General features: G+C 38.7%; 2 protein-coding genes across 7 annotated transcripts in view; both read left to right on the top strand.

Moving 5' to 3' along the window:
* The window catches only part of DUS2 (dihydrouridine synthase 2), a 53,380-nt gene extending 6,235 nt beyond the window's left edge, over positions 1-47,145 (top strand). Inside the window, exons 5-17 of one of the 3 annotated variants that reach the window (XR_010374235.1) lie at positions 478-521; positions 1,317-1,381; positions 5,015-5,058; positions 10,837-10,902; positions 14,287-14,357; positions 14,829-14,915; positions 17,261-17,429; positions 18,361-18,482; positions 21,146-21,289; positions 22,479-22,566; positions 23,211-23,284; positions 24,517-25,074; positions 25,399-47,145. Coding sequence is in view for 2 of the 3 variants with exons in the window: in XM_064459348.1 (XP_064315418.1) it covers positions 478-521; positions 1,317-1,381; positions 5,015-5,058; positions 10,837-10,902; positions 14,287-14,357; positions 14,829-14,915; positions 17,261-17,429; positions 18,361-18,482; positions 21,146-21,289; positions 22,479-22,566; positions 23,211-23,284; positions 24,517-24,754 (1,212 nt within the window). In the remaining variant the exon portion in view is untranslated. Of the gene's footprint in view, positions 1-477; positions 522-1,316; positions 1,382-5,014; positions 5,059-10,836; positions 10,903-14,286; positions 14,358-14,828; positions 14,916-17,260; positions 17,430-18,360; positions 18,483-21,145; positions 21,290-22,478; positions 22,567-23,210; positions 23,285-24,516 lie in introns of all 3 variants that reach the window. The other 2 variants (XM_064459348.1, XM_064459349.1) reach the window with 2 other exon arrangements.
* Positions 47,146-54,484: 7,339 nt separating this feature from the next.
* NFATC3 (nuclear factor of activated T cells 3) lies at positions 54,485-136,194 on the top strand. 4 transcript variants are annotated; one of them, XM_064459345.1, is made up of 12 exons: positions 54,485-54,853; positions 71,413-72,544; positions 83,700-83,862; positions 105,951-106,150; positions 107,319-107,491; positions 108,206-108,346; positions 110,816-110,871; positions 111,473-111,599; positions 113,440-114,492; positions 123,451-123,552; positions 132,353-132,425; positions 132,648-132,780. In XM_064459345.1, exons 1-12 carry the CDS (start codon positions 54,751-54,753, stop codon positions 132,652-132,654), a joined length of 3,330 nt encoding a protein of 1,109 aa, XP_064315415.1. In that variant the 5' UTR covers positions 54,485-54,750; the 3' UTR covers positions 132,655-132,780. The 4 variants fall into 4 exon arrangements, with proteins under 4 accessions (XP_064315415.1, XP_064315412.1, XP_064315414.1 ...); XM_064459342.1 differs by lacking the exons at positions 132,353-132,425; positions 132,648-132,780 and adding an exon at positions 129,407-132,346; XM_064459344.1 differs by lacking the exon at positions 132,353-132,425 and having other exon boundaries at positions 54,486-54,853; positions 132,648-136,194.
* Positions 136,195-144,179: the final 7,985 nt, after the last annotated feature.

Below are 144,179 nucleotides of genomic sequence, written 5' to 3'. Positions count from 1 at the left end.
GAGAAAAAGGTAGAGATTTGTTCTTTGAGACCACTATGTAGGACAAGAGATGATGGGTATTGGAGGGAGAACTGTGGACTGCATTAGATATTGAAAAACACCTTTTTCAGTGGTAATGGTAGTCCTGGAACAGGTTGCTTGTAGAGGCCATGGAATTGTTATTAGTGGAGCTTCTTAAGAACATGATAAATAAATGGCTAATGGTGAATGGGCTACAAACATTTGATACTGCTGTGGGTTAAGAGAGTGGACAGAGCCCTCCAGATCCCTTTTTGCATCACCTTTAGTCATTCAGTGGCTGACTTAGTACATGCTTTAGCTAAATGTTTTAGTTATCCATTGTGCCGTGAATGGGTCTCCATCACTTTGTACTAAATGTTTAGAGCAAATACAGTTATACATATGTGCCATTGAACACATTTTAAAACTAATTTGGTTATACTTTATAATTATAAATCCTCTTTTTTTTATCAACAGGGTTCAGCAGATGCTGAAAGAGCCCTGGCAGTAGCTAAGCTTGTGTAAGTCATCTTCTCTCACCCCCTTCCCACCGTGGGTTTGTTTGGGGTTTTTTTTTGTACAGAGGAATTATCATGGAAGACTATTTTTTATGATTGAGAGGATCAAGGTAGGCCTGATAGGACCTGGAAAAAGTCTGTAGGAGCTGCACAATGAAGTGTAGCATCTCAAAAGGCCAGTGGTATAATGGTGTAACTGCAACTTCTATTTAAAATATTTCTTGCTCAAAAGAGCAGCTGCATAAGTTCCGTACCGGGATTGATGGCTTTTTGCTAGTGCAGTAAGTGTGTCCTTGATCTCTCCAATATGAATTTTCCCTGGGTATTGCACAGCTGCAAATAAGACCAATATGCCTGAAAATGTCTTCTATTCTTTGTGGGTTCAAGGCCCCAGTGAAATACTGTGCAGAAATGAAAAGTGTGTCTCAACCCTTTTTAAAAGGTGTTTTTAAGCCTCTATTTTAAATAGATGGAAGTTTCAATAGGACTCACTTTAATGACAGTGGTGGATATACTTAATCTTATATAAACATATTTAAGATGAGTATTTGCAGCTTCTGCACAACACGGGTCATTGAAGCATGTGGACAGTGTAATCTTCAGACCGCTGTTAAAATAAATATGTAACTTACATAAGTGAGAAGCTAAAAATTCAGAAGTTCAAACAAAACTTGGCTTAAATGAGAATTTAAGGTTTTAATGAAGATGGAAAAAGTCTCCTGGCAAGATGTCTATTTCCTGATTCTTGTGCTAATATGCTGAAAAATATTTTAATTATTTCTTTCTCTTCTCTTTCAGAGAGAGTGATGTAGCTGGTATTGATATCAACATGGGATGCCCAAAAGAGTATTCTACTAAGGCAAGTGGATTTTGCTTACCCTTAAATAAGCATTTTCTTTCTTGTAGGTGTGGAGTGTGGAGTACCTGTTCTGCTTTTCTGGGCTGAACAAATTCAAGCAGTAAAAACTTCATCCAGATATACTTGATTATATTTTTGTAGTAAACAAGAGTCTAGAAGATGTCATGGCCCTAATACAGTAAAATAATATAGCCTATTAGAAACCTCATTTAAGAATAGGTTTGGTCATGTAATTATACATATCATATCCTTATGTGGGTAAGCATATATGAAGTTTGTAAGCTCAGGTTAGTGTGGACTTGTACGACTGAGCAAGTGGTGATTGTATTTTCTGTCAAGACAACGACTGAATATTGAGGAAAACATAGTGAGTTTGTTAATATGTATTATTGTACAAATTTAAAACTAAAGCTATTTAGAATTCTGAAAATTCTGACAGGCTGTGTTGTATCTTGCACTTAGAATTAAATTCTGTAAGGCAGGATAAAATAAAGTGGGTTGTAGTTTGGTTGGTTGGGGTTTTTTGTGGTGTTTTCCTGAGGTCACTAATTTGTTGGATGAGTGAAATGTTCTCTTAGCCTTAGAAAAAATAGGAATCACAATTTGTTATCTGAGCAAGTAAAAATTTGCAACTTAGCAATGCTGAGTTCAGTTATTGGTCAGTTTTAAGTGGGAGGAGGGTGGGTCAGTTATAGCTTGTTTTTTTAACATTTTTTAATGTAAGGTAAGGACATGCAATGCAATACTAAACTAGTCCTCTATCATCAGTGGCTAAAACAGAGTAGTCAAACTGTGTGTTAGCACTGTTAAGCCAGTTAGTGTATAGATCAATGAATTAGAGCATTGAGCTCCATTTTGATGTCAGATGTTCTTGCGGAGTAGATAAATTTTGGACTTACTGTCAAAGAAAAAGAACTTCAACTTGGAAGACTTAAAACCTCATTCCAGGGAAGAAGCCTGGCTGTTGCATTTAAACTCTCTGTCCTCTAGTCTTTGTAGTATTGGTATTTTTAGCATTTGGAGCAAGTTCTCTGCCATGTGAAGCTGTAATGCTTCATCATTAAACAGAAAAAACAATATATCCACATAGGCAGTACTTCCACTTTCTAATTCTGTGTTATCCATCTTCACAGCTGGAAGCTTTTTACTGGCCTTTACTAAAGCAAGAGCACAAATGCAAATGGTAACCTGAAATCTTCCCTAATTCCTAGTATCAGCCTAAGCTTTTATAGAGCTTATATGTTTTATGTTGTCAAACCAAGTTGCCTGTGGACCAAGTAAAGCTACTTTTTTTTCCCCTCCCTCCTTTCACAGTAGAAAAACATAGAATTCTGTGGCAGTTTATTGTATCTGGTGCATAAATATACGGCCAGTTGAAATGAGATATATGGTGCATGAAAGCAATGTTATTAAAATGAGGAAGAGTAAAGGCCAGAGCTGGCACTGCCAAACATGCCCGTACCTTGCACGATGCCATGACATTGTACAGACTCTACTGCACATAAGTATATCGTCCTCCTTTCTCAGTTTTTCAGCCAAGAGAAAAGAATGCTTTCTCTAAATCAGTTTTTTTTCCATTAATGGAATGTGTCTTTTGATAAAACTACTTGAAGAAGAAAAGGGTTTATTTTAGACCACATCGCCTGAAAGAAATTAAAGGACAGACTACATCCTGGAGTTAGGAACAGAAGAATCACAGGGCCCTAATGACAGTACATAGAGTTTATAAGAGAGGGCTGATGTTTTCCTATCACAAAGATTGCTGTTTCCTTTGGAGTGTGTGAGGTGTGTAAGAATGTTGGACATCTTTCAGGTATCTAGTGTCTTCACTTTAACAGTTCATAGTGTTTCAGCCTGGATCTGACAATGGCCAATGTTGAAAGTACCAGGCGATAGTGCAAGAAAGGCGTAGGATGGATCAACTTATAGGGGGATTTTCTGTTTCACTGCTGCTTAGTTTTGTAGGTTGGCTAGCACTCTGAAGAATAATTACTTAAATTCTTCTAATATATTCCATCTAACTTGTGAATAATTTTACCCATATATGTTTCTAGGGTTTTTCTGTTTTAATCCCATTAACTTTTTTGTTTCAATGATAACTTAGGAAAGTGACAAGGTAAGTGAGGTATGGTGAAAATAAATATTTAATAATCTTTTAAACTCAAATTTTAATTTCTTTTGTTCTGGAGCCTTTTTATGTATGTATTTAGATTGTGTTGTTTCTGAACTTGCTCTGTTTTTCTGCCAAGTGGCTTTTGAGATAAAGTGGTATTACCAAGGGACTGTAGTCATGTTGAGGACGTGTCACTAAATTCATAATGGTGTGATGGTATTTCTAGTAATGTTCTCTTTAGCCTTTATTACTTTCTTCTTTATTGTAACTAATTACACGGAAGACTCTTTTATCCTTTCACAGAATCATAAGTAAGAACAAAATATCCACTGTGTACTAGGATGAAAGATCAAAAATTCGAATGACAGAGTCACAGGATAGTTTGGGTTGGAAGGGACCTTTAAAGGTCATGTAGTCCAACCCCCCTGCAGAGAGCAGGGACATCTTCAACTAGATCAGGTTGCTCAGAGCCCCATCCAACCTGACCTTGAATGTTTCCAGGGGTGGGCCACCTACCCCCTCTCTGGGCAGCCTGTGCCAGTGTCTCACCACCCTGTTTGTAACAAATTTCTTCCCTATATTTGGTCTAAATCTCCCCTCTTTCAGTTTAAAACCATTACCCCTTCCTTGTACTATCACAGTAGGCCCTGAAGAAAAGTCTGTCCCCATCTTTTTTAGAAGCCCACTTTAAGTACTGAAAGGCTGCTCGGAGCCTTCTCTTCTCCAGGCTGACCAGCCCCAACTCTCTTAGCATGTCTTCATAGGAGAGGTGCTCCAGCCCTCTGATCATTTTTTTTACCTCCTCTGGACCTGCTCCAACAGGTCCATGTCTGTCCTGTGCTGAGGGCTCCAGAGCTGGATGCAGCACTGTAGGGGGGGACTCACCAGAGTGGAGCAGAGGGACAGAATCACCTCCCTCAACCTGCTGGCCACAAATGCTGGTGAATGGTTATTGTCTGACAGTAGTTTTGGGTCAAAAAAGTTTATACATTTTTGAACTTATGTCTGCCTATTGGCCTCTAGATCTACGTATGCAGATGAGATACTGCAGAAAGAACAGCTAAAATATTAAATAATGAGAGTGTTCAGTACAGCCACTTAATTTATCTTAGCCTTTTTTCTAAATCTAGTGTGTAGACAGAAACTACTCATACCAAGACCTCTCAAACATGGTGTAAAATGTTAAAATAATAAATCCGTTCATCTGTCACTTAATGAGTAGAAACCGGATGATTACGGTTGCTAAAAATGGCTTTTTGAAATCCTATCTGCTCCATAACATAATTGGAGCAAGTTGGTGCCCTGAATTAGTGGTACACATCTAGGAAATGTGTTTCACCAAAGTGTTCACTAATGCTCCTGCATTTTAGATTGTGTCATTTTCTCCCTGTTCCTCCGTCCGCCAGTCTGCCCCCCCCCAGTATAACATTGTACTTCTGCTGCGGTCTGCTATTAGGCAAAATAATTGAGTTGGAAAATGTGTTTGCCTAGTGTGTAACAGTTTCTGTATGTTTTCCCAGGGAGGTATGGGAGCAGCACTGCTATCTGATCCTGATAAAATAGAGTCTGTAAGTATCATTTTGTGGGTCTGAACTGCTTTGGAAAGTGTTACGCACTGTGCTCTACTGGAAGCAGGAATGAATGCCTTAGAAGACAAATTTGTAAAAGCTAGAGTGGAATAATCAATTTTGAATACTGAAATCAAGGTTGTGAGTAAATAATCCTGATGTGGTTCTCCTTGTCATTGTCCGGACTATAAAAATGCTACCTTATTCCTTTTCAGTTTTAAAACTTTCACAATGTGGTGCTATATTTGCAGAGGGAGTAGTTTTATGTACATATGTGAGTCCAGACTTTGCTCTGGGTTTCCAGGAACATTCTTAGCATATAGTTATTTTATTTTCTTTCTGTTTAAAGACCTGATTCTTTGTAGTTCAGATGCATTGACTGTGCACTTTGTCTTGCTTCCCCTTAGCTTTTAGTCACTCACTATATCCTTCAGAGTTCTTGAGGGCAATTCTCATTTACAATTCACTTCTCACTAGTAACTGTGACTAGTAACAGTTATTATTTATTTCTTGTACTACCAAAAGTATGCAGATCTGGACAAAACAAAATGCCAAAAGCATTGCTCTGCCTTTTTCCATGTGGCTTTTGAGTGTTCTTTGTTTAAAGGTTTCTTTGATGTACGTCAGTCTTCTGAAGAGACCAGACTCTCTTCACTCATCTGCATGACTCTTTTTGAATGATAGCCAGTGTCTTTCTGATCCCTACAGCTCAAGCCTTTTCCTTCTCTCTAAAATGGATGTTGAGTCAGTCTTTCTTTTGTAAATCCTCTCCCTTGTGGTGATAACACCATTCAGCTTTGTAGGCTAGTATGACTTCTACAGTTTCAACAAGCTGATCCATTGCTTAGTTACTATCCTTTGTAAGCTCAGACATGAAAACAGGTTGTTCTGCATCATTTATTTCATTCTCTGAGGACGCACCATTAGAAGGGCATGTGATCAAAGTTATAACCATGATGGAGTGTTAGCCTTTTGCCAAATGTAAGAATCTCTTGGTGTCAAGAGCCACAGTGTTAGCCAAGCTGTATAAACTGACCATTCAGCAACAGGAAGCATTATTAACTGTGCCAAAGCAAGAGTTGAAATGGAATAGACTGAACCTATTACTCTCTCTTTCATTAGCTGATGGAAAAAGCAAAAGTACAAGTGATGCAGTCTTGATCTCAAAACATTTTTAGAGAAGGTTGGTATCAGTCTCGATGTTTTTCAGAAGAAAAAGCAGAACCAGATAAGCGTTGTTATCTGCAGAAAGTCAGCTAACAATACAGGCAAAAGAACTGGAACTAGAACCCAATTTTTTGAGGCGTATATGGTGTACCATGAATTAGGTAAAGTGGTGACACTATCCAGAATTAAGTTGTAATTTATGAAGCATGAGATGATGAAGGCTGAAAGAAAAAATTTTAGGAATGGGAATTGAGAGGAAAGTGTTTAGCAGGCCAAGAAGTAAATCTGGCAGAAATACTTGTTGCAGAAATGAAAGGAGGTAGTAAATATGATTGCTAACAGCTTCCCTTCCCTTCTATAACCGCTATGTTTTGTTTTGATCTTCAGAAGAACTGGAAACTTGATGTTCAAAAATTTAGATTTGTTCTTTTCAATTTAAGATGCTAATAGGCAGCAAAATCTTAAGCACGAAAATTAATCTTAGCCAACTGCAAAGGGATGAGTAAACATACACACAGACACAGACAGAATCACAGGTTGGAAGGGACCTCAAGGATCATCTAGTCCAACCTTTCTAGGAAGAGCAGAGTCTAAACAAGACGGCCCAGCACCCTGTCCAGACAACTCTTGAAGATGTCCAATGTGGCCGAGTCAACCACTTCTCTGGGGAGATTATTCCAATGGTTGACTGCCCTCAGTGTGAAATATTTCCCTCTGGTGTCCAATCGGAACCTCCCCAAGAGCAACTTGTGTCCATTCCTCCTTGTTCTTTCCAGGTGACTCCTTGTAAAAAGGGAGTCTCCATCTTCTTTGTAGCTACCCCTTAAGTACTCGTACATGGAGATGAGATCCCGTCTGAGCCTCCTTTTCTCAAGGCTGAACAAACCCAGTTCTCCCAGCCTACCCTCATATGGCAGGCTTCCCAGTCTTTTGATCATCTTGGTGGCCCTTCTCTGGACCCCTTCCAACCTGTCAACATCTTTTTTTCTATAGCGGGGACCAGAACTGTACACAGGACTCCAGGTGTGGCCTGACCAGCGCTGAGTAGAGCAGGATAATGACTTCTTTCTCTCTGCTGGTGATGCCCTTTTTGATGCAACCCAGCACCCTGTTGGCCTTCTTGGCCACAGCAGCACACTGTTTGCTCATGTCGAGCTTCCTGTCCACCAGGACCCCCAGGTCCCTTTCCACAGAGCTGCTCTCCAGCCAGGTGCATCCCAGTCTGTGCTGCACTCCTGGATTATGTTTTCCCAGGTGCATGATCTTACACTTCTCCTTGTTGAATTTCATAAGGTTCTTGCTGGCCCCTTCTTCCAGCCTATCCAGATCTCCCTGCAGAGCAGCTCTCCCTTCTGGAGTGTCTGCTTCCCCACTCAACTTGGTGTCATCAGCAAACTTCATCAGGCTACACTTGATGCCGTTATCCAGATCACTTATAAAGATGTTGAATAACATTGGGCCCAATGTTGAATAACATATAGCCTGCAAAAGCCATATGAAATTACAGCTCCAAGTCAAGCTTTCCATATGATTAAAAAGTGTAGGATTTGGTTCTCACATTGGAATCCTTAATGAGGCTGACATTGTAAACTTACAAGGTTTGCTTATGATTCTATTGTAAAAAAATATTACAGTGATAATGTTTGGAAAATGATGTCGTTTCAGTTAGATTGATATGCAAAAAATAATACAAATTAAAAATATTAGAGAGGAGTTCTTAAATAATTTTCTTGGATCTTACTGTGTAGTAAGATCTCCTTGGAGTGAGAACACTACCACAGAAAAACTTGAGTAAACAGTGCAAGGTGACAGTAATTACTTGCCAGCTGTTCTAAGAACTTCTGAGTGCTGGCTGTAACAGCTCATTTCTGTATTGGGAACCTAGTAAGTGCAGTAACATTAAACTAATCACATTTTGTAGTATGCACAGCTCTGAAATAAATAATTTACCTGCAGTTCCAGCCATTTTGTACAAGGGAAGTGTACTCAGAATAATATGCATGATAATATCTCAAAAAAAAAAAAAGTTCAAGACCGAGTATTTTTCTGATAAGTCAGGGTCAGTTGGTTTCCATTCTTTTATTTCGAGAGCTATTGGATTTCTGGTACCATTGACTGTATAGTCATACAGTGACTTAAACATGTGTAGGCCATTACATGGCCCTTGTAAGTATGGTCTGTTGGACTTAAATTCAGCCTGTGAAAATGAGATTTTTTTTCTGTAGTTCAGTTCCTAAATGGTTAAACCTACTGATGCTCATTCATCTACTTCTTCTGAGTTTGGTTTCATGAATAAAATATGCTTTGTGATAAGTATGAATTTCAGTTTACAATTTCAGTTTTCTTTCAGAAGATTCAATGATGTTGCTTGATATTTTCCTCCTTTTTTTCCATTTTGAAGGCTTTCTTCTCTTCAAACAAAAAACTTTTAGGGAATATTTTTATTTAATTTTCATAAGAAATTCACAACTTGAATATAAGAAGACTGTGAAAACATTTGCATGAAAATGAAAAACCTTTGCACTTAATTTTGAAATCACAGATTCACAGAATGGTAGAGGTTGGAAGGGACCACTGGAGGTTCCCCCCCTGCTTGAGCAGGCACACCCAGAGCAGGGGGCACAGGAACGCATCCAGGTGGGCTTTGAATATTTCCAGGGAAAGAGACTCCACAACCTTCCTGGGCAGCCTGTTCCACTGCTCTGGCACCCTCACAGGAAAGAAGTTTCTTCTCATATTGAGGTGGAACTTCCTGTGTTCCAACTTGTGCCCATTGCCCCTTGGCCTGTCACTGGACACTATTGAAAAGAGCCCAGTCCCATCATCCTGACACCCACCCTTCAGATATTTATAAGTACTGATGAAATCCCCCCTCAGTCTTCTCTTCCCCAGGCTGAACAAACCCTTTCCTCATAAGGGAGATGCTCCAGTCCCCTGATCATCTTGGTAGCTCTCTGCTGGACAGGCTCAACCAGTTCCCTGTCATTAAACTGGGGGGCCCAAAACTGGACACAGAACTCCAAATGTGGCCTCACCAGGGCAGAGTAGAGGGGGAGGATAACCTCCCTCGACCTGCTGGCCACAGTCCTAACACAGCCCAGGATACCATTGGCCTTCTTGGCCACAAGGGCACATTGCTGGCTCAGGGTCAGCTTGCTGACCACCAGCACTCCCAGGTCCTTCTCAACAGAGCTGCTTTCCAGCACATCAGCCCCCAGCCTGTACCAGTGCATGGGGTTGTTCCACCCCAGGTGCAGGACCTTGCATTTGCTCTTGTTGAATTTCATGAGGTTCCCCTCGGCGCAGCTCTCCAGCCTGTCCAGGTCTCATTGGATGGCAGCACAGCCTTCTGGTGTATCAGCCACTCCTCCCAGCTTGGTATTGTCAGCGACCTTGCTGAGGTTACGCTCTATCCCATCGTCCAGGTCATTAATGAATATGTTGAATAGGACTGGACCCAGCACAGACCCCTGGGGAACACCACTAGTGACAGGCCTCCAACCAGACTCTGCCCCATCGATCATGACTCTCTGAGTTCTGTTGCTCAGCCAGCTCTCTGTCCATCTCACTGTCCACTCATCCAACCCACACTTCCATAGTTTGCCTGTGAGGATGCTATGGGAGACAGTGTCGAATGCCTTACTGAAGTCAAGACAGACAACATCCACTGCTCTCCCTTCGTCGACCCAGCCAGTCACACCATCATAGAAGGTTATCAGGTTGGTCAAGCATGATCTTCCCTTGGTGAATCCATGTTGACTATTTCTGACAGCCTTCTTTTCCTCTACATGCCTGGAGATGACCTCCGTGATGAACTGCTCCATCACCTTTGCAGGGATGGAGGTGAAGCTGACTGGCCTATAGTTTCCCACGTTCTCCTTCTTGCCCTTTTTGAAGATTGGAGTGACATTTGCTTTCCTCCAGTCCTCGAGCACCTCTCCTGTCCTCCATGACCTTTCAAAGATAATGGGGATTGGCTCAGCAAGAACATCCGCCAGCTCCTTCAGCACTCGCGGGGCCCATGGATTTGTGAGGATCCAGTTTGCGTAGGTGATCTCTGACCCAATCCTCCTTAACCAAGGGGAAGTTCTCCTTTCTCCAGATTTGCTCTCTCACCTCTGGGGGCTGAGATGCCTGAGGGCCAGCCTTAGCAGTGAAGACCGAGGCAAAGGCAGCATTCAGTAACTCTGCCTTCTCTGCATCCTGCGTTACCAGGGCCCCTTCCTTGTTCAGCAGTGGGGCCACTGTATCCCCAGTCTTCCTTTTACTGCCGATGTATTTAAAGAAGTCCTTATGATCAGAGTGCTCATCTCGTACTAAAAGCACTGTTGAACTCCAGCAGCAGTTAATTGCTCTGTAAAAGTCCAGTTAAAATCAAAAAAGAAGTGGAAATAAAAATGGCTTAGACTAGAAATAGGTTTGTATATCAGATAAAATTATATACATAATTACAGGCTACATGTGTTTGTCTAGCATATAAGATTCTTAATAGAGGAACAGTAACTAATGTTACATTGTTCCAATTTCTTTGTGTCTTAAGAGGGAAAGGAGGAGAGCTCTGTTAATGTCACTGTCGTGATCACGGTTTTGTCTTTTTTTTTTTTTTTCCAGATATTGACTACTCTTGTTAAAGGGATTTGTAAACCAGTAACCTGCAAAATCCGCATTTTGCCATCAGTAAGAACATAAATCATTATACTGAAGTGTTTAGTTGTTGTTTAACGCTATGATTTAAAATAAATTAAAATATATGGCATTCTAATATATTGGCATTTTAGACTTGTTACTGTGAAATAGCACTTAGAATTAGAATTTCTGTTTGGATCGCTTTCAGGACATGAAGGGTTATCTGACCTGCAGGTGTATAGAGATTGTGACTTGTGGGTTCATTGGATTCCATGATACACAAGGACACAGAGACTTTTATCCTCTAAATTTCTCAACTTTATTGCAGATTACCACAAATACCACAAAAATCACTGTGGCAAATACACCTATGATTAATAAAGCAAGATATAGATATAGATATATCCATGTCAAGCTATTAGAAATTGTTAGTAGCAACAATCAGTAGAGTAACAGCAATGATTAATATGGCAGCAATCAATTATAGCAACAGCCATGTAGGTATATACTATTACAAGTAACTACAGACTTACCACTAGTAAAGCAAACTTATCGATAATATAACAGCAGATATGGTAGATTACTTATATGCATATATGTATGTATGTTCATAGTAATAATACTGGTATCAGGTGCGTTAGGCAGATCTCAGAAAGTGGCCAGACCATCCCAGATGGAAGGACAAACAGATCCCAGAAGTAGGAAGACAAACTGAACCAACCTCAGAAGTAGACCCAGAGGGGCACCAATAAAATAACAGACAGAGGCTCACTCCAAAGATGATCTGTGTCCTGGAGTTTGGAGCCAGCCAGGCATCCCTGGCAAGAGTCCAAGATCTCATAGAAACTTTGTGCAGAGAGCTCAACCTGTTGAAGGAAAGGAGAAGTATGTGCAGCATGGGAAGTTTTCAGAGAGAGAGAATCTCCAGTTTTGGGTAACAATTAAGTTATTTTTATGTTGTGGATACACAAGAGGGTGTAGGACACCATCCCTCGAGCAGCCAGTAGATGCTGTTAATTCCTGTTTTTCACCTGGAGCAGCCAGTAGACAATTGTTTTCTGTTCTTTCAGATTATTTTTTTTTTTCCAGACCCTTTTCCTGTTCTTGCAGATAGAACAGCCAATGGCAGTTACAGATTCTCTCTTTCTCAGGATGTTTTCCCTTTTTTCAGACTGTTTTTTACCTTTTCAGATGAGAAGTTGCTGATATGGTTCTTTGGTTTTGCACTTATCAATGGTATCTCGGGTTGTTGCTGGTTTCTAGGTACCCAGCTTCTGGTTCACAGACTAACAGTTTTCAAGCTGACAGGCGTTTTCTTTCTCAGTATTTTTCAGAAGATATTTTCTTCTGTTCAGTAGTTTTCCCCTTCCAACCAAGTTGCCTTTCTGGCTGCTCACATCAGATGCGAAACTTTGTTTCTTCTCTCTAATTTAAAAAGTCAAGAATACTAAACATTAGATGTCTGCACATGGTTTTATTCCATTGAACTCCAAATGCGGATACTCCTGTTAAAAAAGTATTTTAGTCTGTTTATTGTAACCCACTGAGTTAATTGCAAAGCTTTTGCTGGTAGATAAGCACTAAATGAAAATAAAAAGTTAAAAAGCTCCCTTCTAAAATAAGATTGCCAAATGTGGTGTTGACTGAGAGTCATATCATGTGTATGTAAGCTCAGTGTGATGGACTTCGAAAATCTTGACAGCCTGCTTGAAGTTTAAACTTCAAGGGGGGAAGACCAAGCCCTAATGTTACTTCTCCAACTTCCAACATTCATGTTAACAGTGAACATTTATTTCTCTAATGAAATTGTGTTTACAAAAGAAACTGCCTGTGCTCTATAAACTACTCATGTTCCACACCACAAGGAAATTTTGCATTACTTGAATCCTGATTTACTGTATGTGCAGTGACAGCAATAAATACTACAAATGATACCTGAATTAAAAACAATACCTGCGGCCTTTTTAGAAACTCTTTAATAGATCGAAGCACTGAAATTGCTAGCATATACAAAGGTTCATAACTGTCCTTCTCAATAGCACCATCTTCATTGCAGTTAGAATTATTTTTTTTTAATAGACTCTTGGGTATAATAATTAATTTCAAAAAAATTGTAGTAAGGCTGTTCTGGTGCTAAAGCTGTTAAATTTTGTTTGTCAGTATTTTTCTAAAATATAACTATTAAGAATGTAGTGAAAATACATAGGTTCTTTTTTCTTTTTTTACAGCTCTGGTTTCCTTACGGGATTTTTTTTTCAGTTGAATTCCTTACATATTTTTAAAGCCACAGGAGATTATGTGCCTTCTCTTTTAATGACTGATTATTTTGCAAATGTGTATTTAATTACCCACCTAGATATTGTGGTTGCATATGACCTGGATAGATTTCTCTAGATGGATGAACTGTAACAGCTAGCTATTGTTCAAAAGTCATTTCCATGTGCACTTAAAATGATTAAATGAAACAGTTTAAGCCTGTGTGAAAAGAATCAGTAACTCTGTGTAAGATCTCTTTGGTTTTGAAGTACTGAAGTCTTAAATCAAAGAAATGGCACCTCTCCTTTTTATTTTCTACAACTATCCTAGAGCTTCTTCCTTTTTGTTTTAAGCTGCTTTTGTGTAACATGTCATCCATCAGACCAGCAGGTGATCTTCTGTCTCTGTGTCCATGCAAGCTGGTAGATGTTGCATTTTTCAAAGACTGAATGTGCTATTTTTGTGATTAGCCACAGATCATTCTCCAGCTTTTGAGAAGAGAATTGGCCTTACCTTTTTTTTTTTCATTCTCCCTTTCACCAAAGCTGCATGAGACAGGCTAATCCAACAATGTGCAAAATTTCTTTCTGCCTTTTAACAGCATCTTACCTCTTTAAAGATATACTGGGAGCTTCCCCTTTTCCCTTGTATTATTTAATTCATGGGTCAAGTATGAATAGCATTAGATTTTTTTAGATACTAGTTCACTTTTTTAAGACACATTTGAGAAGAATGTTTATAGATGTGTGATTGCATGTTACATTGATTTCAGAAGGCATCTGCTTATTAAGATGCATTTTAATTACAATTTACAGAATAGTTGCTAGAAAGGACTTGCTAATCAAGTGTTTTTTATAATTTTCAAATGACAGTCTAAAAATCTGTTGGAAAATATTCTCCTACTACAGAGTGCATTGTGTTACCTGGTTTGAGAAAATTTGTGATCTATAGTTTCAAGGAAGTATTGAAAATGGATTCTAATTTTTGCCATAATATGTAGTTATTTAATGGAAGTATCTATTAAATGGTTATGGATGTTGGGAGTTAGTGTTGAAATACAAGAATCATATCCATCTTGATGAAAGAAAAGATTTCCAACGTTTTTTTTGTACAACGAGCACATGACAGTTATTCCTTTTTCTTTGACCTAAAATCATGTCATTCTCTCTTATCCCTCAGGTTGAGGATACTGTTAATCTGGTAAAGAGAATAGAAAAAACGGGTATTGCTGCCATTGCAGTCCATGGAAGGTAAATTGATTATAGGCAAGAGACACTTAGATATTTTTTTCAGTTTGCTGGAGAATGTAGCACAGTAGGATTTTTCTACATGAGATGTGTGGTTCTGATTTCAAGTGTTAACTAAATCAATGTTGTAGAAAATCAGGCCAGTGATTAGGGAATTGAACCACTTGTGACTATTTTTCTAAATTTTTTTGTCTCAAAGCCCAACTAAAACTAAAAGTATTTTGCATACTCTGTGTCCAAAAAAACGCTGCTTATCTGGATATGGAATTACAGCAACAATGTTTACAAATGTATTTGATATGGTATAATTCTCTTGTTTAAAAAAAAATAGGAAAATGACATCAAATATATAAACTAAATGAGTGGAAATGAGTATGTCACAATAATCCTTGAGGCATGTCTGCTGTGATTCAGGTATCTACAAATTCCATAGGAAATCTTTGGTCATGTCTTTTTTGTTTGTTTTTTGGAAAGGAAGAAGGAGGAGAGGCCTCAGCACCCTGTCCACTGTGACGTGATCAAAGCCATATCTGAAGCAGTCTCCATTCCAGTAATAGCAAAGTAAGTTGGACTAATTTGCTCATTATTGCAAGATACTGGTACCTAACTTAAGATTTGCAAGTACAGGAAAAAGATCCTTCATGTAGAGCGAGTACAATGTTACCTGTTACCAAAGATCAAATCTGAATAGGCGGAGTAGTGACAGAAGTTGGCCATATGAAATATCATCATAACTCAGTTTTTAGTTTAAAAATTCCATGTATTTTTCAAAAAGTATTGCTTTTTTCTGTCACAATCTGTCCTATGCAAGTTGTTTCTGATTGCATCAAGCATTTGAATCCTCTACACTTCTAAGACCTGTGCAGTGACTTCTTTTAACCCTACCACTGTGTATCTTGGACACTGGCACACTAGAGATCACCTGTCCCACTGCTCAAAAACAGTGTTATATTCTGTGGCCTCACATTGTCCCTAAGACCACCTTAGTCTCCAGACAAACGGGCACAATCCCACTGAATATGTCTGCTTGTATTGATCAGTAACTCTGATAGTAAAATAAGAAACTCAGTCTTAGAAAAATTTAGCTACAAACAGGTAAGTTGTAAGAGCAATTTTGGAGGTAATGAAAAGGATCACACTGTCTTGAATTGTATCTGGTCTGCCTGACCAATATCTGTAGATGTTTCATCTCTATGAGTGGCAAGAGAATATACTTGTCCAGAGAAGCAATGTCCTTAAATGATGTTCTCTCTTCATAGATCTTGAGTTTTCATGGAAAAGCTGCATCCCTATAATCCATATTCTTGGATCAGGAATTTGAGAACTATTTTTCTGTTCACATTTCTATGTAGAATATACATAAAAAGTCACCGTTTTTGCAGTTAGAAAACCTGTTTCTGTAATGTACAAAGGAAATATTCCATGCTGATAATCTTTGTTGATCCAATTTTTAGTAGTTCACCCCCTTTCTAGTTTTCAGAATAAGTTTTTAAACAATATTGAGTTAAAAAGCCAAGCAAAATTTACACTGTGCATTGCCATGAAGCCTTTGTTTGCTTAGGGAAAAGATGAGGCTAGCAATTTCTCTCAGATTTTACGCATGTCACAGAAGTGTCAGCTCTGTATGAATACTTTCTATGATGTGCAATTAAGATATAAAAATATCAGAGGTTTATTGCTGATGCATTGCTTCCAATTAATCCCTATATAAATTTATTTCTTTGCAAGTGTCCTAATACGCTGAACTAACCTTAACAATCCTATTTGTTTTTCTGTGGTTTCTCTGAAAATGATATGATCTTTGTTTTAAATCCACTTAGTGAAACTTTTCCCTCTCTGAAGAAATGTAAATATGCAACTTGGAATCCTGCTTATTAAATACATTTGTTCTGTGATACTGGATCCCTGCTGTAACTTACCTGGCTAGTATTTTGAGAATTTTAATCACTTGTACCTCAAGCATGGTGAGGAAATATACAGGAATGAATAAAAGGAAGTAGACTGGTGCTAAAAAAAAAGGCAAGAAAACTTGAATTGGTACTATGATTTCTAGATCATGATTATGGAATAATCTTTCATAGGTGCAGGCAGCTTGCTTGTGCTGTCTTCACAAGATAAATGTCTGATTTTAAAGTAATTCGTCATTCTCTAGTTTTTGTCTTGAATTTGACTGTGTTTTTACTTTTGAAAGGATAAAGATCCTACTCTTAAATTATAGTTCAACATTCCAACTTCTATTTTACATTTAAAAGATGTGGTGAAGGGAATCTTTGAGAGAAAGAAAAGGTGTTTTAAGTGTTGTTTTTGCTTACTAACATGTCTGACTTGCTAACTTGAAAGCAGAGGCAGAACAATAGAAGCAGTGCAACCTTCTTTTACCTTTGAAGTTCTTTGTGACTGATCTGGAAGTACTACTTGCAGTTACTCTCCGTAAGCTAGTGCCAGAGCGAAAATGGAACGATGCTGTCCATCCTTAACGTGTTTTCAGTATCACTTGTGCCAAGACAATTAGCAGAATGTTATAGAACTAGCAATTACAACGTATCACTTTTCAAACAACATGGAAGTGATTTTGTAAGCCGTATCCATTAAGAACTCTGTGAAAGCACACAGTTTGTGTAAAGCCGGAACTATATTCTTTCTTCATAAAAAGTCTTCATAAAAAGTCTTCCATTTTTAAGAGAAGTATGCAGAAAATTGAAAATGTTATATATAACCAGTGTTTTAATGAGCCATCACTAAAAAAACTTTTGGATCTATTTATTCTCTTAGATTTGAGAAAATATCCTAAATAGACTCTGCCACCATTAATAATGCAATATCACATTGAAAATACAAGGCTGTGTTAAAGTACAAGGAATAGCAAATAAAACTTTCATGATTATAACAGTGATGTTAATTTTTAGTGGAGGATCTCATGACTTCATCAAAGAATATACGGACATTGAGACCTTCCAGAAAGCAACAGCTGCCTCATCAGTAATGATAGCTCGTGCTGCCATGTGGAACCCATCTATCTTCAGAAAAGAGGGTCTTTTCTCCTTGAAGGAAGTCATGCAGGATTACATCAAATATGTATGTTTTTTGGAAGATCTTACTTGTAGTTAGCATTGCTTAGAATTTTTAATATGAATTTTACTCCTAAATTTCACAAACTTAGGCTCTGGGGATATTTTAACATATTGTATATGACATGAGTCTTGCAGATCAGCCACTGCTTCCTCTGTTTTATTTTGTTCAGAAAAAAAATTTCAGAAGTCTGCATTCAGAGAACAGTTTTTCCTTATCATTCTTTTTGCCATGCTTTTTAGCTCTGGTTTCTTGGGAACATTTATGAGGCTTACAAGGCTATCTAAAAATGTCTAGAAATTTGAAAAGCTAATGATAGTAGGCCAACTATCTTGACGTTACAGTAATACAAATAATATTGAACAGAAAAGCAAAGGAATATTAAATACTCAGTTACTGCTAGATTAATTTTTAGAAATTAATTGCTTTTCATAAATACTATCAAGAATTTTTAACAGCGGGGAAGCAAAGAGGATGACTTGCCAATAAAGTAATGCCGTGTATCTATAGCTCCATTAGGTAAGACATCTATATTTTATCTATTATTCAAAATATACACAATTTTACTGACATAATAGGAAATTAATCAGAAATCTGTGGCTTTGATCATGTCATCAACTCAAAATTTTGGGGGTTTTGAAAATATGGGCTGTCATTAACAAGTTACTTAGTAAAGTATCACTGTACTGCTAGTCAGTTATGTAAACTAGTCAGCTTTGTCTTCATAAGTATATAAGCTGAAATTCTGTTCATGAAAGCATGCCAAAACATTCAGATTATACTCACATTCATGAGTAGTGTTGAATATATTATTGAGAAAACTGTACCTTGTGGTGTGCCTTTCAAAAAGGATTTTGAAATTCATTAAGAGACATAAGCATAATATAAGATAAATCTGTTTGTTATTTTTTTTATATACTTTGTCTCTCTCCTCCAGGCAGTGAGATATGATAATCACTATACCAACACAAAATACTGTTTGTGTCAGATGTTAAGAGAACAGTTGGAAACTACTCAGGGCAAGAAGCTGCATGCTGCACAGTCCACACAGGAGATATGGTAAGAATGTACTTCAGAAATAGGGATTGTATTCTCTCGTAAACTTGCAAACCACTTTTCTGTCTGTAGCACTGCCTGGCATTTCATACCTTCAGAAGAAGTTTGAAGAAAAAAAAAAAAGGAAAATTAGGTTAGTGAGATGTGGAAAATACAGTAAACTCTTCCAGGTTTCCTCCATGCTCAGGTCTTAAAGCTTTAACCCTAAAACTGTTCATATATTCAACATGCTAATTTGAGTGGTGCTTCACTGAGTGACAGGCATTTATGCAATATTTGCAAGTAACTGATGAAGAAAAGTTTCAGCATTCTCTAGTCTGGAGGTGAAGAGTGTAGAGCTTGTCTTCTTCCAGATATACGTATGTATTTTACCTTTCCCTTTTGCTTGTGGGGTTTTTAATGTTACTGGAATTTTTATGACAAGATGTTTGTTTTAAATGAACACTTAGAGATAAACTCAAAACAATGTATGAAGGTTGCCTATATGTATTTCTTCTATGCTGCTTTTCATACCTAAAGTATGCTAATGAATGATTACAACCTTTTTGAGGAAATATAGTAGCTTTAATGAATCTCTTCATCCTGGACATCCGAAATAGTCTGGATAAAATTTCTCAAAGGGGGATACAGAAAAGGAAGAAGGAGAAGTTTGAGAGGAACTATAAAATATAGACGTGTGATTCAGAATTCAGACAGAATGGAGGGGAATTCAGGTTTGGACCTGTATAAAACTGAACAAAACAAAGGTCTGAGCTTGTATGTGTTGTATCAATGTTGTGTGCTATAATTATCCTTCTGATGGAATGGAGGGGAAGAGAGTCTCTTTGTTTTTATAAAATAAACAGTCTGAGACTATTACTGTACACATAGGAAAATGGATAGAAATGCTCAAAGCTTCAAATATTTTGTAAATGCTGGCAAGCCCTAATCAGCATTCTGTTCATGTTCAAAATTAATGGAAATGCCTGCAATCCTTTTGCCAGTTTATTGCAATTTACCAATTTTGGTGCTTAAATGCTTCTGTCCACAATTATTACATTACAATACAGTGAAGGGGAATTTGTATTTTATATTCAAGAGGAGCTAACCTTCATGAATCATAAAGGAGCAGTGGAACCCATGAACAATATTTACACTTCGCAAGTTACTTTTCACTTTGGCAGTGTAAATAGTAGAAAAAAATTTAGTATAGTAATTTATAATTTTTAGTATAGTAACCATTTTCCTTATGGTTTTCCAGTTTGGTTAAAAGAGATATAGACTGAAACTGAAACAATCTTTTACAACTTCAAATAATTCTTAGCCAAAAGGGGGGTGGTGTTTTATACTGAATGAACAGTAATGCATGTATGTATTACTAATTACTAAAGTAATGCAATAGGTAAAGAAAAGAAATTATAAGAAAGAGTCAAGCCTTTAAACAGGTAATGAGAAGAGTCACAGTTTATACACATAGACACTGGATAGAGATCTAGTGTAAAACTGTTGCTATGCCTTAATTGTTCTTTAGGTGCTTCCAAAATTGAGCATAATCAGCTTGTGTATGTGTGATGCAATACCAATTTCAAAATTGGCTTAGGCAGTGTCTGTGCATGTGAGAGGGACAGAAAGTGAGCCACTTGAAAATTTATAAAACCACTTTCTATCAGCAGACTCAGTCTTCTAACCACTTCTAAACAGCCTGTTTAATGTCCAGATAACTGAAGAACATTGTTATTTAAAATGCACCTGTAGATCGTCAGACAAAAATGTTACTTAATACTGCTGCCTCCTGGTGGTGATGGCATGTTACAGCCATTCGAGGTTTTAACCTCTGTACTGAATGCAAGAGGACAGGCTGCTGCATTTCAGATTTTAAAAATTACATAATAAGTTGTCTTCTCTAAGAAGTATCAGTTAGCATTATTCAGCTTCATTGCTTTTCCACTTAGAGCATTGTCACTGAACAGCCCTATCCATGCCAATGAGCATTCTCATAACAGTCAGAAAGTAAAAGTTTTCTTATGCTGCAGGTTTTATTGTTGCTATATGCAGGGAATGAGTAGTCTCAGTTTTTCAAAGCAGATGCAGCCTGCCATGGATCTGAGATTTAAAAGGATTTGAGGCTCTCCCCTTTCACGCAAATCCTAGTTACTTACTCCCTTGTGTTGGGGCTTGTGAATAATACTCCGAAGTCAGAAAATCTGAGGTTTTAAGGTAATTGGATGTTATAGTGTTTATTACTTATAGTATTTTTAAACACTAAAATTAGAAGAAGAATCTATTTTCTACTGTTTGCTCATATTGCCCATGTGGAGCTGATGCACCAGTAGTCACTCAGAGACAATCTTCTTTGATTCATCCACCTGCAAGTTACTGATTGTGCTAACAACTTGAACATTGCAGGACCTCTATTTCTCATTGAATCTGCCTGGACTTTCAGGCTGCAAACTGAATATACAGTGCTGGAAATGAGAACATTCTTTTTCTACTTGTAGCTCAACAGTGTCTGATAAGAATTGAAGGAGAAACAATATAGTGTCACTGTGCAGAATACAGCCACACTTTCATGTGATTCTCTGTACATATATAGTCTGTTTAAACACAATTGATTTCTATACTTTATCATAATGAGATATAAAAATTTATAAGCCGATCTCTAATACAAAGGAATTCTGTTTGAATAGTGAAGTATTTGAAATGGCTGACTTCTTTGAAGAAACAACAGCTATTTTCGAAGCAAAGAAAACATCTTTAGAAACTGAGACACAAGGTGAAGATGACCAAATGGAAGATCCAGATGTAATAAAAATGGCTGTTAGATTTGACAAGTAAGCATGCAAATTAATTTTTTCACTGTCTTGTATCTGTAAATAAAAACTGTGAATTTGGCAGTTTTTTGAAAATAACAGTTTGCATAACAGTGCTTACTGAGTGAACTTTTACTGAGCAATCTGTGAACATTATTACATAATCACTAGTATCGCCACTCTTCCTGTGCTGTTTGGATGTTGTAAGATGTTCTTTAGTTTCAGGCTTCCTGAGACTGCTTCATTCTCTCAGTTAACTTACTAAAAGTGCTGAGTGATTTTAAAAAAAAAGTAAAAACATCTGTATGTAGAAGAATGTGAGTATACAAAGATAAGAGTTCAGTTATTTTTGGTGAAATTTAACTAAAACACAATAGTTTTTCTAGAAAAAGTCCTGCACAAATTTCATAATACTCTTTTCTACGCACATAACATGCGCTTATCTGGAGTATTCTCAACATGTTCCACTCATAAGGTATTCCTTGAAAAACTAATTCATGGAGTTATGCACAATCCTATTTTAAGTAACCTTTGATTGTAATCTGTGAAACCTATAGAATTGCTGTTACTTTCCATCTTACACCCATGTTTGCTGTTTCTGTTTGCTATTAAATCTAGCAAACAGCTCAAGGAGTGTGATACAAAATGCTCCTCAAATCCAGTAATAATGCTTTAATATTTACAAGATCTATTACCTTACTCCCCAAGGACTGAATACAGTGGCTTTACAATATTTCTTTTTTTCTGCCAAGTACAAGGGGCTGTAATTCCATGTCAATAACTGAATCAATGCCTACCTCTCCTACCCTTTTTTATTTCATAACTCTACTGTCTCGTAACAGAAGCAGCGTCTTTTCTTTCTTCTAATGTTTAATCTTATATTGTGGCTTATAATAAGCAGTGCCAAACTGTATCTAATCTGAGTCGTATATTTAGTTAGAATCTCCTTTCCGGTAAGTATTTTTCCTCTAGTTGTAATACTACAGGATGTGAATGTTTAGGAAGAATTAATAGAAAAGTTTAGATATTATTTTAAATGTTATGTCAGACATAATACTTGAATTTTCTAATAAGGAGGCAGCAACTTTCTGTAAATTAAACCACAAAGAATAGCTGGAAGTAATATAATAAGCAGCACTATCTGTTTTAAAATAGATCTGTTTAGTAAGTCAACTCTGTGCACAATTGCTGACCAAATTTTTCTGTCTAGGCGAGATTATCCACCACAGATTACTCCAAAAATGTATCTTCTGGAATGGTGTAGGAAAGAAAAGCATCCTCAGCCTGTTTATGAAACTGTGAGTCAATGAAGAAACCCTTTCAAGCCTTGTCCTCTGCCTTGTCTATGAAATTAAGTATTTTAGGACTCAAGGTAGTGAGAAATTTAGGTTCCCAGTCTGGCGTAGCTCTTGAGTACGCAGCTTCAGAAATGGTAATACACGTATGTATGAAAATAGCGGCTTATTTTATTAGAAAATAAAAAATTAAGCCAGACCTTCAGTCTGGTTTTGATTCATGTGTGAAAGAAGTTGCTGTAACTACAGGTCATTGCATAGGAGCCTGTGACCAACTTTCGTTTACTACTTCTGTTAACTAAAGAATTTGGATTCAGAATGTTTTCTCTGTTGTTGCACACTGTTATAGGTAGGAACTATACTGGACAGGAGCAACTGCTTGGTTGGGTGGGGACATTATTTGGTGGGGTTTTTTGGTGGTTTGTTTTTGGGTTTGGTTTGGTTTTTTTGTAAAGAAGAAATATTTGCAGTTTGGACAATTTATTCCTATTTTTTAATCTTAAATATGCAAGGTTAAATTTGTGGTGTGACTTGATAGTTCTATAAAGACAAGAACAACAAGGATCCTTGACAATCTTGTTTCTTCAGTAAATGACATGATTGTTTTTTGACACTCTCCCTCCCTTCTAATTGTTTTTCTTCTCCAGGTTCAAAGACCACTGGATAGATTATTCTGTTCAGTAGTGACAGTAGCTGAGCAAAAATACAGATCAACTCTGTGGTAAGCTATCCTTCATGTCTTTTGCAGCTGTATTGTAATTGTTTCTGAATTGTTGCTTAAAACTTGCAATGAAAGGGTACTCCAGTTTATTCCAGTTGACTTTAATGAAGTCAACTGACAGCTACCTTCTAAAGCTATCTCTGGGAGGGAGGAAGGATTAAAAAATTCTGAGAATTGAATGTGACTAAAGGAAGTAAACTGTAACATAGTAAAGCAAACTGTTATAAATTTTAATTCACTTCATAGACTAGTCCACAAATTATATTGGAAGGGGAGCAAATAGGTGCGACCCGGTTCAGTTTGTGTCTATAAAGAGTTCCGAAACTAACCAAGGGAGGCAGAGGGGAATGTTGGAGGAGGTAATGTCTTTGGCCACTACAGCAGACCCATCCTCAACAAGTCACGATTAAATGTCGATGTACAGTGAAGCAGAGTTCAGTTTAGTGGCTTCTCAGAGATCACAGTTAATCAACAGTTACATCCAGGGCTGCTTGAAAGTTCCATGACAGTATTTTAGACAATCATCTATTAATATTGGAGTTGACTTCAGGCATTTACACCGAAGTTGAACTTGATTTAACTGTGAAGCTAGAGCTTAGCACTGAACGTTTTAAAGAGGACAAATGCACACAACTATTAGCATTGTTTGCAGCATTCCTGTGCAGAGACTTTAGTAAGTTAAGATCAGCTGATATGAAACTTTGAGAAGAAAATGTTTTCAAATATTGAATTTCACAAATGTGTAATCTGCATTTCCGCTCAGAAGTGAGAGAATTTTTATTATTATGGAACATTTCCTTCTTTTGTCAGCATCAATGAATTTTTATGCCTACCCATGATTATATTTGGGCCTGAGTGTCTTTCAAGAAAGTGATCCTTCAAAACAGGTTTTTTTTAGTGATCCTGTTTGTAAATGTTAACTTTCTGAGGATTGCAACCACTTGGGCCAAACACATATTGACTTTGTAACTTTGAAATTAAAAGTGTTTGAGACACAAGACCTGGTAGAAGCAGATTTTCTAGGAGTGTTACATCGAGTGATGCACCAACATTGACACCTAGCAAGATTCAAATGATTTCTGGAACTGACCTATTTTGCTCTTCTGCTTTGAGATGACTACACATGCTGTTTATTTCATGATGTTCATCAAAGACAGGAAATTGATTGTCTTTTGGCAGTGTAGAGACTTCAGTTTCTACTTTTACCTGTGCTCTGTCTGCTTGCCTTTCAGGGACAAGTCAAAGAAACTAGCAGAACAGGCTGCAGCTATTGTCTGTCTGAGAACATTGGGTGTCCCTGAGGGAAAGCTGTGTGAGGGAGAAAATCACCTGATTAACAAACGCAAGAGGGAAGACCTGGAGTGCTTGAATAACAGAGACCACAGAGAAGATCCTGCTGAGCCTTCCCATAAAAAAGCTAATTTTATTGAAGAAAATTCTGACATGAATGTGCCTAAGATGCCACGATAGCATGGGAATTAAAGGTTTCACACCTATGCAGCTACAAATTATCTCCTATTTGTATATTTTGCTGTTCACATTTCATTTGGATTCTCCTGGAGACAGATGAATTCCCTAGTTGTGAAAAATGCCAATGAGATGTTTACTGTTCATCACTCACTGTCACTATGGTGCCTTTCAGACGAGATAAATTAGCAACAGGATTTTAAAGAACATTGAGAAAATTATCCCAAATAATATTTTTTTAAAAAAAATCAGACATTTTGAAAGCAGTTTTGCCATTGGTTTTATTACTCGTTTCTTACTTTTGAGAAGTCTACAGTGTGCCGGTAAGAGATGTATGAATACATAATATAACACATAATACATGCATAAGCAGATTGATTTATTATGAAACTATGTAGTTAATCAGAAAAAATAATGCAGGAAAATATTAGTAGCTAAGTAGACGTGGTTTTGTCAAATGAGTTTTATGCATGTCTTGCAAGCTTTTTTTACACCCATCATATATCAAGAAAAAGTTTTTTGCAGAGAGAAGGACTTAGAAAGTGTAACGCTAAGCATGAAAGTAACATTCTTCTGTCATAATTTCTACTATGTTTTACCCTCCAGAAATAGGACAATAAGAATTAACCATCCTTTCCTTGTCTTAGGTATTACAATTGTGCCTTTCCAATAAGGAATTGGAGCCAAGCCTGGTAGCCACGAATTTGTTGAATGAAGGCACTTTGAGCTGCTTTGTTCTTTTGAACTTGGAAGTTTGAGTAAATGTCTACATGTATGTTACTTGCAATAATGGGCATCCAAATATGGCCTTATGTGTTTGTTCTTGAAATGTGACCTAGTTTGCCTCAGTATTTAGCTGTTAGTGATACTGGTGGTCTTAATCAAAGGCACATGTTCTCTTCTTAGTTAGCCATCATAACTTCCTATTAAAGTAAATTATAAGTATGTGCTATATGCCAAGAGAGGATACAGAACCAGTCTGATTTCATGGTAATCCAGCTGAGCTTGTCTGATTTAAATTAGAGTTTTGAATCCCCAAAAGAATATCTTCATGGCTTAAGGGAATTCAGGAGTTTGTTATTAACAGTTTATTGAAATGGTGGTTTACTTTCCATCAACAGGGTGAGGGATCTTCAGATTATCAGTTCTAGTCTGAAAGCAAAATGACAGGGATATCATGCCATGATCTGTAAAGTATTTTGTATAAAGAAGATACAAAATATAATTCATCTTTCTATTTAAAACTTTGAATCTTTTTCCTCAAGTGATAGTGCCAGTATTAAACCATTCTTTTACAACAGAAGGATAATATCTCACCAGATAATGTTCAGACTTGTGAAATTAAATAGATGTGTGTTCATATTTAAAATGTCTGCTGTTTACATCAGAGCAATTTATAGTAAATCTGTATGGTCTAAGAAGAAGAAAGTTTTTCTTGATCACTTTGTACATCGCAGTAAATGTAGTTAAATATACTTACATTTGATATAACTTTTAGTGCTAGAATTTTACTTCTAAGCAGCGAAAGAATTTGCAGTATGAATGAGAAATTTCAGAAGTGGCCATTTTCCTGTTGTGAGTGCTATCTGAGTACCTTGGTTTTGTCACGACTGTTTGGAGCCATCATAGAATAATAGAGAAAAATTCGTTCTTAGGTCCTGCTAGCAGTGCGGCATGCAAGGTCTAATATCATAGAACGTTTGAGCTTGGAAGGGACCTCTGGAGATCATCTGGTCCAACCCCCCTACTCAATGCAGCGTCAGTTAGAGCAAGTTACCTGGGAGTGCGTCTAGCTGAGTTTCATGTATCTCCAAGGATTGGGACTCCATGACCTTTCTTGGCCACCTCTACCAGTAACATAGTAAAAAAACAAACAAGTGTTTTTCTTCTTGTGTCTACATGGAATATCCTGTATTTCAGTTTGTGCCCATTGTCTCTTGTCCTGCCACTTAGCAGAATCTGGTATAATTTCTTGTCACCATTGTTTGTCTAAAATTAAAATTGAATGTTTGGATAAACCCCAATTGTTATAGGTGGTGGTGGTGCCTAAATACAGCATGGACTCGTGTGGCAGCAATTACTGTGGGTTGGTGGAAATTACAGTGGAGTGGGACCAATGCATAGATAAGCCAGTCACGGTGAGCATGTACTTTCTGTCTTGGCTCATAGAAAAGCCCAAATTAAAATCACTCGGGAGGGTCTGCCACAGCCGATACGGACCTCTTCCAGAAAGGGTAGGGTCATTCAGTACAGGAGCCAAGGCCTTCATAACAGTATTTGTACCTTTGCTTTTTTATTCCCGATATTTCATCACATAATGTGATCATGCATCCTTCCTGCCTCCTTAGCGAGGTGTAGCCCACGTAGGCTTTTCATATTGTTTCCTTCCAGCAAATGACTTAAAATGCAATTCAGAGCACATGTTTATGGTGAGAGATAGGTGACTCCAGGGGCCGTTGAGAATGTGTAAAATTTAGGTTTATGTTGAACAGCTGAGCAGGTTTCTGCAGTACGCTGTCAAAAATTCACATGGAACTATAGCTGAGGATAGATGCCTAAACAGAGGTCGTATGAATAATCCTCACATGTAGATGCTTTACTAGTCATCTTATGTTACAGAATATGTGCCTTGGTTTGGTTGATGGAGAGAATTGGATAATACGGATGTGTAGTTCTCTATGAGCTGAACCAAATACTATGTTAATGCTAGTCGGTGAAGTATAGGTATTATATTTATATTCAATCAAATGGGTGATAAAGTTGGGGGGGTGTTTCTGTTTTCTAATAAGTGCATGTTTTCAGATCCTTACTTAAATTATTATGTGGTCACCAATGCTCATACTTACTTCTCTTAATTCATTGTAATAGTTGTATACATTAATGAGGCTGTGCTGTAATTACGATGGCCATAGCTAGGCCAAAGAGAGCATGTGAAAATGAGAGTGAGGAGTCACTCTGTTGGAATGAGCATTCAATGCTAGATATAGAAGGGCTGTAAATTCTGTGAAATGGCTAGAAAGCATAACATGTTTGACACCCTTGATCAGTTTCAGAAAGAACTAAAGAAAAGCTGCAATGGTAGATATGTGTACATGCATGTCAGAATGTTTTGGTTTAGTGACTTTATTACATGCTTTCATTCCTCTTAACTCTATCACAACTCATGTGTGACGTGTTATCCTACTTTGATCATTCAGTTCATCCTAACCAGTTCTACAGATAGGATAGTTGTATTTACTATGTATGTTCCCTTCTCAACACTGCTTTTAAAGTAATTACCTCAGTGGCAGGTGCTTTCCATCTAGAAATTGTGCTGTTCACATTAGTTTTAAAGATCAAACTACACTGGTGACTCGTCTGCATGAGTTGTTCCTGCGCTTCTCTTGTCTGCTGTACCTTTCATAAACAGAAGGTGGCAGATTACTTTTTAGTTTTTTCAGAAAAATACACTTACTTCTGCAGTATTTAACGATCGAGCCATTGCATTGCTGCATTCTTGCACAGGATGACAATTGAGACCACAGTTGGGCTGGAGGATATTTAGCCTCTCTCTTTGGAAATATTTTATTTTTATTTTAATGTGGTGTGAATATGATATTTGGTCAATACTAGCAAAGCTGTGCTCTATTTTAAGTATTTGCTTAGTGAAAATGTTTCACTACTAATCCTATGGAATTCAGTGAAGCAACTGGGTTTTTTCTGTCACAAGGCTACAGCAAGCAAACAAAAAAGCAGTTTTGTTTTGTTTCTTGATACTGATACTGCAGAAACAATTCATAACGATACCTGCCGAAGTGTGATCCATGGGTATGGGGAGAACTGTAACTGTTCTCCCTGTAGCCTACATGTACTCTGCTTATTAGAAATGTGAATGGGAATTTAAAGATATTTTTACTAGCCTTTTAGCATGGATGCACTCACTGTGGGGCTACCTCCAGGGCCTTGCTGGCTGGAACGATTTTTGGAATGTCCTGGGCTCTGAGCCCAACCCCACCCTGGAATGTGAGGTTAAACGTTGGCGGTACAAATACAGAGTTTGAATATCAAAATCCTAGAGTTCCCCAGTACTGCAATTTCAGAAAGCTGGCAAGTGAACCACATGTCAGCTCAGCTGCTCTCTGATTCAAAGAGTAAGCATGCTTTGGGTTGCTGGGGGAGGAGAAGGAGGTAGGAGGTTGTTTGGTTTGGTTTGGTTTTTACTTACCCGTTAGGACATGCAGAAGGACATGATTTTCAAAGATGTTATCTGGCAAGATTGTAAGAGGTCCCAAACAGGTGTTAGCTAGAAAGGAGTCTTCATTCACAAAAGCATTTTATTGTCACTTCTTTAATCAAACCTACAAACTCAACATACTTGAGAGCTATTGCATTATTAAACAGGATTCTGCTTATGTTTGGACTGCAAGTCAAGAAGCTCTGTTGATGAGATGGCCTGTAAGGCTTAAGTTTCCATCTGTAGCACAGTGCAGGAGGCCAATGTTTGAGGCTTTTATTCAGAGTTTCTGATGACAAAGCTGATGAGGAACATTAAAAACAAGACACAAAGCCTTTGGTGAGGAGGGAGTGCCTCGTGTATTGTTAAACAACAGTTGCCTAGGTCAGTTAAGGAGAAGAATTGATGAGCTCCAGAGGGAATCTAGTCTGGTCATCCTTATTCAAAGGAGTATCAGCCTCAGTATGAGAGGAGGCTTAAAAAATAAACACTTGTGGTGTTCACGTAGCTCCCAAATGAAACTGTGTTGTAGGAGTTAATGTGAATCTGCCTGTTAAATATCTGTTAGATAAACAGATAAATAAATAAATACTCTTCCCTTGCCCTGGCATAGTGGGAGAGTCTCTGGTTTCCATTTTTAGAAAGTTATTGTGAGAGAGGGATCCTCTTGTGAGAGTTTACAAAGCACTGTAGTACATATGACACTTTACTTATTTTAACTTAATTTTCCTTGGTAGTCTCTATATATTTGGTAATCCTTCAGTGTGTCGTCGTGTTTGATACGAAAAATGAACTTCCTGTTTAACTGTCTTTAAAAATTATTGTGTGGTGATAGTAACTGAAATGGTTATTATCTATCAATAGTTGTGAACATGGATTTTTTTTTTTGTTAGTATTCTATTGTGTAGAGCTGACAGAACTGGATTTGAGTACAGATCTTCAATCTGTACTTTTTAGCTGTTTTAAAACTGTATAAACATTTTACTTTTCCTAGTAAAGTTTTTTGTTAATTTGTAGATTTATCTATGCAGTGTTAGGATGCTGCGTGTACCATGCATGCCTCCTGTATACTTGCCACTCTATTCTGTGCACAGGTGCTAGCAAGGACTGTTAGCATTTGATCATCGGTCTTTATGTTAAAATTCTTAAACAGAAATTGGTAAAATGGTTTCTCTCATTGTGGTCTGAGAAAAGCTAGAGTTACAAAGATATTAAACAAAAAGCTAGTACTTTTTTACCTTTTTTAATTTCAAGTGTTGGAAAGCATTCTCCTTTTGACTTAGAAAAAAAGAAAATTAGGCTCTAATCAAACTTAATTTGAAAGCTTCTCAGTGGCTTACGTGATTTAATTCAGTGCATGCTTATTTACTTAAGAAATTAGCTACAGCAATTTTGTTTGGGTTTCTCAGACAGCAAGGACACGAATGCAATTTAGTACTTCACTATTTCACTAGCTCTCTGAATCATTATAAAATTTAAAGCAAATTTCTTGGCCATCTGTATATCTGTTCTAATTACATACTCATAAGTTCCAGGCTACAAACAATTTAAAAGCTGAAACCATTGTCGTTGTTTTCTTCTCGCTGTGCTGAAATAAAGCCAAATCCTGGACACGAGACAGAACATAAGTAAACATGTGTGGGTAGAGGTACCTATACGAACCACAAAACCCCTGAGATCTTAAGAGTGTTAAAAACAATATGGGACAGTTTCGCTTCAGCAGAAGCATGCATTTATTTCCCCTGTATGGCATACAATGCTCTTTTTTTTGTAATTTTTTGCAGAAGCTAATTGAACATTCAGTATTAAGATCCCTAGGTGAGAGGGAATGGCAGATGAAGTGTTCTCAGGAGCATCAGAATGCTGTGACTTCAGAAAGCTGGAATATTAAGACTGTAGGATTAACCAGTAAATCACTGTACAGTTAGACCATGATGCCTACCTGTCGTATCAGTGACATGGTAATTCTAGTTTACTGTCTTGCTGCCCTGTGACATTTTCTTATTACAGCTAATACCAACTTTTATATTTTATTCTGCCTGAGCATGGAAAACAGTTGTAGTGCTTACAGTGTTTATAGCTCTTAGGCTATATAAATACTGCATTATGAATCCTGAATTAATAGAGATTTAATAAATTATCTTCTCTCCCATTAACTTTTATCAGTATGCCAAGTGTTGCCATGTAGACTGTAAAATCAGTGGTAGTTTGCTCGTTAGTATAGGTAACATGCAAGACTATGCAGTGTGACCTGAGATGTGTTCATATCCTGTAACGGCAGTGATGCTGTGGTGAAGGGATAAGTAGAGCAAAAAAAAATGAAAACTACTCACTGATGTCTTTCTGTACCATAGTACTGGTTCAGCATTTACCCATTTTCTTCATGTTCATATTCAGTATTTAAACTCTTGTAAGTCTATAGTAGAAGGATTCTCCATTCTTTGTTAGACACGAAATGTGTAACACATCATTTATTTAAAATGGTGCCCTATGCCAGTGCATTACAGAAGCAAATGCAGCTCAAAGTATGATGGAGGACACAGTTTCCATTCCATTTCTTCTTGTAGAGAAACACACTGAAGACAAACCGATTTGTTCCGCCTCCGCTTTGTTATTTTTTCATACATCTTAATTTTTAAAAAAGTAATTTAGATAAAAAGATTTTCCAGAAAGGCTTGATGTATTTCCATGAAAGGAAGAGCTAACCTCATCCTGATAAAAAACATCTCACATCTTTACCTATCACTGTAGACTGCTATTATGCATACAATTTCCCCCTCAACCCAGCCCATGAATTCACCAGATCACCTGGTCGGAGAGAACATTTCGCCCACACAGTTCACTCTTCTCACTTCCCCTGTGCTTTAGAACCCCACATGCACGCTGTCGTCATACTGATGTCGTATATGGCCCAACAAAACAGACTGATGATGTTTCTTTGTGAATGCATGTATGAAAAATGAACACCCTCCTTTACAAATTTTACAGGGTTTATGGGAGCCGAAACAGATCCTTAAGCCATGAAAACTTCCCCTCTGGGAAAATGAGAGAGGTAACATGGTAGCTGTCTTGTTTTAGGACATTCTAATCCTCTAATTATATCCTTACAAACTAGGTACCTGGGGCCACTGGAAAATGCTTTTGTTCCAAGGCCAGAACTCTCACCTAGGTATGTAGTTTATTCCTACTGGTTGCAAAGATAAAGTACCTATCAGCAAATAGGAGGGATATTCCTTAGTTTAGTATGCGGTGATACTCCCTTTTTTCTGTGTTGTTTCAGTTCTAGGATCCTAGACTCACAGAAAGTAGCCGACTGTATTCCTTCTTGCATTAGTAAGTTTGGTTGGCTTTTCTATAACTGACCTAAACTGATTTTCACTAAATAGAGCTCAGCCATTAGAGAAGTTGTCATCTGTAGCTTTTTAACAGATTTTGGGATACTGACAAAAGCTGATCTTAACTTATTGAGGCTACTCATCACTCAGGTCAGTGTGGGTGGGAAAGAGGGTTTTCAGTTGGTAGTTCACAATAGTTTCTGCTCAGTTGTTTTCTTGGCCTCACTAAGCTAAAGTTAGCTTTTGTAAATACGATTCTTTTCTACCACCTCAATATTTAGTGTAGAAATGTCAGGCTGAACAATCTTTTTGTCTAACCATAGTCACCTTGTTAATACCTGAATTTCCATTGCAAGCATTTCTTGCATCCCTAGGTGAACTAAATTTAATTTGGGATTCAGCTGTTACACCTGAGTTACTAGAACAGTATTGTACAGGCATTGACTTCCATTAAAGAAGGCAGTCAGCTGGATGACAAAAAAGCATATCTGCTGTCTTCCTACCTTTGCTTGGAAATGACTGCTTCTGTAGGTAGAGATCACTAAATAACACAAATACTTCTTCTCTGAATTCTGTAGTGCACAGCTGGTAACATTGAACTGCTCTCAGTGTTGATTTTTGTTATGTTACTTCCTCACACTGTAACTGGGGTCCTCAAGAGCATGTGCATATCCCTTCAGCAGGGGCATCTAGTGTGGGGCAGAGCAGACAGCTGAGAGTGGCCACCACCTTTGACACCAACAAAATCTGCCACCAAATGCCAGTCAACACCTGAAGTACCTTGCTTGACATGCCAGACTGGCTGGAACAGCAATGTAGCAAGAATACCTCAGAAGAAGGTGGAAAACGCAACTGGATAGGAAGCTTTTTGCTGTAGCACCTGCACTCACAATAATACCTACGCAGGCAGTAAGGATGTTTTAACTAAAGTGGAATGAGCTGCTGATTACAGGCCAGTTCTTAGCCTGAAACATCCTGTTGGCAACCTCAGCACAAACATCAGTGGCAGAAAAAGCAAAGAGCAATTAAAGTTGGGTTTGGGTTTTTTTGTTTAGTCCTTTCAAGTACATTATCTCCAGATCACGACTCAGGGTCAGTTATATGGGCTTCTATGGAGTTTGAACTGTTACTGTCTGTGATACAGCTGATCTCAAATAATATAATAATTTTCTTTTTTTGACACTTCTATGTAAATTAGCACAGACATTAGCAAGATGAGAAGGTACAGACCAACAGGATGTGCAGTTGTCTGGTACGCTTCCTTGTGATTCAAGAAATGGAACTGGGAAATGTCTGGCATATTTCTATCCACTACCCATCTATTGACTGTTCAGTATTTTGCGGACAAGTTCATAACCTTTGCATAGCAGATAAAAGCTATCAAATTTATTCTGCTAATTTGTATAGATTAGTCCATTAATGAACAATATACAGTATTGAGCTCTGTGAACAACCTGTGTATATATATGTACAAATACACCCACAGTGCATCATGAACTGCTGTAGTTTAACATAAAACTAGCACCAAGAGGATCTTCCTTGAGAAGTGAGGAAGTGGCATGATCTGTCATTAGTTTCCTCCTAACGAGAAACAAGTATCTTCAACCACATCTTTAGACTCCCACGCCATTGTGGATATCAAGATGTTAAGCTCGGTTTATTTTAAAGGTCATCATGTGAAATCTAACACAATTTCTAAACTATAAACAAAACATAACTCCACAAAAGGAAAATGCAGATTATCAAAAGTGAGCGAAACAACACAATGTCTAAAAATAGACTCCAACATTACTTGTATGACTTAAAAACATCTGCAATTATGCACAGGGTTTGGGTTTTTTGTTGTGAGATCAAGTTCAGGTCTGTGTGGAATATAGTTTTATTATCTATATTACAGCAATATCCAAAATGGGCCGAGTGTTAATATGAAGTATTTGCTATGAAGAATTTACCATCTAAGAGAACAAACGTGAGAGGTAGGGCAGACAGGATATAACTGCATACAAAGGGTGGAAGGTAGGGAGGAGCACAAAGCTGACTGACCCATTTTTCACAAGAGTAGAGGAGAAGCTGGGGTACATCTTTTTGTGCCCTCTGTGACAGAGAAAGATGGATGTGGTAAAGGAGGAGGAAGCTGAGGGACTCAGAATGGACTCATGTCATGATCAAGACAAGGGATAAAGAAAAACTTCATATAAAGCAGCTTAAAGAATGTGTTGTTGGATGAACTGGTGAGAAGAAAATTAAAATAGTCAGGGATCTGGAACTGGGGCTACAGGAAGCCCTACCAATGTCATAGAGTAAAATTATTTACTGTTTCCCTGAATGCTTTTATTAGTGATTTAGATGTGGTTCTGAGATGCTGGATAATGTCATGAATTTAAATCTACCCACAACAAATATGGGAAGTAGTGACATACTTTCTTGTATATGATTCTTTACAGGAGATTATTTAAAGTGGAGATCAGCATTGTTTCAAGTTTTTGCTAGTTGACTATAAAGCTTTAGACTGAATTACTTATAAAGGATGAAATGCTGCATAAATTAGATCGATTAAAGTAGCATATTTTGGATCTAAGTTCTCACAAACTTAAAAGCTATTTAGGCAAGGAATTTTGCCTCAAGCCCTTCTCTGTTTGAAATTTTTAAATTGGGTGCTTAGAAAGAAGGAACTGGTATCCTGTACTTCATGGGGACTGCATGGGGTTTTTCATGAAAAGTATTATATTTTACTGAGATGGGAGGTGAACTGAAGAATGCCAAAAGGGGTATTGAATGACCATCAGTTAAGGAAGTTGCTCCCTGTCCTTGAGTCTCATAGATGTATTAGAATGACACTGCATTTGAACTATGTTGCCAGTATATTCTCAGGATTAATTATTCCTGAAAGAAATAGCACACAATTCTGAGAGACACTCAAAGCTACTAAATAAACTGCTGTAGCATTCAATTCAAACGTGTTGAACACTTTCTTGAAAAGTGTGGAGATATAACTAAGGCACGGGACTATGAAAGCTGACTTGACATCTATTCTGAGCTCTTTATTGAGCTATTCATACTAACCAGTAATTTCATCCCTTCACAGTTCCAGTTCCTCTGTTAGCATAAAGACGTTATATGTTATCAAGGCTCACATAATAGGCTGTGGTTCAAAGCAAGGTATCAGTCCTTGTCTCCTGCTTCTTGCTGCAACCTCCAATGCTTAGTAACTCCTCTAGTGTGCCAGCACAGACACTTGCTTATGGCTGCTTTATTTTTCAAGTTAATCGATTCCCTGATCTGATTTTAGAGAAGACGGTATTTTTTAAACCCTAGACATCTTATTGCCTCTTGCTAGTCTGCAGTAGGGATCATGGCAGCTGATACACAATTAATCAAGTGTAGAATCTACAATTAAATACCTTGGTTTACCTCTTTTACCCTCCCACTATTCTTTCCTTAAAAAGAATAATATTTTGAAACAATTATTGAATCCACAGGACACGTCTAAATGTTTGTCTGGGGAATTAGTGCTTTGGAAAAGGTTTGGATTAGTGCCTGTACAGGCTGAAGTCCTCTGCCTATGATTCAGATACAGTGTGGTCAAGCCAGTTTTACAAGTGTGTCTTGTGAAGTCAATTCTAGAAGAGTAACCCTGGACATCTCTTCCTGACCCTGCATTGCCCTCCCGGTTCTGCAAATGCAACTGTGTGTACACCTATTTGGCTATCATAGAAGAGAGAACTGATGCAGCATAAAAACAAGGCAGCAAAATAGACTGTTTTTGTTGGGTGGAGTTTTTTTATAACCACGGGCCACTGCCGCCAGGAGAACCGCTCATGAAACACTCTCATTCTCATCTAGGATGACTTTGAACGAGGCTATATAGTTCCTGGGCTGTCCAGGGCCCCACAGTTCACATTACCAGATGCTTTGGACAGTGTCTCACTTCTAAATGAAAGATGAAAATAGATACTTTTTCAACACAGAAGTGGCAGCTGTAAGTATTTAAAGGGTAGATATTGGCAACTACAAATGAACTGAAATGGAAGCTAAGTGGATTCTTGCATGGCTAACAGACAAATAGCATTCTTGTACAAAGTGAGTTGTCTTTCCTGGCAGTAAGGCGGTCAGAGTTGCTTCTTGGCTGTGTAACAGATGCTGTGCCTCTTCTGTATGCACATAATATATCAGCATTTAATATTTGGAGGGGGGTTAGTCTGCAGCAGACAAAACTTGTGACAATTCAAAATGTGGACGAGAGATAAAATATATTTCATCTTGCAGCAGCTTCTGAGTTAACTGGTTTTAATGGTAAAAGATTATTTTTAAAATAGAGCTGCCAGAGGCTAAACTTTACAGATCATTAAAATATAAAGACTTTTTTCCAAATTGTCATCAGTTTCAATTTTAAAGAAACTGCTATGCAATTGCCCACTCCTAGGATATTCCTAGGGCTTCCTAGTGAGATTTCACTCCTTTCTTCTAAATCATGGTATTCATTCACTTTGTTTCAGGGTATTAATAGCCATAGTAGCCAGCTGTCAGTGAGAACCTTGTCCAGTCCCTAGAGTAACAGGAGCCAATAAAAAGGAACATTTTTCTTTCATTCCTTTCCTGTGGTTCTGTGATCATTTGCTACAAAAAGCAGATTATTTTGACAGTACCAGATTAGGGAGTGGCTCCATGTGTAGTCAGACTGGCATATCTGAGAGGACTGGCAACTACAGGCAATGTGAAGGAGTTCGCCTCTTAAGACAGGTCATCTGCACAAGTCTGACCAGGTCCTCAAGTTCACTAACACTCCCTCTCAGATAAAGGTAGGGAAGGCGGAAACTCCATTCTCAAGGTGACTTGCGATACCAGTTCTTCTTTAACAAAACAAAACAAAAAATGCTCAATTTATGTTCCATGTGATTTCTGAAAAAAAGACTTGAAGTTCTGATTGCTCAGACAGGCAAATGAGCTTGACCTTGGGCTTTCCTTGGCTATGAGTGAGAGTTAGCAGAGAGACTTTGCAGTGAGATCCTCCATACTGGACTGGTCCCAAAGAGCATAAGGGATGGAAAAATGTAAATAGAAGGCAAAGGTTCAGGGGAAAGAACCGAAAGAAAACTTGTTCCAGGATCTGCACTAACCTTTTTTCAATAGTCTTTGATGCTGCTCCTGAGAATCTATTATTTTCTAAACTAACAAGGTGATGACATCTTCTATAGTATGTCTTCCTGATGAATCCAGGTACTTCTTACAGCTGCTGAGATAGGTGACAGACAAACTAGACATCGTTATCTGTGAACCATATAACATATATCTGGGAAAGCATATAAACTTTTTGACGTTATCCACTCTTGAACTTTAAGGCAGATTGGCAGAAATAATACAGTTGGCTCCAGGCTCCATGTTCCTACCACATCTAAATAAGCCTAAATAAGATAGAAGTTCCTTTAAAAGGATTTATGCATTTTAATTTTAATCTGACTCCTAGCTCCATATTTTTGTCTATAGACTAAAAAAACCTAAACATGCACGATTACCAAGAGTCATTTCTAAAGGGAAAGACTGGGGAGGGAAGAAGCAAAACAAAAAAGTCCCTCTGTTCCCTAAAATAAAAGCATATTCTTTGGAATCTCTTTACAGAGATTCTATATAGGGAGCACATACATTGGTCAGTATGTCAAAGGTACTCAGTCTAGTCCCACTCCCCTTCAGAAACTTTACCAGGCTCTGGCAGTATCACTGGGGAGGCAGATATGACCTGTAAACAGACTAAGCATTAGGGATTAGCTCCTACCTTATGCCAAAACAAGTACTGTATTATATGGAGTTATAACTCAGCCTTGTATTCATAAAAGTGGGGAATAAGCAGCCGCTTAATAGTTCTTTTCTCAGTGTTGCAGAGCCTTTAAAAATCTGTCTATAATTTTTTCCCTACAAATGCCTATATTGTGTAATCTGATTTGGGGATAGGCAAACATAGTGGATCTTGGAAGTTTGTGAATTTATGTGTGGTTATAAAATAGTCTGCATATTTTAATTTTTAATTTTCCAATAAACTGCAAGAGTCAGTAACAATAAGTTTGTTCATACAAAAGCAGTATGCAACTGCAATGGTATCTGGGATGGGAGGGAGAAGTAGAGACCCCCCTGAAGGCTAAGCAGAGTCAGTTTATTATAATGTGATCTTAGCTGCGTGTGACCCTTTTTAAGTGGATATCTCCTTGGTCCTCATAACACAAGTCTGAATTATAGGTGGAAGTTTTTTTGTTGGAAGAAAAGGGCAACGTCATGTAGTTTGTGCACAGACAAAATGCCAGCTGAACTGAGAGTTCTGAATACGTAACTGAGAGATATGACCCTTTAAAAATTTTGCAGTTTTAATAAGAGCTGTCTCTACCACACAAGCCCAATTTTGCACATTTAGTTAAATGTGCTATGATACGGATTTGGAACAAAGCAGCCTAAAGTGCATGTTTTCAAGGAAGTCACTGAATTCTACTCAGACTGTTTAAATGGCACCCCTGTGGTTTAAAAGAGTTAAAAGAGTTTAAAAGAGTTTAATTATTTAAAGGACAAGTTTTGTTGCCATCTTTAACTGACACCTTTTTGCTTTCCAAGAATTTTCCTTTAATTGACTGCCTAGATAAGTAGCAGAAACATCTTATGCTCAGACAGGATGGCAGCTGTAGTATGATGAACACCTTTTCTCGTATCAGTCCCAACTGGTCATTTCCCACATATTTGTCACTGTCTCAGTTGTGGCAGTACACTTGTTTGTGGAATTTTGCGGTAAAACAGACTAGGGTATCAGTACAGGTTAAAAAGAACCCCCTATCCACACCCTTTCCACTAACGCTCCAAATTTGTTTCAGGGGCAGCAAGGGAGAAAGAAAAGGAAGGGAACAAGGAACGTGGAGGCAAGGGTGATTTAAGTCAGCACTGCTGACAAAAGCAGCATTTATCAGACTCTGTCCTGTAGATATTAGCTACCTGGTTGACTTGGATGTCTGTGACATGAGAAATCTGTTAAAGACTTCCCAGCAGAGCTAGTCCAAGGATGTATAAACCATACCCATTTCTTTCAGAAAAAAAATACCTCATCTGTCAGAAGCGAGAATTGCCGTTATGGAAGTTATGTGCTGTTTCTTTAGCTGCCGTTGGTGAGATAGAGCAGTCTGCTGGAGCTACAGCATGAAAATTTTTGTGGACATGTACACCATAGCCTGTCCCTGCAAATACCTGCATTTGTCACATAAAGCTGTTGGTAAAAAAAATTTCAACAAGTCTAAGTAATTCAAAAGTTCAAGTTCCATTTCAGAACTAATATTGGAGACACCATCCCACTGACTTAAAATGAAAGACTGATAAATTTGTAAGGCATTTTGGAAATGAAATTTAGTTTCTGGAAGTAACTTATCTACTGTAGACAATTTATTCTGTCCATAGCTAAGACCCTAGTCCTACTGCTGGGTATAGTCACGCTTCATTTCAAAGCACTGCCATAAAAACTTGTTGGTTGTCAGAGTTATTATTCAGATTAATTAAGAGAGGCATTTTTGATTTAGTGCTATGTAACTAAAAATCAGAAGTTGTCTTTCAAGTTGAATATGTGGGGATTTTTTTAACTTGTAAAACGAAAACAATTATTTCTTCTTTAACTGCATGCAACTTTTCAGCTTTCACCAAAACTTCACTTTACCATCCCATTGTCTCTTTTAGTAACAAGAGGCAAAGTCAGTTTACACAGGATAAAAGTCTCACCGTAATCTATTTTTAGAACTGAACTTTTTCCTCACAACTCTTGAAGACAAAACACCATGTGAGAAGTTGACTACTCTCATCATATTCCAGCTGAGAACAGAAATAAAAATGCCAGCAACATCATAAGTAAGTCTTTTTCTCACAAGACTTACAACACACTTTTTTCTGACAGAAAGAGTTAAGATGAATTTCCAAACTCTTAGATGTTTATCTGAACTATACCCACATGTTTGAACCTTTTGTAGCTCTTACTTATATCCGAGACTAAAAAATACATTCGTCAGGATCATGGCTCAGAACAACAATCTTCCCTAGCAGATAGATTGTTTGTTTTCAGAGTTACTGCCATGAATTCTGGGGAGAGGGATAAATTGATGAATCATTGCTGAAATGCTTTAAAGATTTCCTCTTACTTGAAGTACGTTTCAGTCCGTTTTTTCCTGATGATTTACTATTGCATATCACTTATTTCTGATAATGATCCTTTTAAATTATTACCTTTCTGTTTACTGAATGCAAAACGTATCTCTAAAACTAAGGTTAACAAGAGAAAATGCTATAGCAAATAATTCAGTAGCCATGTCTTTATCACTTGGAATAAACCTTATTATTTATTTTTCAAACTTACTTTCTCCAAGTTTCACTGTTGATCAGCCTCATCACAGGTTTTCTTCTAAAGTCACTCTGCAGCAATGTATTTATCCTTGAAATACCATCTGTTCATTTATATACCTGTTCACAGTTCTTTTAGTGGCATTGGTAAAGAACATGAATACAAGGCGATGTGTTAGAGTTTCTCTTGAGCTATTGCCCTTTGTGGGCATGCACAGTGACTAGTACTGCTCTTGCGCTTTTATTTCATGACACAAAGCATTTGGCAGTAGTACTAACGTAAGATAGCCTTGGTCTGCATTGCTTATTGCAGCTACTACACCACCCCTGAACAGTTGCGCTGACACAGGTTTTTGTGGGGCTACACTGTGGATCAGACCAGGGAACTTACCTGACCTGACCAATCCTCCCCCACTCCCCCCATGTTAAGGATGAAGCTGGGTCGGGTCCCTTGGTCTGGCTCACAGGGTGGTCACACAAATGGTTGTGCCAAAACGGCTGAGCAGATGCCATGCTTCTACAGCACAGAGGGAACGAGGAAACCATTAAGCTGGTATTGCCAAACACCATATTCTTATTAGTCTCAAAGTACAAACAGATGTAAATATTAAATTTATTTCCTAGTTCTTCTTGTTATAACTGCAATTTACCTTAATGGCTAGGTTGCTGGTTTGAAGTATAAATGAGTAAAGGAGGGCGTTTTGAGGCTTAACTGTTATAATTTATGATGTAGCCTAAATTAATTTACTTATTAAAATTGATTAAAATGTTGTTAGAGAAAGATCTCTACTTAATATACCCAGTTGGCATTACCGGCAGTCTGACTGACTGGTGTGGATCAAAGTGTTGCTTCTTTTGCTAATTATTCTTTAATTGCTAAGTTAACATCATCTTTGTTTTATTATCTGGCACAGTAAAGATACAGGTCTAACAGCAACAAAAGTCCTGCAAATGGGGTCAGGTCTGGCTCTGTTCCCTAGATTAGAGTGTGCTCTGGCATTCAGTCAAACTGAACCGATTCCAGTGTTTTCTCTACTGTACCTGACTTGGGCTGGCTTTTCCTGCAAGCCTTGTAGGTCAGAAACCTGTGATTGTGCATTTGCTGCCCTGCATTCATTCTCCATAGATGGTTGTTTGAACCAACCTGCAGATACCCCATGTTTTAAATGCTTCTTAAATTTTTTTTTTCCTCTCTCTCTTCACTTTGGCACGAGGCAAGCAATTGGCAGTTTATGTTGAAGCAGCAGGTTCATACTTATTAGTACCTTATTTTTTTTGAAACTGGGTATGTTCCGTTGGTACAAATTGCTCATCTTTAAAATTATTTTATTTTTATTTTATTTTATGGAGAAGGTGCGTAGAAGGCACAACAACAGAGGAACAGGAAAGGGCTCTATGCAAAGCCCAGTCTTTCACATGTCTGTTGTAGCCTTGTTGCAAAACTGGAGCATAATGAGAGAGCTCTGGTACACACCCATAAGATACCTCAGAGAACTGGCTCTGGGGCACAGGCAGGCGGGTTGTTGGTGAAGAAAACTAAGGTGATAAAGTTATGACCAAGATGCAGGTTCCATCCTGATTTTCAAAGAGAGTGAAGGAAGATCTGCTCTTTAAGCTGTGTGGGCTAACATGGCTTATTTTAACTGTAACCGAAAAGGAAGCGTTCGCTGCTGTGCTGTGTGAGCTATGTAGGTGGCTGGGAGAGGTAACCTCTTCACCGAACCCATTGGCCATCGGACCAGGACGTGCATCCGTAGCCTCAGAGGCAATGGCGGCAGGCTGAGCTGAGCTGAAAAAACCTGCTGCTTCCTAAAGAAAGTGATTCCATTCCCACCTTATACTGCCCCAGGCAGAAAATTAACACAGCAGAAGTGAGTGAGAGGTTTCCATCTGGTTTAGTGAGTTAAGTCAGTTCTCTGAGGGTCATATGAGAGAAAATATGCAGAAGCCCTCCTTTCCGTAACAGGGAAGTGTTAGACTGGTGTAGCTACGTCACCAAACCTTTACTCTGCTGGTTCTAGCTAACAATTTATAACAAGTCATGCTGGGTGATTTGTGACTTTCTGCTGAAAGATGTTACTGTTTGCTTGTTAGAAGTATCAGATTTAGTGAAGTTTCATCTGTTTAATTTACTAGCTGCCATATTAGTGGAACCTAAAGCTAATTATAGTTTAAGACACTATTTAGGCTGTGAAATATGGGGCTCATATAAAAATGGTTAGTCACTGCCTGTTGGACAGCGGATGGTCCCAGGGGTTCTCTAGGGCCTTGTATCAAACATGCATGAAACTGAGCTAGCTGAGGTCCCTCCCTTGTGCCACTCATGCTACTGTAAAATGAGGCAGTTCAGGGAACCGAGACAAAAAGTTGCTTTCTTTGGAGAGCTAGTTTTTAACTGGCTCAAATCCCTAAGCTGACTTACTGCACAGTGCTCACATCAGCACAAATCACTGAGCAGCTAAGGGCAGGGTGGAGGGCCAGGCTATGGCAACCGTAAATTAGGTTGGCTTAAGGTGTTATAGAAATACACCCTGAACTGAAGCAGAAAAAAATATAAAAATTTCCCCTTAAGAATACTCTTTTGCTTGAGGGATTGATCCATTACCAAGAAATGCAGAGATACTATGTACAAAGGATTTTAAATCCTACACAATTCTAATTTAATTTTTAATTTTGAGTCATATTTGGGCCAGTTATAAATATTGAAGTAGATTTCCCAAAAAGGAATTATTCCCACCCTTTTGTTTAAACACTTGTCATTCTGGTGATTTTATGGGTTAATTAGTTCATTTTCTGAAATGTATTTCTGGGATATTTTCCCTTTAACTACTTCAACCCATAACCTCGTGTTCTGAGAGTTACTTAACCTTTGGTCTTGTACAGTTTACTGGCAACCATTCCTTTCCTTTTAGGATTTTTCTTATTTGTGATTCTCTTAGCAATATAAACCACACAGAGCTAATATTTCCTAACATGAAGCCTCACACGGTGCATTGATGTTACATTTAATCAACAGAATAGTTTTAGATATTTCACAAAGTTATTGACACCAGCAACACTGTACATTAATACCAAATGTTTTATATCATTTACTGTAATAAGAGATTGTAATCCCAGATAAAATGGTATTAAAAGATGGATCAAATCTATTTTCCAACTAAAGGACTGCTATAGGAAGGAGTTAACATTGCTTGGCTATACTATGTGAAGTTCTATGCCTGAACAAGTTTGGATTTCTTTCAGGTTTTACTCTAACATTTCTTGGCTTACAATTGTTTTCTACTCTAATTTTAAAGCTTAATTTTAAACTTTTACAATCAATTTTATAACAGCCTTGGTGTAATATGTTAGGGCACTCCCAATGAGAGAAAGTTCTCCAAGAAATCCAGTAAGACTATTTTTAATACTCTGAAGGTATATAAATACCGATGTTGAAACTATTTTTAGTTTGATCTTTTGTCTGATTCACTGGTACATACCAACTGTTTTGTACCAAGCGCAGTCAGAGCCTGGTAGCCAGCTGAACTGGGTTTACAACTTTGGAAGCTGCTAGACGAATAACTTTCATGTACTGTCTTGACTGGAAAAGATTCACTTCCAGTTTGTGGTCATACTGTAGCAGACACACCCCTCCCTTTGTGATAATAAATATGAAACAGTATTCTGTGATATGGATCTTTAATATATTGACTGTCTTTGGAAGGCGCTACTGTAAAAATTTTAAAAGCATAAAATACACTTTTTCTTAATATAGGTAAAACTTTGAGCCAGCAGTTTCCCACTTGGTGCCTCTGGTGCTTTAGAAGGTTTTTCCTTTTAATGTTTCTTGAACAACTGTATAAACCCAGAGGATAACAGTCTGCCTGCAGGAGAGCACCAAGAAGGGCAGCTGTTGTTCTCGTCAGCATTTTTTTGCTGAGCAAAAGCAAAAGCATGTCAAAGCCATCAGGACAGCTTAATGCTACTACATGCTAAAAAAGTCATGCATTATTGTGACTGTTGGTACATAAAGTCCTGCTGAATCCCTGCCCAGCTGAAACCACTTCATGGCCAATTGATTGTTTCTTCTTTTTTAATTAAGCAAAATGGGAGAAGATGTATATGTTTTAATTCAAACGGAAAACGAAGTAGCAGATTCCAGAGACCTTACCTTTTCTTGTCTGTATGTTTAGTTCAGCAAAAGGGTTTCTTAAGTTAATGGAGAAATTTTCTTGAAAGTACTAGTGCCTCCCTGTATTTTATAATTTTGTTAGTTTATGAATATTAATTTTTTAAAAACCACCAAACTTAGTTCCATCCTTTTGTTTAGAAACCTGTCATTTTGGTGGGTTTATGGGTTAATTCATTCCTTTTTGTCAGCTGTATTTGTGAGGTATTTTCACTGTAACTGCTTCGACCCAGAGCCTCCTGCTGTAAGAGGAACTTAACCAAATGCATGTTACTACTATGCACACCATTATCCACCTTTTTGATAATGTTTTGCTTGGCTTTTAGTCTATAAAAATAGAAACAGTAAAGGGAAACAAAATAGTCAAAACAGTAGCCTTCAAGATTTTTTTCCTTGCAATTTGATGAATTCCCAGTTGTAATCTTTCTTGCTGTTTTCTTGATTTTTTTTTTTCCTCAAATGGTCATCAAACCTCTTTTCTGAATTCTCCCCCATTGTATTATCTTTATTCAAAATATATCTTTAAGACCTCATTATACCCCTGTGAAAGAACACTTTACTCTCTGACATGCAATAGTTCTGACTTTTTTTAGATCTTCAGGGGTTTTGCATTCTTTTTTATCCAGATATTTCTTTCATATCAGTCATTGCTAAAACTCTGGTTTGTTTTAGTCATCCATCTGTGGAAAAGGCCTTGAAGATGGTTTGCAGAAATATATGGCACCTTTTAATCTTCAGGATATTGGTTGAAGGCATACCAAACCAGTTCTGACCAGAATCTGTTTCCAAGCAATAGTTTAGCAGTGTTAGTCTGCAGGTGTCAATATGACAAAGGCATCTCCATCTCTGGTATCTTTATTGCAAATGTCAGTCTTCCCACTATGGAGTAAAGGTCACTGAAGTGTACTCCCTGGAGTTCACAATGTAGGGCTCAGGTTTGTTTATAATTTGCTGCCTGAACCGTGGGTTTTGTAGTAATTACATTCCTTCAGTGTTGTCAATCCAGTATCTTTTACAAACCTTGTCTTCCTCTTAAGGAACTTAATTTTTGAAGGACAAAACATAATTTTTCGGTGTTTCTGCTATTTTGTGGATGTTACATATATAACATATAGAGGTTTTCTAATTATTTTTTGTCTTCCATCTACTTACTCCCTAAATAGCTTTTAACTTTGATATAGTGCCTTTCATTTATGGATATTAAACTACTTGTTACCGATCACTTACCTTTATCATGGAGGTGACCAGTTTCCATTACCTTATATTCTTTGCCTCCCAACTGTTACTACCATTCTGGATGTAACCACTAGGACATTTTTTGCCTAACAATGACAGAAACTAGATGTAATTTACAAGATTAGAGCATAGCCTGCATGCTGAGCTATTTTCTAATGGAACAGTTTGCAATTGTTGGCTGCTTTCTGATCAATCAACAGAGTGTGAACCATGATATCAGCAAATGCTTTATAAAAAAAAATCAAACTAAATAAGAATCAAAATTAATAGTTAAATTTTTCACCAGTAACCACTGCAGTCTTGAACAGTTTAAGTGTGAACTAGATAACATTTTAAGTGATAAAGGCACCTAATGTATTGTACACATAATCATAACTTCAGTCTGTCAAACCCAAGCAATTTTAATGCCTCCAAAGAACATTATGCAATGAAGTAAATGAGGGGGAAAAAAGACTTTTTTTACCACTCAGAAGTCTGTATCATGCTTTAGAATGGACATATTCTTTATTTTAACATGAATCACTGTCAATGTCATGGTTTATACAATTGTTTCAGATAAATTTCATTTTTTTATGGGAAGATAATCTATTTAAGTTTGGGAAGGACCGCATGGATTTATTTACTGATCAAAGAATGTCATAATGTTGAATTTACCAAGTTTAGCCTTTGGTCTTAGAGGTTTTTTTTAATCTGAAAATATTTGTTCTGTAGCTTATCCTTGTGGTTTATTGGTATTATTTCTCCTTACCATATGGGAACACCAGGCCCTGGTCTCCAGAGGAGTAAGCAGCAGGTCAAACATTTTATTTTGCATTTGTAGACAGATGATTTGTGCATATTCAGACATCTGTGGCCTTTGTGATAACAAAAGCAAAAGGACTGGTTGTATGATTTGTTTTTGTTCGCTGACTAGGTGACGTGAATCCTTGGGATAAGATTTCTTTGATTATTTGAAAAAAATCCATTTTATGTGAACATTCATTGAAACTGTTGTTTTGTTCAATATAAATTAACAGCTAAACCATTCTTTATACGTATCTCATTAATTTATAGGATCTGCAAATACAGCAAAAATAAATTAATTTTAAATGGGTGAACCTTTACTGAGTAATATTTTACCAGAGCTGACTGGGATCGGTTCATTAACTCAATAATTTATTCTCCAGCTTGGAAGAATACTGAGATAGTATTTAATCAGTTATTGCTTTCTGTGTTTTGTTTTTTCTACTTTCCGTAAATTTTTAATATACAGGAGTACGTTTATCCCAATACAGTCTGACATAAAAGGAGCCAGAGGAGGCAGCTAAGCTGATTCCAGGGAAGGGGTTAGGGTAGAAAGACAAAAATCAGGACCAGGACCAAGCAGCATAGTATCAGTTGACTGACTGTAGTGAGGATTGATTCTGTGACCAAATCGAATAGTTAAACCTCCCAGCCCTCGCTCTGTCAAAGAAGAATCAACCCTCTTACATGCAATCTGGACAGCAAGCCAGGCAGAAACTGAGTCAACTAAAATACTGAGAGGCAAGGGCTGCTAATGAAAACTACTGCCCCTATTCCAGTGCAAAGGCAAAAATAAATGTAAACCACCTGGCCGGCCTGTTTGACTTTTTAGTGGAATGGATTACAGCAAGAAGGACAGACAAGCACCTGCCACAGCTGGGATATGGCAATTGTGTTCAACACCTGTTGCCTCTCAGCTGAAACCTGATGTATCCAAATGAAGATGCTGGGTCAGAAACCTCATTAGGCACAGACTAAGCAAGTGGTGTGAGCATATGTGATCTAACGACTGCAAAAGATCCAAGCTACCAGGGAGCCTTTAAAGTTTTCCGCAGCATTAGAACCTATTGTTTTATGTTGGCTTAGTCTGACCTGAGTTAAGGATAAAAGAGTGATTTGCACAAGGCTGACAGTCCTTCTCACTGAAGAGTGAGCCCATCAGGCTTCATACAGAAACCCAGGAATATGTGTATCAAGAAAGGATTAATAATACATTTATTCTGATTGCTTATAATGAATTATGGTGAAAAGCTATAATGAGGGGAAATATTCTTTTGCTATTCCTGAAGACAATTAATATACTGATAAAGAAACCTCTAATATATGATAAGCAAAGGCTATGTATCATTTATTAAATAATACATAAGGAGGAATGTCTTAAGCACATGAGCGTGTGCTTATACCTAAGCTAATCAAAGGACATCAAATGTACTCAGTGCTTGCCAGGCCACACCTGGAGTCCTGTGTACAGTTCTGGTCCCCGCTGTACAAAAAGGATGTGGACAGGCTGGAAGGGGTCCAGAGAAGGGCCACCAAGATGATCAAAGTACTGGGAAGCCTGCCATATGAGGGTAGGCTGGGAGAACTGGGTTTGTTCAGCCTTGAGAAAAGGAGGCTTAGAAGGGATCTCATCTCCATGTACGAGTACTTAAGGGGTAGCTACAAAGAAGATGGAGATTCCCTTTTTACAAGGAGCCACCTGGAAAGAACAAGGAGGAATGGACACAAGTTGCTCTTGGGGAGATTCCGATTGGACACCAGGGGGGAATTTTTCACACTGAGGGCAGTCAACCATTGGAATAATCTCCGCAGGGAAGTGGTTGACTCGCCACATTGGACACCTTCAAGAGTCATCTGGACAGGGTGCTGGGCCATCTTGTTTAGACTCTGCTCTTCCTAGAAAGGTTGGACTAGATGATCCCTGAGGACCCTTCTGACCTGTGATTCTGTGTATATAGAGAACACAGAAAAACTGGTGCATCTCAAACTGTATGTGCATTACACTTGAACAAAACAGAACCATATCATAGGAGTATCATAGTACATATAGAGCCTAGAATAGCAGAGCTAAAGGCTCAGAGAGTGGGGTTCCATTTTGCTATAACCGTTGTGTGATGCTTCTTCTTTTCCAGTGCAAAAAGAAATATTAGCCCAAATCGTCTAGCCAGGCTGCTTGACTGTTCAAACACAGTGTGTAAGAAATCCTCCAGACTTGAGAGTCCTTACTCCGAGGCATTTGCAATCTAAGTAAAAAGACTGACAACATAAGATGTATGATCCTCACCTCAGAAGGAAACTAAGGAAGTGTTTTAAGTGTCTACATAAATAGTAAATTATTCGTGCTGCTTTGAGAAGTCTGAAATATAGACTAGAAGAAATTGGAAGCTTGGATCAGAACCTGTATTTTCTATATCCCAGTTCTGTAAAAAAGGACTATCTGCTGGCTAATGAACAGCCAAAAAGGAAAGTCAAAATATGAAAAAGTAAAATGCCACTTTAGTCTTTGTATCAAGCCTAAAGAGGTTTTAGGAAACCTCATCTGAGTTTCCACAAATATTTATCTTATGCAAACATCACTGTGTATTAAAGGAGTTTGTTCTTGTTCCGGTAGCAATCTCAGTTGTCATCTGATTTCACTCACAAGCCACTTAAGGCTTTGTATAAGACTCTAAGGTATCTGTAAAGGCAATCATTTCAGAAGAAAATCCTCATGCCTGGCCTGGCCTTACATACTGATATCAGTAATAATGCAGCTGATAATTTTACTTTGCTTTCACTTGATGATCTGAGAGCAAAATAAGATGAATATAAAGGCTGTGAAGACAGCCACGCAGTTAAGCGCCAGAGTTCTAGAGCCTCCAGCCTTTTTAATGTGTGTGATGGTAACCTCCAAACGGGAGGATTTCAACCTGCTCCATAAAACTACAGAAATAGAAAGCTGCACAAATTTTATGAAGTACTGTCTGCTTTACATAGCAGAATGTTAAACAAGCAGTAAAGCAAAGCAATGATTGTTTAATGTAAAAATACACTGAAAAAAATATATTAAAGCCTGCTATTATGACTGCAGTAAGTTTAGAGGAGCGATTAAATTTTTGGGGGAAAAATGTAAAATAGTTAAATGAGACTATGCCCTCATTTTTATGTAAGTATGTTTTTGTCAACATACACCTTGTAGACAATCTTTTTTTTTTTTTAAACCTTGTAATCTTGCTATTACAAATGCCCCATTGACCAAACGCTGAGCATAAGATCTAGATAGGAGTGTTGTAATTAAGTCATGGCATAGGGAGTCTTAAAAAGATGACTGCAGATTTTCACTGAAAACTTACAATTTATCAAATTTCAGTCAAATTCGCCCCTTTTACTCTGTCTTCTGTTACAATGTGTTCTAATGCTTGAATTAGGACAACTCCTAATTTTCCTACAAAACTTTCCAATGCTATGCAATCTACTTTTGTTTTTGTTTTCCTTTTAATTCCCCAATGGAAGAAGTTTCGCATTTCACCCATGAACTGGTAATTAGCCAAGGAAATTATTTAGAATGCCAGATGTCACATATTAAATATAAATAACCTATGACCTTGTGTGCAGAATGCAAGCCCCTTTCCTATATGACTGCTGAACTCAACTTTCTTGAACATAGCCTCTATACTGAAATAGTATCTTTCTCCTACATAACACCATTCCGCATGCTTAAAAAATGGATGTGCCTTGTTAACTGTGAGAGGCATAAAGGCTGTGATAACTGTGTTTGTATGCCATTTGCAAATGCGTTTAAGTGTGTAAGGAAACATTCACACTGGTAAAAAAATTTCCCTTGTTTTACTCATGCTTTTTTCAATCGTAGTTGTAAAAGGCATAATCATAAATGCAGCCCAGGAACACTATCTGCTGATTCCAGGAGTCTTTCTCTGCGCTTTCTCATCTGCTCTTTCTATGCCACGCTGGTGTGTGTGGCTTCTAAACATGTCCAGATTCGACCACAGACAGGAATGAGATCAAGCACATGAAATATAACCTTATGTGTTATATTCTTAATTTGAGGCTGTTTGGTTTATTGAATCATGCAGAACGAATGCCTGACCATGCTTCTTCCAAAGCCTATCCTGGCTACAATAGCTCAGCTGGGTTTGATTTGCTGCCCATAGGAAGGGGGAAGGAATCCCTATTACTCCAAGACAAATACAGATCTGGGATGTGGCTGCAGATCCAGAATTCCTAGCTATCCAGCATAGGATGATGTGTGGAAAATAAAACACAGCGCAATGCAGCCCTCAGGTTTTTGGAGCCGAAAGTCACAACATGCCTAGAAAATAGCCTCAGTTTGGAAAGGATTCAAATACTGCAGGAAGCACGTTCCTTCCTTCTGGAGGCACATGCAATAACTCCAGCTTCTGACCAGATCAAGGTATATCCCCATCTGGATGCAATAAGACAGCCTAAAAGCAGCAAGGACAGAAACCTCCTATGCATAGCATATAAATGAATAAATAAAAGCACCCCCTCCTAACAAAACCACAAGTGAAATAAAGTTGCCCTCGTTACTGCCACCGTTTCATCTCTCAATAGCAAGCAAAAGCCAAATCAGCCATCCATGCCCTGGACCTCAGGCACAGAGGTTGACATAAGTCCCTGGAAATTGATGTAAGCCCACGTCAGTTGTTTTAGGGCTTCTGCCAACTCGCTCTCAGTCACGCCCCAATTACTCTTTAGCTGTATAGAAAGGGTTTGAAGGTGTTTTCTTTTTGCGAATTCAAGTGCAGAAAGGACGCACATTTTGGTGCAGTAGGACAGGGAGAGTAAAACGAAAAATATGGTGAAGAGAAGACAAAAAAAAGGACACTGCTGGCAAGAAATGGAAGTTCTGAACTCAAAGACAGATATAGCTGATTTTGATGCAAAAAGCTTTATAAAGATTATTAATTGCTTACAATCCCACCTTACCTTCTGTACATCTTGTTAGCTAGATGGTCATGATGTAACCAATTATTCTCTATTTTATTTTAGGATATATAGTCCTTTTTCTTTTTAATGGACAGCTGTAGGTAGGACTAAAAGAACTGCCTAATGACCTGCATAGGTTACAGTTTTCTGAATTAATACTGTCTCAAACAGGGGAGAAAAGATTTGTTTGACAGTTAAGGGAAAGAAACAAGACAATAATACATCTATTTTTAATTCAGCATACTCATTAGGAGTGACTTTAAGCATCTCATCAAAGAACATAGATCAAATACTTGATTGTGTTCAAATTTCCCCTTACGGAGAGAGCAAGTCTGGTTGTATTTTTCTCCAGGGACATGCATAATGGATAATCTACTGGTATAGCAGAACAGGAAACCGCTATGGTTACTCCATGTGCTGTAATCTGACACAACAATTATTTAACAATACATAAAATTCTAATATATCTGCTTTGAAAATGTGAAAGACTATTCAAAAGTTTTCAGACAAAAATTAGCTCCTAAGAGACATTTTATATATATTTTACTGAAGTGATCATTGTAGACCTGTTTTTGTTCAAGAATGCAGGAGGGTTTTTCTTAACCATGGTTAATCCAATTACACATTCTTTTCCAGTTTGTCTTGCTATGTGACCTTGGATTTAGAGGTAAAAAGAGGCTACAGGACAACTGGGAGTGAGCTTCTTATAAAAGTTCGGGCATCCTTCAGGAGCAGGAGTTGGCTACCCTAATGCGAGCACCAACCTTTGGTTTAAGTGTTGTAGGAACAGTAGCTGTAGTCACTTATGTTTTTTAGGTAAAGAAATAGCTAGTGGTGTGTGGGAGGTGACAATAAAAAAGACAGTGCATTAGAAGATTAAGTAAAAGATAAGCATATGACTGCTTTGTATTCTGGGCACTAGAAGCAGCTTCCTGTTTTCACTTGGGCAAACTTCTCCTGTCCCAAGTTCTACATAGTATGTTTTTTAACATGATGGTTTTTATTTCCACTAGAATTGCAAGGTTACAAAGTAGTTTTTCATTTAGGCTTGCTTTCTTTAGCATAGATTACTATTCTTCCCTATGAGTGCATAGGTAAGATGGAATGGAATGAACTGAACTCTGCTAAAAACCTGCTGCACTGCGAATTCTGCACTGTGGCCCATTGCTCTTCACATTAGCCTTCTTTTCCCACGTTCATTCACAGTCTGTAAAGAGGACTTCTAGATACAAATGCATGGGATTACATTATGCCTGCTTGGATCTGTCTAAACAGCAACAAACACAAAAAGACCCTGCGCATATAAACAATTTGAATTAGTCATTTACAACGCAAACAATACGATTCATAAGGTTTTAACGGGTAAACCTACAGTTTCCTCTTGGCTATAGAGTCATGACACACTAACCCTAGTTCAGTTAACTTTTCTACTAGGTAATGAAATCTGGTCCTTTAGTGTTTTAAAGATATAGCAATGGTGTTCCTGGTTAATGAGAGTTTCACAGCCTATCACAAATGAAACTGTAAATGTCACCTAACTATCTATAAGCAAACATGCCCACCTGTGAGTAGGAGTTATTCTCATCAATGCCCAAGTTTCAGCACAAACTTAAAATCTTCCTAGATCACAGATATCGAGAGTGAATGCTTTACTATTTCCAAAGCACCCTGTGACAGTTTAATTAAGTTGCTCTGGGATTTCTAGCACTGCAAAATCCAAACACATCAGGCCAATTATGGCTTCTGCACTGCCAGCTGCTGTTGGGAGCAGATGCTTCTGCCATGGGAGCAACTTAAATTCCACATTTTCTTTTGCCCTTTTATTTGTCTTTCAACCTTAACACAAGGCAGAACAATAGGTGACGGTGTATTATTATGCAGGCAGAGTGCTCCAAAATTTCTGTGCTCTTCCCCATGAGTACTTGGCTCCCGTTACTAATGGCATACATTGCTAAAAAGTATTTTAATTAGTCTCCTTACAGCTGCTTCATCTCCACTGTTTCCAAGGAGCCTGGAAGGTAAGTGGCTAACAGCTCGGAGTTCTCCAGCCAGCATTTATTTAAGCTACATTCCTCGGCTTACACCAACCTACCTGCCTGATTACCGAGTCGTTAGCTGGCACCGAGAACGCCACCTGTTTACACCCCCATTTTGTTATAAAGCTCTAACAGGAAAACCGCATCCCCCAAAGAATTTTGCTTCTTCGCTCTCGCACACGGCAACAGGCGCCTTGCAGGAGGGCTCCCTCCCGGACAGACGGCCTCCCGGACAGACGGCCTCCCGAAGCCGCCGGCTCTCGGCCGCCAGAAACGGGGCGCGCGCCACCTCGCCTCACGGCACACGGGCACCGGGGCGGGGCGACACGTGGCACGCCCGGCTGCTCCGCCCCCTTGGGGCTGCTCCGCCCCCTTGTGTCCAGCTGGCTCCAGCCGATTGGACGTCCGCTCCCAGCCCGACAACCAACTACAACCCCCGGGGGACCTCGCGGCGCGACGCGGTAGGCACCTCCCCCGCCCCACGTGACCTGCCGCGAGGCCTCCCTCAAGCGGCACCGTTGCAGGTCACGAGGCGCTGTCGGTGCCGCCGACGTCACGGCGTAAACGAGACCAACTGTGGGAAAGGCCGGCGGGGGCGTGGCAGGGGCGTGGCCGCCCGGGGGCACGGCGCGGGGGCGTGGCCAGCCGCGGCCCGTAGCGGGCGCCCTCCCCTCCTGAGTGACAGAAGACGCCCGGGCACAGGAGCTCGCGCTGGGGCCGCAGCCGCTTCTCGCGCCGTCGCCTCCCCGCGCGCTCCCCTTCCTCCCTCCCTCCCTCCCTCCTCCCCCCCCCCCCGGCCGCGGCGCCATCCGGTGTTATGCGGCGGCCCTGAGGGGCGGTGGCGGGGAGGAGGAGGAGGAGGAGTGGCGCGGCCCGGCCCGGCCCGGCCCGGCAGGGCGACAGATTCTCGCATCGCCTCGCCCGCCAAACCCATGACTACGGCAAACTGCGGCGCCACCACCGACGAGTTCGATTTCAGGCTGATCTTCGGGGAGGACGGGCAGCCCGGCCCCGGGCCGCCGCTGGGGCCTGCAGGTGCGCTCCTCCGCCGCCGGGCCGGGGGGGGTGGGGGGGGGCGGCGGCTTCCTGTTTTCCTCCTAGCAAGGCGAAGACGGGGAGGGGGGGCTGCCGCCTGCCCCGCCGCCGCGGGAGGCGGGAGTCCGGTGGGGAGTGGCGGGGCGCCTCGCCGTCCCTCCTTGCTCAGCCTGCCGCCGCCTCACGGCGCCGTTCCCCTCCCTCTCTCCTTCCCTCCCCGCGGGAGGCGGAGGCGCCCCGGGGGCTGAGGGAGGACGATGCTGCCAGCGGGGCCAGGCCGGGGCTCGCCGGGCCCCTTACCGCCGCCGTTACAACTTTCTCTGGGAAAAGAAACCCGAGCAGCCGCGTCGAGCGGGAGGAGCCTCGGCCGGGGCGCGGCGGCTCGGGGCGGGGGGGGAGGGGCTGGCTGGGCAGGGGCCGGGAGGGGTCCGCTGGGCCCGGCCCCCCCCCCCGCCCTCTCCGGGCTGCCGGCGCCGAGCTCGGGGCGGGCGGGGGTCCCGGGGGCGCACAACGGGCCCTGAAACCGGGCGCAGGGCAGCCAGCGAGCAACAAAACCTTCGTGGGGCCGGCCCTCGGGCTTGTGTGGGGCTCCTGTTGTGAAAAGTTTCAGCTGAACTCTTCCCCGCGTGTGAAGCATCGTAGTTACTCCAGTCTGTTCTCACAGGCTTTTTGTACGTGCGCGTATATACGTGTGGGTGGGCAAAACACTGCGGGTGGCGGTGCCGTGGGCGTTCGGGTCCGCACGGACGGTTCTCTACGCGCGTCCCAGAGTGCTTGCGTTTTAGTCCGTTTTGTGGTTTTCGAGCCTGAAGACGCCGTTTAAAAACCTCTCGTATTTCATTAAACCTCAGAAAATAAAGTATTCCCTGTAAATCATGATGTGCGGCATCAGTAAGAGCCAGCTGTGCAGTATGCAGCCGTACCAGAGATCGGTGGCTGCGTGCCTTTTTTTTCCCTGACCTACTTGAAATAAGTATTAATTGGTAATGCAGCGTCTTAGTCTAGCTGGTTAGGTGATAAAATAGCTCTGAAACATGACTGTGTCCAGGCTAAATGATGCAGCCATGTTGTTTTGTTCTCTGGCTTGGTTGTCTGCATAGGTTGATTAGAAGAAAGATTGTTTGATATAGTCTGCATATAATCTAGCGTCAACGCTTGGGATTAATTTCTTACAAAATCTCTAACTTTCTTGATGCTGAGATTTAGTTTACAGATTGCTTCAGATAAGGGGAGATTTTCTTTGCTTATTTTCCAACTTGGTGGAATAGCAGATGGTGCTTTTGGGAAGAGGGTCTGTGTTCTGCTAGCCAAATAAATTATAGTACCATATGAAAATGGTACCGTATGATTACGGTACCATATGAAGACAACATATGAAAAGCGTTATGGTACTATATGAAAACAATGGGGAATGTTAACATCTTAAACCAAAAATAATTATGGCACCCCGATTACTATTCTTTTCACATAAAACTAGTAGTCTGAACTATGCTCCTCTATCAATGACAGATGAGAATGAGAAAATGACCTGCTCAGAAGACGGGAAATACTTCTATAATCACTTTTATAATGCTTGTATTTTGGTAACATTTGTTAATGAGCGGTTCAGATATTACTCTGAATATAGAATTTTCTATGCTTGATAAGTTAAAACTATTTTTAAGGCAAATTTGAAAATGTGATATTCGGACCATGAACTGATTTGTTTGCTGTAGGTTTCAGTAAGAAATCCTGCATCTACACCCATAATTCAGTAATTTCACTGTTTTGTGAAATCCTGGAGATGATTTTGCCTGCTGTGCACAGATGTGACTTTCAGGGGAAAGGGTTAGAATAGGTCTCTGCCTTCCAGTATTCTCTTAAAAGGATTGCCAGAGTTTAGCTGTTAATTTTGCCCATGTATTTTACATACGAAGAACTAGGTTTCGTATAAGAGAGGATCCATATTGGAAATGTTATATTTTTCCCTTCCCCGTCTTCCAAGTATATTAATTAGATGAACAAAAGTTCTTAGATCTCCCCAAAGCATGTATTCCATGGTCCCATATCATTGCTTCGGTGATGTTGTCTGTTGTGCAGCAAAGAAAGCATAAGGGTATTTTTCTTCTAATGTGTGCTAATAATAACACACATAGGTCACAGGGACAGTTGGTTGATTTGAAATAAATAATATTAAAATTCCAAAGTCTTCCCTGATCATGGAGAACACTTGAAAACATCTTCTAATGCTTCATGCTGTATGTTTGGGATTGGCATCCTTGTGAAAGAAGTGTCTAGTACTAAGTTCTTGTGTAAATAACGTGTAAGTCTACATTAATGCTTTCTTTTATGCTGAGACTACTGTAGTGTTGTGAGGATTTTTTTCTTTCATATATGTGCATATATACTTATATATCTTATCTTCAAGTGTATTTTTAACCAAAAGAAAGAAAATGGAAACTATTATTTCATTTCATTTAATATACTTTTGATTTCCAAACTACTAAGAAAATGCTAGTTCCAGGCATTAGCTTGTCCTTTTTATGACATTAAAAGGACAGTAAGAGAAATTAAACCAAACAGGATTCTGAGTAGCTGTACAGAACAATTTCAGGTTTTTGCACGGTAGTACAACTTACATACTTAGTGTTGTGCTAAGTGGCAGGAATTAAGACTAATGTTCTGCAGTAGTGATGTGTGCTTGATCTGAAAATTGTAGTTCCTGCTGCAGAAAGATGGTTTAAAGATGCTTGAAAGTCTGTAGACTAACACTGCAGTCTTTGCAGCATACTTCACTTGAAATGAAAGGGATAGCCCATTTCATACAGCTTGTGAACTGAAGTGGAAATTTGCTCAGATGGTTGCTAAATAAGAGTAGTCCAGAGCTCTTCAGCTGCTTTTAAGTGGAAGTTAGGTCCTAAACACCGTCTGCAAAATCTTGCTCTCTTTTTCTCTGCTAAGTTTAGTGTCCTTGTCCAAAAGAAATTATCACTTTGATTTTGTAGTATTCAGTGCTCAAAACAGGTGGTATAGTTGTAGGTACTAATGAGCTTTGTCTTTTTCTGATAAAATAATTCAGGCCTCCAGTGCCCAAAGGTAATGCTATAGAGCACTCCGAATTTCACTTGAATACTTTTCCAATTATGCCCCTATCCCTGTCACCCCCCCAGTTTTGCAATACTATTCAGTATAATTTTGGGAAGGTTGCCTAGAATTTATTCAGCGTTAAGAAAATAAGCGGCATTAAAATCTTCACACTACTGTTAAAAACTCTGTTGAGGATGCAGTGTGCTGTTTAAATGCCAAACTGTGCAAAAAGGGAACAAATACAAGTTGCCATGATTGTTTCTTTAGCTGAATTTTTATTTTAAGCATTCATCTTCTATTTTAAAGAAGGAGTTTTTACAAGGTGAAGGCCTTTAAAGAATTTGTGGAATGGAGTACTAAGCTGGGAATTCAGGATCTTGTAAGGTTCTCTAACATTCAGAAGGATTTCTCGTTGGTATGTGAAATGGGGTCTGACTTAAAATTAGAGGCTGCAAACTTAAATATCCAGAAAATTACTTATTTAATTACTTAGGAAATTCTGACAGATGAGTTATTGATATTTCTGTTTAGAATCCTGTCTAAAACGTTCCTGTTATATCTGATGAAGTCTTCTAAGAGCGAAAGATGGGCTAAGGTTTTGTTGCCCAGTAAAACAGAGGAAAACGTGGAATTTCACCCTAACACCCATCTCTTGTTCTTGGGTTAAAAAGGAGAAGAGGACAAATTCATATTATCTTCCAGTATAAGTAATTATCTGTGGTTGATCTTCTTTATTTGTTTTCCCAAAATATGAGTGCTTTAAGAGTACTGATAAAAGTACCCTCCTTGGACTTCAGGTTCATAGTATCTGTTTTATTTTCTTGGAAACTGAAACAAGCTGAAAAGAGGCTCTCCATGTTTCCTGTGACTTAATAATTGGTTAAGTAATACTATTTAGTAATCTTGTTACAGATGAATCTCACAATTCCTCTTACTTTTCTCCTGAAAAGTATGGTATGAAAAGTATGAAAAATATCCTAGTTCTGTGACGAATGTAGCGACAATTCAAAACATCTTTGCAAGCTGGAGCCTTGCTCTGGGTAAGGACAGTGTATCTGGATGTGGATCTTAGTTTATTTGAAGTCTTCTACACACTTGTTCTCCTTTGCATTTTAATTTTTTTTTCCTCTAGCTTAGAGCTAATAGCTTATTGGTTTGAGTCTGTGACTGAATATCAAGACTGAAACACACCTTTTGTCAAAGGTAATACCTGATCTTTTCTTCTGAAGGTTTGTGTCTGACCTTCTTTCTCTATGAGCATCTGAGCTCCTTGAGCTGCTCAGCAGTTACCTCCTGCCCCTGTGTTAAGTGCTTTGAAGGGATGATGGGTGCTGGGTGTTTCCTCGGTAGCTAGGCAGAGTTCTCTGTAGCAAAAACTGGCACTATGTATATGTAATTTAATTTAGATAGGTAGTAAAACTCTTAAAACCCATTATTTGTCCTGAAACAGTACCACAATGCTAGTCTTTATAGCTTTGCCTTATTCATTAATATGTAAAGTATTCTTCTTCACTTCCTAAGTGTGTATTTATGGCAGGTATTGTTGTCAGGGATTGTTGGTAGAGAGGAGAAAAGAGCCCAAGCTGTTTACAGAAGTTTGCAGCATGCTTGAACTTTCTGTTCTTTCCCTAAGATGGTGATTAAGGTAAGCAATACTGAGAAAGTCGAGCTGTGGTAGGAAAGAGAGTAGTCTCATAATTAGACTGAGTGGAAAATTAAGGGCTGGATGCTGGTGATAATTGTGAACTTGAGGTGTGAGCTGACTGAGAGTTGCTCTTGGTGAAATTCATTTTTGTGATGACATACTTCTGACCCAGAACAGCTACAAAGTTTGCTTTCCTTATCTGAGTAAGAGAAAGTCGCAAGGCATGATCTTCTTAAGTCTTTTTAAGAGACTGCCTTGCACACTTATATGGTTCATCTGAGGTTTTATTCCTTTTTAAAGTCTTTTTATTCTGTTTAGATTTGGTTGCCTATATGAATGGATAGGAGAGAAAGTCTATACACAAGATGGTAACTCTGTGGTTATTATGTATAACTGAGCCATCTGTATAAATTGAGCTGTCTGTGCTGGTCTGTAAACATTTGCCATACAAAATAGTGCTCATGTGGATTAAGACTAGGATCAACTGGTGCAACTTCAAGAAAGGAATGAAGGGACAAGTTGCTTGAATCTGTTTCTTTTTTCTCCCTTAGACATTGTTTATTAGATATTGAGCATTAAATGTATTGCAATAGGAACCACCACTTGCGGGAAATTTAGTTACTATTTTACTTTACAGGCTAGTGGGTGCTGCTATCTGTACATGTGAAAGATTGACACACAGGACACAATGCAAATCAGTCATGGGCTGTGGTTATATAATCTGCTGTTGGAGGGGAGGAGGGAAAACCAAACAGCTGCATCTGACTAAAAATAGAGGGTCTGTGACAAGAACCTGGTGACTTCAAGATAACTTAGATGCTGAGGAAGAACCAAAGGAAAATGTGTATTAAGGTCAAATCTGGTATCAATGGAGTCAGAGTTGTTTGGCCGTTAAGAGTAACAGATTAAGATGGTAATCCTGGGAAGCTGACGTGTTTGATTATGTTGTGTTTTTTTCACAATATGTAGGCTGAATGAAGTCTTGTCTATTTGGATAAAGCTTGACTAGGATGAGACCATTTGGAAAAATACCAAACTGTCTTGTGTGCTGTTGCAAAGCAGTTGTAGTCGCACCTGATCTAATTTTATAATTTATAGTTTGGCATATGGTTCTTGGATCACTACATAGTGCACTGAGAATCACTATGTAGTGAGTCACTGTAGTGCAGGGATTTGAAAAACATCCCTAGTTTGACAAAATGTTGCTTATTTTGTGTGTGAATTCATAGTAGCACTTCATGCTCTGTCCCCTTCCCTCCTGTATGACTTATGGGCATGGTGCAAATGAAGTCCTGAGAGTTGGGATGTGGGAGATGGGCAGGGTACAAAAGCATTTGTGCTAATGCTTTTATCTTGCATATTTCTGAAAATTGGAAATAAGCTCTTTTGTCAAAGTATCCCTCTGCTTAAAACACGGTGGTCTCTTTTCTTTTGTGTTGTACAACTGCAAGCAGTTCATCATATCTCACCTGAAGAGTAGCCAAATAAGTAATGTTGCTGTGAATGAGTGAGAAATGAGAGTAGATTGGGCCTGGGTCAATAGTAAGCAGCAGTTTGGCTGTTAACAGCAATAATGTAAATATGGGAGTTGTTGCCTAAAGCTGCCCTAGTGGGCCAGCAAAGTATGTGAAGCAGACTTGGCAATAAGCCCAGCCTGTAAAACATCATCTGAGTCCTTGCATTTGTCCAGGCATGCCATGTGGGGTTCGAATGACAGTGGAATTTAAGATGAGTGAAATGATCAGTAGGGTGAAGTAAAATTGCAAGCTTAACAAGCCAATGTTCTGGTCTACCTTAAGTACACCATCTGCAAGTATTCTTGTGAAATACTGGCAAAATAGGACATTAGAAAAAAAGGTTGAACTGTTCAAAGTCATTCAGAGAAGATTTTAAATCTGAAGAACTGCAGAACTGGTTGATGAGCAGGCTTTTGGACTGTGGTGTGGCCTGCACATCTCATGAGTTAAGGGAACAGCTGAACTTAATCATTTACATGGCTCTTCTGATTAAATGTCTTGGTGGCATGGAATTCTTATGGTTACTTTTCAGACAAAGGAGGGTAGGTGTGATAGAAGATACTTCTGTTAGTTTTCTTTGGGAGGCCCAGTCCTCATTTTTATGTACCTGGGGGAAGGAGAGAAGAATCAACACTCTGGCGATCTGACCCATGATTGTTCAGCAATAAAATAATGAAAACAGAACTCTGGGTTTAGTGTGTGTTTGTGTTGTGTTGCATTTTTGTTCTGGTTTTTTTTTTGTGTGTGTGTTTGGGTTGGTGGGGTGTCTTTTGTTGTTGTGGTTTTGTTTTGCCTTTTTTTTTTAAAGCAGAAACAAAAACTTAATTTGAGGCTGCATAAAAGACAATTGTAGGTAGAAACATGTGCTCACAGGTACTTACAGCTAATTTATTATTCCCAGAAATGCAGAATCATATTATACGTATTAATATTTAGATTAATAGCAATTGCTTGTTTAAAAGAATGGCTTCTCAGACTGCATTTTGAAGATCAGTCATCACATCTAAAAATGAGAAATATTTTTAATACAGCAAAATTGCTGGATGGAGTTGGATTTTTCTGTGGTTTTTTTTTTTTTGTTAACAGGTTGGTGGAGAGGGTTGTTTTTGAAATCTTGTAAATATTCCTCTTTGGACTTACTCTTAAGTCCTTTCAAACTGAGATCGTTCTATTTTCTTATGTATGACGCTATTCAAGATTGCAGGAGGCAAATCACTTTGAATTCACTGCTTAATGAGAGTCTTCATGTTTCAGTGGCTACTAAATTTGCTTTTTAGGAAAAAATGCTGGGAGAAATGTTTTTTAATCCCAGATTTCAAATTTTTTTAAAATGGCTTTGGTAAATAGAAAAAGATGGGAAGACCACTTAAACATAAATTCAGTGAGAAGCAGCATTTGTATTATGCTGGAGAAAGAATGGAATTGTGACTGATTGTGGTTGGGACAGGGGAGAAACTGTAACATTCCAGTTGAAGCTGTACAGAGTAACCCTTTGTATCATCATACCCAAAATGAAAGCATACTCTATAAACAGAAAGATGTGCTGATAGCACAGTCATGGTGCATTTATTAATAATTAGTGACAACAATTCACTGCTTTTGATGCCGCATAATGGGCTGTGATAATGCCTACAATGATTTATAGCTACTCGTGTGTATCTTAGGTGCTTTCCAGTAGCTGTTCCCTAAATCAAGAACACAAAGGAGATGAGGAGGTGGAGTAACTGTGTGATTACAAAAGGCTTTAACGATGTCATTTGGGATAACCGTTCTCAAGTGGCAAGGCCACAAGAGAATGTGTGGTTTAATCTGAAGAACCACTAAGAAAATCTGTCAACATTTTGTATTTTGCATTCCTTCTTTAAATTAGGTTAGAATCTCACTGATAAATTGTAATTATCTGTGTAATTCATCAAATTTAGGCTTTTAAGAGCAAATGTGACTGTCTTTCAAATTGCCTACCTTTTTTTGGCTAGGGGTGGGAGGTTAGGTTGATTTGGTACTGTATGTGGTGAAACCTCCATTTCTGCTGGAATAAACACGAGCTATTCCAGGACTTTGAAGAGATGCAAAGTTTCAGGTCTTGCATGTGGCACAGTTGTGAGGTATGGTAATGTGGTCTCCCTTGTATTTTGGGGATCATTCTGACAACTGCTGAAAAAATGGCATTTGTGCTCAGCTTCAGCCTCCCTTTTCTCATGTGGCTGTTTGATTCCTGTTACACTGACTGTGTCAATCTTAGAAAAGTGAATTCAAGGTGTTTCTGTTTCTACATTGATGTGAGCAGCTGGGAAAGCAGGAAAGTTTCAGATTATCATTCTGGCTCATTTAAGTCCTTTGATGTACAGAGCCTTTTGAGTTTCATGCGCCTGAAGTCTATATTAAAGCTGTGTTATAAAATATAGTGGTGAAAAGCTGTAATATTAATGATTTGAAATAGTAACTATATGGTAGGCTTACCTGCTGTGGAATGTTTTGCTCTCTGTCATGTTGTAGGGCAGTTGCAGAAGTACTGTGTAATTTTGTTGAGGTGTAAAGCATACCCAAACTGGTTTGTTCAGATACTATCAATACCAGTTTTCAGCCTCCTGTTTGATAAACAGAAAGAGGCATGCACCCAAATTGGTCTCACATTCTCATGCTGTGTAACTTCTCCCTGCTCAAACTTCTTGCCTTGACTTATTACATTCCTTTTCTACCAATATTTGTGAAGACCCTGGCCTATGTCACCATACTTTCCTATAAACTAAAATACCCATTTTCCTGCACACTCCTGTCATGTTTTGTTTGCTATGGCCCTACTTCCACATTCTGATCTTGGAAGCTTTGGTTCTGCTCAGTGCTTAGTTCAGGGCTGGAGCAGACTGTAAACCTGGAGGTGTTTCTGTATACAGCAGCAGGTTGCTAGCAGCAAGCTCGTTGGTCTTAGAAGCTGATCAGTGGTAAAGGCATCCATGTAGGTAGTCAGGTGAGGATTTCAGTTTATAGGTACAGCATAAACCAGAACTTTGAATAACTGGAGAGCCTTTTATGGAGTCTGTTAGTTTTGCCCCCACAAAGGAACAGTTAGCTTGTGGATGATGAAGTGGCCTGCGATACCAAGAATCTAGACAAACCTTTGCCTGGCAACTGCAGCACAGAGTTCCCTTATTCTCTTCAATCAGTATTGCCTAATGTCCTCACTTAACTTTACAATCAGTCTTCTTCCTGTGGGTTAGGCACAACACACCAGTTTTGATGTGCTCAGTCTTCTCTCAGTTCCTGTGTCTAGATGTACCAGCTGCTCTGGGGTTGCAGGGCTGCAGTCCTCTCATAAATTCTAACAGCTGATTATGTAGAATAATGTACTTCATCTTCACAATAGCAGTGAGAAATAGGCTGTTAATAGTATGTGTTAGTAACTGTTGCATGTATGTATTGTGTCATTTTAAGGATCTCCCCAAAGGCCACAGTCTATTTCTTAATATCTCTGAACTACTGGGTCCTGTTAAGCTGACTTTCTGTTTAACACTGAATGACAAGTGATGCTTCATCAAAGTGGAGGGTAATGGCCTCCGTTTTGTCTACAAGGCTATTATGCAGTAAAACACTGTGCCCTTTTGTGTGACGTACCCATAGAGAAAAAAAGAAGCGAAGGGGAGCCTGTAGAACTTAAGATTTTTAAAGAAAAAAAGTAAATACTTTTTATCCTGTTATGACTATTAATGAATAATCCTTAAATACTGAATCACAATCTCTATGAAGTTTTCATTTAAATACATGCTTCATAATCAACCAGCAATACCAGGAGAGCTGGAGAAGGCACAGGTATAAATGCTGCCTAGCACTTCCTGCTGATATTTGCTGTTCTTGTAACTGAACTTAGAATGACTAATTCTTGCTGAACCTTACAGTTACAAGCTGGATTCTTTACCTGCTTTGTATGTCACTTTTTGTCAATGTATATCAAAGCAATCTGCTCTGAAATATTATGAGAATGTGTGTGTTTTTTTTTTTTTTAAAAAGGAAAAAAGTCTCAGTTGAGGTTAACTCCATTTGCTGCCACAGAAGTACATCATTTTATGGAATGTGCTGCTGGCTTAAGCAGTTGCATTTGATTTTCATGTTTGGTTAGTCTGTTTTTCTTACATGCCAAGTAAAATTTCATGACTGTTATTTCCCTGTTTGGAGCTTAATTCCGTTACTTCATAGTGAAGCTGGATGTACACTGAGACCGCCATTCTAGTTTAAATGCATACCGGGCTATGGCCTAAGGGTTTAGTTACGTGCTACTTTTTTATTTGATAGGTAAAACACCTGCAGTTCCTGTCCTGGTTGCATGTTTCTCTCCATGTTCTAAAGCTTGCCATCCTGCCAGTTGTATATATACAGGTGTCTACATTAGTGGACTGCAAGTCTGATTGCCAAGATCATCTGGGTTAAAAATACCTTTCCTCTCACTTCCCCCTCCCCCTTCGTGTGTGAGTGTGTATGTGAGGGTAGTTGCTTCTGAAAAAAAACGTTATGTGTAGTTACACCCTGAGAGCCAGTGTGTGCTTATTTTATTCAATGTCAGTTATAAATATTTGATATGCTGTAGCATTCTCTTTTTTAAACTAGTGCAGCTTCCTTGTTCTTCTGCATTTCTATGGAGTATAATGAATTCTCATCCAGGCTAGAATTTGGAAAAGACTCGGTGATAAGCTCCCACTGTTGAGAAGATTGTTTTTCTTGTACATTTCCAGTATTCTTGCTTAACACAACAAAATGACTGAAATTCTGATGGGCATGGCAGAGCTGCCTCTAGCGTACATGATTGACAGAAGTAACACTTATTTTTATCCTTTTTGAGTAATCTGATATGACCAAGAAACAGAGCACAAAATCATTGAAGAGGGAGAACTGCTTCATAAAATGACAGTTGTTGTAAATCATCCTTTTCTGAAAGCTTAAACTTGCACTATTGTTTTGTGTGTTGCTAAATCTGGTCTGAAAGGGTGCATCTTTCCCTTGCTCCACCTTACTACCTTAATTGTTTTCACAGTTTGTACTTTTTTAGTACTGTGTGTGGTGGCTTACTACTCCATTATACTCCTTAAACTAATGCATTGCTGTGTTTATAAGGTTTTTTTTGGGATGTGTTTTTTAAGTTGATGGTTAAGCTTATAGGAGGCATTTCTGTCGAACTTACAGCTTGCAGTGGAAAACTGGAGTTAAATATCCAGTTATAAACTTTAGTGTGGTATTGTACTACCAAGAACTCTGATCGATTGTCTTTTTAAGCGCACAAAAGGAAAACTATGACTATTGGGTATTTTGGCTCCTTTGTGAAGATTAAGACCTCTCTTTCATCTCAAGAAATATATGAACTGCTGCAAATCAGTAGGATAATGGAATTCAAAAATAGAGCTGCATATGGTTTTTGTTCTTATTTACAGGTATTTCTGTGGCATTCTTTATAATACCATCATGTTCAGAAAGCGATAATGGTAACTGTCATGACAGAACTGAAAAACAGAAGAGGCTGTTGTTCTTTTTAACGTTTGGGAGTGGAGACAGGTTATATGACTTGCCTGAGAACACACATGATGCCTGTGGCAATGCTCAAGTCTTTCCTCATGCTATTTAAAGGACTCGATTACTGATCCTGTTTTCGCAGTAGCATTTTTGTAAGACTTTGGTTGTGTTGCACTTTCTTAGTGCCTTATAACAACTCCTATTGTCTGAACCTGTTTGTTTATGGGCTTACAAACCTAGAATAATAAAGTGGTTTTGAGATCTTTGGCACAGGGCGTGTGTTCAGACATTTGATAGTAATTGACCTTCCTTCTGTGGAGAAATCTGGCTCACTGCACAGCTGCACATGTGCATGTGCCAGTACATCGCTGAGGAGTGAACAACTGGTGGGCAAGCATTACTAGTCCTGAATGTGCAGTCTGATAGGGCAAACAGCAAGCAGAATGTACTTTGGGGGCAGTTGTTCTGGATATTATTTAACTATATTCTCCAGTTCGACAGCTTATGTTGAAGTGTAGTTAGCAGCTTAGTGAGGGATGAGCCAGCGTTGTTTTAACACAGAATAGGAGCTTCTGTAGAACAGTCTGTTTGCAGACAGTAGCAAATGCACATTCAGAACAACAGACCACCTGGTTCTCATTGATAAATCATGACACAGATGTCTGATGTAAGGTTGCAGTGGAAGTCTGCAGCTTTATATAGCTTATATGCACTATGTGAATACAGAGCATCTGCTAACTTTTGTGATCCTTCAGTAGTAAACCCAATCTCAGCAGCATGGGGGAGAAGGCTTCACTAAATTTCTAGAGACTCAGTGGCTTCTCCATGCCTGGTGATGTTAAAAATCTAAATACATTAAAACAAAGCCAAGTTTCTTTCTATGCTAGCTATCCAGAAGACCTCCTTTGACTGTAAAACAAAATCTGTTTGGCATGATTTTGTGCTTAGCAAACATTGAGTTCTTGTTTTGTTTTCCTGTCTCCCTTTAAATGTGTACTGGAACAAATAAACTATTAATACTACTTCTAAAACTAAAGTTAAACTTACTGGTCCATAATTCTTCGGTACTTTAACATTTTATTTAGTCCAATTTTCTTTAGTCTGCATTGCTGTTAACTTTGTTAGCAATTTACTCAGTTGACTTTTTAGTAAAGGAAAAGTATTTAACACACCTGCTTTTCAGGGTCATGGCAGGCGTTTGATGTGAATGGCACTGCTTCTCTTGGGCTTTGTATTTTGCTGTGTCTATCCTGTCTAGCATCTTGCCCCCATGTGCTTGTTGTAGGTTTTTATGTTCTGCCCTAGCTTCTGTTTCTTGAATGCTTCTTGCTTATAGTTTATGGTCAGTGAGGACGTCATGACTTGGCCGACTTCACTTTTACTGTCTTTCCTCCCCCAGTAGGATTGTTTAGATGTAACAGCTCTCCTATTAAGTAACCAGATTTCCATAACACCATTTTTTGCCTTGGGCTTTTTTGCCTTGCACTTGCCTATTGTGAGAATTTCCTGAGTTTGTTCACCCGCTGCTTTCTTAAGCCCTGTGTTAATTTTTTTTTTTTTTTTTTCAGCTATTCTCACTCCTTTCCATCTTAAGGGTTGCCAGCTGTGGGTTTTTTGCCCTTTCTTTTTCCCCATTTTTTTCACCCAAGTTATCTTCATCTTTGTGTGTTTACTAGTTCCTTCGAATTGCTTAGAGGGCTATTCCAGGTTGGATTCTCTCTACAGTCTTTAACAGGACAAAAATAATTATTGGTAAATCATCTAGTAGAACTAATGACACGAACTGTAAAGGTCTTAGTGGGTAGTGTTGTTCTTTGTATGGGCAAGGAACAGGTGATTTTAGCATGTGACTGTAAGGGGGAGGGTTTCTATGTTCAAACTAAAATAAATCTAATTGTTTATTAATGGTGTCTGAAAACGGTTTGTGTGGTTTAGACTCCAAAATACATTGTTTCCACAGTCTTAAGCATGCTTTTGGGATTTGGTGTTCATTAGATGCACAGTTCTTACTCTAGCTTTCTAGATTCCTGTTTTTTGAGTGTGTGCATATATGCTGCTGGGGAGGGGTAATGGGAGAGCACGGTGCCAAACTCATTAGAAGTTGTTTGTTGTGGAGGGGGACCAAAGAAACCTGAGTGTGCTCTCCTGCCTTCTCCATCTCTTCCACAGTTTTTCCCAGCTGGTGTTGATAATTCTGTGCTAGTCTCATCTCTCCACCTCAGCTCCATGAAATTTAAATTTTGAACGTACATCTGCTTTTTGTAAATCCCAGCAACATTGGAAGTGGACAAATTGTCTTAAATATTTCAAGATTTTTTTGATTATTGCTGCAAGGGAAATATGGCTTTTTGCAATGGTGAGAGTTTTAGCACAAACAAATGCTGCTACTGTTCTTAAAGCCATTAATGATAGTAATTGGTTACACACAGAAGTTTTGAAGACTTCCAACTGTTTTCCTATAATGTTTTTGTTGTTGATACTATTATTCTAAAATTTCTGTACCTGTAACTGTTTTATTTCCAAGTTTTTTGAGCAGCTGGATAATTGCTTTTATTAGGATTGCCTTTTTCCTCTCTTGACCTACGCTTCTAATACTGAGTTAGGAAACAAGGACATCTGTGATCTTGCACCTGAATACACCGAGAGATGTGGAAAACCACTAACTCCCTACTGTCTGCATTTTGTGTTTTGTGATGGGAAACAGCAGAAAGACAGACCCTGATTAAAGTTTTAAAAGATGTTTGTTATCCTAGTGAAAGGATAGGGTAATGCAGTTTTGACAGTGTTCCATGTAGTGAGCTTGTGTTAATTAGTTGTGTGTTATACAAAATAGTCCTTCTTGATCCTTTTAGTGTATACATATTTAGAAATTAACCTATACCAATGTTTTGTGCTCTTAACACACATGATAGTAGTTAATGATGTAATTCTAGAAATGTAATACATGACTATGTAATATATATAAAATCACACGGTGCTTATAAAGCTACCTACTACTAGTCTTAAATGTAATTTTATGCTTGCTTTAATAGATTACTAATAGAGCTGCTTCCTGCCTGTGAACTTTCAGGCCTTTTTTTTTTTTTTTCTTTTAAAAAAAGTCTGAGGAAGATAGTCCATTCCTTGGTAATAGCATGCCTTCTCCCCATTTGAAAATGTTTCCTTGTTGTCTCTGAGGAGATGCTGTTTTGTTTTGTTTTTGTTAATTTTAAGCTGATTGCTATTAGTGAAACTGATAATAGAATTACTTCATTAACATACTAAGTTTTTTCATCATGGAAAGGCCAAAAATACATGGCTTCCTGTCTGGATGTTTTATCTGATTGTGGGAGAGACTAGATTTATTTTAAAACAAGTATTAATAATCTACTGATACTCAGGACAAAACCCATTAAAAAAAAAAAAAAAAAAAAAGCTAATACCCAGAGATGCAATTAATGTCATCCAGTAGGGATTTATGGAAAATAATTGTATGAACATGATGTCTCCTTGTCACATTTGACACAGGAGCATTTTAGTTGCAGAAGTGTTTGTGCTTCTGCATAATACTCCCCTACTATTGAAAAAAATACTTTAAAAAACCAAACCCACATGCAAAGCATTAGAAACTGTATAATTTTAATGGTGACGTTAAATGTTAGTGATGGGTCAAAAGCTCTGAAAGTAGTTCACCATTAAAACAAATTACTCAGGTTGTAGAGAAAAGACTGTGAACAAATTTTGAGACTAGTTTCAGTGTCTAGTGGAGAAGGTCCAAGTATATCTGACTTCATCTGCTAGGAGATGATAGAATAGTGAACTGCTTGAGGTCTCTGCATACTTACTTTCTGTAATTGTTGAGGGAGGGCTCTGTTTTACAAGGGGAAGGAAACAAGGGTGTAAGCATAGAAGTTACAAAATAAGAAAAAAGCTTGTGTTTTCTACTCTTCTTTCAGACAAGCGTCTCATACTGGCAGTTAATTCAGTATTGAGAAGTGGGGCAAGAAAATCTGCATCGGTTCTGTGAGACAAAGTTGCTAATTTTGTTAACTGGACTTGCATCCCACTCAATTGCTTGTTTTTCTTTGGAATATTTTCTATGTTTTGGATAAGTAGTGAGATCTGAGAATATTTTGTTTTAACTTTTTTATGGTGAACAATTTGTGCTCAAACTTCATGAGACTGCACCTGAAAAATGCTGTTCTGTGGGATGGACACTTGAGAGTTTTCTAAGCAACCAAAAAAGATCTTTGGAATAAGATTCTTCATAATATCTTTAATAATATTATTTGTTAGGCCTCTTTTGATTGAATGATTTTAGTTGTTTATAATCTTCATTGAAGTTTGAGTCACCATTAGATGCTTTCTAGTGTTAAAGGAGATAAATATTATGTATGTGACATTCTGGTGCATCTAAGTACTGACTAGTGGGCTTGCAGTAAGTATCATAGTCCTAGTCATGTCAAAAAGATTTAATTTTATGATTAAAATGTTTAATTATGAAGGGAATGTAGTTATGAAGGATAGTTTGAATTGAGCGTTCCAGCTTAGATACCTTCAAGATTTTAAACCCATTTTCTGTGTGTATTATATTTTCAACCACTGAAGATGTGCATAAATTATGGAATCTGGTTGAAAACAAGATTTATAACAGAAAATTGTTTAGTCATATTTAGCTGTAAATATGGCTGGGAAGACTTAAAACAATGAGCTTTATTTTATGTGGCTAGTGTAATGGGAAATGTCTATTATGTTGAAAACAGGGCCATACCTGGGAAACAAAGGATTTATTTTATGGCATTTTCCAAGTACTGCATTCTGACTTGGTCCCTCTTTATTTTTGATTTTGTTTTCAGACCTTGAGTCAGATGACTGTGCATCCATATACATCTTTAATGTAGACCAACCATCATCCTCTGTAAATCAGCCGATTTGTATTCCTCGCCATGGATTGCAGTCTCACTCCTCTCCTCTGTCACCACCTACAAGACTTCAGAGTCATAAGAACTATGAAGGAACTTGTGAGGTACCAGAATCCAAATATAGTCCACTAGGTGGACCCAAACCCTTTGAGTGCCCTAGTATTCAAATTACATCTATTTCACCTAACTGTCACCAAGGGATTGAAGCCAATGAAGATGAATTGCACACAAATGGCACAGAAAATGAGTATATGGAAAGGCCTTCACGGGACCATCTCTATCTTCCTCTTGAGCCATCGTATAGGGAATCATCACTCAGTCCGAGCCCAGCCAGCAGCATTTCGTCCAGAAGTTGGTTTTCAGATGCTTCTTCTTGTGAATCCATTTCCCATGTCTATGATGATGTAGACTCAGAGCTAAATGAAGCAGCTGCTCGATTTACTCTTGGCTCTCCTTTGGCATCTCCTGGTGGTTCTCCAAGAGGTCCCAGTGATGAATCTTGGCAGCAGCCTTATGGATTTGGGCATGCCTTGTCACCTAGACAGTCTCCCTGTCATTCTCCGAGAACTAGTATTACAGATGAAAATTGGCTAAGCCCTAGGCCAACATCAAGGCCCTCATCAAGACCTACATCCCCCTGTGGGAAACGACGACACTCCAGTGCTGAGATTTGCTATGCTGGTTCTCTCTCTCCTCACCATTCTCCAACTCCATCACCTGGCCATTCTCCCAGAGGAAGCATAACAGAAGACACATGGCTAAACACTTCCATCCATAATGTACAAGGCCTTAATTCTGGCCTTTCACCATTTCAGTGTTGTACAGAGACTGATATTCCTCTAAAAACAAGAAAGACCTCAGAGGATCAGACTGTCACTTTATCTGGAAAAATAGATATCTGTCCTGAAGAGCAGGGTAATTTATCGACGTCTCTTGAAAGTGCAGTAGATGACTGCTCTGGATCTCAACACACCTTGAAAAAAGACTTGCCCGGAGACCAATTTCTTTCTGTTCCTTCGCACTTTACTTGGAACAAACCAAAGCCTGGTCATACTCCTATATTTCGGTAAGTGATTAGAAAGTCCTTCAGGATGCTTCCCTCCCATTTTTCCCCTCCTATGCACCTTAAATAGACATATAAATGTGCCTATATTTCAGTAATGCATTAAGACTTCTTAAAGAAAACTTCTTGTAGGCAGGTAGATAATATAATTAGGAAAAAACAAGTTGAGACACCAAATACCCATCTTGTTCTTCTTTTAAAAATACAGTAGATGTGTTGTAACAAAGGATTCAGTTTATTTAAATAAAGTTTCTTTGCATATATGCTCAGAGCCCAGCTGAATCAAATGTCTGCAGATTTTGTGCACGCTTTGCAGTTCCATACCATTCTGAGCAGTTGACATTTTAATATTGCTGAAGAAACATGACTCGTGATTTTATAAAATGGAGACCACAAAAGAGGTGGGGGGCTTTATTTGCTTCTGGTTTTACTTGCTTCTTTGGGCTGATAGAATTCTAGAAATAGACTGGAGAAAATAAATTTGCATGCCATACAGAAAATCGTCCAGAAAGAATTGATGCCTGGGCTGTCATTCCAAGGGTATTTCCACCATTGTGGTGCTGAGTTAACTAGCTCTTTTCCTTTTGTAGTCCTGTCATGTGCTAGCAGGATGATTTGTGGAGGCTCAGGAGAAGGAACTAGTTCAGTTGGGGGAAAAATTCACCCTCCTTGCCATTCTGTTAGCTTTTAGATAGAGCAGTTCTGTGACCTTTCCAACCATATAGCTTCTGGAATCACTTCACCAGCACAGTGCAGTGGCTGGAGTAGAAGTGAGAACTTAAGAAGCATTGCCGCTGAATGGACAGATGGATGATGCAAGTTATCCATTGGGTTCCTGAACCACCACCTTGTACTAGGTTTTAAAAATACGGGGTAGGGGGGTACTGGGAGGAAGGAACTGCAGACATTTTTTGTGTGGACATTTGTAAGAAAGGTACATTAGATTAATATCTGTTAAGCACAATTATCCATATAAAAGTCATAGGCTTAAATATCAGTGCTTCCATGCTAGCCTGTATTGATTTTAAAATTACTGATTAAAATAGTATCATTCTGTCCACAGGCAGTGCTTAAGATTTGCTCTTCAAGGATGTAGTGAATGAAGCAATTCCTCTTTCTTAGATTCAGGGGTGGGGAAGATAGGGTAGGATTCTCCACATATATGCTTTATATTGAAAAAGGCTAAGCTTAAATCTTTAAATGACAAAAGACAGTGTTCTTTTCATTGCAAAGCCATCTTTGTGAAGGATTCGTTTTCACACTTTGTATTTTTAATTTTAGAAAGAATTGCCTAGAAAATATTTGTGGCTTTAACATTCTCCCCTACCCCCACCCCTCACCAAGTAAGTGAAGCAAAATAAAGAAGTAAATGTTTCTGACCAATCTTAATAGATGCCCTATAGGAGACTTTTTTCCTAGAGTTTTAAATTCTTAGCAGAAAACCTAGAGTTAACTATTGCCCAGTAAGCCAGGTTTACTGAAGTGGTATTCTTTTCAGGGACCTCCCTCAAAAGCACAACTTACTGAAAAGTGGATGCTGGCTTTCATGGCAACATGCTAGTTTCTATGTAACTCCCCTTCCTAGTGGCTTTTTCCAACTTCAGGCATCATTCTTGCATCATTTCAATGTCTTCATGTATTATTTCCTGATGACTTATCCGATGAAAAAAATGTTTTAGAATACATGTTCTCATTATCTTTTGGGTACCTGAGTATTTTCAGGGGTGTCCGTCTTATGGAATATAAAAGCACCCAGTCATCTTAAGTTTTGTCTAAATTCTTTAGAAGTGGTCAACTAGCTTAGTTAATATCTAAATATATTTCAAAAATGCTTATTCAGCCATTTTGTCATTTTTGTGTAATTGTGTAACCACAGATTTTTTTTTTCCCCTCTCCTCAGAAAGGTATTAATTTTAGTGAACAGAAGTGATTTTTTGTCTTTTTTTTTTTTCTTTAATGTCTTTCCGCATAACTGCTTATGAATGTGAAGTTTAACAGTAAAGATGTAAAGCTGCAAGCTGGAAAGTTCTGTTTTACAAGGTCTGAAACTACTCTGTTGACAGATACGTTAACTGTCTTGAAGTTTGGGGGTTGGTTTTTTTGGTGTTTGGTTTGTTTGGTTTTTTAAATTCTGTTGCAGACTGCTCATCTGTTAATGACAGGTGTTCACTCTGTTACTAGAATCTTTTCATTCTAACTAAAACACCAATAATTATTTTTCCTTAATTCTGTATTTTGGAATTGTATTATACTTAGGTTGGATACTCAGCAGTCCTTACATGGCATTTTTCTTAGCTCAGACTAACATAGCTCACAAAAGGTGAGCACTACTGAAAGATAAAAGCACGTGAACCTATAGGCGTGTGGCAAGATGGGGTGTGGATCTAGGTTTTTTTGTGGGATGACCAAAATAGTTACAAAAGTAGATACTCAGTTAAACCTGCTTCCTCTTGTGGGCAGAACTGAGCAGAACTGAATAAAAATCAATTTTACTGCTTTCATTAAGAAGTAAAAATATTTTTTCAAATGTCAGAATTTATGTAGAAGCTGGCACTGAAGAACTTCTCTAAATATAAAATGGGCAAACATGCAGAAGACCATAAAAACTACACCTATTCACAAGTAAACTATGTAAAACTATTGAGCTGTATACATTTGCTGCCAAAAATATAGTCTGACTATTGAATTAGTGGAAATGGCTGCATTGGCAGCTGTAACCTCAGTGAAATGGTGAATTACTTAACAGTTATAGGCTGGTCCACAGGTGCTAGGAGAGTATGCATCTTCAGTATGTTAAAACATTTCATTTTGTCGTATAATATTTTATAATTTTGATGCTTATAAAGTAGGGGAGCTAAGTTTACTCTTATGCTTTATGAATAAAAATGAAATGCGAGAAGATCCACTGTTTCTTAGTTTATGACAGTGACCAAAAGTAAGCACCTCTGTTGCCATAGTTAGATACTAATTGCAATTTATATCTTCATTACATATAGTAATATATTAACTGTAATATATTACAGTTAATATGCTTTTTAAATGTCTTGGTTGTATTGTTAATTACAAAGTAGTGCAGCGGGGTGTCCAAGTGTATTAAGTGACTCAGACAAGTGTGCATGCTCAGCTGCAATAAACTGACCCCTGGTAGAAGTGGGGATAACTTACCTCACATGTGACGTGGTGTGAAATGAGCAGATAGCACCTTCCCCTCTGACTGCTATCTAAAGCTTTGTAAATCTGTAATCTAGTTTATCTATTGAGTCCTGACTGTTTTCCTTCTTTCTTTGATGTTCAGTAAGTGTGTAATACTGAACAAAACTAAAAAATGTGCAACATGCTGCTGAGCAATTTAATCGAATTTCAGGTGTCAACCAAAGAATTTTGTCAGATGACAGCTTGTATTTGGTCAGAGAAACCCTCATCTGCCAGTGCATAGCACATGAAAAATGTGTGTGTTATGTGCCTCGAGTCACGTTTCTGCTTCCTTGTCAAGGATAAGTCTGGACAAGTGAAAATAGACAGAGCCAGTGCAACAATTTCTTTCAAATAGGTAAAAAGGAACTAAGTAGTGTCTTCTGTATCTAGGAATAATGAAGTCAGTGATGTCATTAATCAAGTACCTTGGCAGATGAGCACTCTTTTGATGGCAGATTAAATGGTCATTTTACAGAATATTCAGCAATGATGTTATTTGATCATTTTATTTATTACATTTCTACTCTTGTTACTGTTACTTAAGATAGCTCTTTCTTCCACGCCCCCAGCCTACCCCCAGGATGATGGATAGGAAATAGCTTTATCTGTGTGTCTCACTTTTCCCTCCCCTGCACTTGGAAAATACCTTTCTTTTTGGGATCCTAAGGTAGTGATAGTAGATCTGGCCTCCCCGTTTGCTTAATACCACAACATGTCATGAAGACAATGGTTTTATGGCTTCTTCTTGTACGTCTACTCTTAGAGCTTGAGTTTTACTGACAGAAAAAACCCGAAATTTTAGGTTTTTGGGGATTTTTGGTTTGGTTTTTTCCACTAAATCTCTTTAAAAGACCTATTTGTAGGCTTTTGCATAAAGTTACTTCAGATTCTTTTATTAATTGGATTCTCTTTTTCTTTAACTCCTTTCCCAAATTGGCTGTTGGAAGGGAAACTTAGATGCTTCAAGTTCACTTCCTTATTTCGATAATGTATGTCAGTATAGGTTATAAATAGTCTAGAGAAAGTGTTTCTTCCTAGAGTCTCTTTGTATCCAGGTATCTAAATGTGATCTGCTTGCTCACACGGCACCACCATCTGAAATGGGTTAGTATGCTCCTGTGAATTATCTTAAGAGAGTCCTTAAGCCTTTGAAACTTTGAAATTTCTATTTAGTAGGTATTTATGAAATCATTTAATATTGGGAGGCACTTCAAAACTGACCCCTTTCAATAAAATTTTCTTGTTTAGATTCCAGTCAGCCTCCTTGAGTACAAAGCTGCTGTATTAGAAAGATGAGTAGCAAATAATATTTTGAAGTGATATATATACTTGTTTTACATAAATCAATGTTCTTGGATACAATGTATATAGTTCTTCTGTATCTGATCCTTCTCCCCTGAAACAGGTTCACAGTTGTAAGATTTCCAGGAAGTGAAAAAAACCCAAAGAAGTAGATAGGCTGTTTTACAATACTTTTTAAAAACTTGATCAAGGGGAATAAGAAGAATATAGGGCTGGCCCAGAAAGCTCTATTGAGCAATCAGTATAATATAACAGAAAGACTTTTGGTGAGGACTTGGGACTAAAAGTGCAATTCATAAGAGCTCAGCAACATTTATGTGTTAACAACCATGGTTACAGTGTTCTGGCGTTAACAACCATCACAGACATGGCCAGCAGGGATGTAGGTAACGTGGGGCACTTCCTTAGAAGAGTGGTCAATGATGATGCAATTGAAAATGGTGGGGGTTCTGTTAATTTTGCTTTTATGTTTCTCGTTTCATTTTCTTTTGCTTTAAACTTACGACTTAACAAGAATGCCTAGTGGAACAGTAAGTTTTAGGTTCTGTAAAGTAGATGTTGAGAATCTAATTTCAAGAAAATAGGCACTTTGTAGGGTAGTAAACTTAATGAGTCATTCATTTTTTTCTTTAACCCCTGAAGTATTGATGGGAACAAACAGTGGGTTTGTATCTGGTAGGTAACCAGGCAATATTCATTAATTGGCAAAAATCTTGAAGTAAACCTAGTTTCTTTTACTGTGTCTTCTCTCATGGAGTTCTTAGACTTATACATTGATTTTTAAAAACTACTATATAAACTGATGTTTGTCTTTGGACTACTGTGTCACATTTAATCTAGAGCACTGAGGATTGACGAGATATCAAGTAGTTTGTTTCAGTAGTAATGAAAAACAGGCTTTGATAGATGTATTTACAGTTCAGGAATCTCTTCAGTGATGGATACGTAATGGCAGCTTGAGAGTATTTTACCTGCAATTATCAGGCAGTTACTGCAGGAAACTAGTATTGCTGAAAATATTGTTTACCCTCTCAGAAAAAAAAATAGCATAAATATCGTGGTAGATGTCTGAATACTTGGACAAGTTGCTTCTCTTGTCTGAATCCTCTTGGAAGTTTGGGGAGTAGAGAAGAACAGAACTATGGTCTATTTTTAACATAACTAGTGGGACTTTGGTCTTAATTTTAAGAAGAATAAATCTTTCAATGCGAGTGGGCTATAGGCAAGCTTACTCTGCTAAGTAGTTATCATCTTATTTTGATAAATAGAAATAATACCAGCTATGCTATGTTAGCAAAACTTTTAGTGAAAATATTTGCAAATCGCTGCCTTTGAAGATAAGGACACACTTGAGACAAGCAAGAGGACTTTAAACCTCTTGAATTTTTAATAAGCTATGCTATTGCTGTAGTGTTTACAAACCATTAGTGAATCCAGAGAAATTCAGGTAGGTTTAATGCAGGACCTTTGTGTTCTACATGTGATTCAGCTCTCTACTTTGTTCTGAAATGATAAAGCATAGATTTTACTTGGCAGTATATTGTATTGATACTTTGACAGCATAGTTAACTGTGGGTCTGCTAGTAATAGAATAGTCATAGTTTGAATGTAAACAGTATTTTAAAAGTCTGTTGATAAGCCACTGTGGCAACTGGAATGGCCCCAAAATTCTTAGCTCCAAAATTACTCCACCAGGGAAAATGTTGCTCTGTTCTAGTAGGGGGGAGCAGCCACAGCAGTATTTTGGCTCTACAAGCATTCTGGAAAAGGACGGTAGTATCGAATTGTAGTTATGATTTGAGATTCTCGGGGGTTTGCTGTGTTGCAACATTGACTTGTCACAGGATATGCTGTTGATTAATCTCTGCAAAAACTTGGCTATTCCACATCTTTTCCTCATCCCATTGTATGGTTAGTGGGCTTTTTCCACACAGTGACAGATTTTGATGTGTTGGGAGGAGCTGCAAGTAGAAAACGATATTTTTGCTGCAACTAAGAAATAATGAAAAACTTACTCTAGGGGATCTGTGAATATCAACCAGCGAAAGAAGTAAGAACTTTCACAAGCATCTGGAGATCCTAGGGGATATCTTTAAAAGCCACTGGGATTAGTGGTTACAAAGAGGCAGGAACATGTTCATACAGCATGGCTAAAATAAGTTCTTATCAGTTCCACCTTTGTTAAAAATCTTTGAGCAATGAGTCCAGGAGATCATTAGGCTAAAACTGAGCTAATAGCACAAGTGCTTCAGCTGACTTACCAGTGTTAGCAGTTTGTCTGCACAGAGCCCTAGCTGTTTATCCAGTGAATTACCTAGAGTGCTACAAATGGAAGGTAACTGTTTTAAGGTTTTACCTGGATTATTTTCAGTGGCTCTCATAAGCTTTGTTCTTCCTTCTGTCCCACATGTACTGCTGTGGGGCCACAGTGAAATGCAAACAAGCAATCTTGTTTCTGGGGTTTGTCTCTTCCTGTGTGAGAGAGGCTCAGTCAGGCTGTGAGCTGGGCCCTGACTTCTGCAGGTCTGGCTACTGAAGTCCATATGGATGCGTTTGGCTGTTCTTATGATGAACATTAGGTGTTTCCTTATCAGTTTGTGCATCCTGAGTCAGTTCTGTTTTAGAGATAATTCTTGCACAGGAAGAAGGTATCTGTTAAATTAATACTGATAAAATTATTACTTCAGTGATAATTTTAAATGCAGTGGCTTCTGCTGAGGATACTACTGAAGGGATCCTTCTTTACCTCTGAGTTTCCTATAATAGCTGCTCTTCTCCAAAGCCTTTAATCTCAATGTGATAGGAGTATAAGCTTTTGGAGGCTTGCATTAATCAGGCTATAAAACTCGTTATTACTGGAAGAACATTTGTAGGTTTACAGATTGGTGCTGTTTCAACAACATGCTAAGATTTGATTTAATGAAAGTTTTAGAATGACTGTCACTCACTGTTTCTGTTTCCTGACTTGTCATTTGGTGCTTTGCTTTGGTTACTGCATTGCTAATAAGGTTTCTACTCATTTAAAGAAAACAAAAAAAATTAGGGAAACTTCTTTAAAAGACTGAGTCACAAGCTATTGTAACAGTAATTCAACGAGGAAGCAGGTAGAATTTTGCGTGAAACGTGGAAATGTCTACAGGTGTGTTCCTCTCCCATCAAGTCTGAATACTGAGGTGTTTTAAATAATGAAGGTTATTACTTCTGTTAATCTTTTGAGCTAAAATGACTTTAAAAAACCACACAGTTAGAATCCAGATCAGCTGCTGGGTTCTGAATGCAAAGTTAAGTGGCTTTATCAATAATGCGAATGCTATAGTGCTATGTGTAAGCTTGGGGAGACAGAAACGTTTTTGAAACACCAAATTTTTGCTCATTTCTGAAGCAACTGAGGCTCTTATTCTTAAACATGTTCCAGGTATTTTAAGAGTAATGCAACAGTAAATTTTGAACTTATTTAAGTTCTGGACTATCAGAGATCACTGGAGTTCAATGCACAGTTTACAACTGATAAACTGTGGTGAGTTACAAGTCTAGCAGTTTTACTGCTGATTGTCACCTAATGGTGTAGACTGCGCAATATTTTCTTGAGAACGGATCCTTAAATACAGTAAAGCTAGCAGCCTCAGGCTGACTTTCACATATGAAGCATCTGGTACAAAAATAGCATTGCTTCATATTGTAAAGTGTTTAATATATACAAACTTGTTACCTCCTGCCCCCCAAACACTGACGTGATTCTTCTGTTTTGGTATTGATTTCTACATAGTGTAAAAAAACCCCAAGAGCTTGTAGACTGTATTCTGATATTCTTTTAATTTATTTAGTGTTCAAGCTTGTGGGTTCATGTCACTTTCAGAAGGTGACAGTGCTGGCTATGAATTTCCCATTCTGCCTCTCTCCCACTAGTTCTGTTTGAAGAAGCTGTATAAACAACTGGGGCTCTGGTAAATTAACAGGATTCAAAAATTTACCTTTCAAAATAAAACAGTTAGATCACTGATCCAGCTTCATGTGTTTCTCTACAGCATTTGTCTCAAAAAAAAAAAAAAAAAAAAAGTGAAAGGATGAAATGGAAGGAGAAATACGTTAAACTGATATCCTCACAGGGCAGAATGATGCATGATGGTGTGCCCTAAAACTACTTAAGATTCCACTGCTGCTGTGAAGTTGAGGGTGATGGAGACAGCAAGAAAAAGTTTCAGAGAGAAACAACAGTTTGGGTTTCCAACATCTCACTCCAAAGCGAAGCAGCTGTAACTCTCTAGCTTACTATATCTAGAAGACATCAGTTTGCAGCACAGCCTCAAAGGCTATGTAATTTATTTGGAAAATTGTGTTTTGAAAGCTTTCCAATGTTTTGATGTTTTAGGTATCTGCGCATGCGTTGTGTGCTTTCTTGCTCTCTCATGCTGATATTTTCTATTTGTTTTCAAAGAATGACAAAATCTTGAGACTTGGTTATTTTCCTGTCTGTTTGGTTTTGTATTCCAAATATTTTTTCAGGAGATAATGGGAGTCTGATACAGCTTGTGCCACGTTATTATTAGTTAATTGTAGAAGGAGTAAACCTCTCTGAGAGGCTACATGGAGAGTGGTCACAAGCAACAAATACGTTTTTCTCAACTGAGTTTAATACTAAACTTTCAGTAATACCTGCCAGTAATTGGTATATAGCCTGTGGTGTGCATGTTATATCAAATTCTCTTAGGGATGTTATCTGTTCACTGTGTATACCAACCATTTTGACGTGGAATATTTGGTTATATGGAGGGAAAAAGGTTTCCAGAAATACTAAAGAAAAAATTCTCACATGCTACATTCCTTTTTAAACTCTTTTTAGTATCTTCTAATCCTGATGTTTTCTTTCCTTTTTCAGACTGAAGACTTGAGTCCTCTTCTCCTTCAGTAGCTATAAAAGTGAATGGCAAGGTCTAGTTGATAGCCAATAGTAGCATTTAGGCAGTATGCCTTGGCCTGTGGTAAGTAGCTGGAAGGATTGGGCTTATACTGCACTCCTGTCAGTTTCCTCTTATTGCTGACATCACCAGTCCTCTCCTACCCAGTAAATACTATTGCTGTGGAAGGACCAGTGATCAGACCTCCTTACTAGGGGAAGAGGAGACTTTGCTGTACACTGAATGCTTTGGAGATGATTTATCGCTCACATTTCTTCCTTTCAGTAAGAAGAAAGGGAAGCATTCTTGTTCCTCCCATTGCTCTCAGAAAGGTGCTTCAGGAGATGAGGTTTCTATTATAACCTGAGCTCTCTCCTGAACTGCACAGTAGAGGCACTCCACAAAGCATCAGGTCAACAGGCTTGTAGGTTGCTCTCCTGTAACAAGTGGTGCTGTTTCTTCTCCCTCTTCCATGCTTACGGACAGTGATTTTTGTAGTAAAAGGTAGATGTATGGTGCTGCAGGCTGAGCCCAAGTCCATCCAGATACTTGCTAAAGACAGAGCTTTCTTTTTTGTTCTGTCCAAACATTATCTTCTTTGTCAACTGTGGATAGGTTTTATAGGTCTTAGCTAAATTCTCCTGAAGGTAAAAGTTGTCTTTCTTGGGCCTGTGGCTGTTCATGTTTGTGGAAATTTGCGTGGCTTTGCATGTGTGGTGGGGTTTTTCCTGTCTTCCTGTAAAGCAGAAAGAAATGGAATTGATCTTTCTCAGATGATGATACAAACCAATATTTGTCCATCTCTTTAAAACCTAATTTGCTTTCCCTGTTGGTCCAGGTAAGGTAGCACAAAACTATTTTAATAGAAACTTGTTTTTATTGTAAATGCTCGTGTTGGTACACAATGCTGTAAAGGTTCACTTTTAAATATTTGTAAATTAATTTGCTCTACCAGGTAATTACTGACTTGAATTTGACTGTTCACCTTATTAAAATCATAAGTCTATAAATCTGTGCAGGTAAATGGGTAGGTATGAAAACATTGGTGATATTATGTGGCTTATTTCCCTTTGAGGTTCTTCCATTTAACTTCTATTTTGCATATTCTATTTGTATCTGTACTGCATTTTGTTATCCTTCTTCCCTGGAGTAGTTTTGCTACTGTGTTTAAGGGTGTATGTATAATCTGCAGATAAGCTAAGCGTGTAGTTCAGGTGTCGTTGTTGCAGTAAGCCTTTACACTTAGATAGGACTACTAGCTTTAAAAGTTAGGGTCATCATATGGAGTTCATTTTGATGATAGTTAATTAAGTGCAGTGCTTTCCGGTCTTAGAAAAACAAACCCAACAAGCTGGAAGATCATAATGCAGAGAGCTGAAACTTAATGACTTACATATTGAACTTAGACTGTTCCCATTTGAACTTGCTTGCTGATATACTTGAAGATAAAAAATTAATATAAAGGCATTATAGAGTAGCACTGGTAATGTGGGGCCGGAGGGTCATACAGTACCTTTCTTTTAATCAGATATTGGAAGGAAGAAATTCCACTTTAACAACCCCAGAAGAAATAGTTAATTGAAGATTTTAATGCACCAGCAAAATTTTTGAATTTTCGAGTAACAGTTTTAGGATAATAGCTATTCTTATTTGGTCATCATTTGCCAGGGAAATGACATCATTGTCTGTATTTTACAGTTACTCTGTTTCTACTGTGGCCAAATGGCACAGTTCATTTAACCACAGTGTGCCCGTCTTGATTGCAGCACTTCTTCATTGCCTCCTCTTGACTGGCCTTTACCAAGCCATTACGGGCAGTGTGAACTGAAAATAGAAGTCCAGCCTAAAACTCATCACAGAGCTCACTATGAAACAGAAGGAAGCAGAGGAGCAGTAAAAGCATCTACTGGAGGACACCCTGTAGTGAAGGTAGGAAGTTTGGCTTTCCTGAATAGAAGATAATTTAACTATATAGGTATTTACAATGCTGTGAATTGTTACCTTGTGTGAAGCTTACAGTCCTTCCTGGGTAAGATTTTCTCCTTTAAATGTAACTTGTTCAATACCAAAGTTAGTTTTAGATGTTAAAAAATTTAGTTTCTTATAGCACATGTGCAGCATAAAAACATGACGCAGTTTTAGGTTTGAATGGATTCAGCATGAACTTTAAGGAGGAAGGAGTGTGCATGGGTGCAGGTAAGAAAAGTCACAATAATAGATTGGCTGGAGCTATACTGAAATATGATACAGCTTCATTTGAATCAGAAATCGTCTCTCTTTTGGCGTTGAGACAGCTTTTGAATGCTGTAAATGCCCCTTGTTCATGGTTTTATTAAGATATTTCTGTGAAATGGTAACCGTAAATTCTGTTAACCTTCACTTAAATGTTTGGCGTTAATTAAACTTGACTCTCTTTCTTCAGTATGAACCAAAGGTTATTACTCACAGGTTAATGGTAGCGATCTCCTTTAAAAATAAGACATCACCTAGTTTCACTAGACTTGGACGGGTTATCTGTAAGGGCGAGTAAGACTTGTTTCTTGCTTTCTTTTTTTGACATAATTGCCATTATCTTAACAGAATCATGCAAGCTTTGTTGTCTCTTAGAATATTTTTGATCAGTTTCAAGAAGATGCGGTAGTGCAGGCAGCAGTCCTCATCTGGCTAAGAGAGGGTGGTGAGACACTGACTGTTTTGATAATTGGTACCTGCCATTAACAGTTGCTTTGGCCAGGTGCTTTAGCTAATGCTAAATATGCAAAATGCTAATGGCATCTAAAACGTATTATTTAAATTCTTTGCAAACACCATCCAGTTATTGTTGAGCTCAGAATTAGATGTAAGGTCCTGCTAGATTAGGCTTGGCATTCCTGAGAAAGCTTTGCCATCATATTCTCTTTGAAGGGAAAGATGTGCAGGTTTGCTATAACTGTGTGCACAAGATCTGATATGCTTGTCTCTGATGCTCAGAGTACAGGTAGGTACACAAACATCTTACTCTATGCTGGGAAGACTGCTGGATTAGTTAGGGCTAGTCACTGATGTCTCCTCTAACATCTGTGGTGTCAGATGGCTCGTGCAGCTTGAAAGGGAACCCACCCTCTCATTCACTGGACATGGGGAAGACTGTGCTGAGGAACTGTGGGACTTAAGATGTCTTGCTTTATCAGTTCGCCACATCCTTGGATGAAAGCAATGTCTCTCTACTTATTCACCTTAATCTTGCTTAATGGTCTTTATCTTAATCCCAAACCAGGTTAAGATAAAATGTTACTGTTCATTTATAAGTCAAATCGGACAACAGTTATAAAATCTTTATAAGACAAATGGGGGGGAGGGGAGGAATTAACCTGATTACATTAAGGTTACAGCAGGGTTTGTCTTCCCTCCCCCCCATCCAAGTTATTTCCCGTTCTTTTCCAGCAAATTAGCAGTCACAGTTTCAGTCCTTAGTCTTTATCACTGTTGCAGTCTATACATTAAAAATGTATTTGATCTATTTATCCTATTCCAATAGTTGGAAGGAACTTATCACTATTTGGGACCAGATGCAAAGCGCTAATGGGATTTGCATAATCAGTCCCCGTTCTCTTTCTCCTACTCATACTGTAGTATAAACATGTTATTGCCTTTTCTCCTTATAGTTTATTCCTTCTCCCTGGCAAGCAAATTCTGTCATGCTTTGTAACTACGTCAGTTTTGGAACAGCTCTAATGTTACACCTATTTAAATTCTGCTAGTACGTCTTTATGTGTCTTGGACTATCTGCTCCTTTTTTCCTTGCCTAAGCAATCTCCTCCCTCCAAGCTCTTCATCTGATTAATTTCTTCTCTCAACCTGACACTTATTCATATTCTTTGGGCTATTTATCAAACTGTTTCTTCTCTGATAGCTTACCATGAACTTCTTAATTCTTCCCTTTTTCCTCTTAAGACTTTGTGTCTTCCTTTCTGTGTCTTCCTTTCTCTCCCTCCAAAAAAGGGCTGGTTGTCTGCACCCTGTCTTCTTTCTTGTATGTCTGTCTTTCCTTATCCTTCCATTTTCGTTCTCAATCTGAGCTATTCATCCAACTTTCATGTTCCCTACACAGTTGCTCAATGTTTTCCTTCTCATCACAATACCACGGCCTAACCAGCTCCAACTTTCTGCTGTTGTCAGACCCACCAGATTTCTTTGCGCAGTAGAGGCAAAGGTCTAGTGCTTATCAGGGAAGTCTGTGCTGCAAACTAGGGAAAATTGAGGATGCCTGAACTAGGCTGGAATCTGAAAGTCGTCTGGGCACGTTTCTTCATATGGAGCGTTGCATTGGTTTAGTGGTGCAGAACAAGTAAACACAACTTTCACATGCAAAGGTGCTGGCACTGGAATTTAACACATCATTAATAAGGAGAGAAACTTGAGAGATTTTAGCTGACAAAATAAGTCTCTGCTGAGCTTTTACGGACTGCATTCAAATTATTTACTTTTTTTTCTTCCCCTGTGTGTTTGTATCTTGCACTAATGTTTGTGTTAAAGGAACTTGTTTTGCTGACGTTTATAAGATTTGACAAATATATGTAGGCTTTCTTTTGCTTACAGGACTAGATGCTTCTAAGCTGCAGTACTAGCTGCAAGTTAGAAAAAAAGCAGATCTGTAATCTATGTGACTTACACCAATGATTTTAAACGCTATTTATTTGCATTAGAAGAATGCTGTTTTAAAAATGGGGAGAATATTTGTGTCTGACAGCCTCATGCTTAAACACATGGATTATACTATGTGTCTCTAAATTAAAATGAATACAAATGGAAATCAATATTTTATTTTGCAATTTGGTCTCTTCCAGCTGTAGAGGAAATTAATTGTTGTGCTTGATGAGAGAGACGAAGTTGTTACAAAACAAAACATTGACATGTATTAACTTTTTACTTACTGCTGCAAAAAAACAGTTTGCTAAGGGCTGAGTTTGGTAAAAGGTAAATGCTGAATAGCTGTGAGCAGATGAAAATTGCTTTATTTAAATAGAAAAGTGAAATCTTTTCCAGCACTTCCAGAAGCTTGTTATCCAAATCCAGTTCATGATATGCATTACTATTTGTTACAGACTTAACATTTCTTTTTGGTGCTTGTAGTTTTACACTAGTCACTTCCATGTGCGTGATCATTGCAATAAAGTACTCAGCATTTCCTTGTGTGAAATATCTCTGACCCTGGTTAACATACAGTTGAGAAAGTGAGTGACTAGAATAGAATATTTCAGTTGGAAGGGACCTATGATGACCATCAAGTCCAACTGCCGTGTCTTTGGGTACCTGGAGGCCTGTATGCTTTTGCTTGCTACAAAATTTATTTTGCTCTTGAACGTTACTGTATAGAAAGCTAATGCATTTAATTTCTGAATTGTGAAACCTCTGTAGTTCTGTATGTACAGTTTTGATGTATTTAATGATTTTAAGACAGGACATAGCTTCAAGCCATTAATCTATTACTGCATGTCACTAATCTATTACTAATACTGTACCATACCTGTTGCTAGGAGACTAAGCTTCTGACAAATTTGGCATCATCTGTGAGTACGTTTAATCAGCTTATTTCCAAATGTGAGGAAATGAAATGACTGGAACATCATGCTTTGCTTTGTACAACCATTGACTTTAAGGAAGCAGATTCTGTAATGAAATTCTCTTGTTTTCAGTTTTTATTAATGCAAAATAAATAGCAGATACTTGCCATCTTGATTTCAGCTTTCATGGCAGTATGTTCCAGCTAATCCATGTGATCAGGAACAATATTTTATCTTGGGAGAGACTCTGCAAGATAAAACACTGACAATTTTCACAGGGAAGGAATAAATAACTTGGAGGAATGGTTAGCAGGAAGAAAGGTGGCATGCTGAGCTGCTGTCAACCAAATTGCGTGGAAATTTTGTATTGCATTGTCAGAAGACATAAAAAGAAAGCCTCTGAGTACTGTCTACCTTTACCATTCTAAATCAATAGGTTGGAGTATGTACTTTACCCATCTGTGAAGCCTGTTAAACAAATAGCTGCCACGTTTCATCTAACTCTAAAGGAATGATTGTCACTGCTTGAATTTCCCACCCTTCCCATAGGTCAAGTTGTACATGATAAAAATAATGTTTACGCTTAAAATTTGCTGGAATGAGATTTTACCGTTATCTAAAACAGTCTCTTCATGAGACTTCACTTGGGTAATGCTAATGATCAAAAACAGAGCAGGAAGGCACATGACAAGGATCTCTCAGGAACTTTTTTATTTTTGTATTTTAGCTTTCTGATCTGAAATTACTTTCCTTTTTAAAACAAACTTGTTTTGTATATTGTGTTCCTTCTCTCATGTCAACTTCTGCAATTTTCTGAGTTTAAGTATTTTAAACTTAATGATCTCTTTTGGTAGTAAATTCCACAAGCTGTGTTTGTGCTCAACAAGAAGCATTTCCTTTTTATCTTTTGTCCTGTTACTAATGAGGGTGATCTACATTATATTCTTCTCGATAACTGTACAATGTGATGTACTGAGGGACTGCTGAGCTAACAGTTACATTTTAGCACCCTTTTGTGTCCAAGGAGATCTGTCCTGGGGCTGTTTACCACAGAGGGAATCTGTTCTAGATGTGAACTATGATAAGGGTAATTTATTCTAAAACTGATGGTGTATCTGCAAAAGACACTGTACAGAATCCACTTGTGCATGCACACAGGACAAATTTGGGACAGTGGTAGCTATTAAGAATTTGCCTGTACCAGAAGGGTCTTTTTGCCATACTATGAAGGGCTTAAGGGTAAAATCATTCATCAATTCCTCTGCCATAGCAAAATAAAAACTAGTTTATTTAAATGGTGTTATGCTTCTAGTCACCGACAAGTAAACAGTAACCTCCTGCGTGGGGTTTAATGGAGATCTGTGAAAGAGGGACTGAATGTCAGCTCTGTTTAAAGTGATTGCAGAGCTTGAAGTCATGACTGAAGAGCTGCAACAGAAGAAAAAGTAAACTAATTGAGCTAAAGTAAACTAATATTGAACTACTTTGAAAATTCTGAAATGTGAATATGTCCTCAAAAACTCTGCCTGAGTTCTGGTGGAAGAATCTATAACCTACAAGAGAGAATCTAACCAAGCAATGCCAGAGATGATCTGAGAAAAATAAACGCACAAAGCTTCCTGGCCTGTAATTCTGTGGCTGTCACCTTCTCGCAGGTGCTCTGTGTGGCCAACTCATGTAACTACTTGAATAACAGGTGTAATATCAGAGTTCTCCCTGGTCTCTGAGCCCAGTAAACAGCACGATTTTTCTGTGTTTTGTAACCCTTCCCATTCCTCCTACCTTTCACTTTTCTATTCTTAATTTTGCCTTGAATTCTTCCCCATTTTGTATATCACTGGGCTGTATCCCAGCTCCAACTGCCTACTGTTGTTTGGGGATAACAACCCGCAAAGAAATCTAGAAGGCAGAAGGTAGGTCTCAGCCTCTGTGAACCATGTAATGGGCTATATTGGGAAAAACATTGACCTCTGGATAAGACTCTAAAAATACATATCTTTCAATCACAGTTTGATGACTACACAGGCATCTTCTGCTCCAGAATCCCCAAAATGGATGGTAAAAGCCATGTTGATTCATCTACTATATATTTGAATATTCAGTCTAGAAAATGCAGTAATTAAAGTGGAAAAACATTTAAAACTGCACATGGGATGACACATTCATCTGCTTTTTGTATCATGTTTACTAAAATGTGAAGTAGTAATTTTTTTCCAAAGTAAAACTAATTTATGACGGTTTTTTTCTACACATTATGTGGGAATAACCTGTTTCTTTCCTGGAAATGCTTGTCCAGAAACTGTCCATAGCATAATTTGGCACTGGGAGTTGGTATTTCAGGAATAGCAAATTTTTTTTCAACAGTGTAGAGCTAACTGCAGATGGCTGGTGTGTTGTGATGGCTAGTGTGTTGTGACTGACAATTCTGCACTGTGTGAAGTTGTACTATTAGTCAAACACTATTTTAGCTATGAATTGATCTTTTTTTGGGTAGCATAGAATGGGACAGGAGTCCAAGCTAAAACACTCTTCAAAATATGCCTGAAATTAGTATTTATAATACTTTCAATCCTGTCTGCAAGTAGTGAGTGAGTGTTTAAGAGTGCAAGATTTCAGAGATAGAAATCCAAGTTTTTAAACCTTGAAGGATGTTCTGTACATTGTGTAAACATATGGTATTATGACCAGTAATGCACTGATATTTGCAGTGACTTGTTTGCTTTAGTCCTTTGCAGGACCAGTTTGTTTTTGTGATGAGCTTTAAAACATTTTTAAAATTGGACTTGTGCCACTAAGAGTTTATTAAAGTTTGTTCCTTTTATGTGTCACTATCCTTTGTCAGAATTGCAAAAGTCTGTACTATATTAAAGCCTTCAAGTCAATCCACTCCATAGGTTTATTTAGCAAAAGAGGAAGGAGGATGCTTTTTTGATGCGCATGCTTTTGTTTCACAGTTGATGGAAAGGTACCTCAAACAATCAAGTGATAGAAAATAGTACTGCACTTCAGGAAGGGGAAGTAGATGTTATTTTGGTTTAACATATTTAATTTCAAAATCAGAAATGTAACTCTTTATAACATTATAACCTTTGCAGAATCAGAATGAAATAAAAAAAAAAATCCCATGTGCTGTTAAGACTTTCTGAGCCAGTGGTTGGGGTATTGTGTAATAGGTCTGAATGGAGTTTCTTCCATTATTTTCTCCAGTTTCTTTTTAACAGTCTGTTGAAGATTATAGGGCAGCAGTCAGTGCACCTCTGCAAAGCCACAAGGGTTGACTGTGGTCAGTCTGACTTTTGGTAACTTCCCTAAACTCTAATTTAGTGGTTTCATATATATGGCTTGTTTCAAGCTTTTCAAAATGCAACTCTTGATACATTCATGGTAAATTGTACTACTGGTGTTAGTCACTCTGTGTTTCAAATTATGTTCATCTTCATGCCTTTGGATCTCTGTCATCCCTTACTTTTACTCCCAGGTCATGGTTAATAAGTGTGCTATTCAGCTTGGCAGAGTAGCCCTTCAGCTTTTAAAGCAATAGTCTTCATAGTTCTTTAGGAAAACAGCTGCACAGCACTCGGAAGTGAAAAGCAGAGAAATGTCTGAAAAAAGTTTGGTTCTTCCGAGACATGCATCAGTGCCTCTGATATTGTTGTCCAGAAGCTTCCAAGCTTGTGGGTCACATCTCTGTTGCCTCAGAGGGCAAAACATTTCAAAGGCCTGGTTTGCTTTTCTCCTTTAAATGAACATTTAAAATATTATTTTACTTTAGAAGTGGACTAAAATTTAATCAGTGAAAGTTCTTATATATATTAACACTATATATATTCCATTCTATCTTTACTCATACAGTATCTTTACTTCCAAAGTAAAAATACCTAATTCAAGAGAACAGCTTTATCTTTCCTTTCACCTCCATATAATGGGGCCTTCGTTCGCCTCCTTTGCCCTCCTTGCCTTACACCCGTAGAATTGGGGGGTGTTCTAAGGAATACAGAAATCACTGAAATGCATCCAGCTGCCATGAGACTATTAAGGAGTAAATAACTAGTTACAACATGCTTTTCATATCAAGGCACTGAAAACCCTAGCACATCTCCATGTGAAGTAAATGCTTAGTAAGTGCTTATAGTTCTTTACACAGCTGGGTATTTCCTTCCCCATTCTTCATGTTTGAACTGAGGATTTTTATAGGGACACTGGTGCACTTGATTAACAACTCCAGCTTCACCGAGTCTTGTTCTCTGACGTTAATTCCAGTTTTTTCCCCTGACGTGTCTTGTATTTCAAGAGTATGCCCTATTTTTAGGGAGGCCTATTTGTATGTAAAAGCTTTCTTTCTAATCAGCCTACTTTACCAATTCAGTAATGCCATAAGCAGTGAATTAATTGTGCAAAGACGAAGCAGCACTAAATTGTTGATAGAATCTTCATCTTCAATTAGCAAGCAAAGAAAAGGCACATAAAAGATAAAACATGAGTATTAGACCCCAGTGAAGGTTTGATTAAACATGGCAATTTCCTCATAAATTCTAGAAAGTTCTGCAGGGAAATTGTATTTTTTAAACAATCAGATGGGTTTTGGCATTGTCTGAATGTAATTAGTATCATAGTATTGCGTGGTTGCTGAGCATAAAACTTAGCTAATGAAATTATTTTTGTAATCTCCACACATACCCCCCCCCACAGTTTATTTCCTTTTTTTTTTTTTTTTCTCTAGCTCTTAGTCTGAAAGAGTAGGCATGTGAAACCCTGACATCACTTCTGGATTTAGTGACACTAATTAAGTATTGGGGTTTTTGTAAATAAAGGGGGGGTTTGGTTCAGAAAAACAGACTATTTCAAAGTGTACTAGTATTGTCTGATAAGTACCTGTTTACTGTGCGGTGTATGATTTCTTAAGACCTGAGAAAAATATATCTTGTGGATAAATATCAGTTACATTTGAATAGAGATTGGTAATACTTGGCCTGCAACAATAAATAGAAAACATAGACAGGACCTTCTGTAATTTAAAAAAAGGGGGGGGGGGGGCGGGGAGCAGAGGTAAAACTAATAAATATTAGAGACTAAAAAAAAGTTTTCTCACAAGCTTGTTGACTGTTGCAAGCTTTCCTTTAGGTCAGAGCACGGAGCTGATATGTGAGCCAGAAGTGACCCCAATATAACCTGCATGTAATCTGGAAAAATGCTAGCTTCTTCTTTCCAGGTTGATGCCTCTTATTTGATGTGACCTAATTGCTTTCCTTAGCAAGGAAAAGGTTCTCGCCGCAGCCACAAAATTCCAAGTTTAAATGGTGCTGATCAAACTTATCTATTTAGTCTCTAGTGTTACACATTTTTAATGATTTTCCATATGTGCATTAAGAACGTTTGAATGCTTTTGTAATATAAAATACAACTTCTTGATGATCCAAAAATTCTCTCTTTAACTTACTGCCTTTGTAGTTACTTAGTAAAAATTGTAAACTAAGTATTGACACGCATGCATGAGTTTACTGTGTGCTGTATAGTAACACGGCTGGAACTGCTTTGGCGTGAAGCTCTTCTGGCTTATCCTGTAATGACCTTCAGTCTTTAGCCTTCCAGCTTTAGTTTAACTTACGCATGCACTGACCTTTGCTATGGAAACGATATAGAAACACAAAAACAACTTGGCTGAGTTTCCTCTGCGAAGCGGTGGGTGGTGTATCAGTATTCTGTTACAGAGGAGGGTTTCCAGAGGTTGGTAGTGACAGCACGCAGTAACTTACTCGTTGTCTACAGCACACTATTTGCTGCTCCTGGGAAAGCGGTATAGCTGTTTTTTGAAGTAAAATTAGTAACTTTTTTCATAGTGTGCAGCTTTAGGATTGTACATTAACAGAGTAAATGCTGGAGGGTATACTTGAAAATATGCGTAGTGCTCAACCAGTAGTTTTAAGTTATGGTCTTTCTGTAAGTTACCTACAAGTGGATCTTGGGCAGGCTGATATTGTAGCCATTTATTGTAACGCGTCTTCGTTGTGGTGATTCTGCAGCATGTACCAGTAGTTTTGTAAAATGCTGATAATTTTAATACCTGTGGTCTGTATAGAGACACTGTGTTCTTACTTTTATATATTGTGTATCATTTACTAAGGTGAACTAAAAGTACAGATACTATGGCTTCACTAGGTATTTGAACAAAACGTAGTATCTGTTCTTTCAAGATAATTATGTAGGTACTTTCATTGAAGAACAATTAGCAATGTCTTTTTACTGACTTAAATGTTTGGTCTGTTCAACATACAGAATTGTGCATAAAGCAGATGAGGTAGTAAGACAGTGTCACCCCACTGTCAATGAAACGAAGAACAAAAAACTTTTTTTTTTTTAATGAGAACAAAACTTTATTTAAAATTAATGCATTTTAAACTTCAAAATATGTCATTTTTTCCTGATTTGAAGTTGATTTGGGGTAGTAAGTCTTTTTCATTAATCACAAGACACATATTGCATCAGTAATGTCAATTCACACTCCAAATATCTTTCTTTTGGGGGAGAGGTGACACCATTCCTAGGAGATGGAAAGTAGTTCAGATTCTGCGATAATTCAGTCTCCAGTTAGGACTAAGCGGGGTGGGCAGAAAGTTCAGCTTTGCTTACTGTGTAAAAGATTTTGTGTAGGGAGAGATCCCAGGCTTACTCTCATCAGGATTAGTCATATAATGAACTTCAGAATACTTCTACACTCTTCAGTGAACTGCTGAATGCACCTGCAGTTAAATAAGGTAGGAGTACTTTCAGGTGAATTAACAAAGCAATCCATCATTGTGCTTTGTTCTCAGGAACGGTATGACCTAGGTTGTCTTCAGTTATGTGGTGCTAGGCACAGTGTGGTGGTTTCACTGATGGCCTTGAATGATTATGTAATAGAAATTAGACATCCTCTCCACCAGCTATCGGATCATTTTGTACCTACCCTTGGCTCACTGGCCCCCCCAGACTCTTCTCTTTGATTACAGACACTGTAAATTTTCAATTTAACTCCGGCAGAATCCGTGTTATGCCTCAAGTTGTCAGCTCACTTACTAGAGAAGGCTGAAGGAGAAAATGTTAATTCCAAAGCACATGTTTATGTAATAAAGGTTGGGTTTTTTGTCAATTGTTGGGATTTTTTTGTATCAACCTGTTGCTTTTGATGTCCCCAGCTGCCTCAAGGTTTTAGCTAGTGCATAAGGCTGCTGCATTAGCACCCATAGCCTATTAAGCTTACTGTCTTTTTTGCTGTAAATACAGCTGTTGGAAACATGAGGACGCTGTGCAACCTGCTTGTTGCTTGCTTAGGACCATGATAAGTTTCCTTTTCATGTGGCTCCCTGTCGTGGTTTAGCGGCAGCTCAGCCCCACACAGTCGCTCGCTCACTCCCCACCGGTAGATGGGGGAGAGAATCAGGAGGGTAACGCTCGTGGGTTGGGATAAGAACAGTTTAATAATTAAAATTAAAAGAAAACAACAGTAGAAATGCAATGTAAAGGGGAACAACGAGAATTAAAAGAAAACAACAGTAGAAATGCAATGTAAAGGAGAACAACGAGAGGCGCAAAGCCCCGGGGGGGGGGGGTGGGGGGAAGGGAGGGGAGAGGGGGAACGAACCGCCGGAACAAACTGCCCGCGCCGCAGCCGCGCGCCGCCCGCTGACCCGACGCCGCGCCGCCTCCGTGCTCCCTGCAACTGCCCCCACCTCAATATATTGGTCATGGTGTCACATGGTATGGAATGAACCTGCCATTGGCCAGTCGGGGTCAGCCGCCCCCACCATGGCCCTGCCCCTCCCAGCCCCCCCCCGCCACGCGGCAGAGCGCGGGAAGCTGGAAAGGTAGCTGACCCCCACAGTGAGGAGAATTAACCCCTTCTCAGCCAAAACCAGCACATTCTCCACCCCTTATTCCATACCATTTACACCATGCCCAGGTCCCATATGATGCAATACAACCATACCAACCACCACCCCTCCCCTTCCCATCCTTTAACATAATACACAGACATCATTCCCTTAGTTCATGGACCTTCCCTGTACAATGTCCATTAAAAATGTCCATTGAGTTCATCCAGTCCATGACTCTGGGCTCCATCTGTTGTATCAGTCTTTCCGGGTGGGAGAGATGGTGTGTGGCGTTGGGTCGCTGCATACCGAGTCAGTCATCGTTCCATCACTGCTGCACGGCTTGTTTCATAGTTGATCTTCCATAGGTTGGGAGGCTCGTACTCTGGTATCATTGGTACAACACAGAGGTGACACACAGTATTATATAGCAGTTCACATTGTGCCATTCAGTTCATTGACTGTTTTCACCCAAAATCAAATCCCCTTGAGGCACACATCGGATTTCTCCATCCTCCCGCATCACCCACCAAGTGCACCCAGGTCCTCGAGCAAAAGCAATCCCACGAATGGGTTTGCCTTTGCCGGAGGCAGGAAGAACCCAGACTGTTTTGCCCAGCATACTTTTTGTGTGCACTACAGGGACTCTATCCCCTTCCACAGTACGTAAGGATTCTGACTGGGCAGGGCCAGCTCGGTTGGCAGATCCCCTCGTGTTGACTAACCACGTGGCTTTTGCTAAATGTGTATCCCAGTGCTTGAATGTTCCACCCCCCATTGCTCTCAGTGTAGTTTTTAACAGTCCATTGTACCGTTCAATTTTCCCAGAGGCTGGTGCGTGATAGGGGATGTGATACACCCACTCAATGCCATGCTCTTTGGCCCAGATGTCTATGAGGCTATTTCGGAAATGAGTCCCGTTGTCTGACTCAATTCTCTCTGGGGTGCCATGTCGCCACAGGACTTGTTTCTCAAGGCCCAGGATAGTGTTCCGGGCAGTGGCGTGGGGGACAGGATATGTTTCCAGCCAGCCAGTCGTTGTTTCTACCATTGTAAGCACATGGCGCTTGCCTTGGCGGGTCTGTGGGAGTGTGATATAGTCAATTTGCCAGGCCTCCCCATATTTATATTTCAGCCATCGTCCCCCATACCACAGAGGCTTTACCCGCTTCGCTTGCTTGATTGCAGCGCATGTGTCACATTCGTGGATAACCTGTGCAATAATATCCATGGTCAAGTCCACCCCTCGATCACGAGCCCACCTGTATGTTGCATCTCTCCCTTGATGACCTGAGGTGTCATGGGCCCACCGAGCTAGAAATAGTTCACCCTTATGCTGCCAGTCCAGATCCACCTCAGCCACTTCAATCTTGGCAGCCTGATCTACCTGCTGGTTGTTCCGATGTTCTTCAGTGGCCCGACTCTTGGGAACGTGAGCATCCACATGACGTACCTTTACAACCAGGTTCTCTACCCGGGCAGCAATATCTTGCCACAGTGCGGCAGCCCAGATGGGTTTGCCTCTGCGCTGCCAGTTGCTTTGCTTCCATTGCTGCAGCCAGCCCCACAAGGCATTTGCCACCATCCAGGAGTCAGTATAGAGATAGAGCACTGGCCACTTTTCCCGTTCAGCGATGTCTAAGGCCAGCTGGATGGCCTTTACCTCTGCAAACTGGCTCGATTCACCTTCTCCTTCAGCAGTTTCTGCTACTTGTCGTGTAGGACTCCATACAGCAGCCTTCCATCTCCGGTGCTTTCCCACAAGGCGACAGGACCCATCAGTGAACAGGGCGTATTGCTTCTCATTTTCTGGCAGTTGGTTATACAGTGGGGCTTCTTCAGCACGTGTCACCTCCTCCTCTGGTGATAATCCAAAATCTTTGCCTTCTGGCCAGTCCATAATCACTTCCAAGATTCCTGGGCGACTGGGGTTTCCTACTCGAGCCCGCTGGGTAATCAGTGCAACCCATTTACTCCACGTAGCATCAGTTGCATGGTGTGTAGAGGGGATGTTTCCTTTGAACATCCAGCCCAGCACTGGCAGTCGGGGTGCCAGGAGCAACTGTGCTTCAGTACCAACCACTTCTGAAGCAGCTCGAACCCCTTCATATGCTGCCAATATCTCTTTTTCAGTTGGAGTATAGCGGGCTTCGGACCCTCTGTATCCCCGACTCCAAAACCCTAGGGGTCGACCCCGGGTCTCCCCTGGTGCTTTCTGCCAGAGGCTCCAGGTAGGGCCATTCTCCCCGGCTGCAGTGTAGAGCACATTTTTTACATCTTGTCCTGCCCGGACTGGCCCAAGAGCTACTGCATGGACTATTTCTCGTTTAATCTGTTCAAAGGCTTGTCGTTGCTCAGGGCCCCATTTGAAATCATTCTTTTTCCGGGTCACTTGATAGAGAGGGCTTACAATCAGACTGTAATTTGGAATATGCATTCTCCAAAAACCCACAACGCCCAAGAAAGCTTGTGTTTCCTTTTTGCTAGTTGGTGGAGACATGGCTGCTATTTTGTTGATCACATCCATTGGAATATGACGACGACCATCTTGCCATTTGATTCCTAAGAACTGGATTTCTCGTGCAGGTCCCTTCACCTTACTTTGTTTTATGGCAAAACCAGCTTTCAGAAGGATTTGGACTATTTTCTCTCCTTTCTCAAAAACTTCTTCCGCTGTGCTGCCCCACACAATGATGTCATCAATGTACTGAAGGTGTTCTGGAGCTTCTCCCTGTTCCAGTACAGTCTGAATCAGTCCATGGCAAATGGTAGGACTGTGTTTCCACCCCTGGGGCAGTCGATTCCAGGTATACTGGACGCCCCTCCATGTGAAAGCAAACTGTGGCCTGCACTCTGCTGCCAGAGGGATTGAGAAGAATGCATTAGCAATATCAATTGTGGCATACCACTTGGCCGCCTTTGACTCCAGTTCGTATTGAAGTTCTAGCATGTCTGGCACGGCAGCACTCAACGGTGGAGTGACTTCATTCAGGCCACGATAGTCTACTGTTAGTCTCCACTCTCCATTAGACTTCCGGACTGGCCATATGGGACTGTTAAAGGGTGAGTGGGTCTTACTGATGACTCCTTGGCTCCTCAGTTGGTGAATGAGTTTATGGATGGGGATCAGAGAGTCTCTGTTGGTGCGATATTGCCGCCGGTGCACTGTTGTGGTGGCGACTGGCACCTGTTGTTCTTTGACCTTCAGCAACCCCACCACAGAAGGGTCCTTTGAGAGACCGGGCAAGGTAGACAGCTGTTCAGTTTCCTCCGTCTCCAAGGCAGCTACACCAAAAGCCCACTTGTAACCTTTTGGGTCCTTGAAATACCCTTTCCTGAGGTAGTCTATGCCAAGGATGCACGGAGCCTCTGGGCCAGTCACAATGGGGTGCTTCTGCCACTCATTGCCAGTTAGGCTCACTTCGGCCTCCAATACAGTTAGCTCTTGGGATCCCCCTGTCACTCCAGCAATGCTGATGGGTTCTGCCCCTATATAGTTCGATGGCATTAAGGTGCACTGTGCGCCGGTGTCCACTAAAGCTTTATACTCCTGTGGGTCGGACGTGCCAGGCCATCGGATCCACACAGTCCAGTAAGCCCGGTTATCCCTTTCCTCCACCCGGCTGGAGGCAGGGCCCCTCTAGTCCTGATCATGGCAGTCACAACTCACTTCCTGCAAATGTGAATCAGGAGTCCCTCTATTACACTTAGAAATAAAATCTGCACTTCTACTCCTCTGTCTGGGGACTTGTTCACTGGAAATTGGAGCAGCAGCTTTCCTGGAAGAGCCCCCCTGAGTGACTGTTCTTCCTTGCAGTTCATGCACTCGTGCCTGTAGGGTCGAGGTAGGCTTGCCATCCCACCTCATCATGTCCTCTCCGTGGTCACGCAGGTAGAACCATAGGGTGGCCCGTGGTGTGTATCCCCTTCTTTGAGCCAAAGGACGCTTATTCCTAACAGCTGAGACACTGCTCTGTCGAGGTGGGGAGTAGGACAGATCTTCTTTGAGTTGCTGGACCTCTTGGGATAGTTTCTCCACAGCAGAGACAAGCGAGGAAGAGATATTTGTGTCGTAATCTCGGAGTCTATCTATCACCTCTGCCACCGTTGGTGTCTCGTCATCTTTCCAGGACATCACTGCCAATGAGTTTGCATGCGAAGATGGTGCGCTCCGTACAAACTTCCGCCACATGGGTCGTGTGCACTCGGCTTCATCTGGATCTTTGGATGACCGTTGATCATCCAGGTCACCATAAATCACCTCAAACACAGCTAATTCCCTTAGATACTGGATGCCTTTCTCCATAGTTGTCCATTTTCCTGGGCGATATGTAACATCTTCTTTAAAGGGATACCTTTCCTTCACTCCAGACAGGAGTCGCCTCCAGAGGCTGAGGGCTTGTGGCTTTTTTCCTATTGCTTTGTCAACGCCCCCTTCCCCAGAAAGGGATCCCAATTGTTTGGCTTCTTTTCCCTCTAGTTCCAGGCTACTGGCCCCATTATCCCAGCATCGGAGCAGCCAGGTGACAATGTGCTCACCTGAACGACGGCTATAATCTTTTCGCATATCTCGCAACTCGCTTAAGGACAGGGATCGGGTGGTCTCTATTTCATTTATTACTTCTCCCTCCTCTCCCCGCGATGGCCCTGGTTCTTCATCATCCCGTTCTAAACGAGTTGATGTCCGCTTCCAATATTTTGTCTTGTGTATGGGGGCAACTGATACTGGTACGGGTTTATTTTCTGAGCTAGCTCCGGTACTTGTTGTGGGGGTTTGAGTGGCTGCAGTGCCTGTCGTCCGGGCTGGATTGTCTACAGTGCCAGTCACTTTGCATTTCAATCCAGAGACATTCTCTTCCCCCTGGGGGCATTGAATGCTGTTGAGCAGGGCTCGGTATGCATGGGCCAGACCCCAGCATGTTGCAGTTATCTGTGTCTCTCTGGAGTTCCCAGCGTAACAACATACTTTCTCCAAATATTCTACTAGTTTTTTAGGATTCTGCACTTGTTCGGGGGTGAAACTCCAAAACACTGGGGGTGCCCACTGCCCTAGGTATTTGCCCATGCTATCCCACATGCCCTGCCACTCATAACTATCAAGCCTCGGGGCAGATTTCTGGGTGATATTCTTAAGTTGCTTAGTCAAAACCAAAACAACCTGCCCAAAAACTAACAATAAGTGCACCTTAACCACCCAAGGATGTTCAAGATACAAAGACGTTGTTGTAACAAAGGCACAGACATCATAGAACAAAGTTGCAAAGGTATTATTCTGTATTTCCTCCATATAAAATCTCTCAGAGGAGGAGGTATAATTGCTAATTGCCTCAACAAGGTGGTATCCAAAGTACAGTAACGGTTTCAGCAAAAACCCCAAATACCAGATAAAGCTGAAAACGAGTGTTTGTATAACAAATCTTGTAGGCAAAACATTACTAATCACAGCAGAACACAGCAGACTCAACAAACCAACACCAATCTGTAACACCAACTGCAAAAAGGACAACATGGTGCTGTGACCAGCAGCTGTTGTTATCTCCAACCCTTGAGCCCCACGTTGGGCGCCAAAAAGACTGTCGTGGTTTAGCGGCAGCTCAGCCCCACACAGTCGCTCGCTCACTCCCCACCGGTAGATGGGGGAGAGAATCAGGAGGGTAACGCTCGTGGGTTGGGATAAGAACAGTTTAATAATTAAAATTAAAAGAAAACAACAGTAGAAATGCAATGTAAAGGGGAACAACGAGAATTAAAAGAAAACAACAGTAGAAATGCAATGTAAAGGAGAACAACGAGAGGCGCAAAGCCCCGGGGGGGGGGGGTGGGGGGAAGGGAGGGGAGAGGGGGAACGAACCGCCGGAACAAACTGCCCGCGCCGCAGCCGCGCGCCGCCCGCTGACCCGACGCCGCGCCGCCTCCGTGCTCCCTGCAACTGCCCCCACCTCAATATATTGGTCATGGTGTCACATGGTATGGAATGAACCTGCCATTGGCCAGTCGGGGTCAGCCGCCCCCACCATGGCCCTGCCCCTCCCAGCCCCCCCCCGCCACGCGGCAGAGCGCGGGAAGCTGGAAAGGTAGCTGACCCCCACAGTGAGGAGAATTAACCCCTTCTCAGCCAAAACCAGCACACTCCCATTACTGTAATCAGGCCCTGAATTACACTAATATGGGAGATGGGGTTATGCTTTTCTTCCCCACTCCTCAGCTTGCTTACTTGCAATGCTTACTTGCACACATTGGCTATATTTATGGCTTTACATAGTTCTTCTTTTACACTGTTCTCTTTATTTTAAGCCTTGAAAAAAAAAAAATGCAATAAATAACCTGTAATGCAAATTATAAATTTATGAAGTCTCTGCTACCTTGCCAATATGTTACTACTCTGCCTAATCAGATATAACAATATTCCTATACCTTTAACAGGACTTTGTTGCAGATCCTTGACAGCAATTCCTTTTGAGGCAGCGCTATAGTGTAAGCATCCAATTGACATAATTCGGGGGGGCAGCCTTGTTGACCTGTTTAGTTTGAGACTGGTTTACACTAGCATCGCTTTTAAGTATGTATGAGATTTTCAGGGTTGTGTCCTGATATTATTACAGATTGTTTTTAATTAGGAGAACTCTTATTTATAAGTTTCTTTATTATAAAATGCATAGGTTTCTTCTAAATTACTATAAAAGTATCTTGTGTTGCATTATCATTTTTCCTTGTAGCTTCCTTGGAGCACTGGATTTCTTGTTTGTTTTCATTTAATTTAATATATAAACCAGAAGGAAGGTGACTAAAGGTGGTACTACTGTGTGGGGTCTCATTGTGAGGGTTTTGTTATTTCTTCTGAAGCTGTGGTAACACAGTTTCAAATTTCTCCTTTGGTATAGCTAATGTACCATAGCAATGCAAGGCTGTGAAAGAGCGCACAAGCTTGTATCACAAGGCCATCGTACAGAAAATGCACTTGATAACCTATAGAGATAGCTAATCTGTTGCTGGGGTAGGCGGGTTTGGCAGACTTTCCCCCACTTTCCTCCAACATGCTTTGCAGGCCCTCTTTGTCTTCCTTAATAGTCTATCTGGGCAAGCATAGAAGGTGAACTTTGCTCAAGAATCATGGAAGCAAAACTAGTGTTAGACATGTCTTTGAGCAACTCAAATGTAGCATATGGCCATAGTCTTATAGGCAATATCACTGCAACTGCTGGCGGGGGGCATATTTTGCTACACTAAATTAAGTTCCTGCTCTGTGTAGCTTCTGTAGAGGACTGTTTCTCCACTGACTGTAGATAGACAAGCTTAGTTCTAAGAGTATTCCTCCCTGCCCACCCTTCCCCCACCCCACCCCTGCTTTCTTCTCTGGGATCACTAGTATAGAAATACATACACTTGATTGTTAAGGAAGGGGGAGATAGCTTTAATTGGCAATTAGCTTTGTCACAGTGACCCCATTTGGAAGTTACTCAAATTTTTGTATAGGTCTGGCTTATAATTTATGTAATTCCCAGTATGAGAGTGAACACATTTAACGAATGTCATGTTTAGGCTGTATTCCATTGTGTTAAGATTTAACTTTGAGGACAATGGATGGTGGAGTCCCGGTGTTGAGAACCTGGGACAAGATGGGTGCTGTAAATGCTAAACTAAGCCATGTCCTTAATTTTCTTTACACTCGTAAAATAATTCAGACTCCTAGAAAATATGTATTTGGTAATAAAAAGAAATCTCCTTGAAAGATGCTGGAGTCCTGCATCAAGTATAGAAAGGAACTTATGTGTTTATGTACATAATTGATGTCCCTGTTATGCTCCACTATCAACGCGACAATAGCTAAGAGTAAAGTTCATTGTGGTTCAGTTGTGTTCCTGTATTTTACAGGTGACTTGTGACAGATGAAGGGGGAGAAACCTGTCAGTACACTGTCATGGGAGGTTCTTTTTTTCTGCTGTAACATTTATAAATGCTTGAATATCACATTTCTTTACATGAGAAGCAGCTCTGGTAGTCCAGACTGTGTCTACTCAGTGGCTGAGGTGTGTTTTGTGGGTTTGTGTGTTTTTTGGTTTTTTTTTTGGGTGGGTTGGTTGGTTGGTTTGGCTTGTTTTTTGGTGTTTTTTTTTCTGGATTTAGCTCTGTTTGTACTGAGAACTCCAGGGAGAACAAAAACATTTTATATATTTGACAGAACAAAAGCCTGCAAATAATAGACATACATATATAAATTCGAAAAGTGAGACCATGTAAGAAATGAATTGGAAATATGTCAGTTATAAGACAGGACATTCTATTTGATAAAACCTGCCATGATTTTTAAAGATGCTTGGATTTTTGTGGCAGATATTTTTTCCTTCATTATAATTGGGGTCTGAAGGGGTAAGGATTGTGAAGCCCGTGAGGAGATGCGACTTTTTGATTTAATGTTATGAAGTCAGTTTGTTCTGCTTGACTGTGCACGCATGACTTCTTGATGTTAGCTGGAATCAGGTGGGGAGACTGATGAGAATCCCTTGACTTTAAGGGCAGAAACCAGTCTGCTCTAGTGCAACCCTGTTTGTTGACTATGTACAATGCAGTACAAATGTAGTTACGTTTTGTGGTAAAAGTTGAACTGGACCGGCCTCTTAAATGCACTACAGCTGGGAGATGTACCTCTCCCAAGAAAGGTACAAGGAGATTTGAGGACAGCAGACTTCAGAATTCTTTGACTATGAGCATGAGAAGCAGCACAGTCTCCTTAGTGCAGTAATTATCTTGAGATCTCCCAGCCCAGAAAAGCAACAGAAGCAGTAATTCAGAACTGTTTCCTTTCTTTCGTCTCCATTCACTGAAAAAAAAAAAAAAAAAGGTAGAGTTGGCATTTTCTGACAGCAATCTCATAATCCAAATAATGTATTCATTCTATCAAGCTTTTGTGTCAGCTGCTCAAGATATGCATGTTGTTGCTCAATAACAGTTATATGCTCTAGCTTGTCTGAGATTTTTGTCTGCAGAATGATTCAGGAATTATTTTAGATTGTGTGTGTATGTGTCCTTCTTGGTGAAGGACAAGCCTCAGTTGTTGTTGTGCTGGGTTTATCTGAGTAAGCTCAGTTTTGTTTGTCTTAAGTGGTCTAGAGCTTTGCTGTTCTGCTTCTTGATCACATTTAACCTCATCAGGCAAATGGGAAGAACACAAACCAAAAATAATGGAAAGGAAATACAACAATGCTGTTATATCTAGATGGGTGAAGTAGAGTATTACATCTTGGACAGAAGCATTCACGTAAGGCTGAAAGCTTTGAGAATGGCTCTTTAAAGTTCCAGCCTTCCATCAGAAACCAAATTTCAGTTCTTGACTGAGAAATTTCTAATATAGATGACCAGACTGGTAGGTGCTGCCATACCTGTAACTTGAATGTTAAAACATTCATTTGGTGTACATAAAACTTACTGCATCAAGATACAAGGAATCTACAGCGATGCTCTGATTTCTGGGAGTGAGTGTGCTTTGGGTTTTTGTACTGCTGACTACTGGTGTTAAATTACTCTTGTAAATAGGTTAAATTGGTTTTGTTTGGGTTTGAAGTGTTAGTTCGTAAAGAGCTTGGATAATATTGTTGTGTGACCAAATAACTCTCCCTAGAGACAAAAATATTGACATGACAAAACCACATTTAAAGAATGACTGTTGTCTGGCCTGCCCTCCAGTTTAAACATAGGTTGATGTTGAAGTTGATGAAATGTAAATTTGCTCTACTGCTTTTAAGAAATTATATAACTTGCAGTGTGCATCAATCTGCCAATGGCAAGAAGGTGAAGGAAGCTTCATGGATTTATAAGACCTATTTTATACACTTCAGATTTAAAATTGCAGCGGCTAAAGGAAACTTACATGTTACTGTTGGTTAAATTAGTTTCCTTAAATTTTCTGGGTCATATGTTACCAATGTACTATTGTAAAACTAGCTTTTTCTTTTAGAGTTTGTTCGTTTTTTCCCTGATGTTTCAATGTGTTTTGTGCCTTGAAGTACTACTGTTAGCTCAAGCAACAGGTGCTTTTATGTCTTAATTCATGCATCTTTCCTTTTCTTAAATATAACTTACCAAATCTTGGTTTTTAAAATATTTTCTTTGCCAAAAATAAACTGTACTTGACTGTCTAGCGATTAATTAAATTTTGTTTTTCCTAACATGATATATTTGCATTCACAACACCTCTTAAGTTTAATAAAACTCACTATTGCATTCCATAGTAGAAAAACTAAAATATTTTAGTATTTCTAGAAACTAGGTGTATCTTGGTAAAATTGAGAATTTGGGTTTGATTAAAAGCAATGTCAGAAACACACCTATAACATCACATAGCTTGATGTAGAAATTCTGTAGATAAAATTATTCTTTTCTCTTTGAGAGATTCAAAAGTAATAAAGATATTTTGGTATCTGCTTTTCTAGTAAATGTTGTTGCTGATATTTATATTTTGGGGGCAGATACCTGTACTCAGGTTTCTGACTTTTGAAGGGATTGAAGTTTATAATTCAGTACTACTCTTTTGACTCTTAAATATACAACTAGTACAAAGACTTATGTTATGCACACACAAACGCAGTAAAGGTCAACTAATATTTTAATATTACATCTGCTTTTCCCTCAGCTCCTGGGCTACAGCGAAAAGCCAGTAAACCTACAGATGTTCATCGGAACAGCAGATGATCGCTACTTAAGACCTCATGCTTTCTACCAGGTGCACCGAATCACTGGAAAAACAGTTGCAACAGCTAGTCAAGAGATAATAATTGCCAGCACAAAAGTTCTGGAAATACCACTTCTTCCTGAAAATAATATGTCAGCCAGGTACATCACAGCATAAGTTAGCTATTTAGTTGCTATGTGTCTTTTTTTTTTTTTTTTTTTTTTTATTTGTGCCAAGGTGAAAGAAAAATCTTGTAGAATGGCATATTTTCCACAAATACCACTCATGATTAAGACAGATGCATCTCTTTCAACACGCCAGTGTTTAGGTAGTCAGAAAGCATAGAGAGACATGGAAGCTTATAAGATTGATGGGGAGACGGATGAGTGCTTCTGGGATTATACTTCCCAAAAAAATCCATACCTATATGTGACTCCACAGTTGTAGGATTGCATGTGGGCTACTGTCTGGTAGCGTTTTTGTTTGATTTTACACAGACATGAGACTTCTTTCTATGAAGATACAGTCATACAGTTTAGTTGTTTTTTCTTGATTGAATGCGGTGATTTAACTTCTGGTATCTTGGTAGGCCTTGTTTTGATTTTATTTTTTTTTTAAATTATTATTTTTAGCAGTTGCATTATTCTGACTTTTCAGGTCTTGCCACATAGAGTGTGCTAAATAGTACTTTAATGGTTAGCTAGAGCAGCAGTTAGACGGCTCTGTTCTAGCTGGAGGGTCAGTGAACAAGGTAAAGCACAATTATTTCTTTATGTAGCACATTCATTTCTTATGGAGACTTCTAAAGTCAGCTTAAATATTTCTAGCTGCAGACTTCATGCTACTTCCATCGAAACATATGAACCCATGGTGATGTGCAAGATTACACTCCTCACAAGTTTATGTTTATGTGTTACTTGATTAAAGTACATATGTGTCTCATAACTAATTGATACTTATGTGGAATGTAGCTGGGATTTGATGGCTAGGTCTCTTGCTCCTTGTAAATGATGTTTACTATGTTAAATAACTTACTTCAAAGGGTAAACAATGTGCAATAACACATAATCTTTTAAAAGTTCAAAAAAGCAGTAGCTAGACATTTACAAGACAAAATGTTTCAAAAGAGTGCTTGCTGCCGTTTTTAATGCTAACAGGTCTGTTAATCTCAGATATTTAAAATAACATTTAAAATAGCGTAACATGGAAAAAAAGTAAAACGCTCTTCATTCTTTAACAAGAGAAAGGCTTACAGAGTATACTTAGGCAATAATTTGATTCATTTTCTTCCATTTCTCTTCTGATCCATCTGTCCTCACCTATCTCCAGTATCGATTGTGCTGGTATTTTGAAACTTCGCAATTCAGATATAGAGCTCCGTAAAGGAGAGACAGATATTGGAAGAAAGAATACCAGAGTGCGACTTGTGTTCCGTGTTCACATCCCACAACCCAGTGGAAAAGTCTTATCTCTGCAGACTGCTTCCATACCTGTTGAATGCTGTAAGATTGCTTTAACTATACATAATTTATACTCATGTTTTCTGCATGTGCCAGTAGTATTGTCAGTCTGACAATATTTATTGTCAGAATTATATATAACAAGTGTGTGTAAAAACTGTTATGTGTAAAGAGCTAAATTACCAAAAATTAATTTCTCTTTATTGAAAGATGGTACTTGCCAAGTGGCAGCCTCAAGGTTTGGAGGAAAAACAATGTTTTAGGCTTTAAACCTAACACTGCAGTCACACAGCTAGCAGCTTCCATGGTTCCCGTGTATTAGCAGAGGCAGCTGATACCTAATTTCATTTACAAGGGTCTATACCATTATTTGTCTAACAAACAGCTGAACTTCTAGAGAGTTCATTTGTTAAATGTTGGCACTAAGGAATGAAGACATGACCTTTAAACAATCTGAATTTCTCCTGGAATTCATTCTGTCTATAAAATGCTAATGTAATTTTTAACCAATATTCCTAAACTAACAATTTCATTTGCTGTAACAGTAGAGACTGTTGGAATTCACGGCTTCTTGGTGCTTCTTTTCTATAATTATATAATTTCAGCAAAGGTAAATCATACACAGATACAATCTACATATGTAAATAGATGATCGTTTTAGTTTCACCCCTGATTTTTCAAGTTAGTATCATAAAGAAATTTCACTGATTAAAATAGTGAATAAGAATTTTCCCTTAATTCTCTTTTTTTTTAAAGCTCAGCGATCTGCTCAAGAACTTCCTCAGATTGAGAAGTACAGTATCAATAGTTGCTCAGTAAATGGAGGCCATGAAATGGTGGTGACAGGATCCAATTTTCTTCCAGAATCTAAAATCATATTTTTTGAAAAAGGGCAAGGTAAATACTATCTTTTTCTTTTTCTTGAAAACAAAACCAAAACACTACCTGAGTTTGATTTTTAGGAAGTAAGGGTGTTCTTTTAAAAAGGAGAGGAGGGGGGAAGTTAAGTCACAAGTAGTAATCTGAGGCTTCAGTTTGGGCACTGATCTATACACTGGTTTGCAGTTATTAATGAAATAGTACTTGTGATTCAGGGAGACAATTATAGGCTAACTAACTTTGAATTGCGTGTTTTTGAAAGATCATACCATGTATTCTCTCCTTCTTATGAAAAAATGAAAATGGGAACTAATGGAAATGCACTGTTTGGCACTGAGGTAATGTTACATCTGATTTAATCATTGCATAGGAACTGACTTACTCCTAAGCTAATTAAATAAATATTAGTTAGAAAACACTACTGACCTTTTTCCATATATTTGCCTAAGATTTTCGATAGAAGTTAACTTTTAAGGGATGCATTTTTTAAAAAAATCTCAAGATCTGGCTCAGACTTGGTGTGCAGTGTATGCTTCAGCTGTGTCTATGCGTTACTTGGATCTGTAAACAGGCAAGTGTGCATAAGGGTAAAATACTGGCAATAAGCATCAGTGTGAACAACAGTGACCTTTTGTATGCGTATTAAACATTTGTGTGCTTGACAAGCTGGGCAAGTATATAATTGCCAAGAAATAAGAAATGCTATACAGTCAGTTGTATTACATGATTCTCATTCTCCAGGATCCAAGGTCAGCCTTTTAGGCATCACGTAGTCATGGGTGAGAACTACAGCAGGCTTACGCTTGTATGTTAGCAGAGTTAAAAATTACATTGCAGGCATGCATTTCAGTTAAGGTATACTAAAGACATAGTGTTTCCTTCATGCAGTGAAATCTGTAGAAAAACTTAACTGCTTCCTACTCATCTCATGAAATGAAACAAATTATTCTTTGGGAGGGTAGTAAACTAAATTTTTTCAGCCTAATACACAGGAAATAGGATCTCAATGTAAGCAAGAAACTTTCAGATTTTGGTTGAATATTTCTTAGAACATCTTTCTTTAAATGTAAGTCCAGGTTTGAAAGCTGGTTTTCATTTGGATTTTTGGTTTTGTGGTGTTTTGTTGTGTTGTGTTGCCCCACCCCATGTTCAACTGCCTAAACTAGAGAATTTAACACCAAAAAAACCCCTATCAAATACTTTTTTCATTTTTAGTTTACTACAACTGGATATAATGAATGTTTTGCAAGTTTTCTTTGGTTTTGTTCTGTATTATACACAGGTGCGCATACACACGCGCACACACACTCGGGTTCGTACTTACGTATTACTCAAAGATGTTTAGTTAGTCAGCATTCCTTCCTGGTTCTGTAGCTCTACTGGATATACATTTGATCTTAATATTTCTTACTTAGACTGAAATGCATGAAAAATAGGGGAAATTTAGGATTAGCTGTCTGTGTTAATACATAGGGGTCCTTTTCTTCCCTGGTTGTCCCTTTAATATAGAGAGCATAATTTGTTGTTCAAATTTTATCATTGCTGTGACTTTAACACCTGATTTGAACTTTTGGGAAAGCAGTAGCAAAAGTAAATCATTAAAATTAAAAGTTTACAACCAAATCCCATTCTTCTACATCTTATTATTTCCTAAAAAATTTAGAATTTAATGTAATAAAATTAACAATTTAATCTAATTCTAATAATAAATTAAATTTAAGAAATTTAATAAGTGGGTGTTACTAGCAAATGCAACATAAGTGGGGGTTTTATGTAACAATGTATTTTGACACACAATTTGAATGCCTTTTAGAGAAGTACTGCTGCTAGACAATAGATTCTCTGATAACCTCTACAAAACCCAATACCTGAGAAGCGAGTGCTAGATTAAGGATAATGGGTTATGCTAGGTCAGAGTAGAGAGAGGTTCATCAAGGCTTTTTACTTCCCTCACAACACAGACAAGTTGCCAGTGTTTGAACTACTGTGTCTTTTGGCTCTGGGAAGGGTGTGTGTTTTAAATGTATAACCTGTGGGTATGTGCATGAAGGTATAGCATATGCTATCTCTCACATGGTGACTTATAGGTTAAGTCATCAGCACATTTGTTTGAATAATCACAGGTATTAGTAGTAATTTAACTACTTTTCAAAAATGGTTTTAGAAAAAGGGGGAAAAAAATCCCTCTGTACTCCTGCAGTACACACTGCCGTCTTTGGAATTAAATCTAACCACATGTAATCAGCAGGTTCTGTTAAAATGCAGAATCCCGCACAACCGCCAATGTACAGACAATGCCAGTAGTGTTGGAACTCCTAAAGCATCTCTACACTTTACACTTCGTTTACAATATATCTTTGTTAGTTGAATGGCCTCTTGATGTCTGAAAATAAATGCCATTTTATATTAAGTATTGAAGTATTTTTAAGTATTTAAGTGTGTTAGAAAATGCTTTTTGCTTGAATTATTTTACATTTCTCTCAACAGATGGACGACCTCAGTGGGAGGTAGAAGGGAAAATAATTAGGGAGAAGTGTCAAGGGGTGAGAAACAATTTTTTCTTATTTCAGAAAGCTTTCTGTTTTAAAATGAGAAACTAGGCATCTTCATTGTTGTTCTGAAACTTAGACTTTTTAGTAACTTAAGTAGATCACTGGGCTGATTCAGCCGGACAACTGGAGAATTCTAAATTGGCTTAATACTATAAAGTAGCCATTAAGATGATGCTTTGAAGAAACTGGAAACAGGATGCTTGTTGTGAAAGCAATGTAACAAGAAAACTGAACATAATTTTGCTAAGATGACAAACAATCTTCAGTGTATTAAAATTTTTATTAAAATCTTAATGATCCAAACTGCAATTCTTTGACTGCTAGAGGTTGGGGTTTTTTATGCTCTGGCAGATAAACAAAGCATCCTTTAGATGATGTGTCTATTCAATTTAAAGCACTACCTTAAAAACGCTTGTGTTTAAAAGAAGTCGTCTCCAAATAAAAGTTTACTTATAGTACTGTTTTACTATGTAATATGCATAAATCTGAAGTTTACCTATTTTTGAAATACCAGTTTGATTTAGTTTTGCAGTAAAATAAGTATGTAAGAGCAGTTTCATTTGTTCACTTTTTTGTTTCAACTTTCATATAGGCAAACATCATACTTGAAGTTCCTCCATACCATAACAAAACCATTACAGCTGCAGTTCAGGTGCAGTTTTATCTCTGCAATGGCAAGAGGAAAAAAAGCCAGTCTCAACGTTTTACTTACACACCAGGTATTAAAGAAACAAAAAAAGTTGCATTTTATTTTGTTTTTTAAAGTAGACATTTGAAAGTAATCGAGATGGTAGATAAGACTAGCTTTGAATTTTTTATAAAACAACTTACTTAAGCTTAGCTAATTAAAAGGCTGACAGAGTAACAAGCTACAGTGCTACAATTACAGCTAGGTATTTCTTTGTTACACTTTTCACAGGGTAATTTGCATTCTACTTTTTGAGAATGATGGTGAATCCCAGAAGCTGCTCTTCTAAATAACCCTGGTGATGACATAGAGGGTAGTGAGATCATAGAAGAACAGGTTTTTACGCATTTCCCCCGCCTCCAAATGTCAAAAAAAAACCAAAACAGGCTTAGATACAAGGAAGATAAAAATTTTTTTTTTTTTTTACCCTGGACACATTGCAGAATGTTGAGAGAAAATAGTTTGTAACTTAGCCAGAAGTGAAAACTGTACATGTGTAACTGTATGTGTAGTTAAAAGATCTTAATCCCTTCCATTTGGTATGAGGAAGTGGTTAGTACTAGATATGCAATGCCTACTCCTTTGCCTGCCACTTACTTGCTTTTCTTTTAAGAAATCTATACCCATTCAGAGTAGTCAGAATTCACAAGGTACCCGTGATGGTGTTAGACCTTTTAGTATTCTTTGGAGGACTTGAAGTCACTGAAGAAGTCTTGAACATCTGATATGGATACTAAAACAGACTTCATAGAGCTAATGTGTATGCTGACAAAGCCAACTACCATTAGTTTATCTAAAATAAGTTATGCTCCCTTGTGCTCTAAAATTACCTATTTCATCCCTTCACATGCAATTCAAGCAATGTTTCCTAGGTATTTGGCACACTAAGTATATCTTAATTGTGTTACCAGATTTATGTGGTATTTTTCAACCATTCTTAAGAATATCAGCTCCTAAGATAGTTACAAGACACATCTTAAAATACTTCTTTGTCTGAGAAATCCATATTTAAATTATTTAAATAGTGGAGTGAAGTAATGGCCCTTACTGCTTAAATAAGAAACAAGTTTAATAAGTGCAGCTGTTACTGCACAAATGTTTTAAAATCCATTATATATATACAATTATATAACAATTTCTTTAACAGTATATTTTATAAGGTAGTAATTGAGGAGACAACTGTTAGCATTTTTCTACTATTTGTACTTAAAATCAGAGTCTTTACATGAGCCTTAACAGTAGGTTTTAAAAAAAAAAAAAAACAACAAAAACAAAACCTATAACTGGAAGTGTGTTGATTTGTAACTCTCTGTATTATAAGAACAATTGTTGCCATCACTGAAATTAGGGGATACGCTGAAAGAGCTGCTGTAATTTAAGTAACATGTGCTACTCAGACTACTTTAACTGTGTTGCCAAAGTTCAGCTGTTGTCTTGATCAGAAGCTAAGGAAGGTTTGAAGCCAGCTAAAAATTTCATTCCCCTTTTCCTAGTGCCTGATACTGAACTGTTGTCTGCCTATTTTCAGTGGAGCCCAGCAGTGCTCCCCCCTGCCCCGCACATCTCTGAACTGTATCCTTTAGATGTGGTGGACTTTCTCTGGCTGGGTTGCAGATGTCTCTGAAAACATACATTGCACAGGAGGGTGTTTTAGAAGGGAAGATAATTGCCTTTGAATAAATGCTAGGAGAGTTATTCTGGCTTTTAAGGGTTAATAGAGCAGGCATAAATTAAAAAAAAAAAAGAGCAAAATAAGGGAAATTAGAGCAAGGACATTAACAATATTGTTGCGGCTGTTAAACAGCAGATAGCATGTATTTATCACATTATACAAAGGGGTTCAAATTGTAATACTGTTTTACTTTTTCTAGTTATGATGAAGCAAGAGCACAGAGATGAGGTGGATTTGTCTGCTGTTCCATCTCTGGCCCTGCCTCACACAAGCAATGTCCAGGGCCTGCATTCTATCCGAACTCAATTGCCTTCACCAGAGCAAGGGCATCCACATGAGAATTTACTGTCTACATCACCCAGGAGCCTTGTGTGTCCAGTTCAACCACCATACCCAGCAATGGTGACCTCAGCAGTATCCCACCTGCCACCTATGCAAGGTAGAAATCTTAGTCCCAGTGAAGAGTGTCACGTCTTGCCTCCTGCTGTGGTTCAGTCTTTTCAGGTAACATCAGCACCTCCTGTGAGGCCTTCTTACCAACCTATGCAGTCTAACGATGTATACAATGGACAGTCTGGTCTTCCTATGAACTCTGCCTCCAGCCAAGGATTTGATACGCTTTCGTTTCAGCAAGACACAGCTGTACCTCATTTGATAAATCTTAGCTGCCAAGCTCTTCCACCAATGCAGTTTCATTCTTCAAATCCAGGTACTGTGTCAACATCGAGTACAGCAGGGCACCCACTAGCACACCCAGCGCATTCAGGACAGTCACCTTCTCACCTGCCGTCAATGGGATACCACTGCCCAAGCACTGGGCAGGGCTCCATCTCTTCTGCAATGAGTCGGTCCCTTGGGCAGTCTTCTCCCCAGCTGCAGCAAGTCCCATACCATTCTACAAACCCAGCATCCGTTTCATCCCCATCCCCAACAGCTTCCCACCCTTTGGTCCATTCACCACTATCTGGACCTTCTTCACCTCAGCTACAACCTATGCCTTATCAGTCTCCTAGCTCAGGACCTGCCTCATCTCCCCCGCCAGCCACTGTAAGTCACTCGGGACAGCACTCCCCTCAAGCACACAGTCCAGCATTGGGAGGTCTTAATGCAGCGCCATCCCTAGTACACCATACCGTATGCGATTCATCTCCATTTTCAGCAGATGGGGCAGCTATTAACATTAAACCAGAACCTGAAGATCGAGAATTGAGTTTTCAAACAATAGGACTACAAGACATCACGCTAGATGACGGTAAGTGGATATGATCTTTTAATACTGGGATATCAGCCACATTAAACTACAAAGTGGGTGTGGGAGGGTTGTTTTGTTTTGTTTTGTGTAGAACAGACTCCTCTTCACAGAAGTAAATTTGTATCATCAAAATGGAGTTGTATTTTTTGTGTCCAAAGCAATGACTTATTTAAAACTAATGGTATCAGCTGTAAATTTGTAGTTCAAGTACTTTAGTCTAATTTGCCCTAGACTTTGTTTTTGTCATAAAACAGGGCTTGAGGATTAACTCCTACATGTTGACTCCTTATATACAAGGAGTTAATTTGAAGCCCTTTCTGATGGTCTTGTCGGTACGTTTCAGTGAAAGTCATAATGCTATATCTAAGTTGCATGTATGTAGTTTGGAGTCTTGTTTCTTGGAGCTGTCCTAGTTCTGACATGCAGGCTAGTTTTTTTGAAAATATATCGCATGCATTTTGGCACCGTCTTAGTATCTTCACAGCTATTCTGTAGATACACTGTCATCATTCAGCACCTCCGCTCACAGTGGCTCTTTGCTTTCTCCTTACCACTGGCTACCTTTTTGAGAAATTCAATTGTTTAACATAAACAGAACAAGGATGTTCTAGTGCTAAAGGCCAGGCTATAAAGTTCTCTAAATACTTGGACAGTGTTAATTTACAAAACTTGTCCAACCAAGTGAAAAGAAAGAGGTATCAGATCTTAAACGTCATACTACTTGAAGCATAGATGCAAAGCAGTTTGAAGAAAATGTCATATTAATAAGATTGGAAGAACAGAAGGCTTGGCCTTAAAAGGTGTGTAAAAGGTGTTTGGTATTGATGATGGGAATCTTACCAGTATCTCTTTTCTACAATAACCTTAACTGTTGTGGTGTGGTTTTGGTTCTTGTTTTGTTTTATCATCCCTAGCAATTACATAATTGCATCAGCAGTAGCATAAAGACTTAAGTGTAGGCCATCTGCTAAATATCCATGTCAGTTCCAGTTCCTTGCACAAATGGAGCTTTGCTATTGTTATCTCCAGTCAGTAGTAAGAGAATTTAGTAAGAAATGCCTTTAATGACAGAGCATCGTAAGTAAAAAATCAGAGAAACTGGTACTATAGTTGGGCTTTCAGTTAAACGGCCACCCTAATTAAACAAAGCTCTCTTTTTAGAAACACTGTTTATCAATCAGCTTAACTTTAATTAGAAAGCAAGAGACTGATTCTGTCACGGACTTCCTGAGAGGGGAGGAAAAGAGCAAGGCTTTATGAAACAGCATGCACCAAAAAAATGGCATTTTCTACTTCTGTACTAGAGGAGTGAGGAAGAAATCTAATATTTCAGGAATTGTCATGTTCATGTTGGAACCTACCTTTTTCTCATCCTTCTTTCTTCCACACCCACCAAAAAGATGTAGAAATAAATAAAATACACCTAAATACTGTAGTTAAGTTTTTCACATTACGAGCAAAAGTGTTTAGCATTTATGAGCATCTTGGCAGTTTGTTTATACTTGTTCAGAAATGAAAATGAGTGCACAGTAAAAAGAAAGCCAACTTTTCCCCCTACATGACAATTATTAGTTGCTTTCAGAAACTGTTTCCATTGCTCAACACAGTGAAATTACCTGGTTGTTTCTGTTCTGAGAAACACATCAAATCCCAGGAAAAGCTGCAAGAGCCACGCTTAAAGCGTGGCCATTTGCTAATAGTTTAGAAAAGTATAATCAATATATGTGAGGCCAATGGCTACAGCTTTATTAATTTTTTTAAAAATACGGTTTGCGATAGCATGCAAAAGAAGGCCTGATAACTAGTGATTAAACTATACACTTCCTATCAGAAAATTGAACATGTTTTTAAATGCTAAGCTAGCACTTGGCAGCAACAATACCTTTGCAAGCATAGAGAGTACCTTCATTTCAGTTTCATATGACAGCGATTCAATGATTGCTTGGGGGTTTGGGGTTGGGTTGGGTTCTTTTTTTCCATTTTTCAATCTGCAAATACAAATCAGATGTCTAGCCTGAAACCTGCTGTTCCAAAAATCTTGACGGGCACAGTGACAAGAAACAAGCTGCTGAATTCTCTCAACATGAGTAAATACTTCCTCTGCTTAATCAGCTTGAAATAAAAAACATGTTTAGCCAGGAACACTTTTTTTATAATGTATCTAACATATTACCGTGGCTTAACAAATAATTTAAAAATTTTTCTTTTGTGTATAATTGAATTTTAGTTTCTGTACAAATAGAGCTAGACACAAATAGCAAATCAGTTATTCTATATTAATGTTATAACAATTAGGGAAAAAAATCCAAACATAGTTACATACATAAATGAATGTTGATAGACTATGTTCTCCCAGCTAATATATCAAACTTGAAAGTGATATTCAATTAGAAAATAGGTTTTTAAGGGTTACCAATTAAGGCAAATAAACATCTCACAATAAAACACTAAGGCAAACCAAATTGATAATTTTATAAATCATGTCTGGATTACTGACCTTAAATATTTAACTCAGTAGTCTTAAAGCAAACAAAATAAAACTAAAAAAAACCCTGACAGCATAAATAGTTGTCTGTCTTTCAAGTAACCTGCACTGATTGGACATTAGCATAGTAAATATTTTTCCCTGCCAAGAAAATAAAATGTTTGAAGAAATTTTAACAAAATTTGAGTGTAGTGTAGAAGTACTACCTCATGCCAAAATTAGTCCTAGAATTACTAAGCTGTTTAGCTTGACAGAGTGTGATTTAAGATTCTTGAAAAAAAAAAAAACCAAACAAACAACAAAACAAAACACAAAACAACAGAAAAACAACCCCACCTACAGAAGGGACAGTCTGGGTGTAGTCTAAGCAAGACTCCTAAAATTGAACCTTACTGCCTTTTCAGCCAACATTCAGGCTTTTTCTTCAAAACACACCAAAAAAAAAAACAACCCAAATTCGTTACTTAATATAGAACTACAAATCTACTTCATCCATTGGTGCTCAGACCAAGAGCACCTGGCTTAGTCTTGACACAGCATCTCCTGGAAGGTGTAACCCGTCTGGGTTCACATTTATAGCTTCTCTGCAAAGTCAAATATACCAGCCAATGACCAGAACGGAGTCTCTTTTTAAATTTTGTTGTATTCCTTTGCCCTTTGCTAGGTAGAGCAGGCTGGGCTTTGTTCAGACTGTGACTGAAAAGTGATTACATAATTTAAAGGCAGATCTTCTACTGGGTATCTGCATAAAGTACGCTTCCCACCCACCGCCCCCTTGTTTTTCCCCTCTACTGAAGTTTGTGTGGCTCTTTGTTTTCTTGTCTAACAGCAGGGTCTGATTGATGTCTTTAGGCTTTTCTAATCTCCACCCTGAATTTGTTCTCTTGTTTGGCTTCCCCTCTTCCCATCCTTGTTCCACTACAGGAAACACTTTCTAATTCAATTGAAGAAACACAGGCTCAAAGTGCATGAGGACACCTAGATAGGAAATTCAAATGATACTGCAGGAAACATTTGAGATATAATACAAAGTAATTTGTACAAAGGAGTTCTGAAAACCAGTACTTTTTTTCTGCTAAGGTCTTTGCAGTAGTCCATCTGTACAAGCTGGTAAACTTTTGGACTAGAACCACATAAAATCAGCCCTTGCCCTCTATTTGTCACTTGCACTGCCCCCCCACCCCACTACGCTGGACCTTGTTTTTCCCTTAACCCCTTGCAGCAAGCCCATCCGACTCCCCAGGCTAACATTTCCCTGTACAGGCAAGTGTGGAATATTGAGGACTCCAAACAGGTGAAAACAAGGCAGGAAAAATGACAAGAAATAAGCAACTGGTCATTTCTCTCATTTCCCATATGGATCCATCATCCATACTGTGCTCTGACGTATACTCCTCTAATAAAAGACCCATTTCTTCCCCACTTGAGAGAAAAAAAAGCTAGTCAAAGTTAGACTCACTCTATGAGGCCTTGTTCATTTTTTTTGCCCCCACTCTGTTTCTAAAAAGTGCTCCTAGGTAAACCACTATGCTATCCCACTGCCAAGTTCTAGATTTACATCTATTCTAATACTGTTAATCTAAAATTTAATCTCTTGTGATTTGCAGTTTAGGAGTGAGTTTACCTTGGATTTCTTGGCTCTCTGCAGTGATGAGACATCTAACATGTACAACTGTATTTAACCATTTTTATGGTATTATGTTGGGCTGTATTCAGCAAGGCAGGATGACCTTCTACTAATCCTCTCACATTTTGTTACTCATTGCATTTCCATTACATAAAGCTGGAGATTAGAAAGTCCAGTATGTGGCTTTATTTTAAATTGTAACTAAAAATCCTCTAACTGTTTTATGTACATAAAGCAATAAGTCTGCTTTGTCAGACTTGTTCCATGTAGAATTCTAAGCCATTGCATTCATTCATCTTAATAGTTCTGTGATAACTCTCTAGTTGATAAATTCTCTTGCTGGGGAGCTCAGATATTATTCTGACCTTTGCTAGAAAATTTGTACATCTTTACAGGTAGCGTTTTACTGTAGCTTCAGTTTGACTTCTGGAGAATCACAGTAATAGTAACTAATAAGAAAGTATTGGAGAATGACTGTACTTTGTATTTCTCTATATGTTTAAAACTTACGCACTAACAGGTCATTCTTCATTAAGGCAGTGTCCTGCCAAACAGAGAGCTGAAGGTCTACAGAAACTCAAAAAATACTGAATGCTAGACTCTAGCTTAGTATGGAGGAGAGTGGCTCAAAAACCTGTCTTCTTGCTGGTGCAACTCAAACATGAGATGTTCCCGACATGCACATCTCAAACTAATGAGTTTTTTTTTTACTGTCTTCTACGCATGGAACGAAATGTTGCATCTTGCAGCAAGCATGCCTGACGTGGGTTTGTGTGATGAGAACTCTAGCCTGCATCGTACATGGAACTCTCGGAATATTCCTCTTGATAAAAGGCATTCCAAAAATTATACTGGTATAAATTGTTTAGTAAGGTTGTGTTCAGACCCCTCCTTTCTTAGTATACCAAATGTATATTGTCAACCAGTATGGAGATGGCAACAAAAGGCAGTTTACAACTCTAATTCTTCTCATAAGCTTATGGGCTCCTGCAGTGAGATACTGAGGTTAGGTAAGGTGAAGAGGTAGAACCAGAAATGTATTGGAAGAGAATGGGAATCTACTGTTAGAAACAGGTGTTATGAATGAAACAGAGAAAGATTCAGACTGAGCAGTAGATGAAAAGATTACAACAGTGAGGAAGGGTGAAGAGAATACTAGCCATCTGGGGTTGTGAAGAGTTAAAGGATGCTATGGCCATATCTTCTAGTGGATTCATTCACTATGTTCATAAAATTTGTGCCAGCAAGGAGTCTATTGAGATGACCAGTTACAGACCACTGGTATATAAAGCCCTTCAGATAAATCCTCAGGTGTGGTAATGACCAGCTAATGGATGAAGCTTCCTATTTGCTTCTGAGAGCTACAGAACACCTTGTAACTAATGCAAAGTAAGCTCAACTAGTTGCACCACTGAAAAAGATTCATGAATTAGAAGAGGTTAGAAACTTATTCTGTGAATGCACTTGCATTCTGTGAATGCACTTGGCATCATGGCACAGACCTCACAATAGTAGCAGAACTGGAAGGAGCTGGGCATGCCCTTGTAACGCTTGCAAAAACACGCTTGGACACATCTGTACTGCTTTCCGCTGCCCAGCACGTGTCCTCTAGCTCCAAGGGTCATGCTTCATACGTACTCATTTGTCTTGCATGAGAAAGGTAAACATAAGACTTAAATGAGTTGGTTTCACTATGATACATGTGTGCAGAGTGTGGCATTGTAATCATGACATGAACAGGGATATTTGTTACTGTACCAGGTAACCGCAGAGCTTGTGCTGTGACTCTGCAGGCACACTCAGTCTGCCTATATAGCTATAAACATAATGTGCGCAGAAAAAAAACTATAATCCTCCTAACGTTTCATGCAGTCTTATTTTATTAGTTAAAGCAGTACTTCTTAGTAAAGTTGGCATGGAATCTGAAATTACTAAGAGTAAGCCTGTCTTATGGCTTGAAATGGCTTGAAAAGATAGCTTGCTACTGCAGACATGGCCTGCAATATGTCTGTTTCTGATCACAAACCAACAGAATCAGCTGGCCACTCCACAGCAGAGAAGGCTGACAGCTAATTATAGCCTTGCAGCTTTTTTTTTTTTTGAAAGTTGACACTGTATTATTTGCTGGTCATGTGGAGTCAAAACCAGGCTAAATATACTGCACTAACCAATGTGACGTAGCTGCAGGGATTCTTCAGACAGAACCCTGTCAGCTGTGTTTATGTGGAGTTGACAAAAGAAGGCCTGCATCTGAATAAGTGTGTGCTGCAGTCTGTCCATAATGTTCTTTGACATTTACTGATCCTCGTTACCTCTGTAAATAGAGCAATTCACTCACCTGTCCTCTAAAACACATTAATTCCTAGGTGGATGCAGCAGTACTACCAAACCTAGACAGTTGATACCATCTGCCGTACAATTATATCAAACTTCTTTTTGCAAAGCATATTAAAAAAACCCACTCTGCACTACTTACTCTAGCGTCACTGCAAGCAATCATGCCTTCTAGAACATTTGGGATCTACTTTTCTAAATCCAGTATATCATCTAGTCCAAGTCCCATGGCCCACACATCCTACTTAATTTGACAGTAGTAAAAGGATACACAGGCTAAACTCTTAATCAGATAGCGCTACAAAAAACCAAAATTGCCTCATCCCTGTAGGAAGAGATCCTGAAAACCAAATGGTATAATGCCAGTAGCTTTTTGGTCTGCCTGTATCCTTAATAGAACTTTAATTTTAAGTTGTCTTACTGCTTTCACCCAAATCTAGTGCAGATAATTGAGGGTTTAAAATTTTTCTTAACCTTGCTTTTCTTAAGAGAAGAGCCAAGACAAGGTGGCGGTTCATAAAAGTGTGAATTTTTGATCAGTTAAGTAGATAGATCTACAGGATGTCAGTTTTCTTGATTTCTATTTAAATGTAGTTTTCATTTTCATGTTATAATATTTGGATACAAAACACATTTTGGTATTAAGGAAGTAAAACCCTTTCTGAAATATTTATGAAATTATGAGGTAGAAAGGTATTTTTAATGTGTGTTCATCTGGTACCTCAAGGTTCTCTAACCTCCAGCGCGCATTGAACAAAATCTTTATGCTATATTACACACTTTCAAAGGCTGTTGTTTATTTACCACATATTACAAACAACAAATATTGTGTGCCCGAGGTGAGTGCATGCTTCACTCCAGAAGGTGCTGGCTGGAGACATGTTACATGTGCTACATATGACACATTTTGTCAGGGATTTATAAAAGCAAAAACTCAATACTGGCAGCAGCTTTGTTAGGACACGCCAGAACCTCAGAATCCCTCTATGTACGAAACTAATTAGAAAAATTGCTCAGAATCATATTTCTCTGGTAAAGTGACAGATAATCCTTACTGTATAAGCTATGCAGGCTTTATGGTGGACTGTTGCTTAAAAGAGCTATTTAACTCCACTGCTGTCTCTGAAGGCTTTTTGTCAGTGTGTGTGTTGTCTACTCCTTTGAAAGCCTGAGCTTTAAAGAGGATTGCTAGTAAAAGTTAATTTGTTTATTCCCAAGGTGGTTTTCTGCCCATCTCTCTGGATTCATTAGAACTTTATTTAAATGTCACTTTCTCACTGGTTCTACCATAGTTGGTGGGAGAAGTGTTCTTTTCTTGATTAAGAAAAGATTATTTGACAGGAATTTGTCCTTCATCTACTTCTTTCCTTGAAAATGGCTGTGGACGTTTTCATTGAAACCCAGATAATGCTTTCCACTTCCTGGTTAAATATATGTAACTTTACACTTAGACAATTAAGAATAAGTAGTCATCCAAAGAAGTAATTTGAACTGCTTGAATTTCAGGAGGAAATAAGAATAGACTCTTTCATTTTCCCAGGAATCATCCCTAAGCAGGGCTTAGAAATCATGCTGGCAAAGCAAATGTGTGGCTCTATCCAGAAGGCGCAAATTAGCCATTTCCAGACTAATTTTGCTAATTGTATTAAAGCCTAATTTACTAAACTTGCAACAATGTCTTGAGCAGAAAAAACCAAACCCAACCCAGTATACTGTTGTAAGCTCAGCATAGTTGCTAATCACAACTGAATAAACAGGTGCTTGTTGGTTAAGTAGTAAATACGCTGTTCTACATTCATTTTTCCTCCAGGAAAAACAGTTCAGTGGAATACATTTCTCTACTTCCTCCTTGGTTTCTCTCGTTGCCTTGGTCTGATGGAGCCACATATACCAAGATAATACTTAGTTTTCTGGCTCTTGAAACTGTGTGTGGCCTGACTTGCAGATCAGCACCTTGGGCAAAACGTTCAGATAGTCTGATGAGCGAAGGAGAAGCTAACAGCTGTTCACAGCAACAGTCTCCTTTGTTTAAAGGACAGGGGAAAAAAATAAAGCTTTTATTCACTAGTACTCTTTTGCCTACCTTGCTCAGCAGAGGAGCTGTCAAGGGCATAAGCACTTCTAATTTGAATGCAGTAAGTAAAGCAGAGTGAGAAAATTGCAGGAGGAATGTTCTAAACTAACACGAATACTAAAGTAAAGTTTATGGGGTATAAAATTCATGATGATACAGCTAGGCAGACATGCAAAAATATTAACCGTTACCTTTATGGCTCTGGCTGCTAACTGAAAAGTAACTAAATATACAAGATAAGTGATACTGGTTTTAGTAGGCACTCTGGTAATTTATAAATAGTTACTTATGTCAACCTATGTAGTAGTTGTGAATGAAACTGGGAATTTAAATTTAGCGCTGTTAAAAGAAAACTGGAAGTCACTTCCTGGTTGAGTGAACTGTAACTTTTTGGTTTAGTCCAGTCAGTAGTTATGTCTGTCTTCTTCTCTGACACAGACAGTTTTATCTCTGACCTGGAATACCAGCCATCAGGTTCAACAGAGAAATGGACTCAACATTCAGCACTCATGTCCAACTCCTATGTGGAAAATCTAGAGGGTGAGTCTGCGTACTGAAATGCTTCAATGTTTGAAATTGGAGCACGAAGGAAAGGGGAAAGTGTTTTAATAGTCTTAACATGACAAGTGAAAAGCACTATGTAATACTTAATATTGCTGTATTTGGACACCTGCGTATTCTGAAATAGTTGGAGGTTCAGAAGTTGTGAACCAGGTGTGCACTCATTCAGCGAAAACCTCCACTTAAAGTATATATAGCTGCCACAGAACTTCCTGAGTGCTGTAGGATCTAGTAAAACAGCAGAAAAGGATGTAAAAATCTTGAGCCAAATACGGTCAAGGCTGTAGAGTGGCCAGATGAGTTAACTATGAGAAATTTAGAATGTTTGTCCTTTTTTTTAAAAAAGATGAAGCAATATCAATGTAAGTAGATGGAATATAGTGGCAGACACTGCGAGTCTAAGCATTAGGAATACAGATTCATAAATAGATTCTAGCTGAATGTGCACTGTAATTGGGAAAGATTGTCTCAATTTACTTTAAGGTGCTTTCAGCTTTTTTATTTCACATATAAAAAAGATAATTATGCACTATGACTCTTAAATAGTAACAATGTTAGAAATTGACACGTGGTATGTTGGTCCTGTTTATTTCTATACTCATTCTTCAGTGTTTTTCACTTTATTACAAATGTGTCTAAAATGCCAAAGAACTATACTGTCCCTTTTTTATTTATATATATATATATATAAATACAGACACACTATATATATATACAGCCACACACGTATATGACATGTTTTACTTTCCCATAGATTTTTAAAAGGGAATACCTGTCAGTGTACAGTAGATCTGGGATTGTCAACAGGAAAGGAACCAAGCTCTGTGTTTAGCCTCAATAAAACTCCCACACAATTATTGGGTAGACTGATCTTAAGTTTGCCCATGAAACTAAAATAAATCACAATGTTGGTCTTTCAAAAAACTGACTTAGTTCTGCTTTCCTTACATATCAAAATGTTATTTGTAAGGTAAGTAGGTACTACTGAGAATAGCAAAACTGGGGGAAGGACGCTGTATGCTAAGTTGACGTTTCTATACTTTGAAACAGTGAATTGATTGGTAAAATTCCAGTTATGGCTTAGATTATTTCGATGTTCTAGACTATATCCTGTGCAACTCAGAATCCGGTAGGTTCAGAATAATTGTTGAAGAGCAGGAGTTCTAGAAAAATGAAAACTCAATTTAAAAAACAAAATAACCCCCAAATATCAGTATCATCACCTAAAAGAGTGACACACAGGTTGGCAAACCCCAAACTTAGAATTGAGAAATGTATGCAAACAGGGCTGTTTTAAAAAGGGCACACAAACAGAAAACCAGACCCAGAGAGAAATATGCTTACACACAAATGCCAGCATCTGAGAAGTACCATTGGGAAGCCCAGTGCGTTTTGTTCTGTTTTGTTTTGTTTTAATTAAAATAATGGGTATTTTATGTATTTGCTATAAGAAAGATAGTGTGGTACTAATGCAAGAGATGCAGGAAAGTTAGCAGAATGGTTCTGTACCTTGAAGACTGCTTAGTGTCAAATCAGCCAAGCTAACTGTATCAAACAGTAGTACAGACTGCTTACAGATTTAATTTTCAGGCTTAAATTAGGAAGAGTATAGTCTCTAAATTATACCACTGAACAGGAGAGCAACCATAACTATAGTGTGCTGCAGGAGATCAGACAATCTGCAAAGGCAGGAAATACACTAATGGAATACTTGAGTCATGCTTTACAGAACGGGTAAGTGTGATGACTGCTTCATGGAGCACTAAGTCATGAGAAGAACCCACAAGGGCAAATATCTCTTTATTTGGTCCAGAGGAGAGTACAGGAACTGCTTAAAAAAAAAAAAAAAAGAAGAAAATTAAGGAATCTGTTTTGTAGCAGTTTCAGCAGTACAGGCAGTGACAAACTTCTAATGAGGAACTATAGGAAAACAATAAAATTTACTTAAGAAAAAAGAGGTGGTCAGAAGGGTAAAGTAGTTGCCAACAGCGTGCAAACTATTTAGGAAGGTTCAGGTTAAGTGTACAACTACTCTGCGGTGAGAGAGACTACAAGCTGCTTCCAAATGCAGACAACAAAAGAACATGAAAAATTATTAGGGTAAATGTGAAACCTGGCCAACAGATGACAAGTCCGGAGTTCAGTTAAAGTCAGGTAAATGAACTCAGAAAGATTATGTGTTAATGTTCACAGTTGAGGAATAAAGTGCTTTGAAAAAGGAAATTGTTGCAGGACCTGTCTCAAGTTGAAGTGTCAGTAAAAAGGTTTCAGAACAAACAGATGAACAGACAGTGAAAATTCATCTTGACTAGATGACATGCCAGGCAACAGCTCCAAAAGAGTAAGCAACAGTTGAACTGTAATGTATAACCCCTTGCTAAAATCTGATTTGGAGCCAAGGACTGGAAGTTGGCAAATGTGGTGCTGCTGCTCAGCTGTTCTGAGTAGTGAGAAATGAAAACTGTCTAGAAACCTCTACAGGAAGACCTTGTGATTAAAGAAAATCAGTTAGTTAAAGAAGTGGAAATTAGGGTAAGGGAAGTAAAAAAAGCCTGCCCTAATTCCATACATACAGCGTCAATTATCATTTAAAGCCATCTTGAATTTAGAATGGATAATTCTATGAGAACTTGCTCAGTACTGTTAAAAGTCGTCTTAAATGGTTGAGTAAATGCTAGGAATATTTAAGAAACCAGCAGAGAATGAACAAATGCTACTGTACAGATCTGTTATGTGCCCACATCTTGTCCCTGATGTCACAAGAGAATTAGATGCACATATATTTTGTGGGGTGTTTTGCTTAAGGACAGCTAGCATGAGCAAAGATATGGAACAGCAGTTATGTTGAATCAGCTCGGACTGTCCAGCCAGAAAAATGAATGAGGAGCATGTACTAAGAATAATAAAATGAATGGTGCCACCCAAAGAGCTAATGGAAAATACTTCTTGAGAGAGAAAATCTTAAAAGTGTCCACCAAGTAATCATGTCGCGAGTTTAACACACATAAAAAGGATTGCCACAGCTATATGTAGTTAAGTTTTGGAACTTACTGTCTTGGAATAATGTGGACTTGCCTCAGCATTCACAGAGATCAGGGATTAAGTACAGAGCAATTTAGAAGCACACTAGTATTTGGTTGGCATTCAATTTAAAAAGATAATGCCTTTATTTCTGATGTTACAACTTCAAACGTCTATTTTGGAGATCATGCTACATGTAAATGTTTTTATTCTAGGTAAAATATTCAGTAAGGTGGTACAGGTTGACAAATTATGGACCTGTCTCACAGTGAGAGAATGTTGTGGTGACATTGTAGAATTGGTTAAACAAACCAGTGGGGGGAAAAGCATAGATCTTAGAAATACACCAAAGCACAACATCCTCTTAAGAGCTTGTTACTCTGTTTGTAAATTTATTTTTTTAGTTTATCCAAAACACTCAGCAATTATTAAAAGCACCAGCTTTCATGATGTTGTCATGCTTCATAACACAAGATCTTTGTTCTGTTCAAGTTGACTAACATGGATAACTTTTTGTACGTGAGAATTCCTCCTGAGAGGTTGGTCAGTACCTGCTCACAGGATGCATCTCTGTTGGAACAGCTGATAAGATTGCTACCCCTGCACAAATGGCTGAGCTGTTCAACCTAATTTTAGTTTATCTTAAAACTCTGCATTGCAAATTGCAACAGTTTGAGGAGATCTTCATGAACAGTCTGGCTCTTCATGGAGCCAACAGCTGGAGCAATGACTTTATCAGCTGTTGCAGTGCCAGGCTTCAGTGACCCAGAGGCCTAAAGGATAGTGACCTTCAGCCTAAAGGATAAGGGCAGGGCAGGGGGGAAGGGACTGTGGCCCAGTATTCTGCCACTCTCAGTGGTTCAGCTATCTTTCATGTGTGCAGTCAGAAGGGACTTTAAAAAGCAAACAGAACACTATGTGAAATTAAAACAGTGGGAACAATGCAGTAAAACAGAATATGTGGTTGCTCTTGTTTCACGAGCTTGACAGCAGATCCAAAAGTCAGAGCTAGTTATCTGCTACTCTGTTCCACTGGTATTGATGTTAGTATGCTGCTTCATTTATTTTTTGAAAGGTTATAGGGGCTTGAGTCTCCAGCTGCCTTTCAGTGCTTTTTCAATGCAGCATGTTCATCTTTTTTCGATGCCGCACAGAGGGTGAAGAACAAAAACAAAAAAACCACCCACCCCAACAACAAAAAAAGCCACCACACAAGTTTGCCATACAGTACTGCAGCGTTACCGCTGTTGACAGGTCCAGTCTAATCTGTCTGTAGCAGAAGACTTTCTGTCTAAAATATTAAATTCTGTTCTGCACTATTAGTATAAATTTTCCAGATGGATTACACTATGGATAAATACTAGGGAAAAAAAAGGTGAAACAATTGCAAATAAAGTAACAGCTGAAATTCTGAAATCTGGGATAACTGCCAAATAGGTCCATTAAATAGACAGGGGAAGGGTGTTAAATCAGGCTGTGAAATGGAAATGATTTTAAAAACCAAGTAAATAAATAAGGCTGTACTGCATTTTGATCCACGCCATACCTGACAAACAAGTTTTCAAAATGCAGTTATCATTTTTGTAGTGGAGGAATCCGCCACATTTCTATACATTGGCTGGATCTCTGCAATTATTCAGTATGTAAAATATTTCTGGTTCCTTGTCTCTTGACAGTAGAGGTCCAGTTGACAGTACCTCTGTCTACACTACCTGTCTCGACAGTAGAGGTATGGGATTAGCAGTCAAAACACCTGGCACCAAACAGGTAGTGATTTAATATGGGGGGCGGGGGGAAGGAGGTAGTAGACTGAAAGAGTCAAGGTCCCATTCACGTAACTGTTTACTTCCACCTTAAGTCTCATGGGATTGGCTCCGTTCAAAGAGACAACAGCAGCATAAACTACACAACACAAATTAACCTGGCAGATATAGAGAACCTTAAAAACAAACTTGAGATCTGTATTAACTCAACCCGGAGCAAGCTCTGCAGCCTACCCTTAGAAACTTTTGCTGAAGAAAGGAAATTGTATTAACACACAAGTGTATGTAACTAAAAAAGCCATGCATCTTGGCTTCCCAGTATCTAGTTGCTAACTGGTTGGCTTTTAAGGTTAAGCTAAACAGTACATTAAATCTTTCTAGCTGTATTTCTAGGACAGCATATAGCCCATGCACCCCATAGTCAAAAATAGGAAAGGTGGGGTAAAGCATTCTTCTGGAAGTAAAGTTTTTTTTTGTTTGTACAGCATCATCAGTGTAGCCTGAGCTCTGTCCTTTCTCAGGACTATTGATAATTGGCTTCCTTACCCAATTTGTCACTTAAGAACTTGGATTTTGCTCAACAACGTTATAGAAAAACTTCTATTTATGCTCACAAAATAAGTTTTCAGTTTTAATCACAGACCACTAAATGTTCTGTGATTGACCCTGTGTGGAGGAAAGTAACTGTCATGCATTCACATACTAACCTTTGGATTTCTGTTTTTACCTTTAAATGAATACAATTTTCTCCATCACAAATTAATACAAAAAGGAAAACACCATATGCTTTCACCTTCAGTCCTGTACATTTCTACACAGGATTTTAACTCTTCTTACTGAGTATATGATTTACATTTTAAACTTCTTTAATTTATACCACGCCACCTTCATATAAAGCTCCAATGCTTCCTAATTTAGATATGTGCAGGCATCTCATTTGCTGCCTTAAAGTTAAGTTGTACATCTCTTCAGAGAGCTGTTCCAAAGGACTTCCAGATACCTAATGTTGGTAAATAGTCATTGTTGCTTCTTTACAATGTTTTTTTCAGGCTTTAAAAGACCAGCCTTCTCTAGAAAACTGCTTTCCTGGTTTAAATGCCTGTTCCTCCATCTACTAGCCTGCATACTAGATCGGTACTCCCCACTGTCCCCATCATCTCTTCTGGCGCTCACAAGCATGGTGGGCAGAGCTGGTCAGGCAGCAGGCCTGCCTCGCTTAGCCTGTTACTGGCCCAGTTTTCTCAAACCTGGCAACCAGACCACTGCACCACAAAAGGTTAGAGCACTTTGATCTCAGCTGCTGGCTGCTGGAGGCTGTGCTTTCTTTGAAGCATTTTTACCATCATCTGTACATAATCTAAATCAACATTCCAGAGTCTGCAGGCTTCCCCCATCCATTTGCTGCTTACAGATTTCCAGACGGCTGAAACAGGCACTCTTGCAAAGTATAAAATAGGAAAATGTGTTAGTTGGGAGGCTGTGGTCTGCAAAAAAGTGAAAGAACACCTTTGCCAGACACAGCGTAAAAAGGATTCTGGCCTTTTATTTAGGCCTGCATGGCATTCTGACAAAACACTGATTTAGATATTTCTTATTTAAACAAAACAAACAAATGAAAAACCAACCACACTCACTTGAATACTGGTTGGGTTTAAAAATTACCAATCCTAACAAAATCACTGTGGCAAATAAAACAACTTCACTAGAATTTTCTGTTGGGAAGAAGACAAGGTACTGCATTTCCCTTAGAAATGGTAGGTGTTTCTAATGTAAGTCCGTATAAACCAGATAAATCCATATTGACCACATGCTAAAAATGTTGCCAAACAAGTTCTCCAACAGCAAAATGGAAGGTACAAGAGCCATGAAACAGCCTCTTTTAAACAAACTGATGATTATTTAAAAAAAAAAAACACCAATCAAACCACTAACCTGTAGCTTTAATTTAATATTATTCTACATACTGAATTATGCAGAACTTTGGCAAATAAAACACCACATGACCAGCTACTGTATTCAGTGTAATGCGATTTAAGGAAAATTTAGTGCCATGTGGCTGCATGCATGCTCAACGCAGCCTGTGAGAATTACGAACCGGTGCAACAGTGTAGACCAGTGTGTTCTGATGTTGCCAGTACAGATACATGTCAGCTATCAAAACTTAAAGTAACCATCTAATCATTTCACAATGTAAAAGGTATTAGCTGTGTTGCTTTTTGTCCTACTGCTCAAAGTTTTAGTAGTACTGAACAACTGCAATATTGGATTTGCACAAAGCAACTGTTCAGTAGCGTACAATAGATAATAGCTGTTACAGGGCCCGTAGGTAAAGCAAGCTAATGAGTGCCTTGATGGAATCCAATGGAGCAGAGTGCTTATAAGTGAACACCTACATTTTGTTTTAAAAAAAGTATTCTTAGCTGTTTAGTTATGCATTCTGTTGGCATAATAAAAGTACTTGAAAAAGTATCCCACCTGCAGTCACAGTTTCAGTGTCATAGTGCCAGTTAAATTCACTGAATTAAATATTTTTTTGAAGCCAAATAAATTGCAAGTCTTGCAGTGCTCAAGGTAATTGGTTATTACATAGCTCATCTGATCTGTTTTAACCTTTGGGCTGCCATAATGTATATTTTTCCACACAGTCGGTGCAAGGGAATACCATTGCCATTGATTGAATTCCAGATAACAAATACCTCCTCCATGGTTACATATGGGTATGTGACAAAAAGTGATTGTAAAGCTTTCCTAAGTAGACTGAAAGAATATAGACAAAAATTGTTTTCAGATTTGGATTTTATATACATTATACATACTTCAGAGCATTCACAATATTACATTTTCTTTCAGACCCACTTATGCTACTGCTGCAGCAAAAGGCAAAGCACAGACTGTTGCATACTCTGTGAAGAGCAATTTACACTACCTGTAGATTGATTTTGTTATACTTGTACCAGACAGGAATGGTTAGTAGGAGGCTAAATCCTGCTACGGAAAACTAAGGAAGCATTAAGGGTGGTGAAGTTTATCAATATTGTTGTGTAGTTACGCAACGGAGAACGAAAGAACAAAAGCCTAGGTTCCAAATCTGTTAAGATCTTCAACAGAAGCAGCTTACTAGCAAGACAAGAAGTTCTTATTGTTACTGGAACAGTCCTTACTCAGCAAAAGGATCCCAGGAAATGCCTGTTTATAGCAGGTCCAAAACAAACTAATGTCAGAGGCTTTTCTTTTATTACTATGATTCAGCATAATCAAAGTCTTGCTGAATAAGAGATACCATATACCTACTGCCACTCCATCATGGGAAACAACACAATTGACTGCCTCTTCTAATTATTAAATAAGAATTTATATTTTGGTAATGATCTAATGTTTATCTAAAACTTGCTGTTACTATTTAATGTGACGTTTTTCTTCTCCACTTAGAATATTATTGAATTTTCTTAAACTTACCATTGCTCATTTTGTAAAAGAGACATTTCTATCACTGCATTTATGCTTATCCATTAAAATAACTATTTTTGTCATCTTCCAAACTCAGCAGTACTGCAATCAGTTATCTACGCTTTAGAGTAACACTCAAAAATCGTCATTTGTTTATCAATTAACTGCTACTTCATCACATTCACAGTGGTGCCCCTCACTCGGAAGCAGTATTAGTTGACTAATCTTTGCTGAATTTGACACACAAACTGACATGACCTGCATGTCAGTCAGTGTTAATTCTTCACTACAGAAAAGTTGATTGACAGCTAAGGAATATTTTGTTACTGCAGTTTCAGAAATGCAAGTATTCAGAAAACTTGCCGATTAAAGGGGTGTCTAGTACTAAAAAGAATATTGTATTAACCCAAATCGAAGTTATGAGGAAGTTCTGCAAGTAGCTTGAAAGAGCCAAGCATTATTAGAGTTGTTTGTTGGGCCTGTAACACTCTTGAACAGGAGTTCTGTGGGGAGATCTGGACTAAACTGACCTATGCCGTGCCTTTCAGTTACCTGGTTGTCAGGAATATGTACGTGCTTATTTTCTCCAAGTGTTTTTGGGATTCTCCAACATGGATTATGGTAAGTGCAAAGTGTAATAATAAGAGAAACTAGGACTTTTTATTTTCCCTTGCTTAACTGTTAGTTGAGTTAAGTAACAAAGGATGAATGAGGAACCTAACTGCATCAAGGCTTAGCACTGAAATGTTTCTTTTAAAAAGAGATACCCTGATGAGTTCTGCCTTTTGGAAAGCATAAGAACAGTCACTTTTTTTTTTTTTTTTTTTTTTTTTTTTTTTTTAGTGAATGAGATCATAGGAAGAGATATGTCACAGATCTCGGTGTCACATGGAACAGCAGTGGCCAGCCAGTCAGCACCTACGTGTCCTGGTTCTCTGGAGACAAGAATACCTGATGGAATCCAGTAACAGATAAGCTTACAACTCAACATCCATGAAAACTTATTTCTTCATCCTCTTTCTCTTTAGACTCTACTGTGCTTCCAACTCTGTGGCCTTTATGAACTGGAACAGTGGATCCTTGCAAAGCCCTTTTAGTGGGTTACATTTTTGATGTAGAGACAGAGCAATTTTAATTATAGTTCCTCAGATGCTGTAAAGAGACTTCATAAAATGGACACACAAAACCTACACCAGATATTTTAACTGTTTTAAAGTTACAAACAAGCTTTGCTTTTTGCATTTAAATAGAATACTTTTATATTGTAAGTGCTTCAGATGTGTGGAGATGTTAGTTTGCTCTTATAATATTCACAGTACTGAATGTGGAAAAAGATTTAATACACATCTTCAGTGTCCTGCTTTCCCTTAGAGATAGTATAGTTTGTAACTGATGATTTGTAATACCTTTTGGTCATTTTGGAAAGCCTTTAAAGCTTCTATTGTTTAATTTTTTTTAATATGATCTTCCAGTGGCAAATCATACCTGTCGTCTGAAGCCAACGCCATGGAAGCCATTGTGTATACAAATACTGTAGTGTTTTCTTTCTTAGATTCATAGGAAGCAAAGCCAAATATAGATCTGCACTTGTTTATAAACTGAAAATGTTACTTGATAGGCTGCAAAAAGACCATTCCATCATGAAAGTGTTGGGATAAAAATGACATTCCAAAATTTAACTTTTATAACTTTGTGGATAATCTTCCTGTTCTTTATTAGCACAGGCTCCTCTTGAAATCGCTTTTTCTTAGAAAGTTATATTTGTAATCAAATTTGAGCAGTAGGATTTTAAATTAAAGAACAGCAACATCAAAGCCATGTTAGATACAGGAGAAATTTTAGTATGTGCTGAGGATCTAAGTGTTCCTGTTATCCCTACAGAATATGGTTTTGAAATCACCAGTTCAGTGGCATTCAAGTTTTCCATGCAATAAATCATTTAATCACATCTGTATCTGTACACGTGACCATGCCACTTGGAAGTCCTAAGGAGATGACAATTACCGGTCCTTAAATTTAGGCTCCTTATAAACATCAGTTTGCTAAAATTAGTAATTAGGTAGTATAATTTGCCCATATTTAATTGTAAACCTTTGAAGCAGATACTACCAAAGAAATACAGAAGATTCATAGCAGCAGTAAACCTTATGCTCTGCTCAAAGGATGCATTTCCCTTACCCACATAATCTGATATGTTTGAAACAACCTGTTTACATAGTTATTAAAAACCTCAGGCCTCTATGATTAGAAGTCTAGGAGAGGATCTGAAACTGCCTGCTTAGGCCACAAACATTTCCCTCCCGCAGAAGACACTGTCGTTTACAAAGCTTTCTGATATGGAACATACAGGGTACAACAGTCAGCAAAATAAGTTCAGAAATCAGAACCTCAAAATGTTTAAGATGTTGGTTTTAGTTCCTCATTTGGGTGAGCCATGATACTCTCATGAAAATTAAGAGGAAACACACTCAAAAGATCTTAAATACAGACAGTGTATTTGCACTGAAACAAGACAATTAAGACAATTGTGGACATTTCAATGGTTTAATACATGTGGAAAATGTGCCTCTTTCTGTACAAAATTACTACAAACTCCTAAAATCACAATTAAATGGTCTGAAAGAGGATACCATTTCTGAATTATAATACCTGTAAGAGTAAAGAGATTCTACTGATGTTGCATTTTGGCAGACAACCATGGGGAAAACTTTCCATTGAGCCTTTTGCAGGCAAAACATAACATCTGAATTTAAGTCAGTGCCCAAGCAATACAATGAAAGTAGCTATAATCGCATCTTTGTAAGAGCTGAATCATGAACGTTTTAAAGAGACCATACGTTAAGCGGGTGAAATCATAACTCTTTATCATGTACTTCCTTTTAAGAGTACAGCCTAAGGCTACTGTCCTGATGTTTCATAGTTATTTCAAACAACGTAATGCAAGGCCACTATGTGCATGCTGGGAGTCTTAAGCATCCTTTTTGTGAATGTATCGTTCAATGGCACAAATCTTTAAATTTGCAAAAGAAAATTGGCAGGGCTGTAATCTGAAAAGTGTGATATCGTAATTGGCCCTCAGCGATGGTGCTTTACTCTGTCCTCTACTCCTTTACATTCAAGACCCTAGAAAAGGATTCACATGCTCAGAAGTACATCTACTCACATTTTTAACACTTAAAAAAACCAAAAAAACCCCACCCAAACAAAAAAAAAACCAACAAAAACTACACAACTGCAAACTATGTAATTGTCTTCAGACTGTGTGCTGGTGGCAGGGCATGTTCCAGTTTCCATTCATGTATTGGGTCTTTTGCTTTAACTGTTGTTTGTAGGAGAATTCTGACTTGAAAGCTTTTCATACTGTATGAGATTTATGCTCCTTTATCCTACTGGTACAGACTCTCCTTGCAAGTTCTCCAAGTAGCTGGAATTCACACTGTACCTAAAATATAGGAGCCCAAACAATCCAGAGTTGCTATGCACTAAGTTTTCTGATGCCTTTAAATACCTTGATGCCTGTAGACATAGAGACGCTTTCCTATTTAAAAATGAAATTAAAAAAATATAGCTTTGGATACTAAAGCAGTTTTGTATTTGCCTTGTAAAAGCTTCAATACAGGGGTCTTAATTTTATTTTAGCTTGTGTGATAACGTAGGTAAAGACTGTTAATCTTTTATAATTTTAGGATAGAAAAAGCACACAATCTCTATTGGACTATGCAAATTTAATTAAACAGAACCCAACAACTGTTGATCTTCTGTTGGCATCCACTTCCTTGCCCTTCAGTCCTTTCTCCTTCCCGAGTACTTTTCCCAAAACTTTTTAATAATTTAGATTATCCTGAAGGAAAGCCTTAATGATGAGGTAGCTTTTCTATAAGGAGGGTCAAAGATCAATGTTAAAAACAAAAGATTAAGGGGTAGTATATTAATCCGGGGGGGGGGGGGGGGGGGGGGGGGGGGCGGGCGCGGGGCGTGTTGGGGTGTGTGCGTGATTTCTGAAATTACCATAAACTAGCAATCTGAATTTCTGTAGTAAAACTTTCATGTTATCAGGAGAACTGCCATCCTTTTTAAACCAAAGAATGAAAATAACATGACAGTTTTGTTCTGATACAAAGCTTTGAAACTCTATTTTTGATACTCATAATGGATGTCATTCCTGGAGGTTCAGATAATCATTCAAATTGAAGTTTTATATTTAAAAATGTGGGGCATAAAAAGATTAAGTTCTAGATGTTTACAGAGCCTTGTATTGTAATTTCATGTACATTTTGTATTTTAAACATTTTTGTAAGTTATGGTTGCAGTGCTACTTGCAGAAATAAAGGGAAGAACTTGTATTTAGGCTCTTAAATCGTAGTGTTCAAATAAATAAAAAGAACGCAAATGTGTTGTCATTTATTTAAATCAAAGACCCAAATGAGAGCGGGAAGAAACTCCCTACTTGCAATGCAGTGGTAAACAGCTACGCTCAGTTGTGAGATATGAAGTGAGGGGCTTCTAATATTCCCCCTAGAAGAGCAGTGATTTTGAAGCGACGTGATAGAAGCTTGGGGCTCAACTTTAATCCAGCAGCAGTGAGCCTGTACATACGTAATGAATGATCAGCAGTGCCGACAGAGTATCAGTTTGCACAATAACTAGTGATTTCCTGTTTGCAAGTATTATTGTTTCAGTTAGACAATCACAAGATTATTTTGAGAAGTTATAACAGAAATTATTATTCAGGGAGTACATAATAAACTGTAACCATTCCTGAAAGGATACTATCAGAGGCAAGATGCAAGTTAAACTCTTTTAGAAATAGGTGTAAAATTCCTACAGCCTGAAGTATTTTCCAAATCTTGGCTGATCAAGCAGTACTGAGGGAAATGCCATTGGGAACAGTACAGTAGATTCAGGACTTAAAAATATTTTCAGTAGCACTAATATCACAGAGATGAAATACAAATTTTTATCTCCCTTACAGTTTTGTTGCAGGAATCCGTAGGTGTATTAAGGTACACAAGCATTCCAAACTCAATGCTGAAGCAAAAGCTCTGGTCTGTGGCTAGCAATGCACGCCTGCCTGAGAGAGAACAGGAGCAGCAATCACACAGTGATCTCCTGCTCTGCTCACACTGCATGGTGAGAACATGGGGCAGTTCAGGATTAGCCTCTTATTTAGAGCACATGTCTTGGCCAATGTTTTTATCTATAAATATAGCAGAAAGGGGTAGCTACAGTGCCAGTAACTGAATGCAAAGTAATTATATCCGAGTTCTACTAAAAATAGTACAAAGAGTTTGAAAGCTGTTCTGCATGTCTTCTAGTATGATTACCCAGTATATACCAACACTAGTAATAATCCATGGATTGACTGCGTATACTTTACTGTCAGGTCTCCTTTCTGATGCAAACAGGCTGAAGGCTGATTCACTAAGATTGCTAGGGTGGGAGAGACAACAGGAGATGCACTCACGCCCAGCCATTTCAGTCTGCGCGTGGCTAACCCTCAGCACTCACACTGACACCCGCATCTGCTGTATTGCAGAGAGGAGACTTTATTCCAGGCATTGTGAAAACATCACTGCTACCTCAGAAAACACTGTCTTATAATTTCAGGTAATCAGAGAGCAGAAATGTCTTGCTAGAGTCAGTTCCTTTAGAAAAGCAGTCAGAAGTTTCTGTTCATTTAGGACCCAAACCCAACGGAAGAGCTGGCAGAAATCAAGGCCTTTTAATTCTATTATTGTAGCTAGTATATCCTTACAATATTCCACAGCATTACTTGTGCTATCTGCTTCCCTCAGCTTGTTTCCAGACTTGTGTTCCTCTCCCTGCCGTCTCTCCCAGCCTAACTGAAAATACCACTCCATGCTTTGAATCCAGCACTTGCTCCACTGTAGTGAATTAGGTGAGGGTTGAGATCTTTTACAAATGGTCTCCCCTTCCCCCCAGCCTTGGCTTTAATTAGTTCACAAGAATAATATTCAATAACTAGCCACTGCTGTAGTGATTAAAATACGTAGGTATGTGAAAGGCCATTAAAAGCATAGACTCAGTCCAACATGGAAAAGAAGGGCTTCTAATATATTTAAATTCATGCCTAGTTTTGTATACAGACTTGTCTGTTGATGGAAGTTACCCCTGAACTTTATTCTGCCTCCTAAAAAGGATGTTTATCAGTCATTCTTAGCACACAAAACACATTGTCATTTGCCAAGATTCTCTAGGAAATGAAGCTTCTCTATTATTTTACAATAACATTTTGTTACCTTTGTTACCAGTGAAGCAATAGATATAGTACACTTGCTTTGCAAAGGCTTGTATGTACCATGAATTTTTGTTCTAGAAAAGATTGATCTGCTAGAAAATTCAAGCTATACAAGGTCTCTGAGCTGTTTCTGCAAATTCAGAATGAATATTTTGTGTTGGTTTATTAATTACTGTTTATTAGCTTTAAATATTGTCTGGAAACTGAAAACACTACCCCAAAAAACCCTTTACCTCTTCCTTACTGTCACTGTTGTGACATCTGCTGGTAAAAGCTGGGAGCGTGTTTTCAGTCTGTGCTTCCATTATGAGGGCTCTCCCTCAAAAAAAAAAAAAAAAAGCAAGCCATTGTACAACATTTCTCATTTGACACCTTTATTCATAAAAATACCTAGTTAAGTGCTGGTGCAATAGATGTATACCACAGAGAAATGCATACAGTCAAAGATACAAGAAAACTTCAATAGCTAATGCCTAAATAAGCCAAGCAGAAGTCACATCAAGCTGCCTGTGCATAGCTTAGCCTGTTACCTTCTGTGCACAGTTCATAATTTAGCCCTGACCTCTTAATACACTGCAGAAAGAGGTAACCCTTCCATAAAGAAACACTTGGAGCATCTCTCAGAAACCCAGTTGCATATACATGGTGATAACAAAACGCAAGCATTTAAGAGGAAAATAATAAAACTGATTGAGCAGAGCAAATAAGCAAAGAACAAACAGCCTCAGAGAGTCACTGTTTGGTTTTTTTTTTCCAGCAAGGCCACCTTCTGGTGCAAGGTCATTAATTAACAAACCCAATATTGTTAAAAGTAGGTTTTGTGACATCTAGAAAGCACAGGTACAGATCTTTCTCAAATCTCATTTGATACCTGCAGACTGCAGCCCTTGCAGCTTTATTTCAAAAGACGATGTTGCCATTCAACATTTCTTACAGAAAGGTTCACTGTGACAAAGCAAATAAAGACAAATATATTGACGATAAACACTTATACATGTAGGATCTGTGTTATCCACAAAGATGAAAGGCAACAAATGAAAGTTGGGTCTGGAAGAAATCAAAAAGATGGAAAATTCCTGAAAGTTGGACAAACTGATTCTCTTGGTAAGAGGGTGGGGAATGTGGGCTGAAGGGCCTGAAAATCATATAGGCAAGACAGTCTGAGAGTAATAAAGAGCAGCTGTGATCAAAGAGGTTCTGCCCCTTGCATCAAAAAGTTCCATGCCAACAAATAAGTCTCATAGTTCATAACGCACAGAATTGACAGTGAGTATTTGAACCCCAGATGCTACTTTTGAGTGTTTGATTGAGGTTTAGTCCCCCTGCCAGTCTTAATAATCAGACTCTGCTTTTGTTTCTAGTACTGACACAGTTCTATCCTCCCACCCACCCATACTCTTTCCTATCCACCTGACCTCTAGTCAGTCTGCTCTTTTCTGTAATTTGTGATCAATGTGTCAATTTTCAAAGAAAAGCGATGCATCTAAACAGGACTCAGACATTCATGAAAATATTGCTTGGGAATGCAGTGTTGGATAATCAGTGCTATCACATGAAATAAGTTGGAGGGAAAAGGGAGCAACTACTTTTAGAAGTTCTTTTGTCAGTGGAATGAGAAATGACTGATGACTTGGAAAGGTCTGTCCTTTAATAAAAAGCAGAGAAACAGACTTGAAAGTCTTGTCAGCTGGGAAGGCGAGTGTTTGTAAGAAAACAGGTAGTTTTAAAAAAACAATAAGCACCTCAACACCTTAACTGTAGCATCTAGTACCAAATATACAAGTTCCTAAACCGAACTTCTTAACCTACTAGATCTTCTGCAAGTAGCAAGAGTAAAGCTAGCATAGCACTGGCTTGAATGCTGACATCAGCTTTCGGGATTTCATCTGGTATTGAGTCTTTTTTTTTCAGGACAAGGCATGAAAGGTCAGGGTTGCCTTCCTAAAGTTAATATAGCTTGGTACAAAAGGCACGATGGATTCTCTGCAAGGTGGCAACAGCACTGCAAGAAACACACACACAATGCACAATAGCAGAGCATTCATCCAAGTCCTCTTACATGCATCATAAATTTCTCCTCGCTGCAATAAAAGGATCTGTTTGTAAATATTCCATGAACTCCCTGGTGCATCCACCAGCCAAGTCTTTCTTACAATGTGCTGGAAAAGGACAAGACAAACTTTCAGAAGTCAGGATGTCACTGTTTTCAAGTAGGAGATTCTGCGAGTATGCTGTAAGAACAGATTTTTCCTGTCTTCTGTCATTTGAGTAAGTGCCTTCAAAGCTGCTGCACAGCTTTCTCCAAAGCACTGGTTTTCTGTGATTTAATGGATTATGTTGTAGTTTTAAGGTCTGGCACTGTAAGGAAAGCATCATAATAAAGGTGCAACCATTCAGAAATCAGAAACAACAAATGCGCAGATTTCCAGTTTAACTGCCATTAAGTCAACATGTATCCTCTGTGCTTTTTATGCAGTGTCTCCGTCCATACTTGTTGCTCATAAGACATTAATCCTTACACCTGCCTGCTACTTAGAACAGTTGCTGTTCAGGCCTGTGCTGGGTGATTGTCCTGAGTTCTTGTAGTAACTATTCCTGTCTCTGGCTGCACAAATTGGGACACTTACTGTTTTGCTGATACATACATTTGTGCAATCCCATGTTCCCACTGCTTCTTCCCTTACCAGGAATAAAAATTTGCTTATAAAATCTTCAACAGAAAGCGAATAGGAGAGGTCAAGGATCACTTTATTCAAGTAACAGCAAATACCACCCTGTGACATTTGCCTGGCTGTAGTCACAGTAGCTGGATGAGGAGTACAAGTCATCAAGCCAATAGGACAAATAAGGCAATACTGAAACCAAATTAAGTGCTACTATGGGATTATTTTTTAAGGATATGAAAAAAAAGAAGCTATGCCAAGAATGTCATCATTGCCATCTGACCTCATCACTGACAGAAATTATAATGGAAAAGTTGCACAAACAATGAAGGAAACAAGCAATCCAGCCCTGGCCAAATACTGGGCTAAATGACATCGTGGTTTGGAGAGACAGAGACACATACATTTTGTGGCTGTCAGCAGAGTGTCACTGAGAATCTAAAACGCTGATTGCCTGAGCCTAAACACCCTTTGGAAGTAATCCAGCTGCTGAAATGACACTGGAGACCAATAAGGTTTCCTTAGTTAGAAAGAGGAATACAGAAGAAAAAAAAATATTTTGGTTACCGAGCAGGTCTGTCTCCAACTGGAGCCTTCCACTACTACAAAAGTGTAACCTCACCTCCTACTTCATAGCAGAAAGCAGAAAAATGTCTCGCAAAATTCTTAGCAATACTTTTTAGTTAGCAGTTCAGCTGTGTAAAACACCCTTTAGATAAGCAAGAGTTAAACATACCACTGGCTAAGCAGGGTGTGTACTAGTGTTTATTGTTCAATTTTTCTGTGCCATTTTTGCCTTCCCTCCTGGATTCCCCCCTCCAGGGACTCTGCCTTCGTTGCTTTATATCACTTGCACATATATTACACTATGCTCAAGACTTTTTGCAACAGTACATGAACTCTTAGCAGTTCAAAGATGGCACTAGCTAAGTAAAATGGAATTCTATCAACTGTAACAAAAAATTCCATTTAGTTGGAAGGACAGGGCTTAAATACAGCACAATACAGAGTGACATTAAATATTGAAACAGTGACTAAGCCTTTCATAAACAAAGTAGCAAATATGAAAAGGGCAATTCTATCTTTCCACTCAGCTTGTAAGATCATTTTTAAGCTACATTGTGTTTCTTCCATCCAAAATACACTTGGGTAGCTCATGCATCACTGAAGGCCACTTTGCAGGTAGTGGGAGTCTGCTGTGGATGGGTGCAGGCAAGCAGAATCAGAACTGGATATCATGCAACATAAAAAATGCTCAGTGGTGATAAGGGGAAAGAAGGGGAGGAAAAAAAGAACAAAGAAATCACATTATTGAAATATGTGGAGCTCGTTTGAGCTGTTCTGGAAGTGTTTCTCAAATTGGTTAAAACCAGCATCCACCTTCAAACCTTCATTTGGTTTTGCTGGCACTCTGGTGAGTCAGATAGATACAATCAAGTTGTCTATTCTCAACAGTATACTGACTTTTTTAGGATTACTTTGGGTTTTGGGTTTTTTTTTGTTTATTTGTTTTGAAGGCAAATGGCAGCTGGAGCAGGGGTCGGGTTGCTACAACATTTAATCACTGTACAAATCCCATCTTTATGCCTGCTACTTTAATTCCTCCCAAGAAAAGTCAAGAGTAAGAAGTTCACAAGCTGTTAGACACTACTCATCTTTTTAGTTTTCAGGACACTTCTCTGGAGCCTCTTTTGTCTAGCAATGAGGTGTGAGCACTCATGAAACACATACCTGATTCCAGCTTATACTTTGTGAGCTTTCCACAGGCACAGACATTGGGCATAAATGTAATGACACACCAGCTTTAGTTTTTTATTTGCAATGGGAAAGGAGGTTTAGGATCATACCCAGTTTGAATTATCTCTCCCCGTTGTCTATTTTGAGTCACTTTGTTCTCAGCAAGACTCCCACAAAATAAACATAAGCAAGCAAGAATGGGAGATTAAATCTCACATGCAGAACGGTCAATGAGGAAAACAGCTGAACAAAACAGAGCTAATCAGGAGGTTCACAACTTCTATAGTGTCCCTCTGTACCATGCTCCAGTAAAGCCACTGCTGCTTCTACTTTATTTAACTAAGGACTGGACTACCTTATACCTTTTTCTGACTATAACCAGCAATAGAAAATGGCCCTTCCCAGAAGATGCTAATGGAACGACAGCTAAACAAGACACAATGTCTCCAACTGAAAGCAAAATCCAAATTTCTGTTACCACACCTAGTATGGCAGTCACATATGCGTAATCACAGGGCTGAGGAGAACAAAGCAGAAGAGTTCAGTCGAGACTTGCTTTTAAAATGAGAAAGTGCTAGGAAGCCTACAAAGAGGAAAAAGGTTGGAAACCTGCTACCCCTGTGCATTGGGTGGTGGCTGGTCTCTATCAAGAGTCAGTAATAATCTCCGTGTAACTACAGCGTGCTGTTTTCAGTGTGCAGACTGACACAGAACACAGGGCCTCAGTGAAACTGTGTTCTGCAGCAAGGGGCAGTACCTATCCAAGGGTGAGGAGAGACTATAACACCTCACTAAGACAAAACCTAAGCAGTTTAGTAAAAGGACTGATGCTTAATATGTGGAAAAATTTACATAGATATGGAAGGGAAACAGCCTTTATTCTAACTAAGAGGGTGGCCCAAGTGTCTCCTACTCAAGAAACAACTAAGATCTGGAAGAAGGGGGAGCAGCAGGAGAAGTTAAACTGGTATAAGCCCTCAAGAAGACTTGAAAGGGAATAATGGCTATAAAAGCTAAAGATGCCCCACCAAAAAGGTTGAAGACCCTTAAGTACCTCTTATCAGAAGGGGAAAGAGCAAAGCTGTTTACTGCACAAAAGGATACCTTTCTCATGTAGTATAAACACAACTAAATTAAACACAGGATGGGTTGTTTATTTATTTCTACACCTATGTCTTTTACTTAAAAAGAAAAAACAACAAAACACACCCCAACGACAAACCTGCTTGCTCTGAGCAATACAACTGAATGCTGTATTCACAATCTAAATCACACTTAAATCATGCTAGTTAAAGTAATCTGGGTAACAGCAAGGCATTCCTTACCCTAACACCTGGCGAATCTTTAAACTGAGAGGTCAAGACACTTTAGCAAATGACCCAGCTACCCAGTACTTCACCGACTCAGTTGAAAGAGTAACAGAGCAGGCTCCCAACTCCAAAGGCACGGCTCGGGGAAGAGCTGGCAGCACACTTGCCAGACAAGCAGAAATAACTTCTGGTAAGTGTTGGCCATACTGGAGGCATTCTGCTAGGCAATCAGTTTTTGGGTACATGCTTGAAACCCAAGGCTCACAGGGGGCAGAACATCATAGCATTGATTAAGCATTGGTAAAATAGACAAACATGTCTTGGGGCATACTAATTTTTCAGTATCACTGTATCACAGACAATTTGTGCTATAATTTTGGTTTTAACTCACTTTCTATTACGAGAT

This window comes from Phalacrocorax carbo, chromosome 8 (genome assembly GCF_963921805.1).
Source record: "Phalacrocorax carbo chromosome 8, bPhaCar2.1, whole genome shotgun sequence".
In the NCBI taxonomy this organism is placed as follows: Eukaryota; Metazoa; Chordata; class Aves; order Suliformes; family Phalacrocoracidae; genus Phalacrocorax; species Phalacrocorax carbo.
Note: the sequence above shows the minus strand (reverse complement) of the source record. Positions and strands in the feature narration are given on the sequence as shown.

What these genes read in the sequence shown, in the direction of transcription:
- NFATC3 (XM_064459342.1), top strand. Translation starts at nt 54,751, where the DNA reads ATGACTACGGCAAACTGCGGCGCCACCACCGACGAGTTCGATTTCAGG. An exon ending in GCCGCCGCTGGGGCCTGCAG is followed by an intron (nt 54,854 to 71,412) that starts GTGCGCTCCTCC and finishes TTTTGTTTTCAG; the next exon opens with ACCTTGAGTCAGATGACTGT. An exon ending in TTCCATACCTGTTGAATGCT is followed by an intron (nt 107,492 to 108,205) that starts GTAAGATTGCTT and finishes TTTTTTTTAAAG; the next exon opens with CTCAGCGATCTGCTCAAGAA.